This window comes from Mytilus galloprovincialis, chromosome 2 (assembly GCF_965363235.1).
Source record: "Mytilus galloprovincialis chromosome 2, xbMytGall1.hap1.1, whole genome shotgun sequence".
NCBI classification, from domain to species: domain Eukaryota; kingdom Metazoa; phylum Mollusca; class Bivalvia; order Mytilida; family Mytilidae; genus Mytilus; species Mytilus galloprovincialis.
The window spans coordinates 50,230,095-50,350,417 of NC_134839.1; the positions used below are offsets into that span (position 1 = coordinate 50,230,095).

The 120,323-nt window shown below is 31.9% G+C and overlaps 5 protein-coding genes and 1 long non-coding RNA gene across 7 annotated transcripts; 5 read left to right on the forward strand and 1 right to left on the reverse strand.

Moving 5' to 3' along the window:
• Nucleotides 1-8,199: 8,199 nt before the first annotated feature.
• Nucleotides 8,200-18,274, forward strand: LOC143062278 (uncharacterized). The gene is made up of 10 exons (XM_076234019.1): nt 8,200-8,447; nt 8,784-8,908; nt 9,299-9,470; nt 9,796-9,919; nt 10,272-10,508; nt 12,722-12,825; nt 13,276-13,384; nt 13,997-14,126; nt 15,763-15,936; nt 18,075-18,274. The coding sequence occupies exons 1-10, from the start codon at nt 8,389-8,391 to the stop codon at nt 18,212-18,214; spliced, it is 1,374 nt and encodes a 457-aa protein (XP_076090134.1). The 5' UTR covers nt 8,200-8,388; the 3' UTR covers nt 18,215-18,274.
• Nucleotides 18,275-22,522: 4,248 nt separating this feature from the next.
• On the forward strand, nt 22,523-41,224 carry LOC143063787 (uncharacterized). The gene is made up of 9 exons (XM_076236167.1): nt 22,523-22,730; nt 25,475-25,592; nt 34,917-35,017; nt 35,343-35,484; nt 35,788-35,882; nt 37,036-37,141; nt 38,811-38,895; nt 39,506-39,707; nt 40,535-41,224. Exons 1-9 carry the CDS (start codon nt 22,596-22,598, stop codon nt 40,670-40,672), a joined length of 1,122 nt encoding a protein of 373 aa, XP_076092282.1. The 5' UTR covers nt 22,523-22,595; the 3' UTR covers nt 40,673-41,224.
• A 5,113-nt stretch (nt 41,225-46,337) lies between these two features.
• LOC143063785 (uncharacterized) lies at nt 46,338-64,620 on the forward strand. Of its 2 annotated transcripts, none has more exons than XM_076236164.1 (16): nt 46,338-46,465; nt 49,996-50,125; nt 50,529-50,600; nt 51,125-51,290; nt 51,540-51,634; nt 52,881-52,955; nt 53,815-53,878; nt 54,972-55,222; nt 56,495-56,578; nt 57,105-57,225; nt 58,061-58,251; nt 58,734-58,807; nt 59,812-59,881; nt 60,363-60,554; nt 61,281-61,480; nt 63,574-64,620. In XM_076236164.1, coding segments are annotated over exons 1-16 (1,908 nt in total). In that variant the 5' UTR covers nt 46,338-46,463; the 3' UTR covers nt 63,695-64,620. The 2 variants fall into 2 exon arrangements, with proteins under 2 accessions (XP_076092279.1, XP_076092280.1); XM_076236165.1 differs by having other exon boundaries at nt 59,815-59,881; nt 63,574-63,773.
• A 6,198-nt stretch (nt 64,621-70,818) lies between these two features.
• On the forward strand, nt 70,819-86,296 carry LOC143063786 (uncharacterized). The gene is made up of 16 exons (XM_076236166.1): nt 70,819-70,922; nt 71,714-71,843; nt 73,122-73,193; nt 73,837-74,002; nt 75,592-75,686; nt 76,383-76,457; nt 77,039-77,102; nt 77,981-78,231; nt 79,350-79,433; nt 79,960-80,080; nt 80,898-81,088; nt 81,562-81,635; nt 82,646-82,712; nt 83,195-83,386; nt 84,091-84,290; nt 86,152-86,296. Coding segments are annotated over exons 1-16 (1,905 nt in total). The 5' UTR covers nt 70,819-70,920; the 3' UTR covers nt 86,273-86,296.
• Nucleotides 86,297-89,148: 2,852 nt separating this feature from the next.
• Nucleotides 89,149-93,717, forward strand: LOC143062279 (uncharacterized). The gene is made up of 3 exons (XR_012974656.1): nt 89,149-89,692; nt 90,431-90,629; nt 93,588-93,717. It is a non-coding gene; the product is annotated as an uncharacterized LOC143062279 (long non-coding RNA).
• Nucleotides 93,718-96,044: 2,327 nt separating this feature from the next.
• Nucleotides 96,045-103,876, reverse strand: LOC143063788 (uncharacterized). Its single transcript, XM_076236168.1, has 6 exons — nt 103,542-103,876; nt 102,416-102,689; nt 100,574-100,639; nt 98,637-98,723; nt 97,724-97,858; nt 96,045-96,416 (listed from the first exon to the last, which is right to left on the reverse strand). The coding sequence occupies exons 2-6, from the start codon at nt 102,674-102,676 to the stop codon at nt 96,162-96,164; spliced, it is 804 nt and encodes a 267-aa protein (XP_076092283.1). The 5' UTR covers nt 102,677-102,689; nt 103,542-103,876; the 3' UTR covers nt 96,045-96,161.
• Between the last annotated feature and the right edge of the window lie 16,447 nt (nt 103,877-120,323).

Here is a 120,323-nt window from a genome sequence, read left to right on the forward strand (position 1 = left end):
TGGTATTTTCGTCGTTTTCTTTCTATTTTTTTGTTTGTTAAGGCTTTGTTTTTTATCTTCGAAATGAATTTTGGTTGCCCTTCTAGGTTTTTTTTTCTAGTATAATTTAACACGTGTTTTATTCATTTTGTATAAATCTAGCCAATAAGCTACACGTATGCTTATAAAATAAATCTTGGACGAAAGTTTAAATATCAGGACAAGAAGTTTTTGAAGCAGTCATACTCAAATGAAATAAATGGTGTACAAAACGTAGTCATCGTGTTTCATTAGAAAGAACATTTAAAGTTTCAAGGGCCTATGCAATCCTTATATAAATTTAGGTAAATATGATAGACTGTCAAATCAACAAAGTGACCACGTGTCGTCGAGATATTTCTTGCTTGGAGATGAATAAATTTGATCACGTTTAAGGGAAAACGGTACTATTTATTCTGCCATAGGCGACAATACTAACATTTTCTAAATTTACTACTTTTTATAATAAAAACCTGGATAAAACAGTTATGTGTGGTGTTAGTCCTTTATTACTCTATTTCAAAAATTAAAGCAAAATAGTATCATGACCAATTTCCAACGGAGCTTGTTTATGTTATCCATGCGCACCGTCATTTTGCACCAAATTTATGAAATTTTGGAAGCCTTTTCGAATAATTATCTAGAAAATATTTCAAAAGCTTTTCAAATTTATATTATAAATATACACACTGCAGTTATTCATAGATAAATAAAAAAATATATTGTTCCCTTATATCCAATCACTGCGCTCCTAAGTTGACTTCCTTCACTTGTCTTGGGTACACAAAAGGCCAACCTAATGCTGGGAAAATGTAATACTACCGTTTTCCCTATACTGTGACACAAAGCTATGAAGAATTCTTATGACACCATCAATGCAATTCTGGATTATTGTGGAAACCTTGACTATAATTAATACTTGTATGTCCCCATTACTTAAAGAAACATGGATCATTTTATGTCCCAACCCCTACATGCTGATTTACCTCTTTCTCTACTTCTTTCAGATAAGGCTTAATAAACAACCTGTATCCAGTCATATCTTATCTTATTAAAGAATAATAATAAACAGTTCCATTAAAACAGATAAAAATGACAATTCCATTCGATTTGTATTCATTTTACCCCAAATTTACAACAAAAGTACAAATTCAAGATTTTCCATACCAATCCATATCCAGAAATCAACGCCACTTTGCTTATTTGAATATTATACTAAAGAAATCGGATACGGGTCACGGAAATTACATTAAAATGATAGGGAATTTTGAAAAAATGTCTGTTTTAATTTTAATTTAAGTGATAGACAGGTTGCCGGGGCAGAAAATGAATATACACAACAATATACACCATTTAAACGAAACATAATGACTGTTGTTGCAAAAATACAGGTTCCTGAGCTATTTTAAAAATCGAAGCGAGAGGCTTTTAACATTGCAGTGTAAAATACAGGCTAAAATGGCTGAAACGTCAAATTTGCAAACTTCGTGTTGAAAATTGGCTTACAAGGTCATTACAAAAACAGGTTGCCGGGTGAAATATGAAACTTGAATTTCCAAAGAATAAGCAAGTCCAAACCTTGTATGTGTAGTCGTTGAACTCTAGGTTCCCACGTAAAATTAAAATGTCAATATTTCAAGAAGAATAAACTCACGAAAGCACGAAAAATTCACTAAATTCGCGTTCATTGTTTTGATTTTGACCGCCTGACAACTTTACGGAAATATCAAAGTGATTGTAAATAATGACTCTGTGACGGGCAACTTATAATATCCGTGTTTTAAAGATTTTAATGATATCAAGCCTATCAAGTCAGTCCAGTTCAAAGTACTATCACGTGGTACAATTCTCATTTACATATTATGAACATTAATTAGCAAAACCACTACTAATTTCTGGCTATGCTCCATTCCATGCTTTAGTATATGCCATATTGTGGTGCAAAATTACAGAGGTTGTAATAAAATGCATTATTCTGTCTTCAGATGAATAAAACAAAGATATTAGACACTTAAAACGTTAAATATACAAAATACTCAGCTGTAAAGTTGCATTTGTTGCCTGTATTAATCTATGAAAAAGTGAATTATGTCCCTTGGGAGTATTAATTTCCAACATAAGTCCTTTCAACAGTAGAAAGTTAAACAAATATACATGCCTGATATAACAAAATATAAAAACTACCTCTCTTTTTCTTAAATGGACAATTTAAACACTGAAAATGCTTCTAGTATGACTGAAAATTACCTAACTCTATAAACAGTAAAAACTTAACTAGACAATTTCCTATTTAAAAAGATTATGTCCAGAGAACTACCCAAGTAATACATTTAGGGAATTACACAGTAGAAATTGCAAATATATCGGTTAAAAATATTTGTCGCGACTTGAATTCTGGGTTTTCCAATTGAATTAATCATTGCGAAAGGTGAAAACAAATACAAAAGAACAACAGGTTGGTGCAGTTTATACAATATATAGCATATTCACCTGACGATATCAAGAATTTGGTATTTAGTCAAATCTTAACCGGAAATTGTGATTCTAAAATTTATTAAATGTAAATAACATGTCGAAATATTTAGGCTTGAAATATATATATTTTTGGATAAGTTAATGCAAGCACACGAGGTGTATAGTGTCTTATACGATTACAGGTTTGTAATGTTTAACAACCATATTACATCAGTGTGTAAACACGTTAATTATGAGCTTTGAAAGTCAAGTAGTTCGAGCATTTTTCTGAGTAAGTGTTAAAAAATTTCAAACAAATATTCTTTACTGTGGTTAGAATTCATTAGTCGTCAGTATCTATAGATTAACAACTTGAGGTTATATTGATAATTTAGAATCTTCCTTGAAGGTGGCGCACGAATTCGCAGCTAAATAACTTGATTGATGTGTCATTTGTATACAAGAGTTATATTCCTTTGAACTATGAGTCTATGTTTAATTTCATAAAGTCAATATGCTGATTGTCTACCTTGAACAGGGTTATAATTATATCTTATAAATATAGTTTTTTTTTATTGAATTTAAAATCGTTACAAAATCTGTAATGTACTAGATACTCGTATTTTTCATTAGTCTATCAAAGACATTTATGTATATCTATAATTTCTTTTATTTGTTTTGAAATGTTTAAAATTAATATACCAATATAAAGAATTATTTTGTTATCTTATAAATATTTTTTTGTTATCCGTAAGTATTCATACCGTGTTTATCCGTATAAAATAAGCAAGGTCAAATCTGCCTTCATCATCACTAATTTTCTTAGAGCGATGAGACAAACTGCTCTAAATCACAGATCACAGGCACTCGTTACAGAATAAAACTTTCCTTAGTTATACCTTAATATTCTGAAACAAGTGACTATGTCACAGAAAAAGCATCTTCCCAGTTTTCATGAAATTGCTCTCTATTAAAGCCATATCCTGGAAATTATTAAAAAAAACCCATTTTTTCCTACTTTTAATTTGAGGTACAATATGCCGGTGAAAAACATTAATTGTGCTGTCATGAATACACTGTTTCAAGTTTTGGTATGCATCAAAAAATGTCCAACAGCATTCGTCATCGTACTCGTAAAGGCATGTGTTTCCAAGATCGGTATGGTGTATACTATTTACTATACAAATCCTTGGTGTATACCATTATGCCAGAACTCAAATGAAGCAGAAATCTGATGTAACTTATCTGCTTTACTCGATCCCTTAAGACAAATACATGAAAGAAGTGTAATAACGCCTAACACAAACACAAAACAGTACACCATAGCCACCATTTTATTCCAGAAGCTTCTAACTGATGCCGAATGCTATAGTGTAAAATTGTAATTGGGACCTACCCAAAACAATTAGAACTTTTCTGAAAAAGACTATAAATGAAAACAGAACTATATCATCTTCCTATAATGATTGAATGTTAGGAAAATTGACCAGAGTTATCTTACTTTAATCACAGAGAGGGGAAAGCAAACAATTTTTAATTTAAGCCTAATTAACATAAAAACAATTTTCCATTAACAAATAAAGTTACCTTATTGAAATATAAGGACTTTGTTAGCTAAATCTATTAATTTTATTCAGAATCAGAATCAGAATAATTTATTATAGTGTCACATACCAATATAAAACACAATGAATACATGTAATTACATAATATGCAATTAAAAATTAAATATTACAATTAAAATATTGGTACCCAGCCAAATTACTGACTTATGAGACACTTTAAAAATATAATACATATCATAAAACAATTTAAACTAATGTACTGAAATATAACTATACACAATACCTTCTTCGATAAAACATTTGATATAACGTGTTAGCTAAAAATGGTTGAATAGAATCATTTGACATTAAAAAAATAAATTTGTCCTGTAAATCAAGATCGTTAAAAAAAATCATAAATATCACCAGATTTTTTCATTAAATCATATCTTAAATCTGCATAAAAATCGCACCCTAATAAAAAATGTTTTTCATCCTCAACACAATTATCTGTACAATATATACAAGTACGCTCATTTAAAGGAATTTTTGGCTTGGTGTATCTACCCGTTTCAACTGCCAGTGGTAAACAGCCACTTCTAAAATTTGACAAAACACGTCTATGCTGCCTGTTACGAACTAATTTTACATAAGAACTAAATTCTAAAACATGTTTATACTCTCTATAAATACGTAATTTATTACCATTACATTGATTTCTGTCATTAAACATTTTTTCAACCCTCTCATTTTTATCTTTCTCACATAGTTTAGATTTGATCTCTTGCAGTTTATGTTTGATGGAAAAAGTATCATTAATAACATTTTCAATACCTAAAATTTGTGCTTTCTTTATACAGTTTTTATCCCAAGACCTAGAACAATCCTTACTCCACACATGAACCTTATATGTAAGTCTTGTATCGTAAGTTTTGCTCACTCTAAGAAAAAGTCGAAAAGTTTCCAAAATCTGTGATGATTTCGTACTTTTAAGTCCCATATCACTTTGAATGGCTATATTTGACGCATTTGAAGCACTTCCTAAGAATAACCGACATGCTTTGTTCTGTATAACTTGTACCTCTCTCCAATTTGTATGTCCCCATATTCCAGAACTATAGTATAGAACAGGCTCAACTACAGACCTATAAAGTTTCGTAAACACATCATAACTCATTCCACCACACGAAATAAATTTAGCATATAAGGCTGAAAGTGCTCTGCTTGCTGATTTCGTAATTTCTCGTACTGTATGTTTATAATCTATAAAAATTCATTTAAATGTAGTCCCAAATATCTGTAGGATGAAATATAATTAACTGATATATCTCCGCATTTAAATTCAACGGCAGATCTAGCAATGTTTTTATTACGAAAATGAATAACTTTCGTTTTTTCTGTATTTAGAGTCATTCTCCATTTCCTACACCAGGTGTTTAAACAGTCCAACATTCTTTGTAAATTCTGCTCATTTGGAGCTATCAACGCAACATCGTCAGCGTAAAGAAGAATAGACACATTTAAGTCACCAATATCTACACCAGCATTAAGCGAGCGAATATCATCCGCAAGATCGTTAACGTATACAGAATACAAAGTAGGAGACATTTTACAGCCTTGTTTTACACCGTATTGAACCGGAAAAATATCTGTCAAGTTGTTTCCTAATTTTACAGCACTTTGTGTCGTATCGTAAAGAGACTGAATTGCTTTTAGAAAAGTTCCGTTAATACCAATTTTCATCAGTTTATACCACATGTCCCGATTAACATTATCAAAAGCCTTCTTCGCATCCACAAAGCACACGAAAGAATCTTTCCTTTGTAACTTTCTATTTTTAATAATTGTTGTTAGTATATATAAATGATCCAAACAACTTCGGTTACGTCTAAATCCATTTTGCTCTTCTGCTGACATGTCATTTTGTTCTAACCAATTTGTCAATCTTTTATTCAAAATATCCGCATATATTTTGCACGGCACTGATATTACCGAAATTGGACGATATTCAAGTGGATTAAGGGGATCCATTTTCGGTTTCGGAATCGGAGAGATCATACTCGTTAACCATTCACTCGGAACGTGCCCGTCTATGAAACAAAACTAAAATAATTTTATATAGCAAGTCTATACACGTGTCATTTCGCAAAATCTCACTCGGTATCTCATCTTTTCCCGCGGATTTACCTTGCTTGGCTCGAAAAACGGCCTCGCGTACCTCATCCCTTTCTATAGCTCTATTAAGTTCAGTTGTATCAATATTATTGTCATTGACTAAATTATTCCTATTTTGAAGTTTATTTTTAATGTCCTTAAGAAATTCATCATCATACGAACCATTCATATCAGCACTGTTGTACAGCTTTTCATAGTCTATTTTCCATTTTTCTAATACAGAGTAAATGTCATTTATAATTTCTCCTGTTTCTGATCGAATTTGAAACGTCTGTCTCGATTTGCGATCATTAGCAAGTCCTAATTTGCCGATAGACTTCCAAAATTCAGAAGAATTTTTTTCGCCAAGTTTTTGAAGTTTATTTTGTTGTTCTAGCTGATAATTTCGTTTCGCTTTACGATTTAATTTGTCGAAATCTTTTCGTGATTGAATAAACCGAGTACGGAGTTTAGATTTCCCAATAGATTTACATCGCTTCCATTGCCTCTCAGCATCACACGTTTTGTTCCACAAGTCCTGTAATTCCTCTGACCAATACGGTTTCCGCTTACACTTATTCGTTCGCATATTAGACACGGGCGGTTTCAATTCTTTACATGTTAGCTCCAATTCTTTAATAAGTAAATGTTTCAGTTCGATAAAAGCCTTAGTCTATTCACGTCTTTACTGCGGTTTAAAGCAACTTCAATTCGACATATAGTATCTCGTAATACATTCTGCATATTTTCACTAGAAAAAGGTTCGTTATTCAATCCATCTAGCTTGAACTTTCTTGGACCTTTAACCCGATTTGCTCCTTTACCGTTCTCGTTTTGTTCTACTTCCGACATATCCGTTCTAACTCGTATGCCCCATTCTAACAGTGAATGGTCCGGAATAGATTCGTATCCGACAAGAGATAACTCAGTCACTAAGTCTGACATTGTATTCACTTTAAAGTTAATTACCTCATTTAACTGTTCATGTGGAGTAAGGACAGTCACATAGTCTACAACAGATTTCCCTGTACCTTTAATATGAGTAAAATCTTGCGAGCCAATTCGCCCATTTACCATACACATGTTACAATCTACTAAAAACTCAATGAGTAAATCACCATTTCTATTTGTACATTATCAACACCTTCAATAAAATCTTTGGCATCTCCACATCTAGAGATTATTAGATATTATGAATTTTTATGACAATAGAGAAACATGCTAGATTAGGTGAACGTTTGTCTGTAACGACCACTGCTCACTACTTACTTATTAAAGAATTTAAACTGTGGGGTAACCAAAGGTTCTTAACACCTTCAATAATAAAATAATTCGAAAAAATAATCAGGAATAACCTTTATGTTTTGATTTATATTATTGATATAAATCATAACATCGTGTTATTCCTGATTAATTTTTCGAAGAACTTCATTTAGGTGTAGAGAACCTTTGGTGACCCCACAGTTTAAGTGTCTTTAACAAGTACATAGTGAGCAGTGGTCGTTACAGACAAACGTTCACATAATCTGTCCCAGTCAATGGGATAATCTGGGTCGTCAATCAATGGTCACAGCCACACTGTTTTGAATATGATTCTATTTATTACAGAGCATGCCAGTATTTATATCTATGTATACTTGTTCAATAATTGTATTATTTTTGTAAAAGGAGACGGATTTGTAAAAGCAAATTCATGTTTCGGAATCCTTAATATTATTTCATTTGTATAATATCGTTTAATGTTGATTTATCTGAATAAATATTGTTTAAACTAATGGTAAATTTCATTGTGCAATGAATGTCAATTTCAGAAGGACGCGGGATTTTTGTTAGTCAACCAATATAACATAACATAATGAAACATACATGCAATGTAATTTTTCGCGCCTGATAATGCCAAGCTTTCTCTGCTACGAACGATATGCTGCAAAAAGCAAAAAAAAAAAAGATTTTTTTAAGAAATGCGTTAAATTCAATTTTTGCTATTCCTGTTCAAAATCTGAATAAAAATTTATAATAATAATATTTTAGTTTATTTTACAAGGCGCTTCTGTCAATTGTCTTTGCGTCTTCACCATCGTCAACCAATGGCAAAGCAATAGAACTATGACGTTGTCATCTTTCTCTGTCTTCTCTGTGGCGACGTTCCTTCACTACGCCATAGAAAGTCACAAAATATTTCCAGGATATTTTCGTTGATTTTTAAGAAGATAAAGAAATGAATTCAGTGTTAATACCAGATATTATATGTCGGCTTATGTCCGGTCCATATCACAGGTGAGTTAAGTATACTGACAATGCCTCTCTACATCATTTAATTTGATAACCGAAGAATTAATTTTGGTTAAATATTTCTATTTTTTTATCTACGAGTTTTGATTCATTTCATTTATCTTGAACTTTTAAGACATCTTTTCTCTAATTTTATTTATTTCTAACCTTATTCTCGATGCTTTCTTTTTTCTTGTCATATTTTCGCAATTTATATTCCTATATTTTGAATATATTGCCTGTCATTCTTTATGCTGTTAACCCCATCCATACAATCAATTGCCGTGCAGTTTCAAACTTTTATGTAAGTACATAGTAAATTAAGAATTTTTCTAATTGCAGTATTACTAACTTTACAACATTGTGCGAAGAGCTAGAAGACCATATTGATCCAACAATAGATGAAGTACGTATGGAGAAGATGATCAGCATCATGAAGAGATTGAGAGATTATAAAACAGATGAAGGTAAGTTTTTGTTGCCAAAGACTTCTACATATATGTCAAAGAAGATGTTTTATCTTCGAAAAAGACAAAATATTCAAGATTATTTTGGTAAGAAATCCTGTTTATACAATTATTTTCTTGAGAATTTTAACTTCCCTAATTTAGTATATGGATATATTGTATCCGAGACCACGATTTTATTATTTACCTTAATCAAAAAATAGGTTGTTTATTTTCGGAGATAAATACAATTCGATGTTTTTATGAAAAACTTAAAGGCTTGCGAATTCCTCTGTCATTGACCAACATTTAAAAAAAAACACCATGTTACAGATAGAGTGATCTTTTATATGGTACTGAATATTTGATTCTAGAAATAATTTAGCAATGGACAATACAATATCTTTGCAGTGTTTCCTAAGATGAACGAGTTATTTTATATGTTGACGGAGACAGTTTTCAGTGTTGTCGAGTCCCAGGAGAATTGGTCACTCTCTGAATCAGATAAGCCATCAGTAGCCAGGATGATTCTTGACAAATTTCAGAAAATGATAGTAGGAGGCAGAATTCTGCCAAAACAAACGTGAGTTCAAAGAATTTACTTTTCGGATAACATCCTATCTTAACAAATTCAGATTTTTCAATATTTGAAAATATTTTGTTTGTATTTTAGAAATTCGCTTCACGAAAAACTTTTAAAAATAAAAGTTAAAACAGAAATTGGAGAATTTTATTTTTGGATAATATTTTGTCGCTGCTTGAGAAATTAGAAAACCGATTCGAAGAAATAAAATGAAAAACATGCGGAAACACAAAAGTTCGAGTGATTTATTTGGTAATTTAGAGTATAATTTTATCAATCAAACTAAATTTCATTTGTTTTCTAATACAATTCTGTTGCATTTTAGGTTAACGGAGAAAAAATGCCACAAGCGGCATAAACAAGTAAGAGAATACAAAGAAGTACAAGATTTAACGAAATTGATAGAGAACCACGAGAAAATTTATCAGGAACTTCAAGAACAGCAAAAGGTAAACTAACGTCAACAATTTTGATATTACAGTAATACGAAACAGCGAAACAACGAAACAGTAGAACCAACAATAAAAAAGCAAAGCAACCAAAAACTGCGGAAAACTGAATTAGAGAACCAACAGAATCAGCGAAACATATTTGTCTTACGGAAAGACTTATCGTAGTGTTCTACAATAAAGGACGTTCCGTTATTTTGTTGTTTCATTGTTTTATATTTGATTTCGTATTTGTCCATTGTTCTATAGTTCTCAAGTTTAATGTAGTAACCGCAAGCAATATTTTTGTTTTGTTTTGAAGACTTTTTCAACAAATTTATTCATCTGATAGTTTATTATATTTTTTCTTCAGAAATGTAAGGTCATCAACGACAAGGTGACATTTGTTACAGACTTACTTCAGCGTAAAAAAACCTTCTTCGCAGAATATGAAGACAAATTCTCGTCTAAAAATCATGAGCGGAGAAAGGATTATATTGAGTTTCTTCAAGAGAAGTTAGAGAGAAAGATGGAGAAAGCTGCTGAGACTACGGGAAAGTATCAAACTTTGCTTTATGCTGAAAGTGTGGCCAAAGATAAAGTGAGACAGGTACACATATATAAATGATAATAAGAAATAAATAGTAATCACAATTCCTTTTTTAAAGAATTGTCTGGGGGAGGGGAGGGAGAGAAATATTTTTCGTAGTTATTCCACAAGACTATCATACATGAATTAAAAATCAAAATATGAGAACCACATTTTCCGTTTACCGATACTGCGAACTCAGTTAAATTGGAAAGGAGAAAAATAGTTAGGAGGCTCTGGGGTTTGTTAGTCTGGTATGATTTTTTTTTAAATTTTAGTTTATTTATAAAATTTATAAATATGTTTTGGAGTTTAGTATGACGTTCATTTTCACTGAACTAGTACACATTTTTATTAAGGGGTCAGCTGTGACCCACCTATTATAAGTTTTATCGCACCGCGGATAAATTATCACGTTGTGATTGGTTTAAAGACGTCACGTGGTGACCCCATATTATAAGTTATATGGTTCGCTACTGACCCCATACGGATCCATAGAGGGTTAGTAAAATCCATAGGGGGTGAGGCCGGAGGCCGAGTCCCCTATGAATTTTATTCACCCTCTATGGATCCGTAGGGGGTCAGTAGTTAACCGTATAACGAATTTATCGGACTATTTTTCAACAACACGCAGCAGAAAAATTCTAGCGTGCGATAAATTCGTTATACGGTCCCCCTACGGATCCATAGATGGTTAGTAAAATCCATAGGGGGTGAGGCCTCTATGGATCCGTAGGGGGTCAGTAGTTAACCGTATAACGATTTTATCGCACGCTGGACCTTTTCTGACGTCACCATTAACGCGTCATCAACCCCTATGAAATTTACTAACCCCCTACGGTCTCATAGGGGGACACCACGTGACGGCGCTAACCCAATCACAACGTGATATTTTACCAGCGGTGCGATAATTATTATCATCATATACTGAGACTGAATAACATGTGATTTTTAATGTATGATAATAGCATAAAATTAACGTAAATTTCATATTTTTCGAATTGGTGCTTAGCGGGCTGATATGAAAAGTTTATCACATGCTTCGATTGTTATCACATGCCTTTCCGTAACGTTATCGCATGGCATTCCGGTGATACTCGGCATATTCCGGGAAATACACTTAAAGGTGTCTTACCACCAATTAAAAGTCCCTATCTGTTCAACCAAATTTTACAATTTTCACAGCTTTCTAAATATTTTACCTTAAGTTTAACTTCATAGAAACCAGGTATATCCTGAATTGTACATGTATCAGCTTTCTACATGCCAATTTTCAACAGATGTTTAAAATCATTTAAAAAAGAAAAGGTCTTCCGAATAGAGGTACCACTAAAAATAACCCCTGGTTTTCTGGAAATCTTAAATTAGTATACAGTAACTATGGAGTGCATTAATCCTCAATTTTTAATGCAAACTCATAAACAAGTAAATTTTAGCTCAAAATGGTCTTAATATATTTCTCTTTCACCAAAAGTTTCATTTCTGCCAATTTGTTGGTTAGTTTAAGTAAACAATGACATCAAATGCACTATTTTTTGTCCGAGAAGGCCTACTTTTAAATTTGAAGGAGTAATTGGTGGTATGACACCTAAATGATACGTTTTCAGCGAAAAATATTACAAAGTAGTGTACAAAAAAATTATTTGGATACTGAAAAGTATATTGTGTAGAATAATAATAATAAAAAAAAAAAAAAAAAAATAAAAACCAAACAAATTACTCAATAAATGCGGTTTTTTTTTTATTGAAGTTTCAAACATAATTTAGTTAGTTAATTTGAAAAAGTTGACTTCTCCAAACAGTGTTCATTATGTATATTGTTGATTTTTTTTTTTTTTTTTTTTTTTTTGTCGATTCGTCAATATTGAAATGTTTTCCTTCTCTGTTGAGGCATATGGTAAAAAGATTTCATATCTAATGTACTAAATTTGGGGTCCGACGTCCATGAACTTTTCACTCTTTGCACTTCTATTTTGGGAACACGTAACAGGATCAATACATGATGAATCTGTTATTTTTCTCCATTGTTGAAGCATATGATAAAAAGATCATAACATGTCATTTTTCATATCGCATGTATTATCAGCCCTCGGTCAATATCAGCCCTCGAGCCATGCGGCTCTAGGGCTGATATTGAACCTTGGGCTGATAATACATGTGATATGAAAAATGCCATGTAATAATCTGATATTATTACATACTATACGAGTAATTTATAAATAATTTCTTTACAGTTGGAAAGACAAATTTTAGATAGTCTAAAATTCGGATTCAACGAAAAGATATTGAGTGGACTTGTTTTTCTGAAGCGAGTTTTGTCAACCGTTAACACTGAAAGGTAAGCTTATCTACCTCCAAATTGATCCTTAATTTCAGAGGATATTTTTTTTTCTATAAATCGGAAGCATATGATTAGGAGTAGGCATCATTCAAACATCATGTATTATATACATATATATATATATATAAAAATATGTATGTAGGATTAAACTAAAATGATATATATGTATAATTTTGTGAAGACAATTATTTTTAATGACAAAAAATTGTAAAGTGAACCCCGCCTTTTAATTATTTTTCCAACATTTGGTATCATATTGCAAAAATGAAATAAACTAATTTCTCGTTTTAAAAATTGTGTTTTGACTTGTCACACATATCACGCCATTTTTTGTCTCTTAAAAGTTCAAATTCTTTATTGTAAATTCTCAGACACATTTAGTGTTACAAGAGGAATTTAGTACATTTTATTTTGAACTATATATAACTTGCATGTTTGTTTACACAGATCACATGACATGATGCAGCACATCCAAAAGCTAGAATGTGAGAGCCAACATTTAGTTACCAACATCGTAAATACACTTAGTTCAAAATACAATAGTGTATCACCCCAGGTACTTATTTTTATCTATGAGTATGTTTGTATATGAAGACGTTAAACTAGAAACAAATAAAATGCGCGGAAATAAGCAAATCTTATACGACTCTGCTGCGCATGTATGACAGTTAAATAAAAGGCTCCCTCGCAAATAATTCCAACTTTGGTCCTCATTTTATAAGAATATTGAAGTATTTGAACAATTTAGTGAACTAGAGAGATATTATAAATATTATAAGATTTGTTGCAAATTAAATAAGTGTTTGAAATTTAGAAATTATTGTGAGGTGTTTATTAATGCTTACCATGTGACTTCCTGATTATCACAATATTTCTATATACATGATATATACGTATGTTATTTTAAAGTCATACAATCGTTATGATTCAAAGGCTCGCATTTGTATGCTCCACGTAGTAGCATTATATTTTGCCGTTTGTGCGTCTTTTAGTTCATTCGTCCGTCTGTCCCGCTTCAGTTTAAAGTTTTTGGTCAAGGCAGTTTTTTTGATGAAGTTGAAGTCTAAGCAACTTGAAACTCAATCTTTCTAATTATATATATTGTATAAAATATAGATTATAAAATGTTCAGTTTAATTTAGTTTGCTCATATATTTCTATTTACAAGGAATTTCATCTTCAACATAGATTTTCTCAGAAACTTCCAGACTGTGAATTCACTGGATACCAAGAAAGCCTTAGGCAAATCAAGTTGAAAACATTAAAGAAAGGTGTGCAACAGGGCACCAGTCATGATAGTAAGTGTCTTTAGTATAATATCTTCATAAAAGAATGTAGGACATGCATTTTATTCTTGTCTTTTTCCATAGTCCGAGATTACTCTGACGTCCAATGGCTGTTTTTCCAGACAAGCTGGGATCGTGGGACGGCCCCAGCTTGTCCGACAAAACAGCCGCTGGACGTCAGAGTAATCTCGGACAACTTTTTCCATTGAAACGGAAATGGTAATCATTACATCATAGTACGTCTGACACTTTTATATCACTTTGCAATATTGCAGTATGTTTAAAAGTTCACTCGGTAATACCATTTTACCATCGAAACATTTCTTTCTTAAAACATTTTCTACCTCATACAATTTTTCAGAAATACTATCATTCTGAGGTTTTTGAGACACATTATCCACACCCTGGGGTATTTCAGTATTATCTACCAAATTAGGGGGAATTTCTTCATCTGCTAGAATAGCGGGCTCAGTGGCATCTACATTTGGGGGAGGTTGAGTATGCCATAAAAACCCATGTTTTAAACGGTTGACATAAACTAGGTTCTTGACTAGTTTTCCATCTTATTTACTGCGGATTTTAACATGAATGTCTGAAAGTTTTTTGTGTAATATAGTTCATGTGTCTTTCTGTTTGCTTTTGTTACCATTTGTTGTTTTCGTTTCTTGAGAATTTCTACGGCTACTTCTCGTGATTGGTCCAGATTTTCCAATAAACGAATTATATAGTCACGGCAAGTCACTGGCAAATCAAAACTGTCAAAACTTATATCTAGCAAGGATCTAGGACATCGTCCATGTGTGAGAAAAAATGTATATCCAGTACTGTCAAGACAAGGTGTATTGTTGTACGAATATTGTATAAACGGAATAAATCGATCCCAATTGTTAGTCATCATCAATACGTTTGAAAATAGAATTCACTATAGTTGACATCATTCGCTCGCTCTGACCGTTACACTGTGGATGAAAACTAGTTGTCTGTGTTTTCTTTACATCTAAAAGACGACAAGTTTCGCGAACAATGTTTGATAAATAGTTCGTTCCACGATCAGAGTGCAAAGTTTTACAAATTCCATGACGGCATATGACATTCTTTGTAAAGGTGTCTGCTACGATAATAGCGATAATGTCTTTAACAGGTATAAGTTCTACATATTTGGTCAAGTAACAAATAAATACAGTACATATTTATTTCCATTGGTTACAGTCTTACGCACTGGTCCTAAAATATCAGTACTAACGGCTTCAAATGGTTGACTGGGGACAGACATAGACATTAATTTAGCTTTTGTTGATGTTTGTGGTCGCTTACGTTGGCTGCAAGACTTTACCCAATCTATAACATCAGAGTTTAACGACGGCCAGTAATATCATAAGTGCGTTTTGAATAAAGTACGATTTATGCCGCAATGATTACCGTTTAACAAATTTATTGTTTTGTTGCCTTTTTATTATGTATAAAACTTTAGAATGCTTTGTTTTTGTGCTGTTAACTTATCTTATTTTTTCTTATTATCTTTTATTATAATTATCATTATTACAGGCAAATAAGTTAATCTTTTCTATGTTCAATCTGTCGGAAAAAAATCTTGTATACTTTTTCTGTACCTAAAAATATTTTAGTTCTTCATTTTTTGAATGAACAGAAGCCAACAAAGACGCAGCAGCTTTTACCCACTGCTTCACACGTCAGACATATCTTGATACACGTCACTTGAATAATACACTTCCAGGCATTAGTGCAGCATCTTTTGAGACACACCCAGGCTGTAGTGCAGCATCTTTTGAGACACATGCAGGCTGTAGTGCAGTACCAAAAGGTAACTGGTATACTACATTTTATTCCGATTCTATAATCAGTTATTATGATTCATAATCACCAAGGAAAGAAACAAAAATAATGACATATGTTATAACGTATGAAATAAACGTCATTATCAGCAATCAGCAAACCTTTCAAACTTTTTTAAAACTGTTTTATTTGACTGTTTATTGATGACTCATTTTAGACGATTCACGCGGCTGCTGTGCAAAATGTCAATCCTGGTATCTATGATGAGTTTATAAAAAATAAAACTATAAAACAAAACAAGAATCAAAAGTTAAAATAGTTTTAAAAAGTTAAGGATGTACTTAGGTGAGGTTACTAGTAGGTGAAAATTAATAAAGTAAGAAGTTAAAATTGATACTATAAGCTGGTAGAGCATCAATTAAGGATAAAAATAAGCAAAAAATATTGATAGGTCATGGACCTCCTTTTCGAGATATTTGAGATTTAAAATATGGCGGGAAAAGGCTGACTCGGACTTTTACCTTATATTTGCATCGGTATTATTAGGTCTCAAAACAAAAGAAAGAAAATTAAGAATCTTCTAAAATTTTGGTAAATGACCTTTCATGAGCTATTAAGTCTTATATGAAAAAATAAATGGGTGTTATGGGGCAAAATATTTTACATTGTATTGTATGGAAAAACACCAAGGAGTCCGAACATTTGACACAAATTCCAAAATCTCACCTAAGTACATCCTTAAGGGTATATACCATATTTTCAAGTCTATATTTCTTAGTTGGCATTTCAAATTTTTGATCACTGAGAGTTCATGTAAGCAATCAATATCACAAATAACATTGCCAAGTGCAGCAAATCTCGCTTTTAAGTCACATATGGAATAGAGTTTTGTAATGCCCCACCTATGATCATTATGTTTTTCGGTCTGTGTGTCCGTTCGTTCGTCCGTCCGTCCTTTCGTTCGTCTCTCCCTCCGTCTGTACGGTCCACTGAACATAGAAATTGGTAGTGCGAATGGGGCATCCGTGTACTATGTTTTACAATATGATTGGACTGTACTACAAAAGTTTCATTCTTAGTTGCGCTTAAATATGTTTGGAAAAGAATTTGGTTACAATGTGCTTTTGATTTATTAGGCCAAATAAAAAATATGTGTGTTTCCTATTTCCCTACCTACTCTATATTTTAAGCTAAGAAATAGACTACATGTAGCTACAAGTTTTTTTGTCATTTTTCAATAAGCTAGAGCTGATGTTAAAAACAGAATTTCTCTCCCATAGACTCAATGTGAAAAAAAATTGTCAAATGAAAAAAAATCCCGGTCAACCTATCCACAGGCACTTGTCTCAGAAAACTTTTCCCCATATACCTTAATATAACACAAGGTACTTAACTTGCATTTTAGAAAAATGTCAGGTGGTGACGAAGTTCCGTTATATGCCGCTTTATAGGCTGTCAACTCCACTAAAACTTGTTCTATCGTAAATCTAAATTGATTTATCTTTACAATGGTGTATAACATGCCTACATTTGTTGTCGGAATCATCCGTAGCAATCCTTCCAAAGTATGTAAATCGTAATAATTTTGCAAACCACTGAAGAATTGGCAATAATTAAACGAGTCACGTCTCCTTGTATATCTCGGTTTCCGATTGGTCAATTCTATGGGAAAGTCTAAATGATTCTCGGAGTTATCTGATCTTGTTTCGTTTCATACGTAAAGTCAAGAGAGAGTCTGCATGACATTGACGTCATGGGAAAATTTGTAACTTATTAGACATACCACAAACAACCAAACAACACTTGTTCGATTTTTTTCACGGTATATTATACAATTTCACTAACTATATGATAAGTTCCATTCGTACGAAAACTAACAGTTTTTTCTGAAACAATTTTTATAATTAATCATTTACTGCGAGACGTGTATTGCCAATTTTGTGTAGGTTGACGAAATAATGACGATTGACATACTTGGGTAGGATTTATACGGATGATTCCGACAACAACACTAGGCGTGTTATACACCATTGTGAAGATAAATCAATTTGGATTTACGGCATAACAAGTTTTATGAACCTACATGTATCCTATTTTTTTCAATGATGTAATAGGAAACACACATATTATTTTATTAGGCCTTATGCGTTATTTTTAATGTTGTAGGGATGATTGTTAAACAAAAGATTGCAACAGCATCTAGTGATGTCTCATTTGGATGGTACAAAATGCATCCATGGCAACAAAAGAAATGGACCTTCTTTCTGAAGAACTCAATACAACATTGTCATAATCTTGAACAATAATTCTTCATATTATAAAAAAGAATCTGTACCATTTTGAAAATAAAGAATATATTATTTATATTTCTTTTTATGAACTGTGATTTTTACGGTTTGTATAATTTCGAATATTGTATACGTTTTGACTAAATAGGGCCATTGTCGTCTTTTCTCGACAGAAAAGTTGTCAGTAACTCCAATTATTCTCCTCGACAATGGTAAACACATTAAAAAACAATTTTCTAAGATTTGAATACAAAAATAAGTTACTGGTTAAAGTTAAACCGAATGCAGCAAACACAGTTATTTTTGTTTTAACCATAATACAATTCAGATGCTTTGTGGAATATAAACTTCGTTTTTTATCATGTCTACGAAGAAAACTTGTTGGATGTGTAACATCGCAGGCAACGTCTGGTCGGAACGTCGAATCCGAGACCTTGCACAGTGAGCACCATTACCAGAAAACTTCTGGTCCATTCTTGTTTATATTGTCTTAATCATTTTTTCATCTTCATAACTCAAACTTATAATAAGATTGCCGTGTTACATTTCCAACCAAATTTCAATATAAAAATTACTACTGATCCAAACGTTGTACAATCGAATATTTTCTTTGTGTATCATTGTAAACCAATGAAAGCACATCACAGGTAGTAACATTCAAACAAAGTTTTTCATACAAAAATACATTTTGTTTCAGTTTGTCTTTTCCATCCGACTTTAAATTCTGGTAAGAAGAACTGTCTACTGGTTTTTTAACACATATTTATTTTCACCTTCAGAAACACCAGACCAGTTTAGAGATTTGAAACCAAATGTATCAGAAAATGTCAGTTACCTTTCAATATAATTCTCTAAAATCTATCTTGGTTTTCTGGGCTTAAGCAACTGATCTTTTTTTGAGTAGTTTCAATATATGAACATACATAATGCATCATTTCCCTATGTCAAATAAATATCTGTTCTCCCACCCCAACCCTAGTCTTTATATTAACCAGGTATTATTGTTCTTTTTTAGCTCACCTGGCCCGAAGGGCCACAATCATCTTTGGGCTATCTAGTTTTAAACATGTGTCCGGTCACCCGGCCATCAAATCAAGATGGCCGCCACGGCTAAAAATAGAACATAGGGGTAAAATGCAGTTTTTGACTTATAACTCAAAAACCAAAGCATTTAGAGCAAATCCGATTGAGAAAAATTGTTTATCAGGTCAAGATCTATCTACCCTGAAATTTTTAGATGAATCGTACAACCTGTTGTTGGGTTGCTGCCCCTGAATCGGTTATTTTAAGGCTGAAATTTTGATGTTTTTGGTTATTATCTTGAATATTATTATTATAGATAGAGATAAACTGTAAACAGCAATAATGTTCAGCAAAGTAAGATTTACAAATAAGTTAACATGACCGAAATGGTCAATTGACCCCCAAAGGAGTTATTGTCCTTTATAGTCAATTTTTAACAATTTTCATAAAATTTGTAAATCTTTATTAACATTTTCCACTGAAACTTCTGGGCCAGTTCATGTTAGATAGAGATAATTGTAAGCAGCAAGACTGTTTAGTAAAGTAAGATGTACAAACACATCACCATCACCAAAACACAATTTTGTCATGAATCCATCTGCTTCCTTTGTTTAATATTCACATAGACCAAGGTGAGCGACACAGGCTCTTTAGAGCCTCTAGTTTTATCATACTCTTAAACTACAATTTTGTAAAATTTTATAAAAAAAATTGACCGAGCATTTAATATTTAGGTAAATATTGCATGTAATGCAATCAAAACCGTATGGGACTGACCTGATATCTAAATCTTCCAAGGCTAATCCCTACCTTTCTTATACACAAAATATAGTGCATTAATCATAGCATTCTATACATCTATCCAGAAATTTATCAATGTAATATATGCTCAGATATGCAAGGCACGAAATGATGTTTCACTTGTCAAGAAAATTACCTAATTTTGCAAGGTGCAGGAATCTAATATCTGTTCTAAAAATAGAATAATGTCATAATGTTAAAATCATCTTTAAAAAAATTGGAGTTATCTTCCTTTGTCTAGAATTGCTGTTAAATCAACTACAACTAATGCAATAATTAATTTTACTTCCCACTGATGGTTGCAGTCTTGCAATTGACTGCTTCATAGGCTTACATGCAAAACAGCTGATCTTTGAAAATCAAATAATAAAAAATGCTACATAGAAAAAAAATTTCATGTTTATATCATGTATGTACTAATCATGCTAATGTGAAATTGTGAATTAATCGGCCAAAAAAAGTGGATCATGCCACGAAGAATAAAAAGTTACGTAATCCTGAAGTCAAAACAATTTTTTTCTACTTTCTGTTTGCTGTTTTTCTAGGCAGCACCACTTCCAGTAAACATGATATCCTTCCACAATGATGGTTTTGCAGAATGGATAAATATTTTATTACTATCGCCTGCCGTATAATGCTTCATTTTTTTTCTCCCATTGTCATGTAGTCCGAGATTACTCTGACGTCCAACGGCTGTTTTGCCAGACAAGCTGGGGCCCTCGGACTAATTGTCATGATGATGTCATATACTTGTAAAGGTTTTTTCGAGATGCTGATATGAAAATCCATTTATGGTACCAGCGGTTTTCTCAACCCTCAATCTCGGTATCTAAGGGCAGCGCTATAACCAATGGAGTCAAAGAAGATCTTCCCTAACCAAAATACTTAGACTACCTATATATCTTCAGGTCTACAACACTGAATTATTCACAGGTAAAGAAATGTGTAGATATAATATATGCACGTAAAACTTGTAAAGGTAAAAAGTATAATATTGTCTGAATCAATCTTCCGAGTTTAATTTATAGGATTTTTTTCTCTCACTAATTTTTCCATCTCTCACCTGAATGATCAATATCCATTAATTTATTGAAGTTAAGTACATCAGTCTAACCTCCGTGAATGATTGTGCAGCCTTCGCTTTCATTGTGTTTAGTTTCGCACGTTCTAGCTGGTAGAGAAATATTAAAATGGCATGGTACATGCTCGGGTGCATCAAATTTATAAAGACTAAAGATTTATTGGTGTCCGTTTCTCATTATAAATTTGTTTGAAAAAGTCATTTCATGTGATTGCGTAACAGTAAATTTGGTCTGGTAGTAAAATGTGTCCGCCAGACATTGTTTCCTAGTTAATCAAGTCCATGTCCATGATTTTACTAGGAAAAGAAGTCCTAGGATAAATTTTCCTAGGAAAATAAATCCATAGCTAGTAAAATATGTCTGGTACTCATTATTCTAGTAGGAAAAATTGTCCCAAGACTTAATTGTTTTTCTATTAGTTTTCCTGTTTATAAAAATCATTCAAAATGGGGAAAAAAATCTTTGTTGAGATTGGAAAGTGTCATTATGTGTCCTATTAAAATAAAGGACATATACATGTATGTTATTACCTAGACATGTTAATGACATGGACAGGATTATCGGATATCCTTCGAAAATTTATCTGGGACATACATTGAAGTTAACTAAAATATTGATACACAACTGTAAAAAAATATTTAACATAACAGTTTAATCTACCTTTTAAAATAAAGAGCATTGACATTTTTATGGAATATTAATGACATGGACATGATTTGCTAGGAAAAATAGTCTGGGGACAAAAATTCTATTAAATGTGAATGCACAACTCTTTACCAATGTTAAAACATGAATAGTGAGTTTCCATTGTTTATAAAAATTTCCCTTTTAGAATAAAGGACATGGACATTTTTACCTAGGAATTTTGAAAACATGGACATGATTTCCTAGGAATTTTGTTTGGGGACATACATTTAATAAAAATAAATGGCCCATAATATTTTCATTTTTCTTTTAAAATTAAGAGCATGGACATTTTACCTAGGAATATTAATTACATGGATTTGATTTCCTAGGAAAACTAGTCTGGAGACATTAATGTTATCAAGGATATAAATATGCAACTCTTAAAACAACTTTCAAACTCAAACATAACATTTTAAAAAATTTCCATTGTTTATAATATGTAATTGAATTTATTATAGAATTTTATAGGACATGATTTCCTAGGAAAATTGGCCTGGGGACGTAGATTACTAACATAGGACTAAATATACTAGTAAATTATGTAACCATGGACTTTTTATACTGTCTAGTTAGTAATATTTGTCCGCCCAGACATATTTTACCAGGACAAATTTATCTTACAATTGCGACAACTTTATAGGGATTTTTATAATTTATAATAACCGCCAAAATAACTCTCAGTTTACCTGTGATATTGTGTAAACAGTAAATATCATTGAACTATAAATAGAAACAATCGAGTTCAAATCCGGGTCATGAAATATAAATAAAACATTGAAAAATTACGCAGCTAGGACCTAGCAAATATGCCGACAGAAGTACAGCATGGATTTACGGGGGAATGTTTTCCTGATCATTTCAATCTCAATGCCAGACCTAAAATAAAAGAGCAAAAACCTGGTCAGCTGTCCGATGAGGAAATAGAACAATTTTTCACAAAGGTAAGTTCTAACAGCAATCAATCATTTTATTAAAGTAAACAAAACAATTATGCGATCTAATGTTATTGACATTGTAGTACACTTGTATCATTTGTTTGTTTACACTATCACATCGTTTTACACTATTATAATTGATTTAAGAATTCGTCTAACTTTTAAACAGTCATCGTCTTACTTTTCTATAAACATGTCATTCGACCGACAATATAATGGCTAATGTTTAAACTGCACACATACATATATATTTTTTGTGTACACACATACATTTATATAATAATAGTTTGTTTAATATTAAAGTCTCTTATTGGACGAAGGGTGTCATACAGCGAGTACCGAGTAGACGGTCATCCACAATCGATCACATCTTTTTGACAGGATAATATTTTTCACTCCCCCTATATGAAAATCCGTTATTTTATTGTTTTTCTAAGACTTACACAAATATACTGTAATTCCATTCTCAATTTTATCTAGAAATAGCATTCCTAATTACCATAAATTATTTTACTATCTACACTGAGCGGTCACTGATAGTGTCGAGCTCCATTATTGATCATTATTGAAATATTATTTGCGACAGGAAGGAAGAAAAAAACAAAGTTATAGGTCTTTTGACATTTTTGAAGCGCCAGTAAAGTTTGAAGCAAAAAAAAAACCAAGATTCCAGAAAAGTGCACTTTCTGGCGCTAGCAATATTTCGTATTCAGACACTATACATGATATATAGTGTGCGTTGTCAGGTATAATTCATGAATATTATATGTTGTTAAATTAAAAAAAAACCATTTCTTTTCCCTTATTTAAATTAATTCATCCTTCTGACCAAGGAATTGTATATTTAAGATATTTAAATATTATGCAATAATAATTCCTTGTTCAGACATAGTAAAATCTCTGTCTCTTTCATTTCATTATTAATTTAATCTCAAAGGTTTACACTACATAACACGTGTGAGTACTAATTACACAGTTTTACAATATGTACAAATTACAAAACATGTGTCTTTATCTGTAATAATTGCCTAAATACTTTAACAATCAATTTCTTATCTTTATCCTTTTAAGTGTATACTGTATATGGTATTTTATTTGTGCCTTGCTATAAGTGCTACGTAATATTAGGTCATTCAAACTAAAAATTAAGATACTAGGTTTAGTTAGCATGGTTTTTTGTACATCAATCAAACGTCCGTCGAATGTATGTTTAACTTTATGTATAAAAAAAGTATTATTATAGTGAACAAAATATATTTATAACAATAAAAGTGTGGACACAGATTACTGTGGATGGTAATTGTTTATTTGTGTAATGTATTGTTGACTGTGTTTAAAAAATGGTTGTGACAAACCAGATAATTACCAGTCTATTTCAGTCTATGTTTCCCTCGTAGAGACACTGTAACAACCATCTTTTACGATATTAATAAAGAGATGTCACATTGGCCATGGTTGCCAATGAGACAACTATCTATGCATCCATGTAAGATTTCGTAGTGAAAGGTAATTGCATGTACATTGCATACATACTTGAATGTTACTCAACATAATAACTCTTATGTTTTGAATTCTAACTGGTAACTTATTGACCAATATTGTAATCTGTTACACAAAAGATACGTAAACATCCACGTACTTTGCACATTACAAGTAAGTTACGATGAAAACTTTTACCGTTATTGACAAAACTCCTTCACAACATGCTCTAAAGAACAAAAGTTAAAAGTATTTAAAGTAATGATATGCCGTAAAAATAGGCTTAACGATTATGCCTAAACCTTATAAGAACGACAATTTGATTTTCGGGAGAGCGTGAAGGGATTTAGAAAATGATTATCCTGGCCTGGCCACGATTTATAGGGCTGGAAATGAATAACCTTGGATAGGCTGGGATGAAAATACACAAAAGCAAGAAAAAATTGTTCTAAAGTGATAAAAACAGCGAGAAGAAAAATAAGCATGCTTAGCGACATATCGAAATGAAGAGTCATTGGACAAGGTCATGTTTTTTTTTTTTTTTTGACTGTATTTGACGTCTTTACACTAAATCCATTGGATGTGGGATGTGAACTGATTGATAATTAAATCTTAGATGCATGATTTTTTTTTATAAATTGTTAGTAGCTTTGAGCTAGCTGCCAGTAACTGGAAGTACTCTCAGATATGTACCTAGTGTCTTTTTGTTGTTGGGATATACAAGTACCTGGCCACGTCCACTCTGTGTAGAATTTGTATTTGTATTCATCTTATGAGTTAAGCCTTTTTCAACTGCTTTTCATAGTTCATTCTTAAGTTGTACTGTTTTACCACTGTCCCAGGTTAGGGGGAGGGTTGGGCTCCTGCATACATGTTTAAATTAGCCACATTCTGTATGTATGTGTCTGCCCATAGTCAGGAGCCTTTGATTCAATGGTTGTCGTTTGTACATGTTTTACATATTTGTTTTTTCGTTAATTTTTTGTACATAAACTAGGCCGTTAATTTTCTCGTTTGAATTGTTTTACATTGTCATTTCTGGGCCTTTTATATCTGACTATGCGGTACGGGGTTTTCTCATTTTTGAAGACCGTACGGTGACCTATAGTTGTTAATTTTTGTGCTATTTGGTCTCTTGTGGAGAGTTGTCTCATTGGCAATCATACCATATCTCCTTTTCTTATAATCAATCCTCAAAACATCCTTCTGCCTTTCAAACTATCAAATGGTCATTCCCTCATTTACCATGTTTACTTGATTGTATGTTTCAGGGATATGTCGTTATTGAGAAATTCTTCACAAAAGACGAGTTAGAACCCTGTAAAGATGCTATCAATGATCAGCTTGAATGTCTTGCACAGAAGTTGTATAAAACAAAGAGAATTAAGAGTAAGTTTACGATAGGAATGAATTATGCATTTGTACCGGAAGTTAATACTTCTGATCAACATTAAACCATAGATGTAATTACATCTATAAGAGTTTAGTCTTTTTGTCGATTTCGAGATGATAAATTCGTCTGTCCCATTTTTTAGTTCGGTTTTAGTCATTAAGCTAGTAAGAAAAATTAAAGCCAGACGATAATAGAGAAAACCAGATTTTATATCCGTTTGTCTGACGGACGGTTATCCCCCGATTTCATGTTTTGCAAATCTTAGTATAGTTTTGGTAAGCCCTTTCAAAAGTACGGAGCCCCGCTAGGGACATGCAAAGACAAAAAAAATATATTGTGCGCACAACTTAATTATATTGTGTGCACAACTTAAATATATTGTACGCACAAAATAATATATTGTGCGCACAATTTAAATATATTGTGCGCACAACTTGAACATATTGTGCGCACAATATGATATGGTGTGCGCCCAAAATTAGGAAAACAGTTTTCGCTTGACCATGAACTCATTTTATTGATCATTCAACAAGGTTAAATGTTCGTAGTTTAGACGAAATCTCAGATACCAAATGCAATAGTTCTCCTATATTTGGTTGTATGAAACGATTTTAATGTCTAAATGTCAACTTGACAGGTGTCATCTGACCTTGACCTCATTTTCAGGGTAAAGCGGTCCGGCAAAGTATTTTTTTTGTGTTTTGGTGTATTTCTCGGATACTATAAGCATTTAGCTAGATATATTTGATGTACAGAATGTTTGTATGATGTAATTGTCTATCTTGCAGTAATATTTATCTGACCTTGATTTCATATTCATGGTTCGTGTTATTTGATTCTTGTTTGGTCTGTTTTTCAGATACTAAAAGGAATAAGTGAACTTTATTTGTTTTATGGAATGATTGTAATGTATATATATTTGTCTGACCTTGACTTTATTTTCATGGTTTATTGGTCAATTTTAAATATCTCAGAATTGGACTATTTTTTTAGATACGATAATAAAGGTATAGTTTAAATGTATTTAATGTACAAAATAATTATAAGGCGCGCATGTTTTATAAGGTTTGTTTCTCAGATACATTTGGTTCTTCAATACAGCAAGAAAATCTCGCACCCAAAGGCGCGCTTCAGCTGGCCCATAAACAAAAATATGTACTAGTTCAGCGATAATGGACGTCATACTAAACTTCTTCAGTGTTTCTCGTTTCTCGTTTTTTATATAGATTAGGCCGTTGGTTTTCCGCTTTGAATGGTTTTACACTAGTAATTTTGGGGACCCTTTATAGCTTGCTGTTTGTTGTGAGACTAAGCTACGTTTTAAAGACCGTACATGTACCTCAGACCTGCCAACTTTTGAAAATCTCCATGGGGGATTTAGCGCGCGACCAGATTTTTAAGGGTTACAATTTTAGCGACGTTTCTGTGTGCATTGTTTTTTACTCCTAAAATAGTCTAAGTTCTCTTCTCTTTTCTTTTGGTATACTAATGATGAGCTTGTAGGCCTTGATTTCTTTTATTTGCATGATTCTTGTACTATTAAATTATAAAATTGACAAAATAACTGAAGAATAGAGAAAAATAACATTAAAAATAAAGGATTCAAAGTAGACCCCCCCTTTTCCCCCTCCAAAGACCTTCTTATCTATGAACCTTGACTCAAAAGACCTAAAACTACATGTCCTAAAGTTAGAAGGATGAAGACTGATTTTGATTTAGTCTTACTTATGGTCTTATCACAGTATCAATGAGAAAATGGATAAAATTTGAGTTATCTTTCTTTGTATTCAGAGGTGCTCTTACCGGCGGAGGCTTATACAGTAACACAGTAGAAGTGAATACAAAATGGCGTCGATTTTAAATCAACAGACACACAACGTCTGGTTTCAAATATTTAACGGATTTCAAGATAAACGATGTTTTCTTGAGAGTTCATTACATTACAGTTCTCATCTTTCAATTAATTATGATTTTGTTGTAGAACTACGGCAAATGTTGCAAATTGTGCTTGTATGATAAATTGATTAAAATTGAAAGGCTGTTTGACCAAATTTGTGTATACAAATTAATTTTGAGGACTGTTACGTCCCATTAGGTAATCTGATTACTTACAACCACTAATTATGACACCTGTTGTGACTGTTGATTATCGGAGGGTCGTTTTTGTCATAATATGTCCCCAGGTAAAATTATAGATTTTTTAAAATTGATCAAATAAAACTTCAAAATCGGTAAACAATAATTTTTTCGGGTATATTTGGTGAAAATCGGGATTTTGACTAGTTTTACGATCCCGATATCGGGATTCGGGTTGAGGGATAAAAATCGGGATGATACCGCGAAAATCGGGATAGTTGGCAGGTCTGGTACCTTGACCTATAATGGTTTACTTTATAAATTGTGACTTGGATAGAGAGTTGTCCCATTGACAATCATACCACATCTTCCTTTATCTATCCAAAATATATAAAAGAAACTAAAATTAAAACTCATAGAGGACCAACAAAAAGGCCAGAGGCTCCTGACATTGGACGGACACAAAAATGCGGCGGAGTTAAACATGTTTTGTGAGATTTCAACCCTCCTTTTGTACCTCTAGCCAATGAAGATAAAAAAAAAAACAAAAAAAAACAGCAATACCGACAGTAAAACTCAGTTTAAAAGAAGTCCGTGTCCGATGTCAGAATAGGTAACAAATGAAACTTAACAAAATGACAATGATGCATAAATTAACAAAGGACTACTAGCAGTTACTGACATGCCAGCTCCACACCTCAATTAAACTGATTGAAAGATTATGACTGTCTTAATTATTTGAATATCAAGCACAATCTCTCCCGTTAGGGGTTGCGTATCATACCATCATAAAATATAAGAGAAGAATATAACCCGTATTTGTATGAGCTATGGTGTATATGTATTATGTTGTCTCATTGGTACTCGCATCGATCGCGATCAATCGGGCCACAAGTTTTTGAATAAATGATGCCCCAAAACGGACCATATTTGGAAAAATTGAATCAAAATTGTTTCGTTTGTTTTCAAAATATACCAATGAGGAATACTTTTTCATTGACTATTCCTAAATTGCTTCGTAACATTTCAGTTTCATAATGAATACGAACAATATTCTGTAAAATTGTATAATGAAATCGATCAAAAATAGATACTATCAGTGACCTCTCTTCTTTTAATCAGAATGAATCTATAACTTGGCCATTTGTACACAACTCTTAAAAAAATTCTAAATCATAATAATAGCATATTGTTCTATGTCGGAAACTTGTTATTCAGTGGTAGTCGTTTATTGGTGTGGTTCATATATGTTTATCGTTTTGTTACAGTCATTTTGGGCTTTTTATAGTTTGCTGTTAGGTGTGAGCCAAAGCTCCGTAATGAAGACCGTACTATAACCAATAATTGTTAACTTTTAATAAGTTATGATTTGGATGGAGAGCTGTCTCATTGGCACTCATATTGCATCTTTTGATTTACTCAGTTTTATCTCTATTTGATCACAACTTCATGGTGAATTTCTTAGACTGAACACATCGTCACATTTCAATTACGAACAGTACATTTTGGGTCAAAACCGTACTTAATCATGAACAAACATAATCATCTTTAATGATAAAAAAACTTGTGTACGTGTATTCAGTTTTCAGTGGATTTGACTTACTCTACACTTTTACAATGATATCTTTAGAGAAACCACATTATTCTTTAAATTAATGACACTAAAACTTCATCATAAACTATAACCAAATCATTAACCATAAACAGTGACGGACGGATGAACGGACGTAAAGACTTTTAAATATAATGGCCATCTCTATCGTCGACGGATCATAACAAAATCAAAGCCGTGAATTGAGGAACATGTCAGTCTTGTGTCAATCAAAAAAATCTTGAGATTTTCAGAAATAAAGTATAATGCATAAGTGCAAATAGTTGTTGTATATTTGTTATAAGAAAGTCTAAATAGGTTCGATAGTGTCCTCGCTCTATTACCAAGTATGTTTCAAACCGTTCCAATAAACTCTGATATAAAGTGGAGGCTTCCGACGCATCTGTTGGTAAACCAAGTTTCAGACGAAATAAACGTAAATTATTCAGTATTCATGTCAGGAGTCGATACAAATGCACTGATGATTTTTTGCTAGAGTATTTCCATGTAATCTAGCCCCATTTCAAAAGAAAACCTTATGCATTTCTCCATTCTGTCACTTTAAAAAGGAGACATTGAAGCCCCGTACCATGTGTAATGTCAAAGAATTTAACGCACACTATATTATGTTAAAATTTATTTAAAATGTGCGCACAATATATTTTTTTTCTTTGCATGTCCCTAGCGGGGCTCCGTACAAAAGAAGTATTTTTTTTTTGTTTAAAAATAAAAAAAAATGAGAGGAAGTTTCTGGGCCTCAATGCAAATTAGACTAGTACTAATTGAATTACCCTCTTTAAATAAAGATACCAAATGCAATAGTTCTCCTATATTTGGTTGTATGAAACGATTTTAATGTCTAAATGTCAACTTGACAGGTGTCATCTGACCTTGACCTCATTTTCAGGGTAAAGCGGTCCGGCAAAGTATTTTTTTTGTGTTTTGGTGTATTTCTCGGATACTATAAGCATTTAGCTAGATATATTTGATGTACAGAATGTTTGTATGATGTAATTGTCTATCTTGCAGTAATATTTATCTGACCTTGATTTTATATTCATGGTTCGTGTTATTTGATTCTTGTTTGGTCTGTTTTTCAGATACTAAAAGGAATAAGTGAACTTTATTTGTTTTATGGAATGATTGTAATGTATATATATTTGTCTGACCTTGACTTTATTTTCATGGTTTATTGGTCAATTTTAAATATCTCAGAATTGGACTATTTTTTAGATACGATAATAAAGGTATAGTTTAAATGTATTTAATGTACAAAATAATTATAAGGCGCGCATGTTTTATAAGGTTTGTTTCTCAGATACATTTGGTTCTTCAATACAGCAAGAAAATCTCGCACCCAAAGGCGCGCTTCAGCTGGCCCATAAACAAAAATATGTACTAGTTCAGCGATAATGGACGTCATACTAAACTTCTTAAGTGTTTCTCGTTTCTCGTTTTTTTATATAGATTAGGCCGTTGGTTTTCCGCTTTGAATGGTTTTACACTAGTAATTTTGGGGACCCTTTATAGCTTGCTGTTTGTTGTGAGACTAAGCTACGTTTTAAAGACCGTACATGTACCTCAGACCTGCCAACTTTTGAAAATCTCCATGGGGGATTTAGCGCGCGACCAGATTTTTAAGGGTTACAATTTTAGCGACGTTTCTGTGTGCATTGTTTTTTACTCCTAAAATAGTCTAAGTTCTCTTCTCTTTTCTTTTGGTATACTAATGATGAGCTTGTAGGCCTTGATTTCTTTTATTTGCATGATTCTTGTACTATTAAATTATAAAATTGACAAAATAACTGAAGAATAGAGAAAAATAACATTAAAAATAAAGGATTCAAAGTAGACCCCCCCTTTTCCCCCTCCAAAGACCTTCTTATCTATGAACCTTGACTCAAAAGACCTAAAACTACATGTCCTAAAGTTAGAAGGATGAAGACTGATTTTGATTTAGTCTTACTTATGGTCTTATCACAGTATCAATGAGAAAATGGATAAAATTTGAGTTATCTTTCTTTGTATTCAGAGGTGCTCTTACCGGCGGAGGCTTATACAGTAACACAGTAGAAGTGAATACAAAATGGCGTCGATTTTAAATCAACAGACACACAACGTCTGGTTTCAAATATTTAACGGATTTCAAGATAAACGATGTTTTCTTGAGAGTTCATTACAGTTCTCATCTTTCAATTAATTATGATTTTGTTGTAGAACTACGGCAAATGTTGCAAATTGTGCTTGTATGATAAATTGATTAAAATTGAAAGGCTGTTTGACCAAATTTGTGTATACAAATTAATTTTGAGGACTGTTACGTCCCATTAGGTAATCTGATTACTTACAACCACTAATTATGACACCTGTTGTGACTGTTGATTATCGGAGGGTCGTTTTTGTCATAATATGTCCCCAGGTAAAATTATAGATTTTTTAAAATTGATCAAATAAAACTTCAAAATCGGTAAACAATAATTTTTTCGGGTATATTTGGTGAAAATCGGGATTTTGACTAGTTTTACGATCCCGATATCGGGATTCGGGTTGAGGGATAAAAATCGGGATGATACCGCGAAAATCGGGATAGTTGGCAGGTCTGGTACCTTGACCTATAATGGTTTACTTTATAAATTGTGACTTGGATAGAGAGTTGTCCCATTGACAATCATACCACATCTTCCTTTATCTATCCAAAATATATAAAAGAAACTAAAATTAAAACTCATAGAGGATCAACAAAAAGGCCAGAGGCTCCTGACATTAAACGGACACAAAAATGCGGCGGAGTTAAACATGTTTTGTGAGATTTCAACCCTCCTTTTGTACCTCTAGCCAATGAAGATAAAAAAAAAAAAAAAAAACCCAGCAATACCGACAGTAAAACTCAGTTTAAAAGAAGTCCGTGTCCGATGTCAGAATAGGTAACAAATGAAACTTAACAAAATGACAATGATGCATAAATTAACAAAGGACTACTAGCAGTTACTGACATGCCAGCTCCACACCTCAATTAAACTGATTGAAAGATTATGACTGTCTTAATTATTTGAATATCAAGCACAATCTCTCCCGTTAGGGGTTGCGTATCATACCATCATAAAATATAAGAGAAGAATATAACCCGTATTTGTATGAGCTATGGTGTATATGTATTATGTTGTCTCATTGGTACTCGCATCGATCGCGATCAATCGGGCCACAAGTTTTTGAATAAATGATGCCCCAAAACGGACCATATTTGGAAAAATTGAATCAAAATTGTTTCGTTTGTTTTCAAAATATACCAATGAGGAATACTTTTTCATTGACTATTCCTAAATTGCTTCGTAACATTTCAGTTTCATAATGAATACGAACAATATTCTGTAAAATTGTATAATGAAATCGATCAAAAATAGATACTATCAGTGACCTCTCTTCTTTTAATCAGAATGAATCTATAACTTGGCCATTTGTACACAACTCTTTAAAAAATTCTAAATCATAATAATAGCATATTGTTCTATGTCGGAAACTTGTTATTCAGTGGTAGTCGTTTATTGGTGTGGTTCATATATGTTTATCGTTTTGTTACAGTCATTTTGGGCTTTTTATAGTTTGCTGTTAGGTGTGAGCCAAAGCTCCGTAATGAAGACCGTACTATAACCAATAATTGTTAACTTTTAATAAGTTATGATTTGGATGGAGAGCTGTCTCATTGGCACTCATATTGCATCTTTTGATTTACTCAGTTTTATCTCTATTTGATCACAACTTCATGGAGAATTTCTTAGACTGAACACATCGTCACATTTCAATTACGAACAGTACATTTTGGGTCAAAACCGTACTTAATCATGAACAAACATAATCATCTTTAATGATAAAAAAACTTGTGTACGTGTATTCAGTTTTCAGTGGATTTGACTTACTCTACACTTTTACAATGATATCTTTAGAGAAACCACATTATTCTTTAAATTAATGACACTAAAACTTCATCATAAACTATAACCAAATCATTAACCATAAACAGTGACGGACGGATGAACGGACGTAAAGACTTTTAAATATAATGGCCATCTCTATCGTCGACGGATCATAACAAAATCAAAGCCGTGAATTGAGGAACATGTCAGTCTTGTGTCAATCAAAAAAATCTTGAGATTTTCAGAAATAAAGTATAATGCATAAGTGCAAATAGTTGTTGTATATTTGTTATAAGAAAGTCTAAATAGGTTCGATAGTGTCCTCGCTCTATTACCAAGTATGTTTCAAACCGTTCCAATAAACTCTGATATAAAGTGGAGGCTTCCGACGCATCTGTTGGTAAACCAAGTTTCAGACGAAATAAACGTAAATTATTCAGTATTCATGTCAGGAGTCGATACAAATGCACTGAAGATTTTTTGCTAGAGTATTTCCATGTAATCTAGCCCCATTTCAAAAGAAAACCTTATGCATTTCTCCATTCTGTCACTTTAAAAAGGAGACATTGAAGCCCCGTACCATGTGTAATGTCAAAGAATTTAACGCACACTATATTATGTTAAAATTTATTTAAATTGTGCGCACAATATATTTTTTTTCTTTGCATGTCCCTAGCGGGGCTCCGTACAAAAGAAGTATTTTTTTTTTGTTTAAAAATAAAAAAAAATGAGAGGAAGTTTCTGGGCCTCAATGCAAATTAGACTAGTATTAATTGAATTACCCTCTTTAAATAAAGAATGTATTATTATTATTTTTATCGAAGAGACTGACTGAGATGACAGAAACATCAAGGCAAAACATAAAAGAAAGAGAGCGAGAGAATATTACCAAATAAAACTTATATGTAACCTTAAATACTATAATTATTGTAAAAATCAATTTGTCAGTGATATAAATTGTATACTGAATTATTTTCTATAATGTGTAACTCCTTGATACCATTGTCAGGTGGTAGTGTAGGGGTACATGTATGTTAAATCCAGACTGTGGAAAAACAAATAAAAGATAAAAAAAAAAAAACATAAAAGAAAATAAAGACATGTAGGGTATACGCCAATTAGTCAGAAACCCAACCACTCAAAATTCAAAAGACATCGATAGGTCAATTTGGGACAATTAATTTAGTCCCAGTTAAAATGCATGACATGTTTGGCACTGAACCTTAAGCAAACTACTAATCAAAAAGTCTATTAAGGATGTACTTAGGTGAGGTTTTGGAATTTGTGTCAAATTTTCGGACTCCTTGGTGTTTTTCCATACAATACAATGTAATATTTTGCCCCATAACACCCCATTTATTTTTTCATATAAGACTTAATAGCTCATGATAGGTAATTTATCAAAATTTTAGAAGATTCTTGATTTTCTTTCTTTTATTTTAAGACCCAAATAATACCAATGCAAATATAAGGCAAAAGTCCGATTCAACCTTTTCCCGCAATATTTTAAATCTCAAATATCTCGAACATTTCGAAAAGGAGGTCCATGACCTATCAATATTTTTAGCTTATCTTTATCCTTAATTGATGCTCTACCAGCTTATAGTATCAATTTTAATTTCTTAATTTTTTAATTTTTACCTAATCTCACCTAAGTACATCCTTAAAGTACAGAATAGTAGGAAAAAAACTGTAAACAGAAGTATATATACATTTGTACCAATATAGATATAATTTTTCAGATTTATACAGAGAACTTGGATTTTATGAGAGATTAACAGCAATAGAGGCAGAATGGCCAGGAGCAAACATTCTCATGCATAAAGGGGATGGTTTACCACAGGTTAGTTACATCAGAGACATATAATACTGTATTATATGTCTCTGGTTACGTTCAGTTATAAATGGGAATTTATTACTTTTATTAAAACTTGTAGCCTTGTCGTTAAAACTAAACAGTCGCTTAAACATTGGGAAACATCCTGGTTAAAGTGTGAAATGTTCAACGATTGAGAAATTTTATGTCAGTGACAGTCTGTGGCATTAATACAATTTTTGCCTGCTGATTAAATAATATCAGAATACCTTCAAAATTGAACTGCATTGTTCTTTTCTTATTTCTCGTTTTTGAACTATTTTTTTACTTATAAATGTTTATATTATTACAGGCATTCAAAGATCTATGGACAAACGATCGTCTGTTAAATGTTGTAGAGCAGCTAATTGGCCCAGAAATATCTGGGCATCCGGTATGGAATTTGCGTACAAAAACTCCTCAGAGCGAGGCAACAACCGTACCATGGCATCAAGGTATTTAAGTATAGTAAATTTGCATAGAAATGTTAAACTGTGTAGCTTACCTTCCATTTACAAGAGCGGGTTATAATTCAGATATTTCATGGTGCAAAACTGTAAAATAAAAAAAAACTTATAAAAGATGCATTAACGGATCACATTGTCTTCAATAATCGTGTATTGTTAAACACTAGAATTTAAAATTTCCTTATTACATTAGATTTCATAAACGTTTAGACCTTTGTAAAACACATACAAGGGAATATGACCATACCTTTTTTATGTAGTTGTACTTGTGTAAACTTTACTTTTTTTTAGACTGTGGTTACCTTGACAATGACTGTTACAAAACCCTGCAGCCGACAGCATGGATTCCATTGATAGACGCTACTGAAAAAAATGGTTGCATGCAGGTTTGGTCACCATTTATTTTGTATCTGTGCTTTTGTTTTATATATAATTTATCACACTAAAGAAAAATCGTGTAAAAAAATATAACTTGTCTGAAAGCAAGATATTATTTGAATCTGGAATAAGAATGATAAGAAATGTGTGATGAAAACTTTCCCAACAAAATAGGGTTAGTCATGCACACTTGGCTACGGTTAATTTTGCTTTTACATATATACTTGTACAATCTAACCCCTTGGCCATGCATGCATGGCTAGCCCTCCTAGATAGAGCTAGTTTCCATCATATATTTCTAATCAATTTTTCAGAATTCAGTGAACTAGTATATATTTGTTTAGGTGCCAGCTGAAGGACGCCTCCGGGTGCGGGAATTTCTCGCTACATTGAAGACCTGTTGGTGACCTTCTGCTGTTGTTTTTTTTTTCTATGGTCGGGTTGTTGTCTCTTTGGCACATTCCCCATTTCCATTCTCAATTTTAGGATTATTCCTGATTCAAATAATTCCTTGTTTGGAGAAGATTTTGGTTTTTAGTTGGATGTTTGTGCTTTCTTTTTATTGTTTTGCACAATGTTCTTTAGAAATGTTAGTTGTTACATGTAATATTATTTTTATATCCTTTAAGTAACCAACAATATGCAGTACTTTCACTTAAGAATGCAAATATTTTTATGAACTCAAGAAAACAAAACTGTATTGTTTATTTGTCAAAAAGACCTTCATGACTGTGACAATGATAATTTATTATTGTCCAGTTGTGGGCCATGCAATTATTTTTATCGTTGATGACGATATTTTTGTACATCTTCGGTATTAAATTTTATAGTTTATTTGGTTTATCTTTTTTTTCCTTTATGCTGTCTTGAACAGGTTCTCATTAAAAACTGTCAAGTTTGGATGAATATTTAATGATAAAGTAGCACCGGCATAGATAGTGTACACCTGTGTTTGGACAACGTATCAGTATATATTGTTTACTTAATTTGGAAGTTGTGCTATGGATGGAGAGTTGTCTAATTGGCACTCATAACAGAGCTACTTATGTTTATATTCTTAGGAAATTAATTAATAATGAATTATCTCAATGATTTGACATTAAATATTTAAGTAATAATGCAGTTTATTGATACATTATGATTTATCGGTTTTATGTTTAGGTGGCAAGCGGAGGGCATCAGAAGGGTCTTGTTGCAACTCACCAATGTTGTTATGGCAATACATGGTATGTCATGCTAGAAGAAAAGGAGATGGAAAAAACATTAGGTTTGTGAAGAATATTACTCCTCACTTAAAAAAAAATAAAACATTGTTTAAAGACAATTGTTCCTGGAACTACCTGAATTAGTGAAGATAATGCTGAAAGAAAATTGAATGTTCAATTTTCAGGACGTTAGTTCCTATGAATACGATCCTTTTAAGATAATTGATTGGTATACACACGATAACAATACTGAAAAATAAAACAAAATACTACACATGTACTGCGCTTTTATTGCATGTTTTGGTTTAAATATTTCGAGATGTGTGTAGATGTTCCAGACCGTATGAGTATTTGGACCGTATGCGTACATTTTCTAAATACTCATACGGTCTGACCGTACGCGTACGGTCTGACTAATATCAAGAAGTTGGTCAAGTTTATTAGATCCAAATGCACATAAAAGATACTGAACTTAACTCTCAAATTGATATAAAAAAAGTTTAATTGTAATTTAAGTAAAAACTTTATATTTTAACTATTTAAAAATGTGGGAGGACAATTGTTTTAGAATATTTAGCAGCTTTACAAAAAACAAAGTGCTAATGCATGCAAGGCTTGCAAACACGTAAATGTAAAAAATATTACGTTACTTGTGGTAGCAAGTGTAGCCTTGGGCGAGAGTACCAAAATAGGATTCTGATATACAATGAAACACATATTTCATTTCGATTGTTCGTTTGTCCATTTTATCCATTTAATTCTTGTAAAACTAAAAATAAAGATAAGGATAAACGTTTGTTTAAATTTAACCCATTTGATCCATAACATGTATGGTCAGCTCGTACTGGACCATACACGTATACTCATACGGTCCGACCGTACGCGTATGGTCCAAATACTTATATGGTCTGGAACATATATATTCCAGATCATGACAGTGAAGAACAGCAAACATCAAATGTGAACCTGTAAATAAAAAGACCATGTTTTTATCCAGTTCTTGATTATAAGTGGGTGGTCTATGAAAATAAAAGTATTTGTTCTAGGCGGGTTTTTTTTACTAAGTATCATTACTTTGCATTGTTTGCATAAATACGAATGTACTGAATTGTATAAGTATTATCATATAAGGAAATTTCTGTATCAACATTCTGCATATACTCAATGAAAATCTAGCTGTTAATTAACAAATTCACATAATTAAAATGTAAGTCAAATAAGGCTCCATCTTATCTAAAAACGTATTTTATTCTGCAACAAGGCTGCATATTTCCAGTTATAAGCTGTAGGTATCGTATATGACGGCTGCAATAATGATGAATCAATTAATAAAAAAAAACACATAGGGGTAAATGGGGGGAAATAAAGAAGAAAATTGGTTTCAGTTAATAGAGTAGGAAATACTGGCTCTCATATAAAGGCAACAGTAGTATACCCTGTTCAAAAGTCATGCAATTGATCACGAGAAAACATATCCGGGTTTACAACCTAATACCGAGGATAGCACATACAATTTGAGAGAAAACAATGGAACAGCAGAAACACTGAACTGCTAGAAAACAAGCACCAACATACATAGTAAAGGACTTTTTGATAGCAACTGCAAAATATGGAATATTGACCAATGGTTAAAACAGAAAACACATAGAAAAATAACTAAATAAAAAATAATAAAAAGACAAAAAAAGACATCCATCTAGACCCTCATTATCCTTTTACACCTATTTGTAGACATTGATTTGGAGAAGGATATCATCACCGTCCCTGTACCTTATGGAGGCATGCTTCTTTTGAATAATCTTATACCACACAGAAGGTGAGTCTATGAACTTTAAACAGAATGAGATAAGCAAAACAGACCAGTGGATATGTTACCATAGTTCTGTGATAACGATAAATGATGTTCCACACATGTATTTGAGACTTCGTTGCACATACACTTTGATAATGCTGGAGTTCTTAATTTATATTAACTTGAAGCTCTTTTGTTTTTTATTCATTTTTATATTTATTTTTATACCCCCTCCGTAGCAGAGGGGCATTTAGATTTACCCTTGTCAGTACGTACGAGGGTACGTACGTACGTCCAACAGTTGTCTACCGTTCTCTAACTTAAGATTGTCACAACCAAATGTTTTGAAACTGATACACATTTGTTATTACTACAAAACACAGATCAAGTACCAATTTGGATAGCGTCATTATTACCGTTTTTCAGTTATGTCCCTATATGATTTTATATGATGGACAAGCCGGAGTACCTTCATGGACATATTACTCACATATTTAAAACAAATTTCATATATGACACCCCGTAGTTCTGCATTGCCAATTTTTAGGTGTTTTCTAACAGAAAAGTTGGTATTTGTATCCTTGATACAAGACATATCAAGAAAAGCTGAATTTTATTGATTATTTTTATATAGTTTACCCAATATGAGTAACCAGATAAGGTGGAGTCTAGACCTAAGATGGCAGAAACCAGACCTTCCAGCAGGATTCTGGGGACTAAAAAGTTCATTATTACTACGCTCAGCAAAAGACCCTGATTATAAAATTGATTGGACCGAATTTGATGGTGTAAACAGACGAGAAAAGCAGAGAGATGCTGTGGCTGATGTACTTCCAGTAAGTATTTGGGTTAAGTTGACTAGTCTTTTGTTAATTATCTTTAGTCACTTCAATCAAACAAGTCTTGCGTAAATTTCAACATGACTAGACTTTTTATAAACTAGAACAGAGATACTTGAATCAAGTGATTCTGAAACTCCCAAATGGTCTTATTGGTTTAAACTTCCTATTGCAAAATCAAAGGTTTGGTTTTACATTAATGAAAAGTCTTATTAAATCCTGATTTGATTACTGTGCAAATGAGATGGTTCTAAGCTGGCCATTCTGAAAAGTTTCTTCCTCAATAGTGCATCATTTCCAACTAAGGAATTAATGTCATACAAATGAGAGGTTTAAGACAAGGTTTAATCCACAATTGTCTACATGAGAAAATGCCACTGTTTCCCATTCATTTGATATGTTTGAGCTTTTGATTTTGCCATTTGATAAGGACTTTCCGTCTTGAATTTTCCTTGGAATCAATATTTTTTCTGTTTTATTTCTTTTGATGTTATACACGACTCAAATAGACTATAAACATCATATACAAATAATAGTAGTAATGGACAAAGATTGCATAACACGAAACACTGAAAGCTTTGTTGCATTATTTGTATAAAAAAACAGGCGAAGATATGAATGGAAGGTTGTGCACCAAATGTTTGTTTTTAGTATTTGTTAGTCCACAGATATGTTTTGATCTCTGGATATCAGATTTAAATATTTATTCTTCCTTCCAAAAGATGAAATACTGTCTTCTCTATCGTATTTCATTTTGCCCAAATTATTTTTAATATACTTGTAACTTTGCGTTCACTGTTCATAATGCTTGCATTGTTTTATAGCCATCAGAGGATTGGGATTTTGAGACTGCATTGGAAGGACCTTGGATGAAGAAATGGGAGCTAACACATATGAACAGACATACTGATAAATTGAAAGATGGGATTTCTGTCAGTTGGCATAACATGACCAAGGCTTAAGACATTTTCCTGCAGCAATTTTATAAATGAAAATTTGTTGATTGAATAATCAAGAAGGAAATATATAATTATTGTTTAAAAAACATTATTGAAATTTATAAAACTAATTGTACCATATGCAATCCTTATTTTTTTAGTATTTTTAATCAATATCCAATCACAGTTATTCACATCCCCTTGAACTTTTGATTATACTTTTATAATCTATGTTTAAATTTTAATACTGTATGCACTGATCAATAGCTACAAATTATTGTCTCAAACTCAAAAGCTATTTAGGGTGACCATGTTTTCTTGAGTATCAAATAGGAGTGAAATAAAATTTAATTGTTTTTCTCAGTTGGGTATTGTCTATATGTTACATAATTGTACAATAGTAGTATTAATTTCTTATACATAATGAGGGATTCAGATAAGAGTGTGTTTTGTACTATATTCATTTGTTAGAAGACACAACATTGAAGGTATAATGGATATGAAATGAAATGCATTTAAATATTTATTAAATGTACAGGCGTTTGAACAATGAACCTAATAAAACCAGTCCGCCAATTCATTTTTTTTAGTTATAAATTATGTAATATGATAAAATTTAGAACTGCAAATAATTTGAAATTGTTTTTTCCCAAATGGCTTACAACCCTCAAAGAAAAAGAAGCAACTAATATCCATGAACATGCTATTAAAATGTATTTCAAGTATTAAAAGTTATCCATCTTTCTTGGGTATGTTAGGTGTTTTTGTATCAGACAAATGTTTGATTTCCTCCTAAAGTTAGAGCAAATTATTATGTGTGCATTGATATTATTACATAACATAGAGCGAGATGCTTGTCATTTAAATGTGAATATTGTTTAAAACGGATAATTTTGTAATGATTTGTCTTTTAAAATAAATTAGTTTAGTTGATGCTTTCTTAAATCAGTTGTCTGATTTTTGAGAACTGCACGTTGTATTTCAGTAAAACATAAAGGTTTTTTACCTTTTAATTGTCATCAGCAAAGTTATATGTCAGAATCTGTTCGATTGACGTTGTGCAATGTGTACCGATTATCAGGTTATCTGCATGTTGATATCGTAAAATATCAGCTGCGAGACATAATATGAAGCTTTTTGTCGAGTGAGCTTAGCGAACGAGATCAAAAAGCCTTCATATAATGTCAAGCAGCTGATATTTTACAATATCAATACGCAGATAATCTGATAATCGATTTATCGGGCTATATTTGCGTGTTTCAGAAGTGTTTTCTTTGTTTCACCAGCACACAAAAGATGATTTGATAAGTTCGGGTCAAAGTTATTAACGTCGGTTCAAACATTATGACGTCGCTGATATGTCCGGGTCAAAGTTATTAAGGCCGGGTCAACGTATTTGACGTCACAAAGACATGATACGGAATAATATTAAGAGCTGAACAGAGTGATATAGACAGTGGGACGACCGATAAATATATATATTGGTCAGGTTTATGTCAAATAATGCTCGTTTTATTGATGTGATACATTACTTATGTAGATTGAGTTTTGAAATATGGAAGACACAATACTCGCTATTAACATAAGTATCAATCAGTACATTCCATTCATGCATTCAGTTGTATAATTTATTAATTTCATTTAAATGTGCACGTGATACGATACTCTTTATAAGCGGATGTAGCTGATAGAACAATAAAAAAAATCAATATCTGTCTCATATTTTTATATTCTTTTTTATTTTTTTAACATATTTGAGATTTTCTTCTCCTTTCAAATAAAAGTGTAAATGCAAACAATTCATCACATGCTTAACCTCATCAATATTAACATTATATGGTAGAGAATCATAATGAGTAAATGACAATAAGCCAAATTGTAAAGTAAGAAATAAACAAACTTTTTTAGCAGAAAAAAATCTCGATTATCAATATTCTAAATTAGATTTTTATATACATTTTTTTTTTCATTTATAAAAAAACCCAGAGAATTTGCAAATATAGAAAGTAAAATATGTCAAAAATGGTTGTAGCAAAATTACTAAAATAAAAATAATTTTTTTCCTGTATTTTTAATGAATATCAAAGATATTAATGTTGTAATTATTGTTTTACTTTTCTATAATTGGAAAATAAGTTGCAAAAACAATACCTTCTTATACTGTACAATAGTTCATTCATTTTAAATTTATATTTAAATAAATGCTTTAAGACCAGAATATGTAATGTAAGTTAATGTACATATTTCAGTACATGACCACTTTGTACACTTGGAGTGGTCCACCTGTAAGTAGAGTATTTATGATTTACCTTAGATAAATTTGCTTTACTTACACGGTTGGTAGTAGTCAAGTTTTGAAAAACGGTATTATTTTCCACTGCTACGGACATTAGAATTTTTTGTTTATGAATTGTTAATTTTATTATGCAATTGTAACAATCTGTAAATATGAATTATAATTTAAAATTTGGAAAGGATGTAAGTTAACATTTAGATTACAAAGAAGATCTAGAGCAGTAATGACGTTATCACAAATGGAAATTTCTGAATATTAAGTGAAATGTGGGATAATTAGAATTTTTTAATATTCATGGGATAGTAATATCCATGAATTTCGTGGGTAAAAACGAATCGAGTATTAAACTGTTTAACGAAACACACAATACATGTACGTTTATGTTCCGACTTTGTCTAAACAACAATATTAAATATCCATGAAAGTATTATTTTAATACAATACGTGAAAGTTGGTGAAAATAAATGAATTCACAATAGATACTTTTGAGATGGAGGAAAGAAAGAATTACAGTTTTAATTCTTCATTAATTCTTCAATAATGATGGAGTAAAACTTGCAATTATGTCCTGTTCCAGGTTTGAGTTGAGTGTTGTGTCATAGATATTAACAATAGAAATTTAACTTCCAAGCCTGCCTCCAAAAGTTCAGGCTTAAACAAAGTTCAATGCAAGAATGTATCTGTGAAAAGTGAGTTTGAGGTGAATCCAAATGAGATAGCTAAATAACGCTTACAAATACAACCGACAAATTGTGTCTGTTCCGATTATCAGGTTGTCTGCGTATTGATATTGTAAAATATCAGCTGCGAGTCACAATATGAAGCTTTTTGTCGGGTGAGCGGAGCGAATGAAATCAAAAAGCCTTCATATTGTGTCGAGCAGCTGATATTTTACAATATCAATATGCAGATAACCTGATATTCGATTTATCGGGCTGTATTTGCGTCTTTTGGAAGTGTTTTTCTTTATTTCACCAGCAAACCGGAAGATGACTTGATATGTTGGGGTCAAACTCATCAACGTCGGTCCAAACATTATGACGTCGCTGATATGTCCGGGTCAAAGTTATTAAGGCCGGGTCAACGTATTTGACGTCACAAAGCCTTGATATGCAATTTTATTAAGAGCTGAGCAGAGTGATATAGACAGTTGGACGACCGATAAATATCTAGATGGTTATAGCTCTCAAAAGTTTTGAGAGTGTTTACAAGATATGTGACAACCGCAATTGTCAAAGTGAAGATAACTTGGGGATGAATGAGACTTCTGTCAAAATACTCTAATGGACTGAATTGTGTTTTTTTTAAGGTATCATGGTAGTATACATGTGTTCTGACATCTCACAATTCAGGTATAAATAAAGGCGACAACAGCTACCGCTAATAAAAAAAGTCATGAAATGAGATTGAAACTTAACGAAATATCACAAAGTTCAAACAGAACGACACTTGGTGCGTCGATAGGTTATGTATCTCTTAGACATGCTCTGCATGCATCATACGCCACACGATTCTAATATCACATGAAGTTAGTAAATAGATCATATCAAACCCGGGAACATGGCAACGCCGGTATTTGTGGGAGTTTACACATAAAACAGTAGAAATTATGTCGGCACTAACCTAATGTTATATTTGATATTAATATTAAAACTCTGTAAAGATAAACAAAAGTACATAATTGCAATAGAGATTCAGAGATGAGGGTAGATGAGCAGTCACGAGATAATGACATATGAAAAGCAGAATATCACCATCTGTAAGTTATAATCATTTCTTCTGTGAAACCAGTGACTGTCAGAAAAGTCTGAATGGGTAAGAGCTGTCAGCAGTCACGCTGGAGAGATAGCTGACAGCTTAGAACAGATTGGTTTGGGCACTCATGGTCAGCTACCCTAAGTGTGGTTTCCGTGAGAGGACACCAGAGACAGCTATAACTCAGAATTAGGAAGTATACTCACAGTCTCCCGAGTGGGGAGGATGAGAGGCTCAATCAAACAAATCAAACGACAACGGCTTGGTAACAAGAATTACACGACAAACGACACAGATGGTGCAAACAAAATTGAGTACAGAGAAAGATGAAGCTTAATGTAATTGTGGATAAATCTGCAAGAACAAACGAGCGCTTACAGATACACTAATCAAGGTCTGGATGCATTCTAGGGACAGTTACAGAGCAACTCATATATGTATTTCGTTAGGAGCATGAAAATCCTAGCCAGGACACCAACCACAGCGAAAGGAATCTACCAGCACCAGTGTCATCACACGACAGCAGCCAAAGCTTGAATTATGAGGAGCATATATAAAGCTTTTCAATATCCATGAATCGATTAAACTTAAACAAATCGGAGTCACAAACCACAACCGAGGGAAACACATGAACTTTAAAAGGAAAACAACAGAACAACAGAAACATTTTTACAAAAGAAAAGCTTACATACATACAAACGGACTCTATAACAACGGCAGTATTCCTGACTTGTACTGGAGATTGTAGGAAAAAGGGTGGGTTGAATTTGGTTTTATGGCTGGCCAAACCTCCGCCTATATGGCAATGTTATCAAACAGGGATGCTTCGCTCTCTTGCTATCATCAATATTATATTTGAAAGGATTATTCCTTGTGTTGGTTTTACTCGACTTTATTGTCAAAGGTTAAATATATAACAATTTTCTTAATTCACACCAGTAAACAATAAACATGTGAATTGCTATAAGTTTGTCCATCGCATCATCGGTCTCTGTCTGTGTCTATGGCCTGTACTCTTGTTTTAAATATCTATAAATTTTGTAAGTTAAATACAAGAAGTTGTTATCGCCTATGCATTTAATATTTGGCCTTTCTCATTAGCAATTATACCACATATTATTTTTCATATAAGCACATTATATTTTGCTCAGACGGGATGTTATGATCCCTTCCCATAGCACAAATACAGAAAAAAAACAACATAGAAAACATATTTCCACAATCGTTTTCTATCATGTATTCTTTTTGTCATGACAACCCCTTTACCGAACTGAAATTGCACTTTTCTTTAACCAGAATTACCTCAAAACATGGAGGGGTGACTTTCGGTACAGTCCTCCGAAAGAGTTTCTAATTATTTTGTTTTGTGTAGGCACATAAGCGATAAAGCTTGTTCTATACAATCTGAAAAGAAAAAAAAAACAGAATTAAGTCATGTACTTGTGAAACCGTTATCTCTCATATCCCATTAGAATACATCATTTATAATTAATGACTTTGAAATAACAATGGATTAAGCATTTGTATGCACATTTTTTTATGGACCTTGTATAATTGATAAATAACGATTTGTGATTGGAATATAAATAATAGGGGTTAACATTATCTTACAAGGTCAATGAATTGGCGAATTTCATCTAAATGAATATAAAATAAAATGTTATTATTTCATAAGGATAAGGTAATAGATAAGACATTCATTCAACACAATGGTAGAATGATCGTGACTTATAAATTAAAGTTGGACGTGGATTATACCCAAACATGTAAGTCATTTACCTTTAGTACTCATTACAACATTGCGAATATTATAATGCATATCACTATTGCAATCACTTTTATGATAATGATGGTGATCATTGTATCAAATAATTAATTATTTTTAGCACTGCTTTCGTAACTGAGAAGGGACGGTTTGTTGAATTGTTTTTAATTTTAATGATAAATGCAAATATAGCTGCTACATCTTACAGTAAATTGATGGCAAGATAAATGCTTGACGGTGACGGTAAATAAGGACATAAATTCGAACGCGCACAATAAATAAAGTAATTTTTGTGTAAACACGACCTTTATAGTGCTACTAAGTGGCAACCTTTTTATTCAAAATATTGCATTAGAGATTTGCTTCTACTTCCCTAACAAAGTGTACGAGTGCTTAAAAAACTTGAATATTCTTCTTATAAATAACATTGCATAGCTTTTTTCAATACCTATGATTGTACAATTCTATAGAGCATTAATAAAAATGTATTCATGTTTAGGCTTCATGTGACACAACAAAAGTATAATTTAAATGGAACCTAAATTTTTTTTATGTCTGCAAGGATCATGTTTTTGAACTTTGGATTTCTAATCATCTTTACTTTTGTTTCCTCGAATTATCAATCTTTTACATGTTTGATATTTTTTATTTTATTTTCTATTAAAAAAAAAACACACAACGCCTCGTTAGTCCCGTGGTAGTTTGTTTGCCTTGTTTGCGATATTTAGTTGTATATTTTTCTTTCAAAAGCTAATGCAAGCATTTAAGGGTATTAAAGAGTAAGGTTTGTCAGCTAAGATTCACAATATTGTCATTGAATAGGTAGAATGTCATGTAGTTCTATGGCCTGTTATCATGTGATATAAAACGTTGTGAGACGTCTCCGTGTTTCGGTCTACTTAAATCATTGTTTTTATTTATATTTGTATCAAACTAACAATATGCTTGCTATACTTGCAACTAGACGTTAAACAGTTATCTATCTGTTCATCTATTTTGAAATATACTCATTATACTGTTACAATTGAAATATATATAACAGAAGCAAAAAAGCATTAGCAAACACAACTTAAAAGTTTCCTTGATCAATATTGCAATAATCTTCGGGAGAAATGATAACTGTGTCAATAAACAATGAAAAGGATGCCTAAGTAGGTGCCACAAGTTAGATTTGGTACAAATGGAATCCATAACTTTTTTTTTATTTGTGTTTATATGAAACGTTACTTCTTAAATATATTTGAGGATCACTCGGTTCCTCTCGAGCATGTAACACAATTTCTGGAAATAGTTTTAATCGTTTTAGTTTTAAAATGTCGTTTTTACACCTTGACGCCCTGAACAATATTTTGTGGACACTGCGTGCTGGCAACTAAACCTTTCGTTGCCTTTGTAAGCTGCTCCCTGATTTGCTTAAAGGTGGGATAAAAAAATAAATACTGTGTTAAGAAATTCACGAACTTATATTAGGAGCGTATAAATCGATTACAACGTTTATGTGCACGACTAAATGTTTTGTAACTGGTAACTGGTTTCTTTTGGTTGTCTCCAGTACGAATCCTTGCTATAATTGCATACCAGTATGATACCCTAAAATTAAGAACAACAATAAAAAAAAAAACGATATTAAGTTTTGCCAATATTTTGCCAAATTCCAATATATATGTGTTCGTACATTTGATCAAATGTTTTACTGTAGTTCATATGATAAAACTGATTTAAAAACCTCTTCAATTCGCTGAATAAACTTAAATGTTTAACATGTCTAAACTCTGGCTTCGTTTATTTTTATCGTAATTCTACCATCCTTGACTGATATCATACTCCCACCTTGGCACACATAACTTTGAAATATGTCAAAACCGGATTTCATTGATATATGTTCAAGACTGAAATCTAACAAGGACATTATGTTGTTAAGTCAAGAAGCAATCACCCAACAACATCATTATAAAACATTCTTTGTTTACTTTCTTTAAGGGAGTTCGCTTCTCAGTTTCAAAGTAATTAACTTTTCAAAGCACTAGTTTATATTGATAGGGAATTGATAAAGGAATCCAAAGAGCAAAAAAAATATATAGGTCACCGTGCTTGTTTTCGAGATATGAGCCATTGAAATTTTGGCGGGAAAAAATTCTCTCTTGACTTTTCATAGCTTTATCATTGACAAGTTGAAGTTCTCAAAAACTGTTAAAAAGTAATTAAAATTTTATAAGACTTTTACAGATGGCTTATCATTATACATGTAAAAGATTTTCAAAAAGAAAAATGGGGGTCACCGGGCAAATTTTTTCAAGGCATTCAAATGGATAAAACCAGAGGATTCCGAAAATCTGACAAAAAATCCAAAACATGACAAGCCAGCTTCCTTAATGAAAACTCTTTGCTTAAAATTTACATGAACGACAATAACAGTGTTAATAATTTTGACAATTATAAATGACAACGCAGATAATACAAATGAACTGAATAGGTCGGTACTTGTAACTTTCTTAGTTGTTTTAATTTATTAATTTTTACAGTTTGTCCATGGAAGGGGGTTTGTTTAGTACGCTGACGCACTCTAATGTAGCCTTAAGTCCAGTGGTAATTGTTGGTTGTTGTATGCTGCAACTGTTTTATGTTAACTTCAACCAGGCCCTTTGTTTTCGTGGGGCCTACAAAGTTGTAGAAAATTAAACAGATTCGCTTTCAACATCAAATTCTTTAAGTATCAAAAAGGAGGAAACACAAAAAGCCGAACAACATTACAAAAAAAACAACATTAAACAGTCAACCACTGACAATTTTACTGATTGGAGACCGGCACACATTTATGTGGTAGGATAAGATTGTTTTAATCTCACACCTCTCCATTTCGATCTCGATCAATGTCTAATAGTATGCATATACATGCAACAGTGATATACCGCAGTTCAAAAGTCACGTATCGATTAAGAGAAAACAAATCCGGGTTACAAACAATATCCTATTCGTTATTGCATTAAACTATTTCAACTGCTTTGGCTGTGTTGCATGCATATAAATAGTCATACTATAAAATACACAATCGTAACTTATAATTGTCTAGCAGCATTTATTTTAATTTTTAAAACTGAGGAAATAAAAAGTGTATGCATATCAAACTTGGTTTAACTTCACTGATATTATGACAGGATTCTTATTTAAGCAGTTCACTACCTTGGGTATTCTATTTTTTCAATATTAATAAGCAGGTTACTGGATGAAATATGTATATATCGCGTTTGTATAAAAATTCTGTACCTTTAACTGAAGAAACATTTTTATCTAGTAATGTGCCCAACAGTTTTCATTGGCTGTCTGATTTCTTTCGGTTCTTTCATTATGTGTCATTTTAAACTTATGTAATTGTCGTCATTTTTTGTCAGAATTTATTGAATTACAATTATTATTATAATTATAAAAAATAGTTATTGTAACGCGCAAACCATAGATAACGTGAACTCTCTTATGTTCATTTAATAAGAATAAAGTATGCTTCTATAATATGCAACTTCTCATTTATTTCAGGATGATTTACCTAGTTCTTATTACTGTAACATTAATTTCGTCAGCTGCATGTGAAAAACTATGTTTATATTGTGACCATGTACCTATTCCTCAGGATTGTTCACGTGTTGTGAGATGTGGAGCCCATGAAGTAAGCACTGATCTAGATTTGTTATTATACATGTCCTTGGGTAATATACTTAAATGACGTTAAAACTGCATACCAATCAGATTTTGGAAGATACTAGGAATACACAAAATAGCAATAACAAAAAATCGTTCTCGAAAATAATTGATTCCTTTTTAGAACTTTTTCGCAATTTACAATGTTTAAGTACTGTCCTTACTGGTTATTAGCCATGTGCATTTCAGACTACTTACTAGTAATTTATGCCATTGCAACCCATGAACTGTCAGTCAAAATACTCATCATAACTACGAATAAATAATTCAGATCTTAGTAAAGACTAAAATAAAACAGCAGATTAATCAAAACTTTACATTTTGATAAATTGAACTGCATTTAAGCTGACATTGTACATAATATTTTACAGGATTGTTATGTAGAAAAATTTGTTACACCTGATGGATATAAATATTATTCTTTGGGATGTCGGGATATCGATGTAAGTTTTCATTCATTTAAATGATTGTATATTACTACCCTTGAATAACATGATCGCTGCCCTGAGGTGTTGATTTTGGTCTGGAGCTATGGTAACTCCTGTGTAAAACTCCTACTGAAGAGGAACGTTTATTGGATGTGTTTTTATAGATAAGCTGCTAAGTCCATTCGCATTTGGGACGTAAATTTTGTAGCTAATATAACGATAATTTACAGATTGCCAACCACCAAACTAAATAACAACAAAATAAAAGAATCTGATCAACATGGAGTTACAAAAAACATTCGTGAGCAGGAGAGATCTCTTGTGATTCTTCCAATAGAAATTGTATGCAAAATAAACATAGATACCAGCATGTGATATTTAGTTTTTGATGTCTAATTAATTCATTTGCACACATACATGATGTCCTCAGAGATTAATATAATCTCAATATCAGATCACATCATTTGTTTTCTGTGCACGTTTATAAATACTATCAAAGTTATGTACTATAAATTAACCAAGCTTTATTCTCCACGTAGAAATGTTCTGGGGTATCGGCTATTGGTAAAAGGAGTTCCGGAAGCCTCGTGTTGAGGGACAATTCACCTGTAGAAGAAGCTAACGATAATGGGGACACATCATTTTGCCGTGCATGCTGTAATGGAAAAGCTATCTGTAATGTTGACAATTTGTGTGGTTCACCAGGTGAATAACAACTTATACCAGATGTTAAATGGAAAAAAAACCATGATATAGAAAATTTAAGAAAACAAAAACAGTTCCATTAATCGATTATATTATCCGACCTTCAAGTTGATTTACTAGTATAGTATATCTATTACAATACAATGTAAGGGTTGTTATTCTTTAAAGATAAACTGTTTTTAAGACAAAATTTTAGGCATTTTCAGTCTACACAAAGATACATACTTTAATTTCCTTTTATTCATACAGAACCAAACACATACGGCGGTCATATTTGTTTCCATTGTGCACAAGTGGAACATCCAGGAAAATGTAACCAGATAACTTTATGCGGCCAAGGTCAAGTATGTATTTTTTTCCTATTTTCTTGTTCTTTCTTGCCATACTTTTAAAATGTAAAATTACAAAAGTACTGCACACTGAAGAAAACTCAAAACGGAAAGTCCCTAATCCAATTGCAAAATCAAAAGCTCAAACACATCAAACGGATGGACAACAACTATCAACTTCCTGACCTAGTACAGGCATATCTCAAATAAAATTAAGTCTAGTGTTTTTAACATTTTTATTCCAACGTCTCTGGTTAGAATTTTGTAGTCGGAATGAAAGTTTGTCCTACAATATTTTGATCCTGTTATCTATGGTGAATTTATCTACCTAATAAATTCTACCTTTGAATATATATAAAGCATTTCCTTTTAGAATGTGTTGTTTCTAACATATAACTATTAACAATAACATCAACGGTTTAATATTACAGAGAGTAGGGTGTTAGGAATAGTAAAGTTTTATTAAAAATTTTACACTTTTTATATTTTATGCCATCATCACTTTGCTTACTGCACTGAAAACCCTGAATCACGTGGTCACCTACTTACAACGTTTTGTTAACAATACTTACTTCTCATTTACTTAATGAATGGCTATTATTTATTTTGAATTCATTAAACCATAATATAATTTTGACTCTTCACATTGAATAATCCGCGAAACGGATTACGTAAAATGTGAAGAGTCAAAAATTAATTTTATGGTTCAATAAATTCAAAATAAATTATTGCCTTTCATTATAAATAAATTTCTATCAAAAATAAGGCTCAAAGAACTTTTATATTATTTATATAAACAATAACAACATACACACTTATTTTTTGTATTATGTTTGCTTATGAATAAACAACGTCAGAGTGGGCAGGTCGCCATAAATATTGACAACATTGAAAATAAAAGTAATACTTTAACCAAACAGAAGACAGTAAATACACCAAATTCATTTATTAAGTTTTATTCGTTATTGACAACACAACTGTTGACACTAGTGGCGCAAGGGTAAATTGTCCATAATAAAACACGAGTTCTTCATTAATTTAAGCTGATATCTAAGTACGTAATCCGATAAATAATTACACAAACAAAAATGAAGTCGATAGAATCAAATAGATATAGTATGTTGAGCGCCACTGATGAGTTATATGAAGACGAAACAACCGACGTTGTCTTGTGTTCAAGAATGCAAACTTCGTATCTCTAGATTTTTTTATACCATTATGACTACATTTAAATATGAATTGTTTTCCAACTCATTTGCAGTCTTGTAAAGTAGTCCAATACATAAACAGGTTTTCCAAGAGGCCGAATTACAGTTCCGGATGTGAAGAACGCGACGTAAGATTATACAGTCACCTATTTTTTTTTACTAAAAAGAACTGATTAGAATTCAGAACGAATTAACAAACTGACGCTGCTTTATGTGATATTAATCGTTTAGAAAGAGTTTGCTGATAAGGCGGAATAGTATTATGAAGTCACATTGACTTCGCAATTGTTATTGGGTCCGAATAATGAAGTTTTCTGAATTGGTCCATTTTTATTGAAATAGGAGTCGAGAGATACAAAAGGGACATGTAAATGCACGTATAAATGAAGAATTTAAAGAGAATTTTCTGAACGACTAAGAAAGTATTCAGAAAAAAATGAATTGGACAGGAACTACAATATGAAAAAAGCAAAAGATTCTGATACTTCATAGAAGTAGCATCATATAAGATTAACCATTTTTCGTAAAGCTTATGCTATATTGTACTGCTTTCAAAACAGCCAAACCTTTCAAGGATTGCGTTCAATCCAGCATTAGAATGGGAATCCATTAAGAAGATATTTATCTTTCATTTATAGTACAATAAAAACTGATAATGGAAATGGAAAATGTGTTAAAGAGACAACAACCCGACCAAAGAGCAGATAACAGCCGCAAACTATCAAGAAACCCACAACTTTTCCGAATGATTTGAAATACAGACATATTGGTCGGGTTGTTGTCGCTTTGACACATTCCTCATTTCCTTTCTCAATTTTATAATGATATGATGCCATAATGTTTTGGGTCTATTAAACATAATTAAAAAGACTTTAATACAAAAACGGGGGAGAATAACATACTGCGGGTATAAAGGCGATATAGTGTTTTTATCATTAATATATTCACCTGATAATAATAGCTGCTATCTGTATTGTATCTTTTCAGGAGTGTAATTTACTAAATGACAGCACAGAATGTTGCGATTCAGATTTCTGTAATGATAACCTACGTATGTTTTCTTTTCCTTTCTTTATTATATTACAATTAATGTCTATTGACGCTTTATGTTGATTTTTGTACATACGAATCGTTTTTGGTCAATACCGTTTACCATGTATTCACAGCGATCAAATTTTATTATAACATTACACGTAAAACGTTAGCTAAAATATCTTTTAAAAAACGACTAAATTCCCTTATTGTGTTGCTTCTCTAACGAAAGGATCAGATTTAACAAATCAAAAGTACACATCATGAACGGCATGCATTGAACAAATTTTCTACATTATCTTTCATAATAGTGATAAAAGGTACCAGGATTATAATTCTTTACGCGTTTCGTCTACATAAGACTCATCAGTGACGCTCATATCAAAATAGTTATAAAGCCAAACAAGTACAACGTTGAAGAGCATTAAATACCCAAAATTTCAAAAAGTTGCGCCAAATACGGCTAAGGTAATCTATTTCTGGAATAAGAAAATCCTTAGTTTTTCGAAAATTCAAAGTTTTGTAACAGTAAATTTATAAAATTGACCATATAATTGATATTCATGTCAACGCCGAAGTGCTGACTACTGGGCTGTTGATACCCTCGGGGACGAAACGTCCACCAGCAGTGGCATCGACCCAGTGGTGTAAATAGTTACATGTATCAAAGGTACCAGGATTATAATTTAATACGCCACACGCGCGTTGCGTCTACATAAGACTCATCAGTGACGCTCAGATTAAAATAGTTAGAAAGCCAAACAAGTACAAAGTTGGAGAGCATTAAATACCCAAAGTTTCAAAAAGTTGTGTCAAATACGGTTAAGGTAATCTATTCCTGGGATAAGAACATCCTTAGTTTTTCGAAAAATTAAAAGTTTTGTAACAGTCAGAAAAAAACGTTTAAAACCGAATATTTGAAAGCAAAATATGTATAAGAAATAAGACAGTTTAAGCGCTATTGAAACAACTTATAAATCTGTGTAATTCAAATACATAATTTCTTTGGATTTTTTTTAACTAGAGATTCCAGTTTTTAATCTCTATGCCCTCTATGGAAACTGATCTGGTTGAGGTATCTGTAAATGTTAGTATTCTGGTATTCATTTTAGCTTGCAAAGTAAGACTGAACGATAATCCAGTTCTAAGTATACCATACATAAACCAAGATGGAGATGTGAAATTTAACTGTACATTTAGGAGTTCAACATCTAGGATGGACGTTGTGTACAAAGTGTCATGGACTGTAGATGGTCACCCTTTAAAAAACAGAAATGGAATTGATGAAGTTACTTTATTAAGTTCATACGAACGCGTTGCTATTTTAGATGCATACAATCTTAATGGAAACCTTAATAAAATGGTATATTATCACATTATAAAACCGTATAAGACACTTTTTAAACAAACATGCATCGTAAAGGTGTAATACCACCAAATCATAGTATGTCACATCCAGTTGCAAACAACAAAGGGTTGAAAAATATTCTCTTTAACTTGACAGTTTTAGGCAATTAACCCTACATTTCGTTGCAATTAAACATCGCTTGGTCATAAACCTATACATTGGGTGTTTCAAAGCATCATCTAAGTTTTAATTGTTGTTTCTATAGAATAATTTGGAAGCTTGAGGTAACATGGTTCATGAAGCTTCTTCAAAAAGTGCAATTTTACGAAGAATAATAGCGGAAAATAAATGGTGGTATGACACCTAAACGAATTAAACTTTTATAAGCCTGGTACCTTTGATAACTATTAGTATGTCGAAATGACCTTTTGTATTGTTTATAGTGTATTTCTCTATCCTGGATGTTCTTGCATTTATTTTTATTGTAATCCTGTCACGTAATGTTGTCATTTTAGTGTTAATTTAACATTGTCATGAAAGCGCGAGGTTTTCCTAGCCACAAAACCAGATTCAACCCACCATTTTTTTTTTAAATGTCATGTACCAAGTTAGAATATGGCAGTTGTTATCTTATAGTTCTTTTCCTTTATTTTTACCAAAAGTATGATATAAACACATCCACGTCAATGAGACAGTCACTTAGCGATAGAAACTACTTTTATTGTCAATAAAAATTAACACGTTGTCTTTGAAAGCGGCAGGTATTTAAATTTTGACTTAAATCGCACAATATGAATATTTAAAAGAGGGACGAAAGATACCAAAGGGACAGTCAAACTCATCAATCTAAAACAAACTGACAACGCCATGGCTAAAACTGAAAAAGACAAACAGAAAAAAAATAGTACACACGACACAAAATAGAAAACTAAAGAATAAACAAAACTAAATAATTAAACAAATACTATTAGAGATCTACCATCACCTCCACATCTTGACAAAATTCATTAAAATATTTTAAAACACTACCACTTACGAGTTTCCTGATTTTGGACAGATACATTCGAACTATAAGAAGATTGTTGAAATTTCAACCTATTTAAAAATAGATTGGTTGAATAGCAAATTGAACATACCACATACCAGATATACAACAAAATCAAGGTTCTTTGATCAATGTGATTTTACAACAACAAAAAATTAGGATATTATGTAATTTTAAATATTGAAATCTAAAATTTAGCACTTTATCATCAATTCTCTACTTCATATTGAATATAATTTAAGCTCCGGTGTAAGGTTGAACCACAGTGTAGTATTGGTGATCCCTTACCTGGATCACACAGTAATGGCTACTGGGTAGGAATAAAGGTAAATATTGACAAACATTTAGTTGATTAATTTATCTTCCTTGCTTAGCTGCATGTAGCAAATATTAGGCGATATTTAGAACGACTGGGCATTACTAGTTTTGATAATAAAAAAATCGACTTTAAAAGAATTGGAAGAAAGCTATACACAATATGACAATATTTGAACAAATAATATTACGTTTGAGCTGTATGAAGTGAAGAGATTATGGGAGAAGAAATGCAAGGAAATTAACACCAAAACGAAAAAAATAATTGTAGACAGTTTCTACTGCTTAATTTATAAAGAACACAAACCTCTTACGTCGAGTACAATTAAGCAATATGAAAATATGTTCAATTTATTTTCACTATCTTAAATGGGCGTAAGGTAAATTCTGTCCCATTAAATTATTAGAACAAATTGATACCTTTCAATAATTTCACACAATTTTTACTGAACAAATATTAGTTGTACACAAAGGCAATGCTATCTTGCCGGGTGTTGTAAATAAAGTACTCATTTCATTCATCATTTGCTTCTACAGGTATCCCCACAAAGAATATCTCATATGGTAGAACAGAATATAACACTGGTATCAACATTACCAGTAATCAGTAGTGATGGGTTACATAAACTATATGTTGGTCTACAGATAGAAAGTACAGGTATTAATGATTACAAGTTTAAATGTCATAAAAATGTCACATTGATAAGAGATGAAGGGATTTAAGCCACTGAAATAGCGACACAACAACACAACAATACCAAAACGACATCCAGAGATTATCAAACGCTCAGCAACAACAAATTAAACATATATCTATGTATTATGCTGGTCTCTAAATTACCCTGGTTTAATAATGAGATGCTACTCAACATGCTCAATATATTCCATTCAATGCCCTATTGACCCTCAATAGAATTATAAAACTATAATAAAAACAACTAATAACTAGGTTCCTGTTTTGGAACCAGCCATTTAAATGATACGGAGTAAAAGATTACTAAATAAGTATACCAGACTTTTGATCTCTTGAACAAGATGTTTTTTGTTCCCATCAGACTCATTAGTGGTACTCGATTTAAAAAGTGTTAAAGGCAAGATTTTATAATAATTCGAAGACCATTGCAACTTCAGGTAAAGTGAAGATCGTGTTGTTTTCCCGTTCTCTATGTAGCTTCATCTTGTAAAGCGTTGGGTAAATTCATAAATTCACTTTCGATAGAAACAAAAAGAACAGAATTTCCATTTTAACAATTAAACTGATATATGAGGGAAACGATGAAAAATAGCACCTTTAATCACTTTTAAGGCCATAAAATAGTGAATATAAAATTGAGAATAGAGTAGATAACAGCAGAAGGTCACCAATACATACTGTTTGTGTGGCACAAAAATGCTGCCTACAGTAAAATTCAGAAGCTAAATGAATTAGTAAGGAAATTAAAATTGCAAATTTCCGCTGCTGATGATAAAACAATTTATATTATCTATTTCAGGTCAGAATTTAACTGCGTGTAAATACCCTTTTGAATGGGATCCGTTTACTAGAAAGTACATCAGTACGATACCTGTTCATATTCTGCCACACTCATTTTACAAGACTTCCGACAAGTTATTCTTTAGACAACTGAAGGATTTAAATTTTCCAATATTTCGGAACTACAATTTGCCAATTGTTCAGATAGGAGTAAGTTTTCATTAACAATAACAATAATACAATTGAGAAAAATATCACTACAAAAAAGACTAAATGCATACACTTGTTCATCTTTATAACAATTAACGTTTTTGTATAACCTGAACAGAAATATTTAGCATAACAGAAAGCATACCACACCTGCAATATAAAAGAACAAACCATACTATGTTCGTCCCCATAGGCGATAATCAAATACGTTTTTTAACATTTACCATAGAACTGACTGTTTTTCGTAGTATTCTTGTATGAGATGAAAGTTAAAAAAAAAATTTAAAAAATTTAAATATACACTCATACATATATCTTAAAAACAAACTAATCGAAAATACCATCATATTAGAAATTGGTACACATTAAGAGCCTAAAATTTTGAAAGGTTTGGCCAAATATAACTGACATTTGACAGATACTATAAATAACATATTTTATATCATCTATGCATATTAATTTGAACTTTGGACTTTTCAAAGAGCTACGTTACCAGCCATGATGTATCCCATAGGTGTGAACTTAAGGAAGGACATGTAAACGTGTTTGACAACTCGTAAGCATTTACTTACCATCTTAGGAATATTGCAAATAATTTTTTATATGAAGAGGGATATCATAAAGTCTATGCAAATACGCCGTTTTAGATTCCAAAGAAGTGTCGGAAGTGTCATTGTTTGTATATGAAAAAGAAAATTACGTCATGACAGACGTTTAATTTCAAGTATTTAAGACGTTATTAGCTAATCCTAACGTTTTTGCATCATAATCTAAAACGACGATTTCATCTTAACAAATTAATTCATAGATTTTTTTGAAGTAAAAAAAAAATGAAACGAATTACACCATTAAACTTGAGGGTATGAATAGAAATACATATAAGAGGATAATGGGCGATACAAAATAACAATTAAAAAAAGATTTTTTAAAATGTGAAGAATACAGAAATAAAGATCCCATTATGACTCTCACGCTTAACAAGTGAGTTGTTTCAGTAAAAAAAAATTGCCGATCTGCCTATCTTTTAAACAGCAAAACTCAATATCTCCCCTCACGAAATTTATTATATGTAGTTAACCTGTGTCATCGCATTGTAAAGAGAAAAAAACATGTTTGATGTATTATGTAGGATGGAGGGTTATTTCGCTGTGTTAAGGACCTATTTGTTAACTTATGGTTTTTTTTGGCTCTTTGACATATATCCCATTTCCATTCTCAATTTTATGATGATTCTTCATGTAGTACATTGAATAGCCAGTTGAAGGTTTTACATAGATATCTAAATACAGTTGGAATAACCATGTACGCGTTGTTTTACATTAACTCACTTGAGTCTCTCCGACTAAGTTTAAAAAGACTTAAGTAAGGAAATACGAAAGGAACACGATCCTACATGCAGTACTTACAGTCATTTCAAATTGTAATTTAACATCACTGTTTGCTAGATAAATTTTTTTTGTGTCCTATTCTTTTTTATTCTATAGTAAAATAGATTACCTTTCTTTTCACTTTAAAGACAAAGAAAATTTAACTCTATTGCCTCTCTTTTTCTCTTTTTAATAGGACACTAGATGCCTCAGCATATTCATATTTAGAACTTTACAAAACAAATTCCACACCCACGATTGAGGTAAGTATAATATAACCTAGCATTAATTTACCATAGTTTTACGGAATTTTCTTTATATCAAGTACCACTGAAGCAAACATTACGTCAAGAACTTCGACTTTATCTGTTCCTAATTATTACTTTGATGTCACGGAATATTTATGTTTCAGTAACAAATAGGAAGAAAACATTTGCCAATTGAATGTAGCTTAACAAATGTTACTCATTACATCCTCCAAGGCATCTGAGAGGTAAAAAAAGTAGTTCCAATTACAAATCGTAAAATTAAGAGAATCTTAGATGGAAATATCAAATGTAGAACATTATAACTAATGGTTAATGCTAACGAATACAATTGTGTTAGTATTTATTATCAGCTGTAACACTAGGCAATTACTTAATACACATTTATCCTTCATTTTAAATAAACGTTAGAATAATTTACTTCGACAGTTCATTTATATATCACTTTGTCAGTAAATGTATCTCATAAAATACACAGGTCCAAGTAAAAAGACAACCTTGTGGCAATAAAAACTGCTCTTGTGCGATTATTGTTCGTGAAGGGAACGACGCCGTACAAATAGATACTTGCGGGCAGACAACATCAATTATCCCAGAAGTTACGTATTTATCAAACACTTCGGAAAAACACATGAGCATGCAACAAACAGATGACGGATTATTTTTTCTAGTGAGTATACTATTAGCATTGTTTTGTCATGTTTATTTACGATTGCGGCAGTTTAACGAACGCTTATGACAATCTGAGTCGGTTCTTTATATAGTATTTTCATTATGTTTTGTATGCATATACGCTGTGAACTAAACTTTCAAAAAAGTAATTAACACATAAACATTATTCCTGTAAACTACTTATAAGTACACTTTTTTTTCAAAATGTTATGGTTGTTGATCGTATTCAATAAACTCATCATAGATACCAGGATTAAATTTTGAATTTACGCCAGACGCGCGTTTCGTCTACAAAAGACTCATCAGTGACGATCGAATTAAAAAAAGTTAAAAAGGCCAAATAAAGTATGAAGTTGAAGAGCATGGAGGACCAAAATTTCTAAAAGTTTTGCCAACCCTCACAGTTCATTCAAAACCTTTCTTATACGAGACATGCTAATGTTAGTTTACTTTTTTTTAATATTGTACATGTCATAATGGTTATCAAGCAATAGCATGGCGAAACTATTTCATTGCATCATTCTGCATCGAAAATTGCTTGAAATGTTTTTTCTAAAACATCCAATTACTAGTAGTATACACTCATTTTCTTGGTCATTTAACTAAAATATACAGAATTTATTAACCGGTTATATATTAAAACTAATGTATACAAATGAGCACATATTTCACTTGAATAATACTCATTTGTGGGTTTTGGAGTTACGTTCGTCATAAATTACAGGTCACAGTATTGTCTGGTTCAAATATAACAGTAAATTTGACCGGGTCGGATCCAGACATGCATGTAGTGTTGTCGATCTTAGACCAAGACAAGAATCCTCCTGGCGGAATTTGTGGGAATGAAACATGGTTATATATACCTGGTATTGGAAATGTAGCATCAAATGGTCAAAAGGAACCAGAATTTCTTAAAGCATGGACGTAAGTATCTCATCATTACACCTTTCATTTTTTTCATTAAGTTTATTATGGCACTTTTTTTCTACATTTTTTCTACTCTTTATTTCATATATAAAGTTAAATCTTTGTTGTTGGACTTTACAAACCAGACGATTAAGGAAGTAGATACTTTGTGTTTTTTCTTATATTATTTAATGGTTTTGTATCGACCGAAAGCTCCGGGAAATGGTATAAACTAGGAAAGTCCCTTGTCAAATTGCAAAATCAAAAGCTCAACCACTTCAATCAAATGGATAACAACTATCATATACCTGACCTGGAACAGACATTTCCTTTTGTCGAAAATGGTGGATTAAATCCTCGTTTAAAAGCTAGCTATACCTTTCACTTATTTGACCATCAGATGAAGTATGCAACTTCGATGACCGTTGGATAAAATTTCATTATATTGACAACCTTTTGTTAACAAAACAAACAGTCATAACAGGTAACAATGTCAAAACGATGGGTACAGCAGTAACCGTTGTTAATTTTAATCACTATTAAAATGATTAAGTATGTCAACAAAGAACAACAACATGGCATATAGACAAAACACATTAGCAAAAATAAAAAAACAAGAATACAAAAAATGACTATATTTTATTGGCGGAATGTATAAGTACCTAGCCACGACAACAGACTATTACCAACAATGAACTAAACCGTAAAGGTTATACTTTATAAATAAGACAAATATAAGAACACTTTTACACGTTATCAAGATAATACACTACGTAAAAAACATATTAATTGAACTTCAATACCATCGAGTGTTATTTGTGAAGTTGATACGGAATATTTAAAAAAAGGTCTTCGTATCTTCCAAATAGTTTTACATAGTTTGATTATTGCGATTCATAACTGCATTTTAACTATATTACGAAATGTTAAACTTGGTATTTCGATATCCATGCATTAGCTATAGGGTCATGCGGTATTTACAAACATTGTTGATTCGATTTTGTTCCCTCCATGGCCCGATATTTTTTAGTCCTGTAGTAAAACAATTAAGGTCATTCAGCAGTATTTTTTTAACTTTCGTTCTGATCCATCTTTCAAACATATTAATTACATACGTTATCTACCAATCAGTGGAGCATACACTTCAGAGTTATCCAAAATCTTCTCCCCTAAATGGGCGCTTCATGATAACGTGTTTTATTTATTAACGAAATTTACTATAAACGATATGATCAAATCAGTTGAGTTATTGAAGGTAAAATATTTGGATCCTCTATTGTAATTTGAAAAAAATACCGTCAAGGAATCATTGGATGTTATTTTTGTTAACTTTTCAACATTTTTATAAGGTATTTGATATTCATACATTTTTGTCACGATTATCACGATATCAATTTCGGATGGCTCATCTTTGTCCGAAAACTCAACACCGTTTATGCTATTACTGTCGATAGGGTAATAAGAAATGATTGACTGTGTGTCCCCGCTGAAGATAAAAATAGTAATTTGGTACTGGATTAAAAGAAATTTATATCTCGTTATGAAATTTAGAAACTATTTTTATATTCCACTGATGTTTAGATCTAATTATTAGTTTGGGTTTGGTTATATTATTGATCCTTTTTTAAAATCGAGTTTGGATTTTAATAAACAAAGTAAAGACATGTTTTTATGTCGACATACGCATGTGGAGCAGTAACATTCATACCACGAAAGGCATTTGATAGTTAACTAATACTTTGAAGTCGTTTGCACCAAACAACTGCACTTCATTATATTCTTCATTGATTCAAATGTTGTTTGTGTTTATATCATAATTTATTCTAATTTTCTAGTTGAAAAAGATTTTTTTTCAAATTTGCCTAAATTATTAGAATTTTCAAATAAAAAATATGACATATTTGAAGCTATTTTATATATACCTATTCTCAATATAAATCATTAACAAAACCAAAATGTGAATAAATCGTTTCAATCATTGTGAAATAACAACAGCAAAACGACAATAAATGAAGTTATTCTACGAATGCAGTTGGGTGAATAAGACAGCTGAAAGGTCATGTTATCTATAGTAACCGAATGTAGTTTTGTTTTAAAATTTCTAATTTCAGTTTACCACAGAATGCAAGCATGTTCAAAACTGGTATTTCTTTTGATCAAAATAACAGCATAACGGATATTGGGTATTGTAAATGTGAAGGACCAAAAATATCTTGTGGAACCATCATATAAAAAATAAAAAATAAATGAAAAAAATATAGCCATACTTATTATGGTCAGGTTACAGAAAATGGGCCAAAGATTTTGTTTTTGAATACACATGCCTTATGTTAATCTTGAACAAAGAAATTGGAAAAATAATGCATTTGTCTCTTTTATTTTTTGAAATGTTGTCGTACCCATTCTTTTGAAATAGATTTGTTTTTAAAGCTCATAAAATGGGTGAAAAGCGTTATCAAAATACACAAAATTTGTATGTCTGCATGTCTGCATGTCTGTATTGCCGTCTTCTTTCATATGACATGATAACATGTAATATCACAACTTGCAATAGATGATTGTATCATAAAACTTTACAAAAGATTGCTTTCGGAATGAATGTTTGCAAAAAGGTATAACAAAAATACCAGAAAATTTACATGAATGACAAGGTGACAACTTAAATTGCTAAATAACAAAAAAAAAACGCTGCTCAAAAATCATTACAACATAGAAAATAAACGAGCTAATGCTATGAATTGCCTCTATGATTGTTTTTGATATACTAGCATTCGAAATAGATAGAAACGTTAGCGCGTACAAGTTGTGTCTGTATATTTCATATTTGAAATCTATGTTTAGAAATAAATTTCTAACTGTATTAAAATTCCGCAAATACGTTTTAAATGTTTAGAGAATGATTATGATTTCATGATAGATACCAGGATTGAAAATTTTTACAACTAAGGAAGATTCATTAGTTATGCTCGAGTACAAAATGGTATTAACAATATATGTATTCTTTAAAATTCTGCTGAACTTCTGGATAGTTTTTATTTCAGTCTGTTTCTGAAATTAACTCTAACATAACTTTTGATTTTTTAACCTTGCACACCACCATTCCCTATGTGAAATTATAATTGTTTTGAATATACATTAAACGACAAAATTTCTTCATATGTAACGTTTACATTTTCTGACGCCAAACACGCGAAACAATGAATGTGTTTTTTTTTAATTTGAAAAATGCTTTTTTGTAAATGTTTGTTTGTTTTGAGATTGTAACACAGTGATGACTGCTGTAATCATTTTGTGACTATTTGATGATGCGACTGTCATATAAGTGAGAGGCTTAGCGCTATACAACCAGGTTCAATCCACAATTTTCCACATTTGAAAATGCCTGTACCAAATCAGGAATATGACAGTTGTTGTCCATTCGTTTTATGTGTTTTATCATTTGATTTTACCATTTGATTAGGTACTTTCCGTTTTGAATTTTCCTCGGAGTTAAGTGGTTTTGTGATTTCACTTTTTAAAAGGTGTTTTAAATAAACGTTAGCTTTTCAATTGTTTAAATTCATCGTCTAACAAATTGACAAACGAGAAACATAGGTAATAAGGTTATATACGGGGATCAAAAGTCAAGACAAGGTATGCTTTTTCCCACGGTGTCGATGGCATCGGCGGTTTCAGCGTAGTCAACCATGTAGTATGTTGTTTTGAGGTCAGTTAATGGGAACCACTAATTGTAAATCAATGATATTTATCATGCAGTTGTATTAGCATAATCATGTCTCATTTTCATGGTGATTATTTGGCCCCACATCTTATGTTTTCGAAAATACCGCTCTGCTCTTGTCATGTAAAATTTTAGTACAGAAATGTTGTCTTTTCGTGAATATTACAATTACAATTTCGTAACTGAAGGCAATGAGACATTAAGATTTGCCTTCGACTGTCCGTCTGTTCTTGTATCTGTCTTTATTTCCGTCACTTCGTACGTCCGTTCGTCCAATTTTCGTTTCCGCACTCGAATTCAAGTTTTCCTGGTCTTTATTTTATGAAACTGATACACAATGATTGGAACCATAAGTCCGAATTTGGTCAGTGAGCTATATACCGTTTTATAGTTATCGTCTTTTTTAACTTAGCAAGTTTCGACATTGTAACTTCACATCCATATTTTGTGAAACTCATATTCTATGATTTGAACCACGACAAGGAGACAGAGTTCGAATTTGGGCAGTGAGTCATTTACCGTTCATAGATCGTTCTGGACTTGTGCTTTATTTTGTTTAGAATATTAGGTTTAAATGGTGGTTTTCGTGTACTTAGACACATTATTCTTTTATATATATACAATTTAAAGAAAGATTGTCTCAATTTCTGCACATGTATTACAATCTTCTTTAAAATCTATTCACATTCAGTGTTAAAATCGGGATAAGGTCCATTGAAATTGCTCACTTCATAATCGTTAATCTTTGCTGCATATCAATCGGTTCCTTTGGGAATTTTTTACATGAACTTTTCTGATGTAGATGCATTTATAAACGGATACGAATTCTAGAGATGTATACAACCAGCATAAACGTAAATTGAAGTAGCTACTACAGGATTTTATTTGAATATCAACGTTTTTACACAAAGGTCATTCAACCATCAGTACTCGACGTTTGGTATTTCTGGAGGTAAATGAAAATATTACATGGAAAATATGTTTTATTTCAATGAAATTTTTACTATGTATTGAAAAGAAAACAGGTTCTTAATAGGTAGAATATAATTTTGTCCGACAGAATTCACCTTACCTTCTACATGTATCAATTTTAAGTACTCTACTGATCTCATAGTCGACACGTTCATTATGGAAGTTGTAAAAAAAATATCTAAAGAAAATTTATTAGCAATTTATCTTTTTCATTATCAAACATATTTTTTAAATGAATGACCACCTTAAGTAGAAGTTACATCCGTGGTTCAAGTTGTACTGCCAAGAATATTTTGTGCATGTGAGAAGGTTCTGATCGGCTTTTGTGACCGTTTAAAATATCTAATAATGTACTTAAATGTAGTTTTTTTTCTTTCGCTTTCTTGAAAAAAAAATGAAAAGAAAAAATCGTCTAGGTTCTAATACATTCAATAACAAGCAACTTAAAACAACTCCCTCTGTGTTGTTTCGATGCGCGTTCTACAATACTGTTATTTGAAAACATGTAGAACGAAAAACAAATAAATAAGCGTGCTCCCTGAGATCTGTTTCTGGTTTAAGGCACTTGTTCAAACTGTTTGTGTGCGCGCAAACCCTTTTACGGGACAGTGTAGTACCAATAAAAATTAAATACTCATGCAGTTGCTATCAAAACAAAAAAAAAATAACTTATAGCCATTTTACCTTCCGGAGCACCTGCGATCTCCCACGGTTTTTGTTTGTGTTCGTGTTGTTCAGTGTTTTGTATCCTATGTCCATTATCATCAACATCAAATTATTGACTATCAACAAAGGTAGAATTTTCACTCTTGTCAACTGTCCTTGCAATAATAAGAAGTGTCAAACTCTAAAGAGTAACACCCAACATTTTCAGAGACGCCTTAGCCAAGATTGCCAAGGCTGAACCTAATTTATTGCCTTAAATTTTGTGCTTAACAATTGTATATTATGTGCGTATCTGAAAATTCTTTCTCCTGGTAATAATCGTTTTTAAATTTGTAATTTACCTCTTCGCAACTTGTACATCAGGATTTGCTTACCTTTCTGGAGACAAGAGATCACCCCCTTTTTATGGTTCGTGTTGCACAGTCTGTATAATATGTTTTGTGTACAATTGTTTGTTTGGTGGTCTTTTTCTTTTTAAGGCATGGCGTTGTCAGTTGTTTCGACTTATGAGTTTAAATGTTCCTCTGGTATCTTACGTCTTTCATTTCCTCCCATTAAGGATGACTTCACGTTCCATATACATATATATTTTTTAACAAACCAAAGCACGTTATAACCAGTGGAACAAGCTATTTGTTGTTGATACTGTAGAGGTCATGGCGATTCATATGTACTTATGAAAATATTTTAAGTTGTAGCATAAAAAAACAGTAATAGGCAAAACAAATGGATTACCGCTTTCTTGCTTTCTTTATAACCTTTACACCGAGAATCAAATTTTGATATAAATAAAAATCTATAAAAAGACTTGTATGATCTAATAGTCATGTACCGACCGTGCAAGAACTGTATAGTCAGTCAAGGTCGTTAAAAACTAACATTTGTTGTTGTTAGTCATGTGGAAATCACGAACCATGCGAAAACGTTATACAAAATGTCTAGTTATATGTTAATAACTATAACATAATTTACAGTTACAGGAAAGACATTTTCTGTAGAAAAAGTAATCTTGAACACGAATTAGAATCATTGTATTATGTTCGACAACTAAACAATGTAGATGTGAGTCCTGTCAAAGATCTTTTCATTATATGTATTTATACTATTTTAATATTGTTAGATGAGAGGAAACAGCAGTTGACCGATACTCAAATCTCAAAAACCAATTAAGAAGATACATAATATAGATACACCAAATAAAGAGCGAAATAGGTTTCGTCGACCTATTATCACTCAATTTCTTCCCGCGTCAGATTGAAGTTCTTACTTATTTGTATTACGTCAAAACTTGTTCGAAGAAATCAATATAATCCCTCCAACCAACAACCATCTTATGCCACCACTGATTAAGTTATCGAAAAACATGGAAAGCTGAACCTATTTACTAAAGAAGCACTAAGTCAGGCCAGGCCAGAAAAAACATACAATTCATATTTTTAAACAAACAAAAAAAAACGATTCTACACATGCTTTAACATTGTAAATAACTTATTGACACTTTCTTTAATATAATAAAACAAATATATGAAATAATAAAAAGAGGTAATTGTTGCTCACCTGGCCCAAAGGGCCAAGTGACCTTTTCTCATCACTTTTATTTGTTTACAAAAATCTTCTGGTCTGAATCTACTGGGCCAAATTTTACCAAACTGAGCCAAATTCATCATTGTGGTATCTTGTTTTAAAAAATGTGTCCAGTGACCCGGCCAACCAACCAAGATGGCCTCCATGGCTAAACATAAAACATAGGGGTAAAATGTAGATGTTGGCTTATATCTTTGAAACCATTTATAGCAAATCTGACGGGTTAAAATTGTTTATCAGATCAAGATCTATCTACCCTGAAATTTTCAGATGAATCGGACAACCCGTTGTAAGGTTGCTGCCCCTGAATTGGTTATTTTAAGGAAATTTTGCCGTTTTTGGTTATTACCTTGAATATTATTATAGATAGTGATAAACTGTAAACAGCAATAATGTTCAGCAAAGTAAGATCTACAAATAAGTCAACATGACCAAACTTGGCCACAATCATCATTAGGGTATTTCGTTTTAAAATTGTGTCCGATGATCCTGCCCGCAAAGCAAGATGTCCGACATGGCTAAAAATAGTTCATAGGGTAAAATGCAGTTTTTTGCTCATATCTCTGAAACCAAAGCATTTAGAGCAAACATGTCAAGAATAAAATTGTTCAAGATCTATCTGACATGAAATTTTCAGACCATTTAGGCAACCTGCTGTTGGGTTGCTGCCCCTGAATTGGTAATTTTAAGAAAATTTTGCAGCTTTTGGTTATTATCTTGAATATTATTATAGATGGAGATAACCTGTAAACAGCATTACTGTACAGCAAAGTAAGACCTAAAAAAAGGTCAACATGACCAAAATGACCCCATAAGGAGCTGTTGCACTTTATAGTAAATTTTTAACAATTTTCATAAGTTTTGTAATTTTTTACAAAATATTTTCCACTGTAACTACTGGGCAAAGTTCATTATAGATAGAGATACTTGTAATTGTAAGCAGCAAGAATGTTCAGTAAAGTAAGATCTACAAACACATCACCATCACAAAAACACAATTTTGTCATGAACCCATCTGTGTCCTTTGTTTGATATGCACATAGACCAAGGTGAGCGACACAGGCTCTTTAGAGCCTCTAGTTCATATGTTTTTCAGATAAGAAGTGTCTTTTTTGTCATTTCTCCTAGAACTAGTTTGATTTTAGGCAATAAAAGACAGGATGCAGTATATTTGTAGTATTAAATGTCATCTTGGTATAAAAATTGAAATTACATGATTTAACATAGAAAGCAATGAGCTATGCATAAATAGTTTATTCCTTAAGTTTTGGGATCATTTATAAGTACTATGATATCATTGAGATATTTGAGTATTTGGTTATTTGTAAACATTTTGAAATGAACTTTGTTTTCATAGGATAAATGTACACTTACAGTAGAACATAGTTGATGTCTTGATGTATTAAGCGCCATACAACCATTCATGAAGATTAGAAAAATATAATCAACAAGCATCACTTAATATAGGGGGTATAGGGTGTAGGTGCTTGCAGGGAATAATCGTGAATAAGATATTGTTTTACGTTGAACGCTTTATGGCAATATTGAATATACTGCTAAAATGACAAAATTACATGAAATGACAGGTTCAAAAAATGCAAGTACATTCAGGACAGAGAAATACATAAATTACCCAATTATTGCATAGAATCGGCTCCCATTATTATACATTTTCTATCCTAAATTGATATTGAAAGTGCTATCATAAAAAAAGTAAGGTTCAGAAAATGAATGAATCTTTCGTATGTTTAATATTGTCAATGAGTTAAAAGTACATATTTGTCGATTTTACCGCTGGATGATTGATCTTTTACGATTTTGAGACAGAAGCTGGTTTCCCAATGTAGCGGTTGACAACTTTTAAAAATAATCTATGGCCCGACTCTGAGGTTCTAATTATATATAAGTACCAAGCGGATTATACCAAAGCCCGTCAGACGTAACAGCAAGCTAGGGCACATAGTGATGGACTTTTCCTGCGAACTGTAAAAATAGTAAAAAGTAAAAACACAAAAATACAGAACTCCAAGGAAAATTCAAAAAGGAAAGTCCAAAATCAAAAGTCCAAACACATCAAACAAATGGATAACAACTGTCATATTCCTGACTTGGTACAGGCATTTTCTAATGTAGAAAATGGTGGATTGAACCTGGTTTTATAGTTAGCTAAACCTCTCACTTGTATGACTCGCATCAAATTCCATTACATTGTCAACGATGCGTGAACAAAACAAACATACTCAAAGAGTAAAACTGTCTAAAATAGGGGTACAGCAGTCAACATTGTGTTATTATCTTAATCACTATAAAAACAACAAATGTAACGAAGAAGCACAAAAAGGCATACATCAAATTTAACATCCTCATCTTGCTTATCTTATACGATTTAATTTATCTATGTAAAGTCTACACGTAGTCAGTTATCTAACAAGGTTATTAGGTAATAAATAAAACATTGAACTAATGAAATGATCGTGACTTACGGATCAATGTGAGACGAAGATTATAACCAAGCATGTAAGTCATTTGCTAAAATAAGTACTGTGGATTCATTATTATTCGTTGGGTACCATTTTTTGTGGGAACAGGTTAACCATGAATTCAAATCTTCAACGAATTACAAATTTCCTATTGGGTTTTTTTATGCAGAGATTGGACAAAGCACAAAACCAAAATATCAGTGCAAATGTAAGTTTTCATCAATCCACGAAATGTGATACCCACGAAAATAAATAAATACACAGTTCTAAACTTTAGTATTTTTGATGAGTTTTATTATTTCTTATAAACAAATTGGAATGTATATTACATACGACATTTAAATGCTGAAAGGCAATCTTCAACGCGGTGTTTTCATGTCTATATAATGTTACATTCCACTTCACATTTTTTTCCAGTCAGTTTTATTTTTACATTCTATTACATATATATATATAAAGTCCTTTAACAAGACCACGTTACAATTATCGAATGCAATTTCCGACTAATAAACAGGTTTTAACTTTTAATGGACAAAACAAGAGGTTCCTAAAATGAAGCATTTCATCCTTCAGAGCTGGTCTTAGTTCATTTTTTGCATTTGTTGGAATGTGCTACTGTACATTTTAGTTGGTGGCTGGGGAAAGCGTTGCATTTTCTTGTGCTAATTTTGATAATTCGATCTAGTACTGTCTTCATTAAAACAAAAGAAAGATTGTGTTTTTCATATCCGTATATTATGCACATTATCTTAATAATAGCTCAACCATATGTTCATTCTAATAGAATAAGTTAGTTTTTAAGATAACAAACAGTATCATTCACTCCAGGAAAATATTCCGATTTCTTATTACTGTATCGTTGATATCGTCAGCCGCAGGTGGACATCTGTGTTTACAATGTGACCATGTGACAATTCCACAGGATTGTTTTCATGTTGTTAGGTGTGGAACCCATGAGGTAAGTACTATGTACACATCCCTATTTGTACAAAAAAAATAACTAGTGAAAACCATTAACACGGGAAAACCAACGGTCTATTGCATGTATATATACGCATATACAATCAAAACAGTTTATATTAATCATATAGGAGCATAAAATAAACTGTGTATGTAATATTTATAATTAATCAAATACTGCTTCATTTTGTAGTTTGTCAAAATAAACATAAAGTTTTTCACCGATCTTACAATAGTTACCTCAGATAAAGTATGGAAAGAGCTTTATTGGTTAGAGTGAAAAGTATGCTTTATATTGTTTTACAGGATAGAAAACAATTGTTTATAATACAATCGGTAACACAGATATATGACATTGTGTGCTTGTAATAGGGACCGAAAACGCGTAACGGTTATAGTTTATACCGTTTTTTGTAACAAATTTACAATGTCTTAACATAAACCGTTGGAGACTTTAAGTTTAAGCAAACAAATAAAAACATGATGAACATACTAATGACAACAAGAGACAAATAATGTACAAAACAATCTAAACAGAGATAATATGATGAAAAGCTAAAAAGATATTGAATGTGTTGAACATTAATTGCGGATATGTGGCAATAAACTCATCATAGATACCAGGACTAAATTTTATATATACGCGCGTTTCGTCTACAAAAGACTCATCAGTGACGTTCGAATCCAAAAAAGTTTTTAAAAAGCCAAATAAAGTACAAAGTTGAAGAGCATTGCGATCCAAAATTCCTAAAAGTGTTGCCAAATACAGCTAAGGTAATCTATCCCTGAGGTAGAAAAGCCTTAGTATTTAAAAAAATTCAAAATTTTGTAAACAGTTAATTTATAAATATAACAATATCAATGATAATTCATGTCAGCACAAAAAGTGCTGACTACTAGGCTCAATTGATGATTGTCTCTCATGACATAAAAAAAAAGTAAAATCACAAAAATACTGAACTGCGAGGAAAATCCAAAAAGGAAAGTCCCTAATCGAATGGCAAAATCAAAAGCTCAAACGAATGGATAACAATTGTCATATATCTGACTTGGTATAGGCATTTTCATATGTAGCAAATATTGAAATGAACCTGGTTTTATCGCTAGCTAAACCTCTCACTTGTGTGCCAGTCGCATCAAATTCCAAGATACTCATGATAATTATAAAAAAATAATTCACATCTAATAAAGTTTATGATAAAAGCATATTAATCAAAACAACGACATAAATAAATAAGACTGCATTAAAGCTGACATTGTACAATATATTTTACAGGATTGCTTTGTAGATAAATTTCGTACACATGAAGGATATGAATATTTTTCTTTGGGATGTCGTGATATCGATGTAAGTGTTTCATTCATTTTATTGGTAATCTATCACTTCCCTTGAAACATTATTTACAATGTATATATTTCATGCTTATTTGGCCTTTTTAACTTTTTTGAATTCGAGCGTCACTGATAAGTCTTTTGTGGACGAAATGCGCATCTGGCGTAAATACAAAATTTAATCCTGGTATCTATGATGAGTTTATTTTTCGATCCCTGAAGGTTGATTTGGGCGTATAACTATAGTAGTTCTGAGACTTTTTGAATACGACAGTAAAATTCGCACTAAAGAGGGGCAGTTTTTTGCCTGTGAGAGAGGTGTATAGATAGATACGCCGCCACGGCTGGCCCGTATGGGGACGTTAACTGTGTATCTTATGCAAATAAAATTAACTGAGTGCAAGTCATAAGATCGATTAAATAGCTTAACTTATTAAAATAATCTGATTTACCCTGACCAGCGAATACACTCTCGAGCTCTTGTTTCTTCAGAAGATATTTTATGTGAAATACAGTGAAACATAAGGCCTGATTAATTCATTTGAACACATGAATGATACTGTCAGAGATATATATGATCTATTGTATTTTGTGCTCGTTTATAACTACAGTCAAAATTATATTAATAAATTAACCAAGTCTTTATATTCTGTACGTAGAAATGTTCTGGAGCTTCCGCTATTGGTAAACGGAGTAACGCAAGCCTTGTGGTGAGAAAAAGTGTTCCTGTAGAAGAAGCCAACGACAATGGCGACTCATCAATTTGCCATGCCTGCTGCAATGGGAAAGCCATCTGCAATGTTGAAAATTTATGTGTTTCACCAGGTGATTTACACGAAAGTAGATGTGCATGTTAAAGAAATAAAAAATCATAAACACCAAACCAATCCTCTAATCGTTTAGGGTTTCTTACCTGTAAATTCAAATTGTTTAAACTCACATATAAATAAACGAAATATATTCAGAATATTTCACCGGTTTTAAAGTATATCATAAGTTCAAATTACTAATCATATTTAGGAGGCTTTCGTATAAAAGTATGAAGTATTTGAGTATTAGCAATAATAGGATTCAAAAATACTACACGACCTCGACATCATTTTGAATGTTATGTCCAAGAGTCAGATTTAAACAAATCTTTTGCGTTTACAAATCATAATTTATGAATTATACCAGCTAGTTATATTGCTAAGGTATAACATTTCCTATATGGTGGCATTTCGATAAAGAAAACGAAAAATTCAGAAAAAGGTTTGTCGATTATATCTTTTATGTAAATCTGTAGGGGGAATGTGTTACGCTCCGGAAAGGAGTGTATCAGTATCAGTATCGGATGACTTTCAAGGACTGAAAAACGGGGAAATATATAATTATTATAAGAGATATACTGGTAAAGAGGACAGACAAAATAGTAAAAACCATATCACTATTTTGAATTAAAAAAATCAGAAGAGGAAAAGAATCTACTTATATTTGAAAGATTTAAATACAAACTTATAAGAAAGAGAGAGACATTTCAAAGGGTCATGTGTTTATCTGACTGCGTATGACGTCTTAAAGCTCTATCCATTTGAGGTGGACTGATTGATACTTTAGTCTGGGAATAATTTATTTTTAGTTAAATTTGGGACAAGCTTTTAATAGATATGAGTACTATATATATATATATATATATATATATATATACTGATAAATTCATTTATTCATTCATATATACATGTATACATAATAATTATAAGTCTAAATTATTAACCGAGTGTTTTTATTAAAGGACAACGCTGATTTCATTTATCATGCTTAAGTACGGTGACCTATAGTTGTTAATTCATGTGTCATTTGCTCTCTTGCGGAGAGTTGTCTCATTGGTAATCAAACCACATCTTTTTATTTTTATGATGTGTTCTTTTTTTTAAATATTGTAGTTTAGCTGGTTTGTCTCGAAAAAAAGGTATAAAATAAATAGGATTGTTAATCTTTAAATGATTCTAATTATCATTGTTCTTTTTATATCTGTAAATTGAATAAACTCAGTAAGACAGTGTAACATGTGAATGTTTATATGCTACTAGAATGCTCTTGAAATGCAAAATTCTCGGCATCTTCATTCAACAAAAAGAATTTTCTTTTTAGTCGCTTGAAATAAAAAAAAATCATACATTTATCTACTTTTTCCTCGTTTATACAGATATTAGAAAATGCACAGGTCCATTAGTTTATTTTACCTTAGCTTTGAACCATCGATGCTCTTCAACTCCGTACTCGAATTTTTCAAGGGCTTTTCAACTTTTGATTTGAGCATTACTGATGAGTCTTTTGTACATGTATATGGAACGTGTTTTTGGCGAACAAAATTACAAGCCCTGGTATCTTTGATGATATCTGTTTACATACTATACATCTGTTTATTCATACAGATCCAAACACATACGGCGGTCATGTTTGTTTCCATTGTGCCCAAGCGGACGATCCAGAAAGATGTAGCCAGATAACTTTATGCGGTCAAGGTCAAGTATGTAATTATTGGTTTTCATATCATTTAGTTCACATCCAGTATCCAATATATGCTACATGACATCGTCTTATCGTCGCTAGAGCAATCAAACAACTACCACTAGCTACCACTAGAAGAACGGCCTATTCCAAAAGGAGTTTTCGTTAGTAAATTTTCATTATTAATTTGACACTTTTTATGCCATCATACCTTTGTTTACCGTTCTGAAAAAGCTGTATCATATGATCAAAGGTATGTTCGATTTTTCGTAGCCACGTCCTACTATTTCTATGGCTTTCATATCAATACTTACTTCTCATCAACGAAGTTTCACTTGTTATTGACAACACAACAGTTGACACAAGTGGAACAGGCGTAACTTATCATGGTGTTGTCAGTTTATTTTCAATCTTTGAGTTTGACTGTCACTCTGGTATCTTTCGGCCCTCTTTTTTATCCTTCCTAAATTAATGAGTTATGAGTGATTTAATTTATATATATATCTAGGTAAAAAATAACAATGAATAATCATGTAAAAGTAATGAAGTTAAAGGAGTAGAATTAATATGGTATATGCGCCACTGATGATTCTTATGAAGATAAAACGAACGACGGCGTCTTGTGTATCGAAATGCAAGCATTGTATCCTTACTGATTTTGTTTACCATTATAACTGTACATTTAAATTAGAATGGTTTTTTAATCATTTTGCAGTCTTGTAAAGTGGTCCAATACATCAACATGTTTTCCAAGAGGCCGAATTACAGTTCTGGATGTGAAGAACGTGACGTAAGATCATACATCTATTTCTTTTTATTAAAAGAAATTATTGTTAGTAAGAACGAGTTAAAACAATGATGATCTTTTATGTGAAATTTACTGTTTAGAACGAATTTTAACTGATAAGTAGGAACAGTATTGCGAAGTCACATTGACTTCGCAATTGTTATTGTCTCCGAATAATGAAGTTTTCTGAATTAGTTCATTTCATTGAAATAATTTTTTTCAAACGACTAGGAAAGAATTCAGAAATAATAGAATTGGAGAAAGACAAAGATCTGAAACTTCATAAAAATTGCATCATATAAGATTAACCGTTTTTGTAAAGCTTATACTATATTGTGCAACTTGCAGTAAAAGCTATACATTTCAAGGATTGTGTTCAATCAAGCTTTGGAAGGGGAATACCTTAAGATGATAATAACTTCCATTTATAGAACATACCCTCAAACTATCAACTTTTTTTAAAGATTTAAAATGCAAACATAATAATATGGGGAAAAAACCTACTGATACTGGCTATATAGCGTTTTTATCATTAATACATCCACCTGATAATATTAGCTGCTATCTGTATTGTATCTTTTCAGGAGTGTAATTTACTAAATGACAGCATAGAATGCTGCGATTCAGATTTCTGTAATGATAAACTACGTACGTATTCTTTCTTTTCTATACTATAAAATAATAAGTGCTGTGGTATGACTACCACATACATTAATTATCAAACGAATCGTATATTAGTACACATAGGTCACCGTATGGCCTTTCATAATAATAAAAAAAAGTCACCCGTATAAGGCCCTGAAGTGAAAAACGAAAAAAAAATAAGGCCCGATTTATTAAAAAACAAACATTGGACTAAGTCATTGAATTTTAAGATCCATACTTGAAACAAACATAGTTGTGAATGTGCGTGGTTCATCTTTTTGTGAGTGCTCATTCTACCCCTAAATCGTTCTAATATAAATACAAACGACAGAAAGAGCCAATCTGTGAATACTTACTCTTACAATATATTTCCAGTTGAATTAATGTCTATTGACGTTTTATGTTGATGCTTGTACATACGAATCTTTTATGTTCAATACCATTTACCATTTATTCAGCGATCAAATTTTATTATAACATAACACGTAAAACGTTTATGTGAATCAATAGCTAAAAATATCTTTTAAAAAACGACTAAATTCGCTTAGTGTATTGTTTGTCTTCAGAAAGGACCAGTTTTAATAAATAAAAAGTACACATCATAAATGGCATGCATCGAGGATATTTTCTACATTATCTTTCATCAGAATCGTTTAAAACCGAATATTTGAAAGCTAAATATGTATAAAAAAAAACAAGACAGTTTAAGCGCTATCGAAACAACTTAAATCTGTGTTATTCAAATCCAAAACTTGATAACTATTTTTTTTCTTCTTTGGAATTTGTTTAACTAAAGATTCCAGTTTTTAATCTGTATGCCCTCTATGAAACTGATCTGGTTGAGGTATCTGTAAATATTAGTATTCTGGTATTCATTTTAGCTTGCAAAGTAAGACTGAACGATAATCCAGTTCTAAGTATACCATATATAAACCAGGATGGAGATGTGAAATTTAACTGTACATTTAGCAGTTCAACATCTAGGATGGACGTTGTGTACAAAGTGTCATGGACTGTAGATGGTCACCTTTTGAAGAACAGAAATGGAATTGATGAAGTTACTTCATTAAGTTCATACGAACACGTTGCTATTTTAGATGCATACAATCTTAATGGAAACCTTAATAAAATAGTATATTATCACATTATAAAACCTTATAAGACACTTTTTAAACAAACATGCATCGTAAAGGTGTTATACCACCAAATCATAGTATGTCACATCCAGTTGCAAACGACAAAGGGTTGGAAAATATTCTCTTTAACTTGACAGTTGGAGGCAATTAACCCTACATTTCATTGCAGTAAAACATTGCTTGGTCATAAACCTATACATTGGGTGTTTCAAAGCATCATCTAAGTTTTAATTGTTGTTTCTATAGAATAATTTGGAAGCTTGAGGTAACATGGTTCATAAAGCTTCTTCAAAAAGTGCAATTTTACGAAGAATAATAGCGGAAAATAAACCGTGGTATGACACCTAAACGAATCAAACTTTTATAAGCCTGGTACCTTTGATAACTATTAGTATGTCGAAATGATCTTTCGTATTGTTTATAGTGTATTTCTATTTCATGGATGTTCTTGCATTTATTTTTATTGTAATCCTGTCACGTAATGTTGTCATTTTAGTGTTAATTTAACATTGTCATGAAAGCGCGAGGTTTTCCTAGCCACAAAACCAGATTCAACCCACAATTTTTTCTAAAAATGTCATGTACCAAGTTAGAATATGGCAGTTGTTATCTTATAGTTCGTTGCCTTTATTTTTACCGAAAGTATGATATGAACACATCCACGTCAATGAGACAGTCACTTAGCGATAGAAACTACTTTTATTTTCAATAAGAAATTAACACGTTGTCTTTGACAGCGGCAGGTATTTAAATTTTGACTTAAATCGCCCAATATGAATATTAAACAAATAATATCAGAGATCTACTATCATCCCCACGTCTTGATAAAACTCATTAAAATATTGTAAAACACTACCACTTACGAGTTTCCTGATTTTGGACAGGTACATTCGAACTATAAGAAGATTGTTGAAATTTCAACCTATTTAAAAATAGATTGGTTGAATTGCAAATTGAACATACCACATACCAGATATACAACAAAATCAAGGTTCTTTGATCAATGTGATTTTACAACAACAAAAAATTAGGATATTATGTAATTTTAAATATTGAAATCTAAAATTTAGCACTTTATCATCAATTCTCAACTCCATATTGAATATAATTTAAGCTCCGGTGTAAGGTTGAACCACAGTGTAGTATTGGTGATCCCTTACCTGGATCACACAGTAATGGCTACTGGGTAGGAATAAAGGTAAATATTGGCAAACATTCAGTTGATTAATTTATCTTCCTTGCTTAGCTACATGTAGCAAATATTAGGCGATATTTAGAACGACTGGGCATTACTAGTTTTGATAATAAAAAAATCGACTTTAAAAGAATTGGAAGAAAGCTATACACAATATGACAATATTTGAACAAATAATATTACGTTTCAGCTGTATGAAGTGAAGAGATTATGGGAGAAGAAATGCAAGGAAATTAACACCAAAACGAAAAAAATAATTGTAGACAGTTTCTACTGCTTAATTTATAAAGAACACAAACCTCTTACGTCGAGTACAATTAAGCAATATGAAAATATGTTCAGTTTATTTTCACTATCTTAAATGGGCGTAAGGTAAATTCTGTTCCATTACATTTATAAAACAAATTGATACCTTTCAATAATTTCAAACAATTTTTACTTAACAAATATTAGTTGTACACAAAGGCAATGATATCTTGCCGGTTGTTGTAAATTAAGTACTCATTTCATACATCATTTGCTTCTACAGGTATCCCCACAAAGAATATCTCATACGGTAGAACAGAATATAACACTGGTATCAACATTACCAGTAATCAGTAGTGATAAGCGGCATAAACTATATATTGCTCCACAGATAGAAAGAACAGGTATTTAAAATGATTACAAGTTAAAACGTCGTAAAAATGTCACATTGATAAGAGATGAAGGGATTTAAGCCACTGAAATAGCGACACAACAATACCAAAACGACATCCAAGAGATGAACAAACGCTCACCAACAACAAACATATGTCTATGTATTATGCCGGTCTCTAAATTACCCGGGTTTAATAATGAGATGCTACTCAATATATTCCATTCAATGCCATATTGACCCTCAAAAGAATTATAAAACTATAATAAAAACAATTAATGACCAGGTTCCAGTTTTGGAACGAGCCATTTAAATCATACGGAGTAAAAGATTATTAAATAAGTATACCAGACTTTTGATCTCTTGAACAAGATGTTTTTTGTTCCCATCAGACTCATCAGTGGTACTCGATTTAAAAATATTAAAGGCAAGATTTAATAATAATTCGAAGACCATTGCAACTTCAGGTAAAGTGAAGATCGTGTTGTTTTCCTGTTCTCTATGTAGCTTCATCTTGGAAAGCGTTTGGGTAAATTCATAAATTCACTTTCGATAGAAACAAAAAGAACAGAATTGCCATTTTAACAATTAAACTGATATGTGAGGGAAACGATGATAAATAGCACCTTTAATCACTTTTAAGGCCTTAAAATAGTGAATATAAAATTGAGAATAGAGTAAATAACAGCAGAAGGTCACCAATACATATTGTTTGTGTGGCACAAAAATGCTGCCTACAGTAAAATTCAGAAGCTAAATGAATTAGTAAGGAAATTAAAATTGCAAATTTCCGCTGCTGATGATAAAACAAGTTATATTATCTATTTCAGGTCAGAATTCAACTGCGTGTAAATACCCTTTTGAATGGGATCCGTTTACTAGAAAGTACATCAGTACGATACCTGTTCGTATTCTGCCACACTCATTTTACAAGACTTCCGACAAGTTATTCTTTAAACAACTGAAGGATTTAAATTTTCCAATATTTCGGAACTACAATTTGCCAATTGTTCAGATAGGAGTAAGTTTTCATTAACAATAACAATAATACAATTGAGAAAAATATCACTTCAAAAAAGACTAAATGCATACATTTGTTCATCTTTATAACAATTAACGTTTTTGTATAACCTGAACAGAAATATTTAGCATAACAGAACAGCATCCCACACCTGCAATATAAAAGAATAAACCATACTAGGTTTGTCCCCATAGGCGATAATCAAATACGTTTTTTAACATTTACCATAGAACTGACTGTTTTTCGTAGTATTCTTGTATTAGATGAAAGTTAAATTTAAATATACACTCATACATATATTTTAAAAACAAACTACTAGTAATCGAAAATACCATCATATTAGAAATTGGTACACATTAAGAGCCTAAAATTTCGAATGGTTTGGCCAAATATAACTGACATTTGAAAGATACTATAAATAACATATTTTATATCATCTATGCATATTAATTTAAACTTTGGACTTTTCAAAGAGCTACGTTACAAGCCATGATGTATTCCATAGGTGTGAACTTAAGGAAGGACATGTAAACGTGTTTGACAACTCGTAAGCATTTACTTACCATTTTAGGAATATTGCAAATAATTTTTTATATGAAGAGGGATATCATAAAGTCTATGCAAATACGCCGTTTTAGATTCCAAAGAAGTGTCGGAAGTGTCATTGTGTGTACATGAAAAAGACAATTACGTCATGACAGACGTTTAATTTCAAGTATTTAAGACGTTATTAGCTAATCCTAACGTTTTTGCATCATAATCTGAAACGACGATTTCATCTTAACAAATTAATTCATAGATTTTTTTTAAGTAAAAAAAAATGAAACGAATTACACCATTAAACTTGAGGGTATGAATAGAAGTACATATAAGACTATAATGAGCGATACAAAATAACAATTAAAAAAAAGATTTTTTAAAATGTGAAGAATACAGAAATAAAGATCCCATTATGACTCTCACGCTTAACAAGTGAGTTATTTCAGTAAAAACAAATTGCCGATCTGCCTACCTTTTAAACAGCAAAACTCAATATCTCCCCTTACGAAATTTATTATATGTAGTTAACCTGTGTCATCGCATTGTAAAGAGAAAAAACATGTTTGATGTATTATGTAGGATGGAGGGTTATTTCGCTGTGTTAAGGACATATTTGTTAACTTATGTTGTTTTTTTTTTTGCTCTTTGACATATATCCCATTTCCATTCTCAATTTTATGATGATTCTTCATGTAGTACATTGAATAGCCAGTTGAAGGTTTTACATAGATATCTAAATACATTTGGAATAACCATTTACGCGTTGTTTTACATAAACTCACTTGAGTCTCTCCGACTAAGTTTAAAAAGACTTAAGTAAGGAAATACGAAAGGAACACGATCCTACATGCAGTACTTACAGTCATTTCAAATTGTAATTTAACATCACTGTTTGCTAAATCAGTTTTATTTGTGTTTTATTCTTTTTTAATCTATAGGAAAATAGATTACCTTTCTTTTCACTTTAAAGACAAAAAAAATTTAACTCTATTGCCTCTCTTTTTCTCTTTTTAATAGGACACTAGATGCCTCAGCATATTCATATTTAGAACTTTACAAAACAAATTCCACACCCACGATTGAAGTAAGTATAATAGAACCTAGCATTAATTTACCATAGTTTTACGGATTTTTCTTTATATCAAGTACCACTGAAGCAAACATTACGTCAAGAACTTCGACTTTATCTGTTCCTAATTATTACTTTGATGTCACGGAATATTTATGTTTCAGTAACAAATAGGAAGAAAACATTTGCCAATTGAATGTAGCTTAACAAATGTTACTCATTACATCCTCCAAGGCATCTGAGAAGTAAAAAAAAGTAGTTCCAATTACAAATCGTAAAATTAAGAGAATCTTAGATGGAAATATCAAATGTAGAACATTATAACTAATGATTAATGCTAACGAATACAATTGTGTTAGTATTTATTATCAGCTGTAATACTGGGCAATTACTTAATACACATTTATCCTTCATTTTAAATAAACGTTAGAAAAATTTACTGTGACAGTTCATTTATATATGACTTTGTCAGTAAATATATCTCATGAAATACACAGGTTCAAGTAAAAAGACAACCTTGTGGCTATAAAAACTGCTCTTGTGCAATCATTGTTCGTGAAGGGAACGACGCCGTACAGATAGATACCTGCGGGCAGACAACATCAATTATCCCAGAAGTAACGTATTTATCAAACACTTCGGAAAAACACATGAGCATGCACCAAACAGATGACGGATTATTTTTTCTCGTGAGTAAACTATTAGCATTGTTTTGTCATGTGTATTTACAATTGCGGCAGTTTTACGAACGCTTATGACAATCTGAGTCGGTTCTTTATATAGTATTTTCATTATGTTAAATATACATTTACGCTATGAACTAAACTTTCAAAAAAGTAATTAACACATATTAAAGCATTATTCCTGTAAACTACTTATAAGTACACTTTTTTTCAAACTGCTATGGTAGTTGATCGTATTTAATAAACTCATCATAGATACCAGGATTAAATTTCGTATTTTAGCCAGACGCGTGTTTCGTCTACAAAACACTCATCAGTGACGCTCGAATTCAAAAAAGTTAAAAAGGCCAAATAAAGTAAGAAGTTGAAGAGCATTGAGGACCCTGACAGTCCACTCAAAACCTTTATTATACGAGACATGCTTATGTTAGTTTATTTTTTCTTTAATATTGTACATGTTATAATGGTTATCAAGCAATAGCATGGCGAAACTATTTCATTGCATTATTCTGCATCGAAAATGGCTTGAAATGTTTTTTTGTAACATCAAATTACTAGTAGTATACACTCATTTTCTTGTTCATTTAACTAAAATTTACAGAATTTATTAACCGGTTATATATTAAAACTAATGTATTCATATGAGCACATATTTCACTTCAATAATACTCATTTGTTGGTTTTTGAGTTACGTTCGTCATAAATTACAGGTCACAGTATTGTCTGGTTCAAATATAACAGTAAATTTGACCGGGTCGGATCCAGACATGCATGTAGTGTTGTCGATCTTAGACCAAGACAAGAATCCTCCTGGCGGGATTTGTGGGAATGAAACATGGTTATTTATACCTGGTATTGGAAATGTAGCACCAAATGGTCAAAAGGAACCAGAATTTCTTAAAGCATGGACGTAAGTATCTCATCATTACACCTTTCATTTTTTTCATTAAGTTTATTATGGCACTTGTTTTCTACATTTTTTCTACTCTTTATTTCATATATAAAGTTAAATCTTTGTTGTTGGACTTTACAAACCAGACTATTAAGGAAGTAGATTATTTATATTTTTTTATATTATTTAATGGTTTTGTACCGACCGAAAGCTCTGGGAAATTGTATTAACTAGGAAAGTCCCTTGTCAAATTGCAAAATCAAAAGCTCAACCACATCAAACAAATGGATAACAACTATCATATACCTGACTTGGAACAGACATTTCCTTATGTCGAAAATGGTGGATTAAAACCTCGTTTTAGAGCTAGCTATACCTTTCACTTATTTGACCATCAGATGAAGTATGCAACTTCTATGGATAGAATTTCATTATATTGACAACAAAATGGCATATAGACAAAACACATTAGCAAAAATAAAAAAAACAGGAATACAAAATATGACTATATTTTATTGGCGGAATGTATAAGTACATAGCCACGACAACAGACTATTACCAACAATGGACTAAACAGTAAAGGTTATACTTTATAAATAAGACAAATAAAAGAACACTTTTACACGTTAGCAAGATAATACACTACGTAAAAAACATATTTACTGAACTTCAATACCATCGAGTGTTATTTGTGAAGTTGATACGGAATATTTAAAAAAAGGTCTTCGTATCTTCCAAATAGTTTTACATAGTTTGATTATTGCGATTCATAACTGCATTTTAACTATATTACGAAATGTTAAACTTGGTATTTCGATATCCATGCAATAGCTATAGGGTCATGCGGTATTTACAGACATTGTTGATTCGATTTTTTTCAAAAATATTAATTACAAACATTTTCTACCAATCAGTGGAGCATACACTTCAGTGTTATCCAACATCTTCTCCCCAAATTGGGCCCTTCATGATGACGTGTTTTTATTTATTAACGAAATTTCCTATAAACGATATGATCAAATCAGTTGAGTTATTGAAGGTAAAATATTCGGATCCTCTATTGTAATTTGAAAATAAAAATACCGTCAAGGAATCATTGGATTTTTTTTTTGTTAACTTTTCAACATTTGTATAAGGTATTTGATATTCATACATTTTTGTCACGATTATCACGATATCAATTTCGGATGGCTCATCTTTGTCACCGTTTATGCTATTACTGTCGATAGGTTAATAACAAATAATTGACTGTGTGTCCCCGCTGATGATAAAAATAGTAATTTGGTACTGAATTAAAAGAAATTTACATCTCGTTATGAAATTTAGAAATTATTTTTATATCCCGCTGATGTATAGCTCTCATTATTAGTTTGGGTTTGGTTATATTATTGATCCTTTTTTTAAATCGGGTTTGGATTTTAATAAACAAAGTGAAGACATGTTTTTATGTCGACATACGCATGTGGAGCAGTAACATTCATACCACGAAAGGCATTTCATAGTTAACTAATACTTTGAAGTCGTTTGCACCAAACAACTGCACTTCATTATATTCTTCATTGATTCAAAGGTTGTTTGTGTTTATATCATAATTTATTCTAATTTTCTGGTTGAAAAAGATTTTTTTCAAATTTGCCTAAATTATTAGAATTTTCAAATAAAAATATGACACATTGAAGCTATTTTATATATACCTATTCTCAATAATCATTAACAAAACCAAAATGTGAATAAATCGTTTCAATCATTGTGAAATAACAACAGCAAACGACAATAAATGAAGTTATTCTACGAATGCAGTTGGTTGAATAAGAAAGATGAAAGGTCATGTTATCTATAGTAACTGAATGTAGTTTTGTTTTAAAATTTCTAATTTCAGTTTACCACAGAATGCAAGCATGTTCAAAACTGGTGTTTCTTTTGATCAAAATAACAGCATAACAGATATTGGCTATTGTAAATGTGAAGGACCAAAAATATCTTGTGGAACCATCATATAGAAAATAAAAAAAAAATGAACAAAATATAGCCATACTTATTATGGTCAGGTTACAGAAAATGAGTCAAAGATTTTGTTTTTGAATACACATGCCTTATGTTAATCTTGAACAAAGAAAAATAATGCATTTGTCTCTTTTTTTTTTGAAATGTTGGCGTACCCATTCTTTTGAAATAGATGTGCATTTGTTTTGAAAGCTCATAAAATGGGTGAAAAGCGTTATCAAAATACACAAAATATGTATGTCTGCATGTCTGCATGGCCGTCTTCTTTCATATGACATGATAACATGTAATAGCACAATTCGCAATAGATGCTTATATCATAAAACTTTACATAAGATTGCTTTCAGTATGAATGTTTGCAAAAAGGTATAACAAAAATACCTGAAAATTCACATGAATGACAAGTTGACAACTTAAATTGCTAAATAACAAAAAAAAAACACGCTGCTCAACAATCATAACAACATTGTAAATAAACGAGCTAATGCTAGAAATTGCCTGTATGATTGTTTTTGATATACTAGCATTCGAAATAGATAGAAACGTTAGCGCGTAAAAGTTGTGTCTGTATATTTCATATATGAAATCTATGGTTAGAAATGAATTTCTAACTGTATTAAAATTATACAAATACGTTTTAAATGTTTAGTGAATGATTATGATTTCATGATAGATACCAGGATTGAAAGTTTTTTACAACTAAGGAAGATTCATTAGTTATGCTCGAGTACAAAAAGGCAAATAAAGTGCGACGATGGAGAGTACTCGGTTACCCTAAATTTTAGAAGATATGTGTATTAAAAGATATGTGTTTTAAAACTTTTAAATATTCCGTCATGTAATGTATTGAAATTGTTTATGTAAGGTCACTACAGAACTTAATTAACAGATGTAGACCGTTATCATCGCGTCTTATCATGTGACTGTGTAATTTGTATAAGTTAATCAGTTGTATTAAAACCATGAAACTGTGCATACGACTTTATTATCTCTCTAGCAATTAGTAGCTATTTTATAATGGCGACGAGACAAATTGGATTTACAAATGAACAATTAAATTAATTATTAGTATTGATTAGTTCCATAATGGCATCGGCATTACCTGTGTTTCCAACTTTCAGTTTACATGAAAGTGCTGCTGATCAGCGCCGGAAAAAAATGGACAAAACGACTTCAAAATTTACTTGTTGGAATGAATATCAAGGATAAAGTGAGACAAAGAGCGTTACTTTTGCATTACGCAGGGGAAGAAGTAAATGACATTTTTGATACCTTACAAGAAACTGGAGAGGATTACGATACAGCACTTACGAAGCTTAGCGAATATTTTGCACCGAAGAAAAACGTTGAATACCAAATATATAAATTCCGTCAGGCAAAGCAAGAAACAAATGAAACAATGGATGCGTTTCATGCAAAGTTGAGACAATTATCCGTCAACTGTGAATTCAATGATGACAATCGGGAAGTAAAGTCTCAAATCGTTCAAGGATGTTCATCTTCAAGACTGAGAAGAAAAGCTTTAAGAGAAGATATGACTTTGGAACAATTATTATCTTCAGCACGAGCTCTAGAATAATCTGAAAAACAAGCAAACGAAATCGAGAACAAAGAAGAGAAACTCGAGACCAACGCTTTACACAAGAAGAGAAATTTTCGGAAAAATCATCCAAGATATTTATAACAAGATAAGCGTCCGGAACAACGTGTGAATCAACAACAAATGTAGGCATTGTGGAGGTGAATTTCCACACCGAGGGGAATGTCCTGCTCAAGGAAAATCCTGCAACTTTTGTAAGAAGCTTAACCACTTTGAGAAGATGTGTAGGTCAAAAAGAAATGCTCATACTAAACGATCTGTTAATTCGCAAGAGAATTCAGATTTTGAAAACAATTTTGAATGTCAATCAAAAATAGATAGTAGTTCAGATGATGAATATGTTTTCGGACTACAGATATAACCGTGTGCCTATCTTTTACAAAATGTAATAATTCTAATATTTTTTCAAATTAGGGAAAACGTTGATATGATTGATTGAGAGGACTTCTGGTAGTTGTTCTTGACGTTTTTATATTTTTCGATAAACGACGTTGACCGAACTTTTTTTTGTAACCAATGTGAACAAGATGGCGGCGATAATGTCAAAATCACTTCGCGTTAATCGTTTAATTTAAAAATAATAAACACAAAACATGCATTTGAATGATAATAAGAGTTTTTGTAGTTTATTTTTATCAGCTTGCAAATTTCATTGCGTACATATGTTTGCATAAACCAACAAATATGTTCATGCGCCAGGCCAATTCAATGACACACATATACAATTAACGTGTGACGAGAGTTAAAAAATAAATTCATTATCTCTAATTTTAAAGAATCATAAGGATTAAACGCCATTTCAAAGGAATTTATTAGTGTATAAACTCGACCAATTCACTCACAAATAAATAAAAAATCAAAACAGTCATATTTATATAAAACAAAATCAAAGAAATAAGGTGTATAAGAATAACGTGTTAACTGTAAATCTGGCATACTGGCATGATAATGTTCCATTTGAGCCTACAGTTTATTACTTTATGAATTGTTTAACATACATGTATTAATAATTTCATGTTCCTTTTCTAATCATAAGTGTTTAAATTTAAATGAAAATAGTTTCGGTAGGTATACCCAAATGCGACAGACGGTCCATAAGTCGATACAGTTGTTATCCATATGTTATGCGAGTGACGTTAGCCAAATATTATAAAGAATTGAACTGAAAGTGTTACTTAGTTCTGAACAGTTAAAAAAACTAAACTAATAAAATCCGGTTAATTCAGAGATTTATTTTTAAGTCAGTTAAGATCTCTTCAGTTTTATCTTCAGATTGTTTAGTAGGTTTTTTTACCTTTAAAAAAAATACTGAATGGTGTGAAACTTTTTTATTAAAAGAACTGGAGTCACTGTAATCAAAACGGTCTGAGCAGAACTGAATTAAAACACAAAAATATTTTTAAAAAAACTTTTATCAAGACTATTGATTTTTAGTTTAAGAAATTTTAGATGATGTTAATATCAAAACGAAGTTTTAGACTAAACTTTATCTTCTTGTAAGAGTGAACGAATAACATTCTTTTAAGTATTTATCATCCGTAGCACCAGGCATTTACTTGAAAAAGTTAGAAAATATTTATATATCACTTAAATAAACAGTAAATGTATCTCATAAAATACACAGGTCCAAGTAAAAAGACAATCTTGTGGTTATAAAAACTGTTCTTGTGCGATTATTGTTCGTGAAGGGAACGACGCCGTACAAATAGATACCTGCGGGAAGACAACACCAATTATCCAAGAGGTTACGTATTTATCAAACACTTCGACAAAACACATCAGCATCTACCAATCAGATGACGGATTATTTTTTCACGTGAGTAAACTTTTAGCAGTGTTTTATCATGTTTATAAAAGGTTGAGGGAGATTTATGAACGTTTATGCCCATCTGTGTCGGTTCTTTATATATATTTTTTTGCATTATGATAAGTATGCATGTACGATATGAACTAAAATTTCAAAAAATTAACTAACAAATAAGTACTATTTTTGTAAACTACCAATAAGTACACTTTTCTTAAAATTTTATTTTAGTTGATCGTATTTAAAACCTTACAGTTTATATATCTGGTTCACTTTTCACAAGAAAAAAATGAAAAAATAAACCAAAAAAACGCTCTTCAGAAATGCGAAAAGAACAAATTTACACATTATTAAAGAACGTTTAATATTTTCTTATTTTAATGTTTATAACACGTTGACCGGGTCGGATCCAGACATGCATGTGGTGTTGCATTCAATTCTTTTCGTATACGAGACATGCTATTGTCAGTTAAATGTATCTTTAAAATTGTAACGGTTATCGATCAATATAATGGCGAAATTACTTCAAAAATTAATTCTGCATTGAAAATGGCTTCAAAATTTTTTTCTGTAACATGAAATGACTATATACACACTCATTTCCTGTTAATTTAACGGAAATTGACAGAATGCATTACTCGTTATATATATATAAAAAAATAAAAACAAATGCTTCATAAGCAGTATACATCTGAGAACATATTTCACTTGAATAATGCTCTTTTGGGTTACTTTCATAATACATTACAGTCACAGTTATGTCTTGTTCCAATATAACAGTAAATTTGACCGGGTCGGATCTAGACATGCATGTGGTGTTGTCGATCTTAGACCAAGACAAGAATTCTCCTGGTGGGATTTGTGGGAAGGAAACATGGTTTTATGTACCTGGTATTGGTAATATAGCATCAAATGGTCAAAAGGAGCCAGAGTTCTTTGAAACATTGACGTAAGAATAAATCATTACATCTTGCATTTGTACCATTAAGTTTATTATGCCACTTTTTTATTTTCTCTACATTTTTTATACATTAACCCTATATCTCATACAAAAAAGATTTAAAATTGTTGCTGAATATTAAAAAGCAAATAATGATGGACCTAGAATTTTTGGATTTTTTTAATATTTCCACATGGTTTTATACCAACCGAGCAAGACCTTCGTGTGTAGTCAAGGGTCGTTAATTTTATTTTATTTTTTGTTAGATGTTAATACACATAATATTTTCATATTATTGTATTTTAGCTGAAAGAGTAGCAAACGAGAAGGCAGGCTTGGACCCTTTATTCCCCTTAAAATTCTTAAATCACAAATGTTTGAATTGTCCATGTTTTCTACCAAAAACATGTTGTTAGCAATTAAATATGTCAGTCTTGCGCATTTATTTTTTTAATTTCGTCTTAGATTTTAGCATAAGGGCTTCAAACTTTACAAACTTCCGCTAAAACAAATTTCAGACTTTGCATTTATATTCAGATATAAGCCTAAGCTCTACACGGAAAGATATTTACCAAAGACACTATGAATTTGCATAAAAAAAATCGTTTATGTTAAGGCCTGCGCTCATTTTAACATTGTCCAAAAACTATGCGTGAAAGGCCCTTCTAGGTTTCGACTCCCGTTTCAATGACATCACATTGACCTGTGACCAATCTAAACAAAAATAACCTTGGTAATCAGTTTGTGTCATCTGGTCCACTTTTCACAAGAAAAAAATGAAAAAATAAACAAAAAAACGCTCTTAAAGCTCTATCAAACTCCAGCTTAATGTAAGTCAACAATGTTCGTCAAAATATCCCTTTATAATTGAAAACTAGAAACATGTTTAAAATACACATGTTTCTGGAAATCCTTTAACAAAACAAAACGTTAACTTTCAAATTCATTTGACAAATATCTTTCCTCAGAAATGCGAAAAGAACAAATTTACTCATAATTTAAGTACGTTTAATATTTTCTTATTTTAATGGTTATTTGTATACCCTGTCTCAGACATACACGTATCGTTTGTTTGTCCAGTTTTATCCTTATATTACCTACTCCCAATGATGGTGTTTGTCCTTCATAATAATTAAAAGAACTTTCCTTAATTTTTAATTTTCAGTATATTTAAAAAAATCACATCATTCGTTATTTTTTTCTATTAAGTAAGAAGCTACATTGTATTCGTAGTAAGTCGGTTTGAGATAACAAACACTACAGAATAACGACAGTAACTTATGTCTACAAAACACAAAACATCTAAAGCTATAATTTGAGCAAACACAAACCCCTACTAAGAAGAATAAGTGGCATTGCTCATGTCAGCAAAAAAATTAAAAACTCCCAGGAAATTTAAAAACCAAAAGTCCCTTTTCAAATGGCAAAAGCAAAATATCAAACACATAAAACGAATAGATAACAACGGTCATATTTCTGACCTGGTACAGGTATTTCTTCATTCAGAACATGGTGAACTAAATCAAGTTTTAAAGCAAGCCAAAACTTCCAATTGTAAATGCACTGATAAGATTTTTTTTCGATGATGTCGTATTCGAGAAAAAGAAGATGTGATTGTGGGTAAGACAATTGGAAACAACGGTCAATCAACTCGTAATGGCGTCTGTATATTCTTAAAACGATGGGATCAATTTAACTACTTGAAACTTTTTTAATGGTTGTAAGCCGCCATAAAAAATCAAAAATCATGATAGGAAAAGAAAGCTCTGGAAAATTGTATTATCTTCAAGTAATGGGAACTCAAATCGAAAAGGTCCTTTCTAAATGGCAAAATGAAATGCTTAACCACATCAAACAAATGGTGACAACCGTCATATTCCTAACTTAGTACAGGCCTTTCCTTATGTCAAAAATGGTGGATTAAAACATCATTTTTAGCTAGCTAACTTGTGTGACAGTCGCATACAATACCATTTTATTGTTAACAAATTGTGAACAAAACAAACAGACATAATAGGTGAAATTGTCAAAAATAATGGTACAGTAGTCAACGTTGTTTAACTTAATCACAATAAAACAAACAAATATGTCAACAAAGAAAAACAAAATGACATATAGGCAAAGCATATAAGCAAAAAAAAAACACAAAATTTTTGCGGATGCAAATATTATTTAGATTAGTTGTTTTGCAATGCATAGTTGATCTACAACAAAGCATTTGTTCACAATTTACACATTTTCATTTCCCACTTTCTACCAAACTTGATAGAAAAACACTATGACCAGTCTGACAATATTTTATGTTCATAAACGTATGTGTAGGGATTGTGAAATGACAACAGCAACCCAAAATTAATGAAATTACAGGCCTTTCCTTATGTCAAAAATGGTGGATTAAAACATCATTTTTAGCTAGCTAGCTTGTGTGACAGTCGCATACAATACCATTTTATTGTTAACAAATTGTGAACAAAACAAACAGACATAATAGGTGAAATTGTCAAAAATAGTGGTACAGTAGTCAACGTTGTTTAACTTAATCACAATAAAACAAACAAAAATGTCAACAAAGAAAAACAAAATGACATATAGGCAAAGCATATAAGCCAAAAAAAAAACACAAAATTTTTGCGGATGCAAATATTATTTAGATTAGTTGTTTTGCAATGCATAGTTGATCTACAACAAAGCATTTGTTCACAATTTACACATTTTCATTTCCCACTTTCTACCAAACTTGATAGAAAAACACTATGACCAGTCTGACAATATTTTATGTTCATAAACGTATGTGTAGGGATTGTGAAATGACAACAGCAACCCAAAATTAATGAAATTATTCTACGAATGCAGTTGGGTATATATTCTATGAATGTAGTTGGGTGAATAAAAATATCTTTTTAAGGTGAAAGGCCATACTATCTATTGTAACCGAATGTAGTTTTCTTTTCAAATTTCTAATTTCAGTCTACCACAGAATGCAAGCATGTTCAAAACTGGTATTTCTTTTGATCATAATAACAGCATAACAGATATCGGATATTGTAAATGTGAAGGATCGAGACTATCTTGTGGAACTATCATATAGCAAATAAAACTGAATGAATAAAATATAGCTACACTTTTTATGGTCAAGTTACAGAAAAATGGCTCACATATTTTGTTTTTGCATATAACTGCCTTAAGTTAATTTTGAACAAAGAAATTCAAAAAAGTGCATTTGTCCTCATTTTATTTTAAATGTATCGTACAAATTCTTTTAAAAAATGAACCTTTGTATGCAAATGGGTGAAAAAGTTTGTCAAAATTCATTGAATATGTATACTGGAATGTCTGCATGTCCGTTTTCTTTCTTTCTACGACATAAAACAAAACATGAAGTGTTTATGTTTTATGCAGATAAATTAACCTGATGATCCAAAACATTTGCTGCTCAACAAACATACCAACAATGAAAGTAACGAGCTCATGCTATGATTTGCCTGCATGATTATTTTTGATATACTTGCATTCAAAACAGATAATAAAAAAGGGGGAGAAAGATAACAGAGGGACAGGCAAACTCATAAATTGAAAATAAACTGATAACGCCATAGCTAAAAAAGAAAACGACAAACAGACAAATAATAGAACACAATACACAGCATAAAAAACTAAAGACTAAGCGAAACGAACCCCACCAAAAACTGGGGGTAGGGTTGATCTCATGTGCTAAGGAATGGTAACCAGATCCTGCTCCACATGTTGCACCCATCGTGAATTGTTAGCGCGTAAAAGATGTGTCTGTATATTCATATTTGAAATAAATGTTAAGAAATGAATTTGAAACTGCATCAAAGTTAAGAGAAATTACATAGTTTATGTAAATAAGCGTTTGCTTGTCAATTGTTTTAATTCATGGTCTAACAAATGAACGGACGAGAAACACAGGATAATTAGGTAAATATACGGGAGTCAAAAAGTGAGACATGGGTATTTATATACTTTTAACTTTGTAATTTCGTGTATGTACGAACTTGTGTAGTTTTGTTTTAACATGTAAAGCGCTTAGAGTAATTGTAGTTTTATTAGAATGCGCTATAAAAATGCCTTGTAATAATAATACTAATATGTTGTTTCCGATGATGTCGGTGGCGTCGGCGTTTTCAGCACCAACAATATCTTATGGTGTGGTGAAGTCAGTTTATAAAAACGACAAATGGCAAATCAATGATATTTAGTATGCAGTTGTATTAGCATTTGCATATCTCATTTCCATGGAGATTATTTAGCCTCACATCTTAAGTTTTCGAATATATAGGTCTGTAAAAATAAAAAAATAACTATTTTGATAAAGAAATTATCCGTTAAAAGATTTTTACTATGTTTATGACCCAACTGTAGGCGGCAATGTGGCATTAAGTTTTTCCGTTTTTTCTGCTGTCCGTCCGTCTTTCTGTCACTCTGTCCATCCATCGATCCGTCACTCCATACTTCTTATCGTACCATTTTCGTTTCCGCACTCTTACTTAGGTTTTCCTCATCTAAATTTAATGAAACTGATACACAATGCTAGGAACCAAAAGTCGTACACAGAGTCCGAATTTGGTAAGTGAGCTATATACTGTTTTTTTTTTTTGTTTTTTTTTTTTTTTATAGTTTACCCCTTTTTAACTAAGAAAATTGCATTTTTTTCCGTTTCCACACACTATATTATAATAAGTTTGTCTCATCCATATTTTATGAAGCTCATACACTATAATAGGAACCACAACAAGCTGGCAGAGTTCGAATGTGGGCAGTGAGTCTTTTTTCTCAATTTTCTTTTTCGATATGCACGTCTAGACACGTTTGAATGGAATTGCATGCATGGCTGTACTTGTGTACTAAAAAGGTTTACGTTTATTTTAAGCTGCACGAACATGTATATATACAAGACAAAATCGGGCTTCAAAAAATTATACCAGAAACCTTGTAGATACCCTTTAGCATAGCTAGTCTAAGTCAGTGCTTTTTTTAAATAGTAAATTAGCAAAATACCGAACTCCGAGTAAAATTCTAAACGTAAAGTCCCTACTAAGCAAATAGCAAAATCAAAAGCTCAAAAACATCAAACCAATGGATAACAACTGTCATATTCCTGACTTAGTACAGACACTTGCTTATATAGAAAGTGGTGGATTAAACTTGATTTATAACTTGCTTAAATTCTCACTTGTGTGAAGGTCGCATAAAATTCGATTATATTAACAATGGTGCGTGAACAAAACAAACACGACAGACATAATAGGTAAACATGTCAAAAATAGGGGTACAGAAGTCTAACATTGTTTTAAAATCTTAATCCCTATAAAACGGTGTTCAATCAAACTGGAAGACAATTCCACTTGGGTGCTTGTTGTTGTTGGTTGTGGGTAAACCGAAATGTATTCGACGGGAAAGGAATCAATATTATTTACTTTTTAATGAATAAAAAAAAAATATAATTTTTTTATGAAAAGGACGGTTTCCAAAAATTATTTCGATATAATCTGATGATAAAATTAGATTTGCCACCCGTCACTAATCAGGAGTGTTATTATATCTGATATGGTTTGCTGTAAAATGTGATCTTTGTGTTGTTATATTCTTAGAATGTGTTCTAAACATTGGTTGATCACTAATATTCCTCTGTTGATTTCTGTTGCTGATCCTAAATATATCTCTATTGTCTTGTAAGTAATCTCGCTGTAAATGTGGGTTATCAGGCCGTGTCTGGAATTCTTTATTTATCAGCTTATGCTGTGTTTGATTATTTGGCGTCAACAGCACTCTAACCTATACAAAAGTATTCAAAAGAAAACTAAATACTAGGTAAATTAATTAATGCATGTTAACTGTATTGTGTTATTATTATATGAAAAGAATTATACTATCCAACGCTACATCCGATGATCATATTGTATATTTACATATGAATTATGAGATATGGTATGATAGCCAATGAGACAACGCTCCACCAGGGACCAAATGACATTAAAGTTTACAACTATATGTAACCGTACAGCATATTATACAGACAAAAATGAGATGGTATGTCAATCTGAATGTAGCACAAAGACATCAAAAAAATAAATAAACGAAAAAACAAAAGACGCTTATTTCATAACACAAATGGCACAAATATAATATATGATTTTAACAGATATTTAAGCTTCTTATATCATTGAAACAAAAACTGAATCAGTTAAACAACCCAAAAACTTTAAATTCCAAATTATCTAAGTTACATATTTTTAAATGATGATACAACAGACCCAGAGACATTTTTTATAGACTTGTGCATCATTGTAAATATAACGGAATTTAATGAGACTGTTAACAAAGTGAGAGGTTTAGCGCTATAAAACCAGGGTTTAATCCACCATTTTCTACATTTGAAAATGCCTGTACCAAGTCAGGAATATGACAGTTCTTGTCCATTCGTTTTTGATGTGTTTTGTCGTTTGGTTTTGCCATGTGATTATGGACTTTCCGATTAGATTTTCCTCTGAGTTCAGTATTTTTGTGATTTTACTTTCTACATAAACAGCGATACTATATATTATTACGTTGGAAATGTACATATGAAACGTATTTGCTGATCTTTTTTTTTTTAGAAAAGACCATACTGTATACATGTATGCTGTTTAAGCCTGAATGTTGACACCATTGATAAGATGCAATAGTTTCTGTAAAAGTCAATTATTTTAAATATGAGGATAGATGTAATCGACTAATGGTTTTACATTAACATTATTTTTTTGGGCTCTTTGTAGCTTGCTGTTCGGTGTCTTTGACCTATAAAGATTTACTTTTACAAATTGTGACTTGGATGGAGAGTTATCTCGTTGGCACTCATACCACATCATCTTTTATCTAAATGATGAAAATAGTAAAATAACGAAATTTACTTGAGCATGTTTAGTCTGAAAATAAAACCAATTAGACAAAAACAGGTATTACAATGACACAACCAATGAAACCTCTCATGAGACCTGAATTGTACCTTCATTTTTATATTGAGAATGTATGTTTATTTTGTACTCTACACTGACAACTCACGTTTAACTTGCATACATTTAAAGCCTTTAGTTTTAACTTACTTTTGTTTCTTTTAAAGTTGCACAACAGCAACACGCTATCGCTGATATGATACTGACAATAATTTCATTAAATGCAAAGAACGCTATAAGCAGTGGAACCAACCATTTGTAATCGGAACTGTTGAGCCCATGGCGCTACAAATTGAAATTAATTATTATGTAATTATGAAAATAATATCAATTGTAAAATAAAAATTAAAAACAAAAAACTGCTTATCTTATTTTTTCCACCTACGTTTATTTAAGATGCAAGCGAAAGTGTCCATTCTGCGTTTATTTTGTAGTCCAATACTTATTTACATTTAAGTTCCACCAAATTAATTTTGAATCCATATTGAATCCAAGAAAGAAAACTAGTCTGAACCCACCTCTTAACGATCCATGTACTAAAATTGCATCCATGCGTAAGAATAAATCCATAATAATCGAATAACTGATGTTTTGATTTTTCTCTCCAAATATTTAGAACAATTTAACAATGCACGTAGTCCAATCGACCTTTCTTACTTTTAATTATTATTTTTTTCAGCTGTTTATACCTGTAAAATATTCTAATACCTCATTCCTAAAAAAAAAAAAATTGGACATCGCATGGCGATATTGATTTTTTTTTTTGTCCAAATGAACACATCATCTGTTGGTATATTCTGAGAACGTTTGTGTATATTTATTTTGATTCAGCTATGTTGAAAAACCTGAATAATGTCAAATCAGAAAAATACTTGTGTAGTCTATAAGAAAACATGTAAGATTTCCGCTGCTATTTTTGTTGAATGAGTGCAATTTGGGAACTGTGAGATTATAGAACGAAGATTTCAATTTGAAATTGAATTTAACGGCAATAATAGTGCGAAAGTGGATAGTTTTATTTTTAAATAACTATCAGATAAAATTACATATAGTCTGTACCTACCAATAAAGCTTCATATGCATTTACACATGCACAAGCAGGACCAAACAACGCAGAACATAAAATACTCAATATCAGGAAAGACATTTTCTGTAAAAAAAAAATATCCATGAATATTTAAATTATGTAGACCTCATGTCTTGTCGAAGATCTTTTCATTGTGTTCATTATATTTGTATTTAATATTCAAGTTAGGCGAAATATACCCAGTCAGGATTCTACTTCGTCAAAGTTATCTCCCCATTACGCCAGTTCATTTTCACAATCGTGGAAATGGAAGCCATTGTAGGGATGACGCGCTGCCAATTTTGCTCTCGGAAACCGATAAATTTATCCACATTGCACCATTACGATCCTTATATATGTCAGTTGTATTTTAAAAGACAAATGTATCAACTAGCTAATGAGCATCATTTAATGATCTTGTCTGCATTGATTCAACTTAAAACTATTGTCTGATCGGTTGTCAGGTGGAATTTTCGAAAATTCATAAACAGTTAAAAAAATTCTAATTAAATATTTCGTGGAAGGGCAGACTAGATTTTTTTAGTGGTTGAAGACTATGAACCCTAGTTTTCACACACAAAAAATTATAATTTTTCGAAGATATGCATTTTCATCATCCAACTTGAAAGACTGTCGTCAAGTACTTTCAGTAAAAAAATAGCTATTCGAACACACCTACTCTGTTTTTGTGATTCATTAGATAGGCATTTCACTTGACCCATATATTTCATCTTTTAGTACTGTGATTTTTTTACGTTATAAAGTCAACCTGTAGATTTGATATATAAAAATGATAGAATCTGAAGCGAGACGATGTATGAAATATTCTTGCTTTTTACGATATCAAGACAAAATATTCAACTCAAACACGCCCTAACACAAAAAGGTGCACTCGATTTCTCTTTTCGATACAATTGTTACCCATTTTTTGGAATTTTTTCTTGAGTCACATAATGGAAGGGCAGACACGAAAATTACGGAACTAATAGATTGATATGTTTTCCGTCCGTGGTAAATTTTTAACAAAAATCGGAGGTTATGCAATTTCTACATCCAACTTGAAAGATACCCATGTCGTCGACTTGATATCTAATTGATCTGCTTAACTATGTAGTAAATAAATTGAAAACTTATGCAAATGGTGTTTTTAAAATAAAACACTTCGTAATTGAGAAGAAAATTGTAATTTTGTTTGTTTCTATTAACTTTTAAAATTTTTGTCAGTATATTAAACATTACAGTAAGCATTTATCGCCTTCTCTAACAAAGAGCTTCGATTCTTTTGTTCTATTTCAACAGGGTTTCCGACTGTACCAAAGGGACATTATAAGACATTATAAATCTGATGTAACGCTATGGCAAATAAAAAAAGTACTCTGCAGTAAGAACCCACGTTCAATTTCCATACATTTCGAGCCCTTAGTTTCAAAAGAGGGATGAAAGATACCTGACGGACATTCAAACTCATAAATCGAAAATTAAACTGACAACGCCATACCTAAAAAGGAAAAGACAAACAGACAAACATCAGTATTCAAAACACAGCATAGAACACTAAGATTGAGATACAAAATCCCTATCAAAAGCCGGTGGTAATCGCGGGTGGTCCGGAAGGGTAGGTAGATCCTGTTTCACAAATATCACCCGTCGTGTTGCTCATGTAAGTTCGAATACGATGATATATATAATTCGATTGGTCACTTTCGGGCAAAGCAGGACAAGATTGTGGTCTTGACGATTGGAACATATTGTCATCGATTACATAAGTATGAATACGAAAAAGAGGTTTTATTCCTTAAGTTTTGGGGAACATAATATATAGTTTCCACAATTAGGGTGCTATGTTATCATATATATCTTGAAGTATTTTGTTATTTGCAAAATGTTTGAAATCATTTTTTCTTTTTTTTTTCATAAAATACATATTTACTCACAAAGCAGTAAACACTGGACTTCTTTTGTCTTGATATATTTAGTGCCATAGTACCACACATACAAAACTGAAAATATGTTTTCATATTTAAAGATTGAACTACTAGTATCTGGTCCATATTATTCTTTAAATGAAATGCAAATACATGTATAATGCGGGGTTCACACATTGCCGATAATTGCTCCCGTTTGAGATCAGACAGCGATACGACACGAAAAGTGAAAAAGTCGGATTAGTATCCTCAATTATCTGGAATGTCCTATTATTGTCTGAACGCAGTCGTTTTAGTTCGTAACAGATTCCTACTCGTCGGGAAGGGTCCAAATAGTTCGGCAAAGCACCCCGACAGTTAGGTGCGTCCCATAATATTCGGGAAAACTCAGCCGATTTTGTCTAGTCGGATTACAATCGTGCCTATGTCGTGACAGATTCTGCTGTATCGGATCGAATTCCTAACAATGTTCTGTGTATTCGGAATGGTGTCCTGTGGAACGGGAATGATCTGGAGAAATTTTTCATTGATGTTTTTCTGCCGATTGAGTCATCATTGCATCCAGATCTTGTCGATTTCGAACCGTTCCGAAACAGTCCCGTTATTAATTCTAAATTCGTCAATGATACCCACGTCAGAGTCCCGACAATTACAGAATACAATACGACTGAGACCAGACAAAGCCGTTTGCAATGCGATAGAGCGGACCGTGATAGGATTATGTTCCGACATTACCTGATCATCCCGAGTATGCCGACAGTTTTCGAACGGATAACTTCCGTCAGCGTCGGTTCACTGTCTTGTCACTATTTTGATCTCTGTCGGATTACATTCGGTAGAATCAGGACGCAGTCGTGACAGACTCGGGTCAAATTTTACCTGGCGAAAGATACAAATCGGATAAGAAGCGGATTTAGAACGGGATTATCGGAATAAATTCGCTTGGAAACGGTTGAATGTCGACGCTTCCTGAACAATATCTGATTGTTGTCGTGATTAAATTATTTTTTTTACAAATTTTAATTAAAGTTTGAATTTCCATCCACGATTCATAGGATCTTGATCAGACTTTTAATAAATTTTAATCGGGAATGGTCCTGTCAAGGACGGCAGTAAAAATCGTAAATGTGTGACCCCAGCTTAACAAATTAGAATAAAAGTGTGGAGGTATATTGCTTTGAAGGAAAAAAGTCAAGTATGTTTGAAAAAAAAAAAAAATTAAAATAAAAAAAAACAATAAGATAAATACAAATAATTATCATTTAAAATAAAAACATAAAAAACAAATAACAGAAAAATTGACTGATGCGTATGAAGGAAATAGTACTGCTGTTTTTCCGAATAGTGAATATTGCGTATCTTTATTGTGAAGGTCATGATAGTACAATATAACATATTTACTGTTAAAGGCAAAGAATTTTGACAAACCAGTACGTGAAAACTAAGCTTTAACTTAGTCAAGAGAGCAAGATTATCTCATATGGTTTGATCACCAGTCCTGTTTAATCAAAGACTTTTTAATTTGTGGTAATATTGCTGTTAATCAACCGGTCACACGGCTTTTTAGAATATGACCAAACACTATGTTTGGTTAAAGTTAGAATAAAGGTGGCTCGGTAATGTAATGAGTTTTTATTTAGACTGCTATGTTGTGATAGTTGTTTTTGTTACGAATTTGTCGTCCTACATATGTAATTCTTACCGCTAGAAATTAATCAGTTAATTTAAGTCTATAAATCAATCAACCTAATAAACAAGAACCACGTAAAAGTTTAACACATTTCCCTGTATGTATTTCATTTCAAGACCGTATACTTCAAACATTATCTATGTAAGTTCGTCTTGTCTTACCCATATACCACACCACATTGGAGTAGACGATACGGTGATCTGCATTGCTAGTTCTTGTTTGTCATTTAAGTCTTTGTCAGTATATGTTGGAGATTCATCCATCACTACATAAGTAACTATATTAACCACTCCTAGAATCATGCACGTGACACCTAGTCCAACATGTATTGCTCCAATGACCTTGATGCCAGAAAAGGGGAACTTCTCAAGACTGTCAACGTCAAATCCTTCAAATTGAGTAAATTCTTTCTTTTCCATCATGTGGCTTACTTGACTAAAAAAATGTTTGACATTATATGAAACAGTGACAATCGCTTCAGAGATAATGAAGGAATATTCACGAAGGCATCTGGTCAAAGGTGCCAATTAAGTTCGACAATCGTGTAACTATGAAATTTGTTTATAGAATAGGGTGTTGCAATGTTACATATAATAACATAATTGTGATTTAGAATAAAGAATTTTGTCTAGCTGGACCAAAAACGGCAATCCATTATATAACAAATTAAAGACGAACAGATATTGCCAAGTTACTTGTCATTTTATAAATAGTCAGTATTCTAGGAAAAGTATAGCCATTGCTGTTAGTCCATGTGTACGTAAACATATTTAATGATTGCAGATTTCTGTACAAATGAGTCAAAACGACTTAAAATGTAAACATCCAAATATTTGCTGAAAGATTTGATAATAGATAAAGATCATTTATTGAATTTTAAATTGTTAAACTCAAATATGATTAATTATATGATTTTTTTTTCAGGGTTAGATGATCATGTTATGGCAGCAACTAAAATAAATAGTTCTACAAACCATGGAAGTAATATATTACTTCCATGTACAAACTAACATCAACAAAAGAGAACATAGAATTAGTAAACGATCGAGATAGAAACCCAACAATTCAAGAGTTCATCATAAAAAATACACACAAGATTTATGTATATATATCATAACAAATTAGCATACCTTAGTGCTATAACATTAGAAATGACGCGAAAAAAGTAATGAAAATGAAAATATTGAATATACGTATATGAAAAAATTAAATATAAAAAAATGGAAAAATGGAGAAAAAAACCGGATATTTCTATATGAAAAAATCAAATAATTACACATCAATTACCTTCTTTCTTGTTCATATTAGGAAACCTCTTTTCCGATATCCTGTGTAGGAATTTTATCATTCCAACTACTATCATTGAATAACCAAATTCTTGTATTTGTAAATGATTTACAGCATTAAATTTAATACTTTGACCGTAGTCAAGTAGTGTTGTGACAGTGTGAGGATCTTATTATTACTTTTAAAAGCAGATATAGTTCGTATTTACGATGTCCCTTTAGTTTCAAATATTTAAAATCTCGCTCAAAATATTACATATGTCATCTCTGGCACTCAAGGGGCTCCATAGTATCCTTGTTCGCAATCGGCTTTCTGTTTTCTGTTGAATAAAATGAACCAATTTGGAAATCGAAGTTGTAAATGTATAATATTTCTTTATACAAAAGGTCGTATCTTGAACGGAATAGTTTTTTTCTTAAATGTAAGATATATTTTAAAGGAATTAGTATATAATTCACTAGTGCTTAGCCATTTTAAAAAATCAAATCCGTTCATTAATCTAAACTGAAAAGCAACGTGTCTATGCAATTTGTGAGTTATCGTAAAATAACTATCCCGGGGACTTAACTTTAAGGATGTGGAACAGGATGAAAGAAATGTGGTGTTGGGTTGGTGTCTCATTGACGTATATAATGTACCCCACATCTATTTGTATTTATATTTATGTTAATGACGATCAAAACATTATATATATTGAGAAACCTTGATATTAACTTTTATGATGTTCTCATTACCTTAAATGGGACATTAATTGAATACATCTTTACATTTACTAACATTTTAATAGCATTTATTATCTATAACGAATATTGATTGTTTGTTACATAACAGTGTAATGTATGTTCAACGATGATTCAAAGTTACCCTTTATTTGTAAGTCATCGTGGTCAAAACTTTATTTCCTTAATAGATGTTGATACGAAAATATATATATATATATATATATATATTAACATAATACAGTATACAACATGAACATGTAAAAGTCTTTAAATGCACATATAATAGTCTTTTACTTACACCATTGATTCGTATTTGGTCATTATAATTTAATGGTGATTTCGTACCTTGTAATTAATCCCCTTCATTGATGTGGCGATTAATGATAATGGTTGTTGGTTACTTAACGTCCAGTGGCAAATATTTCATGCATCTTCAGGTCGAGCGAATGATGAAAACAATGGTGAAAACGATAACAGCTTTTTTATATAAAAATTAACAATATTTGAAATAAATTTACAAACCTTCTTAAATATGTATTACGACATTGTGATGAATACGTCGGTTTTCAATCCATAAAATTTCTAAATATTCTATTTATGGAAATATGTTTCTTTGTATATAATTATACTTAATGCATTTTAGTTGTGATTAAAACCAACGAAGTGAAATGAAATGTAACATGTCAATTCAATTTTTCTTTTGATTTTAACTTTAAATAAAAACTATAATTATTATTCAAGAAGTTATGTACTTTTATGAGGAAAATAATTATCATTACGTTTTATCTGTACCATTTTGTGACGGTTTAAGTTCTCGTATCGTCTCGTACTTCCATATAGTGTAGCGGGGCTATAGTTCGGTAAATGCACTGGACCCAATATAAAAATTGGGGGAAATGTAAATTGTAAATGTCTTCTAGATGTATTTTGGTTTTATTTGTATTTGGGTTGCTGTCTTAATGATTTGTACACACATTTTTTTCTATACAGATGTTGCAAATACTCTACAAAGAGTATTAGTCTATTTTTGTTTCAATATTGAAAGTCATCATTGAACATATTAGTTTTATTTTATGGTTAATAAGGTGTGAAGTAATATTATGAGGTCTGGACCTACGTCACAATTTAAAGTTATTATTAAAAGGTTTTTGAATAAACAAGGAAGCAATTATTAATAAATTACTTTACCATTAACGAAATAAAGTGTAGTGGGGAAAACACAATGTGATGGGAAATTACTTTTTTTGCTTACAGTTTCCAATTGACACAAAATGTATTTATTCTCATTACATTAATACTAGCTTTCATGCATTCCCGATAAAGCAGACTCAAAATAAAGGAATAACTTGGTACTGATAAATATATAAAACGAATCAACTGTCTAAATGGTCCAGTGCTTTTACCTACTTACCACGATTCCTCAATTGAAACTTTATGTATACTAAATAACAAAAGTAAGGCACCACGTCCATTAATTTCCTTATAGGAGCAAAACTTTCTGTTGCATTTAACTTTACCAAAAACGATTGAAATTGGTCAAAATTTTGAATAAACTTTTCTGTAGTCATTAACATCAAATTTTGTAAAAGGGAGAATTTTCATTATTTTAAATTTTAACCTAAGAAAAATATTTTAACAAGAACAAACAAATGTTTCAAATATTTGAAAACTCAAGTCTTGTGTATATTTTATCACATAAAAACGAAAAGGACTTTGGTTTTCAGGATCTCAATCATTTATGGTCATCTGAGCAGTTTGTGTACTTAACATCTCTATTTACATGTCACAAAAGACGGATTTTATTTATAATCACAGAGCGGTCATTTCATGTCACTGAACATAGGGTCACAAAGTTCATATGTATACATAATATATTATAGATTGAAAACTACGTTCAAACCTATGATTGCGTTGGATAAAAACCGCAATTTTTATACGTGTGCATGTAAAACAAATTTCGTTGTAGACGGGTCTAAACATAATATATATAATATATATAACAAGTTATAAACAATGGTAATTGTTTATTGGTCTGATCGGAGGTCAAGTATTTTTACAAAAGAATGTTAATGGTGAATAGCTGTACACAACTTTTTTCGAACAAAAACATAAAAGATCGATGTATAACACTATTATTTTGTGTGACCAACAAAATACAGATTTTGTCTAAATTGTCAGGTGACAGGAAAAGATGACCACAAAATTGAATTAAGGAAATGGTAAAACACAATAAAAAACAGCCTTCTTATTTATTTCTTTGAACAAAGTATATTGATAAAAGATATGAAAAATATGCTACAGTTACTTTAGCCCAAAACTATAATTTCGAGAACAAACTATTAGGGGAATGTTAATGTTAACTGTTTGCCCTTTTCATTTTTAGCCATTGCGTTGTCAGTTTATTTTCGATTTATTGGTTTGGCTGACACTCTGGTATCTTTCGTCCCTCTTTTAAAGACTTTGTTCGTGAAAGAATTCCTAAATATCCCCTCTTAGCATCTCATCCTTGTCCAGTAGCAAAACCTACAAATTTTATCTATGCTTAATAGTTCTTGGCAGTTCTAAATCTTTGCAAAAACTGAAAGGAATCTTCAAATCAGCAAATATAACAACTAAATAAAATAACTTTTACACAATTACGACTTTGTATGACTCAAAAAAAGTTTTGGTTTATCCCATGTTTTGCGAAATTATACATTGTATGTTACCTTTTTAAAGTCGTTTCATTTCCGTTGGTTAATATAGTCTAACGTTTGATTTCGTCCCCCTTTTAAAATGTGCATTAGAGTTAAATATTTTTGTAAATACTTTTTTCCTTATTTTAAATATTTTTTTTCAATATTGTCATCGTCATTTCCCGAATTACTAAAAGGCCCTTTCCTTAGTATACCACAACCACTGAAATTACTCAAAAAAAATGAATATTCTTTATTTAATTATGAGTGATTGACAAAATGTCAATATTACATAAAACATTATTATACAAATAACCCTTATACGTCAATCGCGGAACGATTTGACATTTTACAATGTTATAAGAAGCGAGCGATCATTAAACTATGTTGTAAACATATCTATAGGGTGTAGTTGATAGTTATATTGTTTCAGTCTTTCGTGTGTGATTAGCAAGTACAGAACCATCATGTTTCGTTCTCTGATTTTAGTATTGACCATTGTAAGTATTCAATTTATTTCAATTTTCTGTCTTTAAACAAATAAAATACTGTTAATAGTCCACTTCAATGATTAATTTAATATCCTTAAAGCATGATTTTTTTTTGTGTACAATTTGCGCAAAAATATGAAAAACAAATAACTTGTATTTTAGAACACCAACATATGATGCCAAGCACTATTTTATTTAGCAAACACCGCGCCCAAGTACGTCCATTATTCATTTTTCATTTGAACGTCGTATGCTTTGCATCGGAACTAAACACATTTATTCTAAAAACAGTTGTTGGCATGACACGGGTTATGTTCTTCTCATATATGTTATGATGGTATGATACTAAACCCCTAACGGGAAGGATTGTGCCTGATGTTCATATGATGAAATCATAATCTTTCAGTCAGTTTAGTTGAAGTCTGGAGCTGGCATGTCAGTTAACTGCTAGTAGTCTGTTGTTAATTATGTATTATTGTCATTTTGTTTATTTTCTTTGGTTACATCTTCTGACATCAGACTCGGATTTCTCTTGAACTGAATTTTAATGTGCGTATTGTTATGCGTTTACTTTACTACATTGGTTAGAGGTATAGGGGGAGGGTTGAGATCTCACAAACATGTTTAACCCCGCCGCATTTTTGCGCCTGTCCCAAGTCAGGAGCCTCTGGCCTTTGTTAGTCTTGTATTATTTTAATTTTAGTTTCTTGTGTACAATTTGGAAATTAGTTTGGCGTTCATTATCACTGGACTAGTATATATTTGTTTAGGGGCCAGCTGAAGGACGCCTCCGGGTGCGGGAATTTCTCGCTACATTGAAGACCTGTTGGTGACCCTCTGCTGTTGTTTTTTTATTTGGGCGGGTTGTTGTCTCTTTGACACATTCCCCATTTCCATTCTCAATTTTATTTAAGTCAGATTTGATTTATATGAAAATATATCAAAGTTTACACAAATATTTGGCTCCTTAAAGTACAACGATTTAATCAATATAATCATTATATTTGTTTAACTATACTTTTCTTTTGATTTCCCTAAATTATATCACAACTACCAACGTTTTTATCTGTTGATAAATCCCTTGCTTTTAAATGAGTAGGATTGCGGGTTCATTATAATTGTAAATCTAGAAAGCGCATAGGACGTTTGAAATTATTCCAAGTTTTATTTTTATTCTACATATCATTAAAATCTATAAATGCACACCGTACCTTTTCGTTCATGTGGAATATTAAAGTCTTACAATTCATTGTACATACCGCCATCCTATTTTTTTTTAAATACAAATTAACTTAAAAATGTCAATGTTATGCAAGATAGCCACCAAAATCAATAACTATGAGCTTTAATTAAGTAGCAAGAGGAGAACAAATTGAAAATTACCAAAACCCTTTCTATAGGCTACATGTAGGACAATCATTTACATCATTACACGAGTTAGTTTTTGTCCCTTAGTTGAAAACCATTGGTCAAATTTCTATAAGCCTACCCTCTAGATAAACTGGATATAAATCTTGTGAAGGGTGCACAATGCTCTCTGAGCTATTATTATCCCTTGCAAAAACTATGTGATGGGTTCCTGTGTGCCCGTTTCAATGCTAAATCTATGTTTTTACTCAACATATCTTTGCATTTTTGCAAGTAACAGTTCAAATTTCCTACAATTCGTCCCGGTCAATTCAGTGCAGAACCTACTTAATGGGTATATTGCTAATTTGTTTGCGTACTGGGTATGCATAAACAATTGCAACTAAACATTAAGCAACAATAAATAAACAATCATCCTTACGTATATAAGTGTATGAGCTTGATAATTATAAGTATGTTACTTGAAATGTGTTTCTCGATCCAGTTTAACTATTACGCGTTGCGTTTTAAAAAGATATGCAACGAAAATAAGCGATATAAAACGGTTAATTTATTAGCATAATAAAATAAACATTGTCAATAAATTATATTTTTAATCTGTTTTACTCATGTTTGTACTGTAAGGGTGAAAATCATAACAATAACAGACAATTAAATTTCTTTCATGTTCTATAGATACATGTTTATTATCAATCACATTAGAATGCAAGATCATAAAAATAATGCATAAATCATTCCAAGTAAACAAATATACACTTGATGTATTAAAGTGATAGATTCATGTATTTATAATAGATTATCGTTGATCATCTCAACGAGATTTATTTTCTCGCTTGAGCCGGTACGGTGAAAGCGAGAAAAGCAATCGAGTTAGTGACCAATGATTATCTGTTTATCGCTATTTTACCTATGACGACGATGTCAATTTCATGTCAATTTCCTGAGCAACGCCACGTGCTACCTTAGTTTCTAGCAATAATTTCCCATCTCAAGCGAGTAGCATGATATGGAAAATGTACAAAATAGCGATAATAGTACATAACGCTATAAGACACAAGTAGGTACCTACAGATAGTTCTCAGCGAGAGCACATAAAATAATTCGTGGGATAGGGTAGTTCTAGATACATCCTTTATTTTCTTCTGTTGCTACGCATGCTTTTTTCCGCGCTAAAATTTATTTTCACTTTTGCACTCATTTGTTTGCTGCACTTTGTGTTTCAGAATATATCCATTTTCATCCTGTCTTGTGCAGAATTATTTATTAGCAATTCTTATCGCTCCCTTCTCCTTTGAAATCAAATTGTCGTTTCCTAAAGAAAGCCATTCGCATGTTTCGTCTTAAAATATTTGCATTTGGATAGCATGTTAAATAGTGCACTAATTGCACTGGTGTACATGCACAAGCCATCCTATATAATGATCTACTTGAAGTATCATATTTTAGCCCAATAAGGAAATACACTAAGTATACGAATATCAAAATCAAAGCTTGCAGATTTTTTATACATATTGTAGTACACGAGTATTTAAAATGGAAATTAATACAAATTACGGACATTTAAGTTAAGTCTGGTATATTGTGTTGTCATTTATGCTTCGGTTGTTAATTTAAATGTTGAAATTTTTTATCATGTTAAAAGGCATGTTTCCTTCTTTCATTACAACTAAAATCACATAAAGTTAACATTTAAACAATTTGTTTGAACACAATTTGATGTTTGACCTTTACTTTATAATATGTTTAAAAACTTACAAGACCACATGAAGGAAAATAATGAGAAATTAATGTGAATTATTGTTTCAAAAGTACGTGTAGAATAAGCCGTAACATTAAACAGTTACCTTAATAACACGATCTTTATTTTTTTTTTTTTGGGGGGGGGGGGGGGTTTGTTCGTTTTTTTTTTATATATATATTCAGTTTTTGTTTGGGTGGAGGGGTCTTAAACCATTCTTATTTCCTCAACAAAAAAAAAGAGATATAATTTTAGGTTTACAATAATTGAAGAATAGTAGGTGGAATACTTAATTGTGGTTGATTACAGTTCAGTGGCAAGTATTTCATACAGAAACAAAGTGGAAAACAATTTAATCAATTCATCGCGAGCTGTCCGGAATGGAGGGCGGTAAATATAGACGTCCAATAAAGACGGAATATCAAATCTAACACATCTATTCTAAACGAAGGTGCTGCAAATTAAGTACCATTATTGTATGTTCTTCATTCGGGATGTTGATTGAAGGTCTTCAAAAAGAGGGTAAAATGTCTTATAAATTGTGGAACAAGATTATGTACATATATGCTTCGGCATAACAGGAGATATTATTGTTCAGCAACTGTATTCTGTTTTTTTTTCACTTGCAGTGTATTCTTTCAACAACTGGTTTCCATTTACAAAGTGACCCAAGTATAGTCAATAGTATCTGTACGGTAAGTCGAACAAAACTTCTTATAAAACATTTTATAAAATACATGTATGCATATGTTTTTTTTTTAAATCTTATAAGCATTAGAAGGAAGATAGATAGCGACATAAACAACTTTTCGAATTCGAAGTGAAACTGACAGTACTATGACGGGGGAAAAACAAACAAAATCAGGAAAATAGAAAATCTTGCAACAGTTGAAAACATGCAATAAACTGAATTAGTTAACATCTAGAATAAGGCGCATAAATCACCCAAACGTACAATAATCGACAGAACTACGAAGAATTGGTCCAGTTATATGGTTATATATTTGGGTAAACGCTGTTCGACATTGGACTTTTCTGAAAAGGTGGTAAAAAAATCAATTCGGTGTACAGTACTATGTTCAAGGTACAAGACAGTCGAACTTAAGCTGATATGTTTTATTATTGAAATAATAATAAGAAGATTTTACCATTTTTAGCAACAAGTTCGACAGATTTGCAGCTATGTAGGTTTGGAATGTCGGGGTAACCAGAGATTCGATGCAGATCAACCACACGCAGTTTGTGACCATCCTGGTAGAAGAACACAAGGATATTCACGTAAGTCAGATACACAGATTGATTTGAAAATTCTGCAAGTTATGGCGTTTGGAATAACCACTAACTTTTATGAGAGTCTGGAATTAACACTTTTGAGAAATTGAGGATAGAAGGCAGTCTAAACAATGCCCTGTCTATCTCGATTCCGTTATAACTCTAAGCGAATCAACAATCATTGTATTCTCAGTAGAGCATTTCAACTTCACCTACCCCTACGAGCTCATTCTGAAATCAAGTAATCACAAATTGCAATTACTAAGTGCATTTTGTTCAGGAATGTGTACATGTATACTATTGAAATCAGAACATGCATATATTTGTTTATAATATACACTTTTTTTATGATTTATTTATTTTTCAGCACAAGCAGTTTACCAGTACATAATGCAACAGAGAAATACCAGTACTGGACGATGATCATTTTACCTACAATAAAGGCTAACGAGAGAGTTGTTGTCAAACATGGCAGTGGACTATTTTAAAGAATTTAAAAAAAAAAAAAATTAATCCAAATAAAATGTTCAAATATATACATTTCTTTTTTTATTCTTATGTATATCACCTAGAGTAAAAAAAAAGAACAAAGATAGAAGATACGAAGGAAGCATTCATAAAAAGTTGAATGCAAATAGACAATACTATGACCAAAACAAAACGATAATAATAAAACAACAAATACTAGAAAAATAAATATTGTCTGAGCAATATGAACCTTACCACAAAAAAAAAAAAACGATAGCAATTTGAAGTGCTCCGGCAGGATGAGCAGTTCCTGTTTCATAAGTAGCACCCATCTTGTTGCTTAAACCGAGAATATGAGGAAGGGGTTGAGTTTACAAAATGTGGAACATATCTGTAGACATATGTGACACATATTGTCCATACTGACCAACCAAGCCATGATGGCGTCTGTAAATCTTTCGAAGGGATTTTTATCAACCAACAAGTTTTCGTGAAAACACCAAAACTTTTTCTAGGATGTGTTTCTATCTATAAAGTGAAAAACCATTTAACTTCGAAGGGGAGTGGTAAGGTTGTTGGGGTTTTTTGTCCGAATCAGAAATATTTTTTTTGCGCAACGCTATCATTCAATTATTTATTTTTTTTCAAAATTTCACACTATAAGAAATGGGCGTTGCTAAACGGCGGAAACGGAAAACGGAACGGAATACGGAATGGAAAAGGAAAACGGAAACTGTGGGTATTTTATCTACATAAGCATGTTTTATATAGTATTACACTTGTTCACAAGAAAAAAACACCAGAGGAATGAATTTAAAATAAAAGATTTTAAAGCAAAAAGTATTGAAATAATTACCAGGAGATAATGAGACTATGTTTTTGAAATATTGAAGTATGCTGTTTGGTATTTACATAGGAAAACATTATATCTTCTAGAATTTAAATCAATAAATACGAATTGATGTGCAAAAAGTGGCGAACCATCAGTAGCCTACATGGATATATACGATTTGCACAGTGCCCTCACCGTCATGTCCTAAGGTTTTCAAAATCAAATTGTCTACGCTGCTAAATAGCCTAATTCTCCTCTGAAAATTCAATTCCTCTCAAGCAGCCGTGAATTTTGTTTCATAATATTACAATTGAAAATAGTGTCACCCATTCAGTGTGCTGTTTTACTATAGTAGAAAACATACAAAGATAGGTGAAAAATACCAAAGGGTTATACAAACTCAGAAGCCGAAAACAAACCGTCAACGCCATGAATAAAAAAGAAAAATGTCCAAAAAGACCAAAAGACAAACAGACCAACAATTACACACAAAAACACAACATATAAACTAAAGGCTGAGCAACACGAGCCCCACCACAAACTTCGGGTGATCTCAGCTGCTCCAGAAGGGAAATAGATCCAGCTTCACAGGTGACACCCGTTAACATAGACATGTATTCATATTCATTCACACAAAAGCAATATTGAAATTTGTAAGTTACTTTTATTTATATTGGTAGTCTTTTATGATTTTGGTGCTCTGTCAAGACAACTGAAAATTCATTCTGCTCTGTTCTTTTTTTATGACGGAATGATACTTTATTTCACACTACGCATCTGATCGTTTGGATGTTTCTACTGGCCATACATACGTTTTTCCAAAATATCACTAATATCATTTACTAAATAACACCTGACCCAGAACAGTTCATTGATATACCACAGAATCAACGGCCTGTTGGACATATTTGATGTTTTTTTTAATTTTCCACGACTTTTTGCTTGCGTACGGCCTTCAACAATGAGCATAGCCCATACCACATAGTCAGCTTTAAAAGGTCCCGAAATGACAATTTAAAACATTTCAAACGAGAAAACTAACGGCCTTATTTATGTACAAAATAATGAACGAAAAACAAATATGTTACACATAAACAAACGACAACCAGTAAATTATAGGCTCCTGACTTGGGACAGGCACATACACAGAACGTGGCGGGGTTAAACATGTTAGCAGAATCCCAACCCTCCCCCAACCTAGGACAGTGGTATAGCATAACAACTTAAAAGAACGAACTATAAAAATCAGTTGAAAAGGCTTAACTCATCAGATAGACACAAATACAAGTGGACGTGGCCGAGTACTGTTGCATCCCAATAACAAAAAGACACTAGGTACAGATCTGCGAGTTCTCGAAGTTAACTGACAGCTAGTTCAAAGCCACTAACAACTAATAAAAAAAATCATGCATCTAAGACGTAAATCATTGATGATATTATACTAATCTAGACGGTATTATGTTTGACTATACTATGTGTTGCAGCATCTTGCAGAGAATGCATGTTTGAGATACTTAATTAGCGGAAATGCACAAATGTCTCTTGTTGTTTATTCATCAGGTATCAAGCTGGTATTGATGATTGTTGAAAAATTATTGAATAATAATAAATTATGGTAGCTGCTAATTCATTTTATATTTTTTATGACTATTTTGTTTTTTTACATTCTATGACCTATTTCTTCAGGCCCTCATACTTTTTATGTATAGCATCCATATTCTAATTTTGTTCACGCCCATACTTAAGTTATGGTATTATTTAGTGGTACATATTTAGTTGATGTCTTCTTAGTTGATACAATTATAGTGATATGTTCATTCAATGTTTTTGCTCTGGCATGGTCGTTTTCTGCTGGTACTAAGGCCTGCTTTAGTCTTTAGTGGTATACTTTGAGAGAGTTTTTATCTGACCTGGCCCTGCTAAGTGAGCTTTTCTCGTCACTTGGCGTTCGTCGTCCGATTTCGTCTTTGTTAACTTTTACAAAACTTCTCAGTCTCTGAAACTACTGGGCCAAATGTTATTGAACATACGTCTTTTAGGGAGTCGCCTGATAGTTTTGGATAAAGTTTGCAACAATTACCATTTGTGTATCTAGTTTAAAAACTGTGTTGGATAACCATGCCTGTCTGCCAAGTAAGCCGACATGGCTTAAATCTAGTTTTACTGTGTGTATTGCTTAATATGTATTTGATATTCATATGATGAAGACATAATCTTTCAATCAGTTTAATTGAGGTCTGGAGCTGGCATGTCAGTTAACTGCCAGTAGTCTGTTGTTATTTATGTATTTTTGTCATTTTATTTATTTTCTTTTGTTACATCTTTTGACATCGGACTCGGACTTCTCTTGAACTGAATTTCAATGTGCGTATTGTTATGCGTTTACCTTTCTTCATTGGCTAGAGGTATAGGGGGCGGTTTGAGATCTCATAAACATGTTTAACTCGCCTGTCCCAAGTCTTGTATATATTTTTTGGTCTTTGGTCTGGTTGTTGCCTCTTTGACATATTCCCAGTTTTCATTCTCAATTTTATTAGAAAGTTGAGCTTTACCTAATGTCCATTCACATGAAAACGGTAAAATGACTTCTTATAGGAGTTATCGACCTTATATTACGATTTTTTTCACTTGCATGTTCGCCTGTTATATTGAAATATATGATAGATAGAAACTTTTAATAGCAAAAACGACCAGCAAGACAAGATCTACTGATTTTCATAGTTCTTTATTCCCATCCTTAAATTCCGTCTATATAAATGTTTCTTTCCGTTTCCGTTTCCGTTCCGTTTTCCGTTTCCGCCGTTTAGCAACACCCGAAATGGGGGAAATCTGGATTCAGTATATTTCTTTTGTCTTCTGATTTAGCTTGACCACACTCTTTTTCTTCTTCATCAAATCGGGGATCCGAATAGTTTTGTTTTAAGGAAAAAACTATAAACCCTTTTTTAAGTTAAATGGTCGTTCCCTAATTTGTTTAATTTTGAAATCTTGATAATTCACTATTTACTAACATTAATAGCCATATTTTGTATAATATGTACAGTTTTCGGTAACCATGGTCATATTTACCACTAAATATCTTGAAGCGATTTCAATGGTTGGTTGGTGGACTGTTGGCTTGAAGAAGATATTTCACTTAACAAATCCATAAAAAATTAGGAAATTTTGTATAATTGTCAGTGAGACAATATTGATACAGAGGTTGAAAATTGAGAGATTTAATCCATCAAAGTCAGAATGGCATTGATGTAAGTAACCAAGTTCTTGTATTCAAAAACATTATATAGCTGATCATCTAAACTATGTTTTGACAAGAAAAGGGGGATCAACTATGACCCCTTAAAAGAAGGGGTGTATATGGAAGACTTGTTATCATTCACAGCACTTACATGCACTAAATGGTCAGGGAGCGTGCAGGATATACATGAACCTCTTATCAACCATACTTTATATATCCCGCCAGAGCCAGAACTAAGTCACTATTGTAAGTGTCTTTCGGACTAGCAATGTCCAAGCAAAAAATAGACAGAACAATAATCTCGTGTCATCTTTATATTGACCCATCTTCGTCTGTTGGACTAGTTTATGTTATTCATGTTTTACACTGTTAAGACTTGTGATTTGTAAATGTAAGAGGACTTAATATAACTTTCTGTGATGATTCTATTGCTTGATTTATTTCAACCTGTTTTCAAAGAAGTCTGGTACACGATGCAAACTTAAGTCGATCCTGTACCATTTGTGGCATCTGTAAGAACAAATCCGGTAATGAGTCGAATTCGTTAGGTCACATTCGGGGATAAGGGTTTGCGATTTGGGTTACGACAATTGGAACATATCTGTCGTCATCTGTGAAACAAATATTCGATAACAGTCAATCAACTCGTGATGGCGTCCGTAAAATTTTAAAAGGATGATTTCAACTTAGTCACTTAGAACTCTTGTTGTAATATCTTCCTTGTGAGCAGTCCTCTATCAGGAAAATCATGATAGGAAAATCATGATGTTAATAATTTAGAAAAACGTTTCTTCGAGCACTTGGAAGACAGCAAGAAAATGTTGTTTGTAAGAGTATTTATATAATTAAAGTATTAAAGTATCCAATGCAGTTAAGAAAGATCCAGTTCTTCCTCTTTGGTTGAAATTCCAAAGGAGCATAGACTTGATTATGCAGGGTTCACTACTTTGTTAGTGTCGTGGGGTATATGTTGAGTTTCCAAGTGAATTGTCAATACCTAATTCATTTAATAAGCAGTTTATTTAATTTGTCTGAACTAGTATATATTTGTTAAGGGGCCAGCTGAAGGACGCCTCCGGGTGCGGGAATTTCTCGCTACATTGAAGACCTGTTGGTAACCTTCTGCTGTTGTTTTTTCTATGGTCGGGTTGTTGTCTCTTTGACACATTCCCCATTTCCATTCTCAATTTTATTGGTTTGGGTCTTTATCTGCTGGGACAACATTTTGATATTTACAAGAGAGGCCGCGTATTTATGTTTCCCGTATGAAAATAACGCATTTAAATATAGCATTTAATTAAGCATGTAAACTGGAATTCTCGCTGCACCTTAGACCCACCAACTGAATGTTAAGTCAAACTTCTAACTTTGGGTTTGGAATGCAATATCACTTCACATCCAATGGGGAACACCATCTCCAGGTTAATGGAACAGCAAAGGGAACAAAAATGGCCCCTTCTGTTGCCAATATGTTTATGGGCAAATTAGAACAGCAAATTATAAACACTTCTCTTTATCATTTATCGACTTTAATGATATTAAGTGGGAGAATACTTAACTTTAACTTCATGTGTCCATTCAACATGCCAAAGACGCCTCACTAAATTCAATTAGGAAATGTCGGACTCTATAAGATCAGACTATTTTTGACACAGCTACACTAGTGTAGGATGGAATCATATTTACACATATAGGAAGATGTGGTGTGAGTGCCATATCTGTATTGCATAGTAGCAGACAAAAATCAATATCTTTCTTTCACGAATTTTCACAGAAACCAATGTACAGAGAGTATGTCCTCTGTCAGGCCATCAGAATAAAGTGGCTGATCTATTTTGCTTTGCCTATATTACTGTGAAAAGGCGGTTACAAGAGCTCCGTGGTCACCCAAAAAAATCATGACTTTAGCAGAAAACATATGGTTTCTTTCGTGATAAGAAAATCAGCCGAGTTGAATTGTTAACAATATAAAGATAAACATGACAAAAGGTGTACAAAAGAGTCCCGTTTGTGCTGACATAAAATTTCAAATTTGACAAATAATCCCACATTACCCGCTAAAAACGACTAGAAATCGAAAATTATCCGAGAGCCACCCGTACTGGCTTATCGTAGTCCCAAAGGCTTTAAAGAAATGATAGTGGGATCCGATATATCCTCTAAACAAGACTCTTCGTCATCTCCTATAGTGTAAATGTGATAAACAGTGTGTTGGTGAGTCCGAACAACATTTCACAAACGTATGAACGGCTATCGTAGTGACTATACATGCAATAAAAACAATAATTCACTTTAACCGTAAGAGGGGGGAATAATCATGGTTTACACTAGTATTTTTGGGGGGCCCTTTATAGCTTGCTGTTCGGTGCGGGCCAAGGCTCCGTGTTGAAGACCGTACCTCGACCTATAATGGTTTACTTTTATAAATTTTGACTTAATTGGATGCAGATTTGTCTCATTGGCACTCATACCACATCTTCCTATATACATCTTCTTCCTCTCAGTCGACGATGGAGAAATCAAAACTCAATCGACTATAATCATCAATGACAAAAACACTGTTTGGTCTACGGAAAAGAGAGAATAACTCGTTTGGATGAATCACCAATAAATCTCTTTGAGTAGCAATGGGTATGCAAAAGATTTTTTTTGATAAGAGTGTCCAAACATTGGTTTAATAAAAGTTTAATTGTATTCTCTCCAGTATGTTGGGGAGTCAGAACAGCCATTTCACAAACGTATGACCTATCGTAGTGACTGTGAATGTAAGTCCGACATATATCTCAATCGACGATTGCCATCCTCATGCCACAATATGCATGCCAATCTCAATCGACTGACTATGAACATCATTGATCACGGGTAGGAAAGAATAACTTGGTTGGCTTGATCTTTAAAATAATATTTCTTAGTAGTCATGGATATGGAATTGGAAAAGGATATCCAAATGAAATGTTTTCAAACAAGAGTTTAATTTTCTGTTTCCATGTATTATTCGATATTAAGTTTGATTTGCAAATGGTCAATTTAAAGTTCGTGTCTGTTGGGTTATATAATAAATGTGGAAGAGCATGCACTCGGCTATAAACAGACAACAGTTGTATCCTGCTGTTCAAAAGTCATATATAGATAAAGAGACAACAAACTGATCCATGTCACAAACTCAAACCGAGGGAAACACATCAACTAAAAGAGGAAAACAACGGAACAACAGAAACACAGAACTGAAACAAAAACAAAAGCCAACATACAAAGAGACGAACAATTTGATAACAACTGCCATATGCCTGACTTGGTACACGACATGTATGTTATGGCTGAACAATTTAAAGATTTTTCTCAGATTTTCAAATATCATGGTATTTATACAGCCTATAAAACATTAAACAGGTTCAATATATGATGTTCTGCAGGATTTTATATAAATTTGAACGGTAGTCTTCTCGTGGTGAAATGAGAATTTTCTAAACGTTAAAACTTCATTTTATTATATACCTACTGTTAAATTGATATTTAAAGTTGTCTTTGCTTTTCAAATTTTTCCAACTAATTAGTTGTTGTGAACGATCGATACAACTACGGGGTTGTAATACCGATCACCAAGAGTCTTTCCGAGTGTGTTCGGGTAAAACGTTTAATGCTCTTCAACTTCGTACTTTATTTGGCCTTTTTAATTTTTTTTGGATTCGAGCGTCACTGATGAGTCTTTTGTAGACGAAAAGCGCGTCTGGCGTAATACTAAATTTAGTCCTGGTATCTATGATGAGTTTATTTACTACCATGTCATGAAAAATCATCTCGTTTGTCCTTAAAAAAAAAAGAAGAACTAAGTAAGTAAGTAAGTTGTAAATAATAAGATTTATTTTAAGCAGGAAAAAGGTATGAAGGACAAGAACTGTAGACATAACAAATGTAAGAGGACAGAAAAGAGTCTATGAGATACTACACTCTACGTACCATTAAGCGGAAGTTAGTGAA

Bases quoted from the DNA above. Each gene is read 5' to 3' on its own strand.
- LOC143062278 (XM_076234019.1), top strand. From the start codon at position 8,389: ATGAATTCAGTGTTAATACCAGATATTATATGTCGGCTTATGTCCGGT. The intron at 8,448-8,783 runs GTGAGTTAAGTA...TTCTAATTGCAG, and splicing joins ATGTCCGGTCCATATCACAG to TATTACTAACTTTACAACAT. The intron at 12,826-13,275 runs GTAAGCTTATCT...TTGTTTACACAG, and splicing joins TCAACCGTTAACACTGAAAG to ATCACATGACATGATGCAGC.
- LOC143063787 (XM_076236167.1), top strand. From the start codon at position 22,596: ATGCCGACAGAAGTACAGCATGGATTTACGGGGGAATGTTTTCCTGAT. The intron at 25,593-34,916 runs GTAAGTTTACGA...ATAATTTTTCAG, and splicing joins TAAAACAAAGAGAATTAAGA to ATTTATACAGAGAACTTGGA. The intron at 39,708-40,534 runs GTAAGTATTTGG...ATTGTTTTATAG, and splicing joins CTGTGGCTGATGTACTTCCA to CCATCAGAGGATTGGGATTT.
- LOC143063785 (XM_076236164.1), top strand. The intron at 58,252-58,733 runs GTAAGTTTTCAT...GACTTTTCAAAG, and splicing joins TGCCAATTGTTCAGATAGGA to AGCTACGTTACCAGCCATGA. The intron at 61,481-63,573 runs GTAAGTATCTCA...TTCTAATTTCAG, and splicing joins GAATTTCTTAAAGCATGGAC to TTTACCACAGAATGCAAGCA.
- LOC143063786 (XM_076236166.1), top strand. The intron at 76,458-77,038 runs GTAAGATCATAC...GTATCTTTTCAG, and splicing joins CTGGATGTGAAGAACGTGAC to GAGTGTAATTTACTAAATGA. The intron at 81,636-82,645 runs GTAAGCATTTAC...TCTTTTTAATAG, and splicing joins GTAAACGTGTTTGACAACTC to GACACTAGATGCCTCAGCAT.
- LOC143063788 (XM_076236168.1), bottom strand. From the start codon at position 102,676: ATGATGGAAAAGAAAGAATTTACTCAATTTGAAGGATTTGACGTTGAC. The intron at 97,859-98,636 runs GTAGGTACAGAC...TTCAATTTGTAG, and splicing joins ATGCATATGAAGCTTTATTG to CGCCATGGGCTCAACAGTTC. The intron at 96,417-97,723 runs GTAAGTTAAAAC...ACTTTTGTATAG, and splicing joins CAACTTTAAAAGAAACAAAA to GTTAGAGTGCTGTTGACGCC.